Raw genomic sequence first — 143,291 nt, forward strand, 5'->3', positions numbered from 1 at the left:
GACGGCCTCGAAGCAGTGCATCACGCCTTAGTCAGAAGTCAAGGGTTTATAAGCATGTGTCATGCTGCCTGCAGCTTTGCACCATCGTTGTCATATATATGTGAAGAATCACAGCTTTCACATATTTTAAGATGAAACTGGAATAGCGGTGTGCGTTTGGCATCTAGTTGTAATATTTCAACGATAGTAAGATATTCCCAAAACAAACTATTTTCTGACATTTGCTCAAAAAGTCTTTCTTCACCACATATGACATTTTAAGATGAGACAAATGATGCTCTTTTTATAATATGGCATAGCTGCACCCTCCTTCTTCAGTCCTTGTCCTGCATGGATAGGTTGTTTTAAATAGAGCGTCTGGCAGCATCCATGGGAGAACAGACTGTCCTGTCATCTGCTAGGTAAACATTTATGCTAAAGTCCAGTTTTTCAGCCCATTTAGCGGAAACTGCAGGACTCTGAACATCCACCAGCTGGCTACTCGGCAGAACTGAATGCTGAATCCGCCTGAGTTGATGAGCTGGAGACATACTGGTATGAAGCAACAAGGCATGTCTGTATTTAAACTGGTGTAACTGAGCACATTCACATGAATATTAGCGTGTATTAAGACTGAAATGAGGTATTGTGTTTTATTGTATTAATTATCGGCCTTTTTTTCAATCATTCATCATCTCCTGACATCTGCTTTCACAGTTTCCCCAGTTATTAAATATCATGGTGTCTGAATGAAGCTGACAGACAGAATCGGAGTGTTAGTTTGTTCTCTGTGACTTTATTTCTGGCACACACAGGAACATGATATTCTGAGTTTTGTTCTGTTTTGAGTGGATGGATGGCATGACGACTCCGGGGCACAATACTGTTTAACTGTTTAGAAAGAAGATATTTAACTCCACCTGGGCGGGGCCTTTCTGTGTGGAGTTTGCATGTTGTCCCTGTTTTTGCGTGGGTTCTCTCTGGGTACTCTGACATCCTCCCACCATCCAAAAACATGCTGTTAGTGGGCTTAGGTTAAATGGTGATTCTAAATTGCTCATAGGGGTGAATGTGAGTGTGAATGGTTGTCTGTCTTTCTGTGTTAGCCTCTCGCCCTATGGTAGCTGGGATATGGTGGAAGAGGGAGGATGGATGGATGGATGGACACTTTTTAAGGATTTTGTTTTGCTATCATATATTTCTTCATTTGTTTTGATGTTAATCAGGACACATGTTGTTTCATGTGTCACATGGTGGGAAATGAGCTGCTTTGATTGATGAACAGCGATATGAAAGAAAAGAAGTCATTAAAATGAATGAATACATTCATGCATTACGTCATTACTCCTTCATTATACATTACATCATACCACGTGGTTTGGTAGCATAGTCGTCTTTTCAGATATTGCATAGCATTTTCACAGTACGCGTTAACTGAATGTCTGTAGTGCTTTGTTCCTGTAACTATAGTCCAAGTGACAGATACAAGCAGTCAGATTTGCAAATAAAGAGATTTTTTAATGCCTGCAGGCAGGTGGGTTACATGAACTGTGAGGCCAGTGAATCATAAATGATATTGACATTGCTGGTGGCAACCATTTTAGCAGCTATGTTCCGTCTCATCATTCAGCCATTTCCCTTATTTAATGCTGGTGACAAGGAGAATAACTGGCTCATGACCCTGGAGAGAAGGGTGTGCACAGCAGCCTGCAGGCCACAGAACATAGTACATTGCCTCTACCCTGAATGGAAAGCACTGATTAGCAGAAATTAGCATTTGAACCCCAGAGACTCTATGCAGTCTAATACAGTGCACTGAGTTAGACCTTTCCTGCTAGTAAGACACGTGTCCAGTGTCCATGCTTATGTAATTATTCATCTGCACCTACAATAATTTTGATTACTGTATGGGTTTGGATTGTTTTTGGAAGCTTTTCAAAGACCAAAGGAGGGTAACTGACTGATATTTTGCTCAGTAAATGTTTTCTTCTCAATTTAACAACATATTAGCTGTGATCTCAAGTACTGTTCAAGTCTGCTAAGGCAAAGTTACAGTATGTTGCTTTGGCCATTTATTGGACTTTTTTGGTTTAGAACATCACTATTTTATCCACAGTGACGACACAGGATTTTAAAATGCTGTGGCTGTTTATATAAAATAGTCCTTGAAGCATTTCTCAGTCGCAGTAGTATCTTGAAAATGCCTCTGATTGCTTAATTAGGCAGTTACTGTAAAGCATTATCAAAATTAAAGTTGATTTCAATTATCGCAAGACTTTAAAACTGCATGGATTATATCAGCATTCAAAATGGTTCAAAGGTTTGGTTCTAACAGTTTTGTTGCTAAAGTAACAATTTCCTCTATAAATAAACAATTTCTAGTAATGTTTATAATCTCATGGGATCTACATCCACTACTGATGAAGTGTCCCAAATATTTAATATTATAATCTAGATCAGATTTCTAATCCCTAAACCTAACCAAGGAAGGTAAAAAGAAACTTAAAAAATGGCAGAATAGCTTATGATAAAAGACCGAAACACCCTGTGAATTTGAGGCACACAACGACGTGTCCCGCTGGTAAAGTTTCCGGGTTGCCTTTCCTCATAGTAGCCATCCCTCAAGACTTTCTCCATTTGAAGGAATGCACTATAAGGGATTGTAACATATAGTCATTTTATTGAATCATCACATAACAGGACATTGACTTTTTCTCTGTTTTACTTGTGTCCATAATTTTCCTCTCGCCTGCTTTGATTCTTTGCTCATACAGAGGCTGCTAGCTTTAGCCTTGGCTACTTTGCCTTTTTAACTTAAAATGTCCATGTTCAGTTGGGTAGGTTATAATTCAGGTGTCTGATTAGGTTTGCTGTTACAGGCCCCTTCTACATTGTCTCTTACAGTGAAGAGCGTCTACACTAACGCCGTGTTAGTGGCTGCGCATGTGTGCATGTTACACATGCGTAGACTGGGTTGTATGCAAGGCTGACTGGTTGCTCACTGGTCCAAGTTAAAAACCCTGGAAACTGCCCAATACTGGTCCCTGGCGCATCAACAGGAGCATCCATCTGTCCATTTGCTTCCGCTTATAGAGCTCAGGGGAGGGGGGCTTAACCAGCTGCCATAGGGTGAAAGGTGGGGTATGAACTGGACTGGTCACCAGTCTGTCCCAGGGCTAACACAGAGAGTTAGAGAAACATTCACACCTACAGATAATCAATAACAACCATGTAACCTAATAACCTCCATATCTCTGGAGTGTGTGAGTGTCTGTTTTTGGTCACATATTGGTATTTTTAATGTTTAGTAACTCCTCTATTTGTCCCTGTAATTGTTAACTAGTCTGTTTTTAACTCAAAATAAACACTTTTTCACCAATGCATTTTTCAACTGCATAAAATTCAGTGTATTCAAAAACTATATTACCACTATAATTAAAAGATTTCACAGTGTTCAAGCACTCTGTTCTGCCATGGTGCAGTTGTAGCAAATTGAACTGTTGCCAGTTCTCCCACATGGCATTACAAACAGTAACAGTACCGGTCAGCCAAAGGTGACGTCCTCAGAGCCAAGATTTGCATTACTGCTGTGAGTTGACAGTGTAAGCAAACTATAAGTCAGCCCTGTTTGAAAATAGAGGCCTTGTACACTGTGGCTGAAAGCACTTGTTATGACTGATGGGTTTGTATTCCAGGTCCATTATCCCAACTCATGTGCAAGAAGTGTGTTCTTTTTGTTTCACTCTCATGAGCCTATAGCATTAAGCTGATATAGTCACCTTAAATATTCAGGAAGGCAGGAATAGTTTTAAATGGTTTATTCCCAGAAGTGTGGCACAGAGGCTTGCAGGGTAGCCAACAAGTAAGCAGACAGGTAACAGGAACAAACTGGAGACTGGGCAACTTCAAATCAACTGTGCATTGAATTGGACCACTGCTTATCAAGAATTAAATCATGCTAGCTGTGCTATGGCCTGCATAGATCTTAGACAATCCTTTTGCTGGAAAACCACACATTCCCAGTGAATCACAGATGTAAGTCACAATGGATAGGATGCCTTTTATTGGTGGGGTGTCCAAACCATCCTTTGTATTACTAGAGCTTTGCTGGTGTTGATTAGCAGTAGTAGCGACAGGCTCTTGGTGGAACCTTGTAATGACTCTAGTCAGGATACTGGTGAGGTCTGGCACCCAAAAAGATTTATTGTTTAGTGCATGGCTGTTACAAGAACATCAGCCCCAGTTTCCATTTAAATTGAACTTATCCATAAGCTCTTTGGTGCAAAACACCATTTTGCCATTCTTTGCCTTTATTGCTACTGTAACAGCAACACAGATGCGATCTGTTTCACCAAGCCAGCTGGCAATTTATTTGCTGTGTCTATGAACTCAAAAGCACTTTTTTCCTCCCACAGAACTTGCTTCACACAAGTGAAATGTTCTCTCCCACCAAATCAAGTTTGCAAATTGCTTCAGTAATTATTCCTTCTTAATCCTTCTTAATACCATAAGGGAGGACAAAATATCAGCTGTGCAAAATATCCTGCAGTGTGCTTCCCTCACTGCAGGATGGGCAGCGCACTGTATTTGATGCCTGGAGCCTGTTGAGTGCAATGATGTTGTAATAATTCTCTGCTGTGGGAAAATGTGCTTCCCAGCTGAGCATTCACTGTTGTTTCAAATTATGTTGACACATTTTTTTTTCAGCTAGTTGGTCAGAATCTTGCTCTTGTTGTAGTTCACAATCATTTTATCTGCCTTGAATAAGTGGGTGGGTGTTTTTACTGCTCCTCTAGCCCAGCAGTTAAAATGCCCAACACTGACTCTGCTGCAGAGTGACAGTTATGACATGTGATCAAACTGATCTTCAGCCTGAAGCAGACTTTATATTTATATACAGGCACACATACTTAAGAATAATGCCAGACAAGAATTAGCCTGAAACTCTCCACAAACCCAAATATGGTAAAAGGGGCGACACAAAAATACCACATTGGTACTGATGCCCCAAGGAGGGAATCCCTGGGTTGAGCTAACCAACTGACCTTGCTATCTCTTCCTGTACTTGGCGCCTCTCTCAACTGTCTCTATCGATTAATCCCCCAAACCTTATATTTACCATGCACAATTTCTACTTTTCCTGGTGTCTGTATAGGAAAAACACAGTATGGAGCAAAAATGTGGACATTAATAAAATTAGAAAAGTTACAGAAAAAAACTAAAATAAATTAGTTTCAAGAAATATTTTAACTTGAACTTACCTGTCAGAATTAAGATAAGAGACCTAGTACTGTTCTCATGTCTGTCTTAAAGTAAACTTTACACAGACAATGTATAAACTCACACTTTCCCTGTGATAGACAGTTTGATTACATTCTCACATCATGTGAAACTTTTACTAACAGCAGCTAACAGAGGCTAACAGCGGCTAATGAGGGCTAACAGTAGCTAACAGAGGCTAACAGCAGCAAAGCCTGCACTTACCAACAGAAAATTTCAGGATATCCTCAGTTTCTAACTCTCATCTGACAGAAGTGAGCTTCACTGACTCATCAGACTCTTTTCACAAAGAGTGAAAAGTTTCAGAGTAAATAGATATGAACACCTGCTATATTGACAGCTGAGGTAGACAGTTAATTGACAGCCTATACTCAACACAGATTTATGGCAGCCAGCCTTGTCTGATGCTAAAGTGGCCACTATAGCTAGGATTATGCACCTGAATTGGACCTACCATTGGCCTGATAAAAGGGGGGGAGCCTATGAACCATATAAAGCAAAATAAGTGATGTATTATATTTCATAAATTGAATGTTATATTTCTTTTAACAAAAAGCATGACTTAAGGTTGTTTTAGTTTTCTCCTCCAAATCTGAGAAGGATGGTGGGTGGGAGCATTTGTTTACTATTCCTTTAAAACAATACTTATGACTTAAATAGTGCGTTACCCCTAAGAAAATAAGAGATGAACATCATATTATTCAAATGTCCTTTTTTTTTTGTCACTTTTACTTGAAATTATGTTACTGTGATAGTAACGAGCCTTTTTTCAAATGAGCCTTTTTTCAAGGGAATAAAAGATTTTTGACATTTGTATTCGGTCTGCCGTGGTCTGTTTCGATTTCATCCTTTGAAATAAAAAATAGCTTCTGAATCTTTTCAGCTATTCATGCAACCGTCATCTTAGAATGGGTCAGCCTTTGATCTTGCATGGAAAGTAATTCAACTAATCACATATGACCCCCCCCCCCCCCCCCCCCCCCCCCCCCCCCACACACACACACACACACACACACACACACCTGGGTTTTCCATAAAAATCTCTTTGTCTCTATATTTTTAAGAAATAGGCTCTTGCCAAGCCCTGCATCTGTCTGTGCAGGACACATGAAATTGCACAACAAAGATGTCACATTTAATCTGGAGGGCATAAAGAAAGTTATGTCACCATGTGGTTATTTATCCTTAGTACCTGCATCTATTGTGCTATTGGCTTGTTTCCACGTTTTGTGTACTCTTTTTCTTCAGGGCTCAGCTGATTCCTACACAAGCCGACCATCTGATTCAGATGTGTCCCTGGAGGAGGAGAAGGAGGGCGGCCGGCAGGAGAGGGAGCAGCAGGCCACTGTTCAGCTTGAGAGAGCAAAGGTCAGTTTCACTAGGAGCTGTTTATGGGTAACAGAGCACCATAACTGGCTGTATATCACATAAAAAAAAAAAAAAAGGATTTTGCATCACTGGTTGCCCTGCTAATCTGTGTTAATGGCTGTGTAAAGGTTGCCATACTGTTTCTGAACTTTTACAGTTTTCAACATTGTAAAAGTGACACCGTGTGCCAACATTCACACCGTAAATAAGTTACATGAAACAAACACAACAATGCAATTAAGTACTTCAGTGAAATGTAGCCTTTAACATTAGGAAAACACCCGTGACACTTATTACTGCATCAGTTTAGGAAATAATGGTGAAATTAAACAGTTAAGCATTAAGATCACTCAATTTGATCACTTCATTCACTGCGCAGGAGCAGATGATGATAATAATAATAATAATAATAATAATACTTTGGTTTTATGGCCTTGGTATGAGGCTTCCCTGCTACCTGCTGTAGATGTGGTGTGATCACTACTGATGCTGTCTTCCAGCCACTGTTGTCAGGAGGTCTAAAATAGCTTCTCTTCAGCAGTGCCCACCCCTCACTGCAGGCCATTCGTTCTGCATGTGTGATGCTGGAGCACGATGGTGCTCCAGCATCACACATGGTGTGTACAGCACATGCTGTACAAAATGTCACATTCTGTGATTGTCTGAACCAAATTATTCACTGCTAATATACATGGTTATTGCTACAAAAACTCGTCCCTCCTTTCTGTCTTGCAGACTAAAGCAGTTGCGTTTGCAGTGAAGACCAATGTCAGTTACTGTGGTGCGCTGGATGAGGATGTTCCCGTGGCTGGCACGGCTGTATCTTTTGATGCCAAGGACTTCCTCCACATCAAAGAGGTGCAATTCAGTTGCGGTGTGGCACTGTAGGGGGGGGATTCAATTCAGCCTGCACAGTTTAGTTTTTAACCACAGGAGAAAGTGTTTTTTTAACTAAACAAAGAGTTTCATGTTAGCTATTTTGCTACTCTCTGTGTAACAACTTTTCCCATCATGGAGCTTGTGACCTATCTCTGTTTTTTTTTTTTTTTCATTGCAAGAGCCAAGAAAAGAGTCACAAGTTAATCTGATATTCATAAAAAGAGCTATGCTCAAAATGTAGCTTTTAAGTTAACAGACTGAATGTGCGTCCAGATTTCATTAATGTATCTGTATGGGTTGTCATGGTAACAACCTGAGCATCTGTAGCTATATAGCCATGATTAAGATGCAGCTTTCCATCACATAGGTTTCCCCCAAAGTGCCTGCAAACAAGTTGTTTGTTTTTTTTGCTGTGTGTGCACAGGCTGTTGTTCTTCCCAGTTTCATACATTGCTTCCTGTTAAGCTGTTAAGAGTTTGAATCCAGGAGCAGGAGCGTAGTTTGCTGTGATTCTATTGTATGTGGGGGCAAAAAACATATCTAAGCTGATAGTCTGAACAAGGCCTTGGAGTAAATACACTCTCTATCATCTTTACCTGCGCTTTTCCATTTCCACAAAAATTGCCACTCCTTAGATTTGAGTTAAACTCCATTAATATGTCCTGATATGATTGTTTGTGAGGCTTCTCACAACAACTAGTTAAAGCAAATCAATACAACTTTCTGTCTGGACACACAAAACATCAACCTGTGACTTAAGTTGGATCATGAGCCGGATGAGTTGATGTTCTGGTTTTGTACAGTTGGTGTGGTGCAGGGCTCACTAATGTGTCTCATCATAGACGCCTGTAAAAGCAGAAATAGCAGTCTGCTTTAAGGTCAGTTTGACCGTTCTTTATTTGTTTGCCCTGACTGAAATCCAGCCAGCCAATAAAAAAAGGATCCTGTCTGTACTTTGTATTATTAGTACACAGCGTTCTGAAATATTTGTGTTAGTCTACTGAACACTGTTATTTGTAATTACAGCATGAACAGTGATAAAGGCATCTTTATGGACAGAGATATTTGTAATGTGGAAGCTGTTTCGCTGTATTGCATACCGATACAGAGGAAATTCACTTAATTACAATGGATTACTCTTAAGGACTAATTTAAATTCTGGGATTTTGTCGCTGAGACTTTTCTCGTTCTGTTTTTCAGAAATACAACAATGACTGGTGGATTGGACGCCTGGTGAAAGAGGGCTGTGACATTGGGTTCATTCCCAGCCCACTGAAGCTGGAGAACATCCGCCTTCAACAGGAACAGAAGAGAGGACGCTTCCCTGGGTGAGCAGGAGGAGGAGGGCTGGATGAGTGCGGCAGAGCGAAGGCGTCAGCAGCAGCAACAGATATTGCAGAGAAGAGACATGGATCAAAGGGGATAAAGAGAGTTTGAAGGGTTTGGGATTGTACTGAGAGCGAGCCACTTTAGGGATGAGTAGAGGCTGGCAGATAAGCAGGATGTCAGGTGGATGAAATCCAAGTTGTGCTGTGTGGTCCAGGCTCTCGGAGGTATACCTGGATCAGAGCCACCACAGAATTTTCCATCAGATGGGATGCTGGGTTGTAGTCACCGAGACGATTAATGGTGCTGAGTACTATTATCCTTTCGCAGTTACCATAAAATACAAAAAAAGCACTTGTCACTGTGAGGTACTTTGTGATTTCTATCACAAAGCCATGTAATCACAATAGTACAGAAAGAAAAATGATGACATATTTAGGTCATATATATTTACAGTGAAAGAACAATCGACAAACTGCACGCCAGTCGTTGATTAATGCAATCGCTTTTGTCTTGTATGTATTTATATCTTTCAGTAGAAGTCTGCCTTACTTTACAGACACATCACTGATTCACCAGTTCTTTGATGTTATTTAAATCCAAGAACATAGTATAATATGCAGTTTATGACTGTAGGAGATAGTGAGTTTATTCGTGGGCGGTGGTGGTGACAGATGAAATCATCCCATTAGCTTTTACAGTAACACTGCTCTTTCTATCCGGTGTTATCCATCCAGCAGTAAATCCAGTGGGAATTCCTCCTCCAGTCTGGGAGAGATGGTGTCAGGAACGTTCAAACCAAACCCAAACTCTGCAGGTTGGTTGCACAGATCCGGTTATTTATAATAGCAAATGCTACGGTTAGATTCACAAGGGATGGTCTTGTCTTCTGCTTTGCAGTTATATCTGTGTATCAGTAGGAGCATCTTTTTTTAACCTTTTGTAGTAAAATAAGGCTTTAACATAGCTGATAGAAATGTGTGCACTTACTACACATTTCTCTTCTTTTTCAGGAAAGCAGAAACAGAAAGTGGTGAGTGTGACAGCTTATTTGCTTATTTATGTAATTAAAGGTGAACTGTCAGTTATTAGAAAAAGGCTTTGTGTCCCTTTAAAACAAAAGACCAGATCTATACATTGCGTACATATATGGACGGTGGAGATTACTCTGTAATTTTGGCAAACTTTTTATTTAACATTAAAGTGTGTTGGAACCTTATGCTATGAGCAAATGATGCCAGTCACATCGGCCATGCTGGAGACAGTGTGATCAAATACACACCAACCACTCCTGCATAAGATCCAAGACTTTCTTAAAAAAGTGGAAGAAATTGCTTGACTGCATCTCAAATGAAGAGGACGCCTCCTCGTTACAGACACTGTTCTCTCTGTTCTTTGTCTTTTATCTTATATTTTCTTTTATCTTGATCTTCCCTTGTTTACATAAACAATTAATACGACCATTAAATTGATTCACCGCATTCTTAGTCATTTAATCGTATTAATTATAATATGTTAGTTTATCAGTTTCTACCTTCTTCTTCCTTTTTTTCTCTTTTTTTTTTACAGCACCAAATCACAACAACAGTCACCTTAAGGTGCTTTATATTGTAAGGTAGACCCTATACATAGAGAGAAAAACCCAACAGTGGGAAGGAAAAATTCCCAACCATCCAGTTAAGGTTGTGAACTTCAGAGCAGGTTTTGCATCATCAGTGTTTACTACTATTTAATCTTTAATTCACAGTTTTGACGAAGCAGAAGTTGTTTAAAATCTTTGATTTCAACATCTTTCTCTGGATTGGTGCTGGCACTGGTTAAAGCATTTCTCCACTTACACTCAGACACACTGGGAGAGTTCTGGGTTGCTTTCAGACTTTAGGAAACAAATGCTAAAAATATTAGAGCTTGACTTTATCTCTGTGTTTCTGGACCTCCAGGCTGAGCATGTTCCGCCATATGACGTGGTTCCCTCCATGAGGCCAGTTGTCCTGGTGGGACCCTCCCTGAAAGGTTATGAGGTAAGAAAGACTGCTGCTCCTCCAGCAGGCTGACTCTGCCTTTTTTTTCCTCCACAAAAGATGAACAAATAAATGAGTCGTTTTTATCATGAAGGATGGATTCACTAGTCCTGGTGAAAGAGACCACTCAGAAGTCCTTTGTTCTAGACGCAGATTCTTCAGTATCCTTATGGGATCCTATTAAAAACAAGTAACACTTTGGAAATAACAAGTCTGATAGTGCTCTTCATTCAAATTCACTGTTACTTAGTGAGGACATCCTTAATCTAAGACTGTGGCGTGACATTCGTTTTACAGCAGAATACTGTATTGGGTGCTTCCCAGTGTGAGCAAACTTTGAAAGGACAGAAGGGGCTGGAGCATGCTGATGAATTCACAGCTTTTAATTGTGCAATCAGGCTGACATTTCGACAGCAGTGTGTCTTCATCAGTCAGAATGAACAAAGAAGGCAACCAAGTATTACCTCAGACCATGTCTGCAATCTTTATTGGACAGGAACGGGAATTTAAATCTATTGGATAAAGAACTCAGCAGGGCGAGTTGCCTTAACATGTGTCCATATGGGCCATGCAGACTCATGCCTTACATGAATATTACATCATGTTGTAAGTTACTGAATTTCAATCCCAGTTAATTCATTCTGCGATGAGCGTTCCCGGGGTAACAGCATCCAAATCCAAACTGCTCGTTGATAATTGGTTGGAACGACAGTGCAAAGCATAAAGGAGGCCAAGGACGCTGTGGAAGGTGGGAGTGCTGAAGTCAGTTGTCATGGAATCACAGTCCTTGTCTCCCATCCTGGTGTTGCCGTGGTAACAACCTTCTGGTTAAACTGCATCAGTCTGAAAAAGTGGAGCATCGCTTGAAATTAGAAACATAAAATAATGTGTACCATGCCTTGAGATACTTTTCATGTCCCAAACCTGTAGTTTATCTGTTCATGCAGTACCCTACAGGTTTTTTTTGTTTTTTTATGTGTGAGCAATAATATTATTTATTTATTTATTTTGCCAGTGCCACAGAGTTAACATGTAATCACGTGGTAATTAATAGGTGTCACATGCAATATTTCAAGGTTGCATGAAGCTCTGTGCAGTTGTACTGTTGCACAAAAAGATGCACTTTGAAAATTCCTTTAAAAAATTAAAACTCATTTGGTTGAGTAAGTGATCCATATGCACGGCAGAGGTCTGGGTTTGATTCCGCCCATTTCCTATGTGTCATTGCCCCTCGCTCACAGCCAACTTTCTTGTCTACTATCTACTACTGTGACATAAAATACAGGCAACTTGTATTATTGTAATGCACTGTTTTCATGTCTGTCTAAAGCATCTATTAATGACCTCACATCTCCCCGAAATGCTACTGCAAGGCTTTTAACTCACTCTCATAAATCTTCCCATATCACCCCATTATTAAATGAGGTGAGGCTCTGTGTTGTTGATCTACTTCACCCCTATTCTCCAAACCAGTTTTTAAGGTCCACAGATAAGGATTTTCTTGGCACCCATCTAAAGGGGGACTCACACCTCAGCACCTCAGCTCCAAAACTATGGAACAGCTTACACAGTTACACAAGTGTGACCTCTCGTCATGGCATATGTACACTTCATAGTCTTTAGGGGAGACTAAATATCTTCAAAAGTGGTAATATAGATGGATAAAGAGCACTACGGAAAATGTTTCTTTTTCCTCACCTGTCCCTTTAAGTAAATTTAAATAAGAACCTCAAATGTGAGTAGAGCATTTATGTATTTTGACATTTTAATAGGACTATTTATTCCTTACAACTGCTTTGTGTTACAGCCCAATGGCCATGAAGCCCCTGTCAACCCAATGTGACTGTCAGTGTACTTTGACCAATTTAGAGCGACAACTGGCACAATCGAATAGTCGCCTTTGCCTGATTTTATTCACGAATCCATGTATTTCTTTTCTGAGTCAAAGACCTTGGGAAGTATAAGTGTATGTCTTTGAGGGTAACTTTGTGAACTTAAACTTCTGTTTCAGTTCAAGGCCTCAGAGCTGCAAGCATGTTCACCAGCCAAGCCTATATATTCAAAGCTACACCGAGGGATTGCCCCAAATTTATCACCTGTGCACTCGTCTTTGCGACATCGCTCACTGAAGCTTTTGATCGCTTTATTTAATGTGACCCACGTTCATCAGCCAGGATGGGAAAAAAAAAAGCTTTTCACAGGGTAGACTATAGCTTGGTCAAGTGTGTAATGTAAAAATGTGGCTCAGCCAGAGACTGACCATCAGAATGAATAATGGGGGGCTAGCTTCTTTTACTGCCTGCTCTGCTCCATAGCTGCATAAAATTGCTCATGTTATGAGCCTCTATAGCCACCTTTTGCTTGCTTGGTACTGCCATTGGGTGTGCTGTGTGGGTAGTGGATAATTTTGCAGACTCAAAGGCAGACAAGTGGATGCTGAAGTTAAACTTAAAGCGAGCCTTTTAATGCTGAAGTTCAGAGATTAACTACTGGTTAGCAAATGGTAAATAGCCTGATTCTTATATAGCACTTTTCTACTCTGCTTGATCACTCAAAGTGCTTTAAATAGCAGTGCAGGGTAGTTATAGGACATGGAAAACAATGCTAGAGAACACACAACTATGCAAACAATGTAAAATAGGACAAGAGGAGACTGACATAATATATAGACGAGAAGTGGTGCATGACCAGGAAACGGGTGCAGCTCTAAACACAGCTGAAGACAATAGCATATGAGACAGGGGAAGTAACACTCACTGCAAGATGCAGAGGACAACCATTACCAAAATAAAACAGGAAGTGGGACACAACAGAACAGGGTAATAGAATTTACTTGGCACAGAGGAGGACAAGAAGACAAGACAGGCGAACACAGAAAGGTGCTTTATATTGTAAGGCAAAACCCTACAATAAGACAGAGAAAACTCCAACAATCAAACAACGCCCCCTATCTGCAAGCGCTTGGTGTCTGTGGGAAAGGAAGGAAAAACTCCCTTTTAACAGGAAGAAACCTCCCGGAGAACCAGGCTCAGGGAGGTGCAAGACTCGGGGACCGTGACAGTAACAAGTTTGACAGCCTTCCCTATTCCCCCTGCCTTTAATTAGATTAATGTTTTAATCTATTCTTCTCTTCTTCCTCTTTTCCCCATGTCCATGTTGTTTGCGCCGCCTTCTGCGCTCCCCATTGCTGCAGGTCACCGACATGATGCAGAAAGCGCTGTTTGACTTCCTGAAGCACAGGTTCGATGGGAGGTGAGCAGTGAAAGCGAAGCAGAGTCTGTCATATACTGCATCGAGGTGCTGGCCGTGCTCTGTGTGACGCGTACAGTTTTTGTTCCAGGATATCCATCACGAGGGTAACAGCTGACATATCGTTGGCCAAGAGGTCAGTACTAAACAACCCCAGTAAGAGGGCCATCATTGAGAGATCCAACACCCGCTCCAGCCTTGGTAAAGCTACAGGAAACTCACTCAATGATGCGCATGTCTTATAGGTGATGTGGAGCGTAAATATGTTGCATATTGTTTCTTATTCATATTTGCTCTGCCGTACATTCTTTACTTTTTGTAGCTGAGGTCCAGAGTGAAATAGAGAGGATCTTTGAGCTGGCCAGGTCTTTACAGCTGGTGGTTTTGGATGCTGACACCATTAACCACCCAGCGCAGCTCATCAAGACTTCATTAGCACCCATTATCGTCCATGTTAAGGTGTCCTCGCCTAAGGTGAGATTAAAAGCTTAAGTTACTTAATTACATTAGCCTAACAGGATACTATATATTATGTTAATTTTTTTTAAACTGATATTATTTAAAAACAATGACAAAAAACTTTATTGTGTTGTACTTGACAACATGCCAAGTGTCAGTGTAAGCTGTGAAATACCAAGAAACCCTTCAGGCAGTGAGAGAAAGTCATAGTCTTGACTGTAATGTGAGTTTGGAGCAGTGACAGGCGTGCCATTGCTTGTGTTGGCTGGATTTTCTAGAAAAGAATCTCTTGTCACAAACCTACATGTAACAGAGTCCAATTTCCATGGGCCTGCTACGACTCGTCTTCTAGTTTCTTAATTTTTAGACTGTTTTTGTGTCACCCACAGGTCTTGCAGAGGCTGATCAAATCAAGAGGGAAGTCTCAAAGCAAACATTTGAATGTGCAGCTTGTTGCAGCAGAGAAACTAGCACAGTGTCCTTCTGTGAGTAATCATCACCCCTTTTTTTTTAAATTAACTTAGAAGCTGTTGCTTCCCTTAAGTTAGGTTTCATGATGTAATCACAAGTGGTGAAAAGAAATCCAAATGCAGCAGCAGATTACACCTTCCTCTCTTCTTTTCCAACCTTAGGAGATGTTTGATATTATTTTGGATGAGAACCAGCTTGAAGATGCTTGTGAACACCTGGCAGAGTACCTGGAGGCGTACTGGCGTGCGACGCACACTTCGCTTTCCATGCCGCTCAACCCCCTCCTGGGACGCAATCTGGGCTCCACTGCTCTCTCCCCGTATCCTGCTGCCATTCAGGTGAATTTCTGAAGTTAAAGAGCAAAAAACTGTCCCGGGTTTCTTTTCTTCTCATTGTTGTTTTACAGAATCCCAGATTTCAGTCATGTATGACTTCGATTTACCAACCTGCCGGATAGAAGGAAATTTGGATCATTTCAGTGTGTGAATACTCAGCGTTTGATAATGCACTATGCCCTAAAGCCATAGCTGAGGTGCATGGTATTAGCAGTAAAATGTTCTAGCAACAAGATGAAAGCCACACTAAAATCTTTCGAGAAACAAAGGCCCTCCTGCTGTCTTTAAAGTAAAAAGCTTGCAGCTCCTTTACTGATGTAGATCAGAAGCCTTGAATGCTTAGAGTGAGTTATAATGGTTTGTTGTCACATTTTCAATGCTGGAAAAATATCCACAGCAGGTTTTAGTGGACAACAGATGAGTCCATTATCTACCCAAATCCCCAGTATAGCCCAGGCACCTAAAGGTTAGTAGTAGTTAGGGTATAGTGAAATAAAGTAAATATAATTTTTGGTACCTACTTACAAGATGGTTTAACAGTGAAATGGGGTTTAACACTATTTTAAAACTTTTTACATTTTAATCTATTGTAATTGTAACTTCCTCAATACTGTAAGTGAAGAAACTATAGAACCTTTAATAACTAAAGTTGTAAAAGAACTTAAAGTTCTGTGAAAAAGTGCATGTGAAACATCACACTTGTGTTTAGGACAAACTGACCTCCTAGGTGTACGTATTTTTCCGAGTACTTGGCAGGTAGTTTGTTTTTGTTCCAAGAATCGGCTTCATTCTTCTGTGTAATATAATCCAAGGCTATGGGATCAGGGCTCTGTGGGGGTCAGAACTCCTCGTTCTTATTGTCTGATGATAATTCTTTGAGTTTAGCTGTATGTTGGCACTGATTTTGGATGAGATGACTCACTGATGGCACTGAAATACAGATATGAATATTATCTTATATCCACCTTATTAGCAGATATGATGTCCATAAACTGCAAAGAACCTCTACCAGAGCCTTTACCTTGCCTGTAGACTCTCATCTCTGCAGTACTCTCTAGCCTTTAGGCAATCTGCTTCAAGTTGGAGCCAAATACTTTAAACTTTGATTCATGACTCCAGAGCAGCTGGCATGTTTTTTACACAGATTCTAGTGTTTTTTGAACGTAGGTGAGTCATTTGGCTTTTGTTTCCACATCATCATTAAACAGTACATTTGCACAAAAACAGAACCTAGACCACTTAATGAACAGTAGGCTGTGAGGTCAGTTCCTTAATCATTAATATGCAAATTATCATGACCATTGATCAAGAAGAAGAAGTCACTTGGATGAATGACGAAACGTTTGCCCCATTGAAAACGCTACGTCCAGATGAACAGAATCAACCTTTTGGTATCTACAGTGATATATTTCACGGGGACACCAATGAAGAAGACTCAAAATAACCATGAGTAACAAACAATTTTATTTGATATGATTTTATTTTTTTATTTACTCGTTTACACTCTGTCTGGCTCCATTCAGATTAGTTGCAAAGTGCCCTCTGGTGGACAAACTATAAAATCTCAGCACTAACTATTGAAGTGTTGAAGGGTGTTTCTCCCATCTTTACTTCTTGGATTTTTCAATCATCAAATATCTGATATGGACCGATAATACCAGCCCACTGATAAATCTGTTGGACTCTAATGCAAACATATTAAAAATGCATAGTTATGTTGATTCTGTTCGAGTGTTAACAAAGCAAAACGCAGTTTGAAATCAGCATTACTTCTCTCAAACAGGCCCAAAGAAACCGGAACAGCAACCACACGACGACAGACCATTCGCCCGTTGAACGTCGCAGTCTAGTGCCTGCCGATGAGAACTGCCATAACGAGCGGGCACGGAAGAATCGCAACCGTCTCTCCTCAGGCTCACAGCACAGCAGGGACCACTCTCCTCTGGTGGAGGAGGACTACCAGGACCCCTACCAGGACTCTTATAAGCCCCACCGTAACCGAGGATCCCCGGGAGGCTATAGCCAGGACTCCAGGCACCGGCTCTGAGCTGTGGCCTGCTGTTAACAAAGTATAGGCCTGTGTCTCTTCAAGCGACCACCGTGAACACAAGGGGAAAGTTTGCTATTACATGATAAATCTCTTACATTCACGAGGACTGAAACCACCTTTTATTTTGTGTAGTACCTCATATCTACTTTGGCCTTGGCTCCTGACAAATGAGCATTTGAACCCAAAAATAAGAATCCTGCTCTTGCTTTGATGTGAACAAGGTACTGGATGTGAAAGTAGCACAAGATCAGTAAAGTTATATTTAAGAGGGAAAGTTGGACATTTTTTGAATATGTCACCAGTATGACATGTGAGTGAAGTAAACTAGGCCCTTCTGGACCATTCCCGCTGTCTCAGCTGTTACTGTAGCATGCAGGTAGGACTGTAATTACAGGGACCATCTGACTCAGGCCAGTGCCAGACAGCATCCAGCAGTGATGATCAGCGCAGAACTTGTTTGCACGGGTCCAGGAGATGGTAGAAGGAGAGTTTAATGCATCTTTAATGTGCCGCTGTCCTTGATGTGTGTGATAAGTCCTGTAAAGCTTGCTCCAGAATCCTGAGTTTTACAACTATTGTTTTAAAGTGACATGAATGGCTAATTCAGGGTTCATGCAGTAGCTTCCCGTTCCCTTTCTTTTTAAACGCTGTTTTTGTCATAAATCATATGACAGAAAAGGAGAAAAATCATGCAGATACTAATACATTTCAAAGCTCCACAACCTCAGGAATGAGAGGTCAATTAGACCTAGAAGTGTAGCGTTTATGTTCTCACCCCTGATGGGAGTGTGATTCTGAGAGTTATGTTATTTTTGTGATTTTATGATTTTGTTTCTTGAAAAAAAAAAGAAGCTGTTTTTCCAGCACAGAAGTCTTTAAAATGGTCACAACAGCGCATTTCTCACATGCCATGCGTCAATTAACTGCTGTTGTCTGTCATGGGTTTCGTAGGACATGGAATAAGCAAGACTTTGGGTTTTTGTGAGTGATTTATATTGAGGGCTTCCATATATAATACACTGAAAAATAATCAAAGGAAAGAAATTTTAATTTGTGTAAGGTTCAATTTCCAGAACAATAAATTACATTCCATTTATGTCATTTTATATAAAAGCCTTGCTTACACCCTCCAACCATCAGACAAAGAAATATATTAGTAAAAGGTTTTATAAAATAAAGTAACACTAAACACTTTCCTTGAGTAGCAATTTAACATGCACCTCTTCTATATTGTCATTTACAGCTTTTCTGTGTATTCTCCTTGAGTTTTATTAAAGACTACTGATAAGTAAGAAGCTGTCTAAAAGCACTTGGGCAGGACTGCACTGCCTTTGTTAATAGTGTCATTTACATGCTACTTTTATGGAAATGTTGAGCAGCCAGTTCTCCCCCATCTTTCAATTTATATGTACGCTACCAGCTAATATGGGATTAAATAGCATTACCTTTTACATGACATCCTTGTATATTGTATTTTAATATTTAGATATTGAAAAGCTCCGTTTTATTTCAGGTCATAGACCAGAGATCTCATTGTGCTGTGATTCTGGAGAGGGAAGTTTGACGAGCAGGCTTCCGTTCTTATTTTCCTTACACAGTAGCTTTTATTGTTGTAGTTTCAAAACAGTGGAGCATAAGCAGTGATTTTAAAAGATTTGAATACTGCCTGTGAGAGAATGATGCATTGATTAGAATTTGTGTGCACTGTCATTTTACAACTGTAATGAAATAAACTGCTGTTATGCTGTTGTATGGATACCAGTGGGGTGTTTTTGTTTTTTGCTTATAGAAATATTCATAAAAAATAATTTACCTGTTACTGTATTTAATAATTATTAAACCTGTTGTGTATGAAGTTTTCATATCATATAATATAATATAATAAATGCTTTTCCTTCCTTATAGCGCTCCATAAGATACTAGACACGCATGCGCAAGATTGACAGCGCAGGGTACTTCACAACAGCCAGCTGATACGAACTAGCAAGTGACAGTGTTAAGCGTTTTCGGTTTTGTTTCATACAGTAAATCAGTCGTCGGACCTACATTTTCACCTCGTAGGTCATGTAGAGTAGAAGTCAGTTCATATAAGTATGGCAGTTGTATTTGAATGCTTTGACAGGTCATCGTCGTTGTAGTTAGCAAGTTAGCTAGCTAGTTGAAGTTGGCAGGACTGAACAACAAGGCTGGCTAGCTAAGGTACATCGAACTATTACAAGCTGGCATCGAAATTCATCACCGTCAGCCATGGGAATACTATTTACAAAGTTATGGAGGCTTTTTAACCACCAAGGTAAGAATGGTGCTGCGGCATTCATCATGAAACTGTCGAAGGTGTAGGAGCTAAGGGGGCTCCGTGGTCAGAGAAGGCCCGCTGGTCTATTCTCTCATAATTAGCCGTGTAACCAGTTTCTGTCCCTAACGGGACGTTTACTGTTTCATTATTGGTATTGTCGGTGAATTTAAAAGTTACCTCATGGTTTACCGTTTATATTTAACGATATGGTCAGCATTTCACCAATGGACCGGCAAAGATGATAGTTTTTCTGCGAACATGGCGCTCCATTTCTGAATTAACTTTGTGTTAGATTATTTATGCTCTCGGGTTCTAGAGCGCAGATAGGCAAAACCAAGTAGATTCCTGGCTAGTGATCTTGAATCCGTAAACAGGTCCTTGCGAAACCTCTGTAACCTGAACCCCGAGGTACAGTGTGATGCTGTGTTCAGTCCGGGTTGACACCGGCATTGAGACTGGAGATGGCTACACCAACAGAGCACACAGAAGTCAGCTACATCAGCAAAATTCTCCAGTTAACAAGGCGATTGACTTTAGACTGAATCACACTGACTTTGTACTGCCAGTGTGATTACTTAATCTTATCAGATTAGTGTCAGGAGTTTTCTGATAGGTGACAAATTAAAGGAAGAATCTGAACCCTTGACACCTACAGTAAGGGGATCCAGCAGCTCTGTTGGGAACCGTTTCGTTGGTGAGTTGTGTGGGTTCGCTTGTCCACTTAGAGGGAAGGATCACAGCAAATACATATGTTCTGAGTGATCACACTTATCCTGCGATAAAACAGGTCTAACCAGATGGGTGTGGTCTCTTCTGTAGGGGCACAAAGGTGTGTATGAAAATAATGTGAATCATAACATAAAACAGGTCTTTGCAGTCACCTAGCTTCACTCTAACTCAAGTTAACTCAACACATATGGGAGACTTTACACTGATGTGTTAGAGAATGTCGTCATGTAGGGGAGACCGGGGATAGTTGTAACATTTTTGACATTTCTGTCTGTAAATTGGAGCTCTTTTAAGGTAGTGGATTCAAAATGTAATGCAAAGTATTTACATGTCTCGGCTATTAAATAGTGCAGCTATTTTCTCTGCAGCACAATTTCCCAATACCCATTGCATGGTATGGTCTCAAACACAAAGAGTGAAATGTTACAATTAACCCCATAGTCTGGGTTAGTTGTAACATATCCTGGGGTGAAATGTAACACAATGAAATAAGGGTACTAACAAAACATTACCATGTAATCTTTGTTTATTCAACACATGAATGCACTTAGAGCCATTTATGTAGCTGTGTGTGTGTGACAGAATGCAGAAATCTAGCTTTTGAACATATTCCAACCCCCCCAAAAAAGACAAGTTATGGAATTTTCTGCAACTGAATATTTCATTAATTTTGGTTGGTCTTCCTCGAGGTTGGCCTCATTGGCTCAGTGGGCATCATAACCTACAACTCTTGCACCAATTTTGAACATAACAATGAAGCTGAAAAAATGTAGTTGTTCACCAGCATCGCAGTTCCATTACTTTTTATCATGGCTTACCTTGGTGTGGTTTGCAAAGTGCTTCAGAAAGATGAGGAAATCTGTTTCTTGCACCCATCCTGATTTATTTCCACTACCAGTACTTCCTACTGGTCCATCTCTGACACAGTGGTCTGCATAATGTATGTGTGGGAACACAAACAGTGGAGGAATTGTGTTGCCAATGGCATTAACCGCATATACAAATGTGACCAGTGAACCTCTCTCTGCTGATGTCGTTGCCCCAACTTGTTTAAAGTAATAGTGTGGTAAGTTGTAACATCTGCATTATTGTTACAACTAACCCAGACTGTTGCTGTTACAACTGACCCAGACTCCTATAGCCATGAACTAGCTAACATTACAGCCAACGGCTAAAACATTAGCACTAAAGACTTACACAGAATATATCCCCATAGACATACAAATAACACAATTTAAGTTTGATGAGTTTAACTGAAAAGCAAATAATGCTATTAGAAATTGAAATAAAGTAGAAAAACTTTTTGGCATACAAATTACTTTTTTTCGTGTTAAATTGTCTGTGTTTGACAAATGTGCTGATTTTTCACATGTGATAGCAGAACTGAATTGGGCATGCACAGGATGAGTCACATCATTTGAAACTTAGCCCTGATTGGAGAAATTGGAAGTGTTACAACTGACCCACGTTACAACTATCCCCGGTCTCCCCTACACAAAAAAGTAATCCCTGTAAGGAGTAGTGTTTTAATTATCTGCCTGACGGCCAGAAACATGTAGGAGTAATGTTAAGATGCATATAAGCTGTTTTGTGGCCAGACAATACTATAATAATGCATCTGAGTCACAGGACCAGACATTTGCCATTTGTTCAATTCTAAATTATGCTCTTATTTTCTTGTACCCATCCTGTCCCTGAAGCCTGAAAAGCTTTTATTGTCATCCCTGGATGTAGCCTCAGAGCTGCGCTTCCAAATCTCAGAAGTCTTACCATTTACCCAGCTGACTGAGACAACCCAGTGGAAGAACAGAAGCACATTAACATACATGGCATGTTGACATGACATGACATTTTTGTGTGTGGTAGAATGCACATATAAAGCTCATTTTTCACCTTGCACAGATCTGTTTGCAAAAGTTTTCGCTTCCTCAGTTTTGAGGTTTTAGTTTTGTTAGCTGAAGGCTTAGCTGTACATGATTACACACTGATTATGGACTTTTTATGATTTCCTTGAATTACAAGTTGTTTTGTCAAAGGTTAGTTTGGGGATCCATGCAAAAACCGAGTGTGGTAATAGATCTAGATACAATAATATGATATAATAGGCATTCCTTTCTTCGCTGTCTTCCAAAAAATATTCCAGAGCACACAAATTATTTTCACCTTCTCTAGTGTAAGCAAATGAACGCTTTTTATGTTCTGTGTTCTTCAGCATAACAGATTATAGATCATATGTGCTAAAAGGCATAGGAGTATTTAAAACTTAAGAGCCAATAGGTCTCAACCGACAGGCTGATATTTGTCTATGTATCCAGTTTAAATGAAATGTTATAGCTTTTAAGTGGCTGTTTTATCTCATGATAGCAGTTTATTCAGAGTAACACAGGTTGGGTTTTCCATCTACATTTACATAAACAAAACTATAACAGGGTTTTCGAACTTGACTAGCTTGTACAGATAATGCTGTAGTTGGAAGAGCTGCAGTAGGGCTGGGCGATATGGCCTAAAATCCATATCACAGTATAATTTGAAGCACGTGCGGTAACGATATATATCACGATATATTCTTTTCTTCTGTATAAGGTATTTCCCACACTATAAGGCACACTTAAAATCCTTTAATTTTCTCAAAAATCGAGAGTGCGCCTTATGTATGAATTCTGGTTGTGCTTACTGACCTCGAACCGATTTTGGCGTGCAGAAATCTGTTAAAAAATGTTTTAGTACAACTTTGTTAAGCTGCACTGCTTGATGGATTGTCAGAGCATTACGGCTGCCGTAGTGAGGAGCTTCGCGGAGTAGTCTGGGTCCAAAACTCCGTCCATTTCAGGTCCCAAAGTCAAACGAACACTAAGAGTTAAAAACGGTCTAAATTCTTTCATCTTTAATTAAATCATCAGCGATGCTGCTTTACCAGGTGTAACAATTAAGTTTAACATCCAGGCATCCATGAAAACAGAATTTATTAAATTTAACGGAGTTAGAAGTTAACAGGAAGTTAGCTCGCTAGTTTCCACCTAAACATGACATACCATGTTCTGACTGAGAGATTTTTGAAACTAATTCAAACGTACAGCTCTGCTACCACTTCCAACATAAATGCAGACAGAAAACTAAACAGCAGTGGTGTTTGCAGGGTTACTGAAGTTGGACTACCTGGTATATAATGTTGTGCTACGTGATTGCTAGCGACACAGCTATGTTAGCATAACATTAGCACAGTGAAGCTGGAGGATGAACGCCAACTTTTTTTCCACTCGATAAAAGTTAACATGAGGGATTCTGGTGGTCAGGGACAAATGAAATCGCATAGCAGGATGCTATACACGGGCCAAACTTCAGTCAGGAGAACTATTGATATTATTCATCCACAATACGAGGTTAGTTATCAATATACTGCAACAACATGGGAATAGAACAGCTGCGAGAGAATTCAACACTAATGAATCAATGTTACGGAAGTGGAGGAAGTGCAGTTTTTGGCTTTCCCCATATTTCAACAGTACTTCATCTCTTTGCTATGACTGTCGCCGGAGACAGTCATAGGAAAGAGAGACATGCAGGCTTTGTGTATTTGTCCTGTGACGCAAGTTTTTCTATAAACAAAACACGAAGATAAGTCTGTTAAGCTCAGCTTAATACAAATAGAAGGTAGTGCATGCTTTTTCTGTCATGTACTAGTTTTTTTTCTAATGACATCAACCAGTCTTTGTTCCTCCTCAGTCCTCATCTCGCTCTCTTATAGAGATAAGTTACTTAATTTTGTAAAATGTAAATAGAAAATGATTTGCAAATCTCATGACTTCATATTTTATTAATAATAGAACATAGAAGACATCAAATGTTTCATAAAAGTAAGCATTACTAAAAAAGAAACAACTGGAGGATTTTATTAGGTAACTAACTAGGTTAACTGGTGACAGGCCAGTAACTTAACTGAGTAGAGCAGTGAGTTTCTCAGAAGTAAAAATGAACAGAGGTTCATTATTCTGCAGAAAACTGCATCGACAAATTCTAGAACAACTTTCACAATAATATTCATAATAATGTAAAAATGTGAAAGCTTTACCCAGTCTGTATTCAACATTTTTCTGTGCCGTCATGCTTTTTAAAGTCTCTGCCCCAGTTTTCTTCTTATTCACTTACTTATTATAATAATCTTATTCACCTTACATTTACCCTTGTTCTGTCCTTCATTCTAGGGCCACATTACTATTTAGTGCAGTTATGGCAGACAGTGCAGTTGATACTGGCCCAAGGACGTGCTGTAGTATGTTGTTGTTCCTAATAAACATTTACATGGTTTTATAAAACTCTATTTAAATATTCAAATATTTTTAGTTTACTACTTGTTGCAGCCCTCACATCAACACTCATAACACGGTTGAATGATGTTTCTCTTGTCCCTTCTTTACTTTTTTTTTTTGTCGTTTATTGGCCATTATAAATACTGGTACCAGTATATCAGCAAATACTACTGGTCAGGCTCTAGTTAAGCCATACATCTAGATAATAGAAATTGAAAAATTCCTGTTATTCAAGAAATTATGACCAGTACCAAATGTACTCTTATACCAACCAGCAATATTGGAACATCATTTTTTTCATAATTTTTTTTTTTTTTTTTTTAAGAAAATAATAATCAGCGCTTTGTTCCTTCACTCTAGGCTAAAGTTAAAACCTTACCTTTGACTTATGCTTGTGTCTGCTATTGGACTTCTTGCCTTCTGTTTGTATCAGCAGCAAGATGGAAATCGATCCCAGCTGTCACTTCTTGTTTATCTTTTTCACTAAAGCTTTTTTGTGCATTAGAAAGATACGTCTGTATGTTATATCCACAGCCGCTGATGGCTGCAGCCTGACTCTACAAGCTTGCTTTAAACCGCCCACTAACTCATCTGTAGCTGTGAAGGTACACTGTTCGCAGCATCACAATGTCCCACTGATGCTAGATGTGTGAAGCTACACAATTTGTACCAAAGGACGGTATGGATTAGTAAAAAGTTCATTGTTTGATTCTCTCAATTCAGACATCTTTTTGAAGCAACCACTTTGTTTACATAAGAGCCATACATCAGTTAGTCCTTAGCAATTAAACCCAGATATTGATGTCACTGTTAGTCTGTGATTTCTTTGTCTTTTTGCCTTTCAGAGCACAAGGTTATTATTGTGGGCCTGGACAATGCTGGCAAGACCACAATTCTTTATCAGTTGTAAGTATCCAAATCTGACTTGTACAGTAAGCGTCTTTATATTTCCTTTTTTTTTTCCTCAAGTCATATAATTTATTAAAAATAGTCGTGGCTATTCTGTAAATGTTGCTTGTCAACAGAACCTAAAGATTGTTTTTATGTTAATAGTTCAATGAATGAGGTGGTACACACATCCCCAACAATTGGGAGCAATGTGGAGGAGATAGTCGTCAACAACACTCATTTTTTGATGTGGGACATCGGAGGCCAGGAGTCTCTTAGGTCATCGTGGAATACATACTACACAAACACAGAGGTATGAGATTATGTTCACTCTGACTAAATGAAAGAAAACTCTGAAAACTTCCCCTTACAGTGCTGTTATGTATGACTGTGCCTGTGGTTTGGCAGGGGTTGTTATTTAATTACTTGTCCATTATTTCTCCCTTTCTTCTACGACTAGTTTGTAATTGTGGTGGTTGACAGCACGGATAGAGAAAGGATCTCAGTAACCAAAGAAGAACTCTACAGAATGCTAGCACATGAAGTGAGTACCGTTTAAAAAGTGACAAAGATCCTTATAATTATAACGTAATTTTATTAGATATATTCAAATTAATATTAATGGATTGTTGTATGAAATAATGGAAACCATGTGTCCCATGCAGCAGTCATTATTTATGAGGCTCTGTCACATGTCAGAATCTAGTAGAAATTAACTTGATCTCAAGGTGCTTCATTTTTAAATTTCAAATATTACTGAAAATATACTTAAGTGTGTAGCAATATTATTGTTTTCTGGTTCATTGTATGTACACTGAATATGAAATGTCTTTCTGAGTTGATGCTATCAGTCATTTTTCAGTAAATGAGATTTTGTCTGTACTGTTAACTCATCACAGTGTTAAAAATACACATAAAGCAAACAAATGTTTCCTTATCTTGGCTTCTCTGTTGATGTTTCTTCTCTGGCCTCCAGGACTTGAGAAAGGCAGGACTGTTGATCTTTGCCAATAAGCAGGATGTGAAAGGATGCATGTCTGTGGCTGAGATCTCCCAGAGCCTCCAGCTTACCTCCGTCAAAGACCACCAGTGGCACATCCAGGCCTGTTGTGCCCTCACAGGAGAGGGGTGAGGATATAAACTTGTTATATGAGGAAAATTTAATTTACGTATGCATTAAATAATTATATAGTATTTGCTTTTATGCAGGGAAAATGTGATGAAGGGTCAGACTTACTAAGCAGGGCAAATTAACATGAAGCTAAAATCTCCAAATTGTACTGGAGGGAGTGGAAAGTTGTGAGGGTGATCTACTAACATTGCTCTCATTTATTAACAAAGAGGCAGCCTGTTCATTTGAGAAATGACTCTCCTTCTACCAAAAGCTGCACAAATTAGCCAGTCATAAACAAAGCAGACCCAATGAGGAAGCAAATAATGTACCAGCCACAGTATTACAAGCGCAGCTTTCATGCATGTGATTCTCTCCAGAAACAGCAATTCAGATCAATGAGAGTCAGCTAAAGTAGAATCAATATGTTTCTCTTCAGTTAGAAATAGCTGGGGGCTGTATGTGGATAAATCTGACAGCTCAGGAAGCCTAACAGTGTCTTTTTGGAGGACACAAAACATTATTTAGCTTCAAGCCTCAACCCATTTGTACGTTAACGAAGTTACTGTTTTGTGCATAAATGCACTCAGTGGTCCTTCTTTTTTCTATTTCCTTTTCCCTGCATGCTTTTTGACACGGCAGGTATTTATAAATTGCAGCAATAAGTCCCTTTAACTGCTGTATTCTGGCAAACGTATTAATATAGTGTCACAGATCTGATAATAGAAAGTTAAAGCCGAGCTGTAGCAGAACCGCGTATATGTACTACTGAAAAAACATGCAGAGGCTTTTGTGCACCCTAGAGCTTTCATCATGTTAATTATGGAAAGATCTCTGTGTACAAATTTGATGAAAGACTACAAACCCATCAGCCAACTGTATAAAATAAATTAGCTACCTATAATAATACACAAAACATCTGTTTTATCAAGATACCAGTATTATTGCGGAAATATGTAAGTGGCCTGTATTTGTATTGCGCTTTACTAGTCCCTAAGGACTCCAAAGCGCTTTACACATCCAGTCATCCACCCATTCACACGCACATTCAAACACTGGTGATGGCAGCTACATTGTAGCCACAGCCACCCTGGGGCGCACTGACAGGCGAGGCTGCCGGACACTGGCGCCACCGGGCCCTCTGACCACCACCAGTAGGCAACGGGTGAAGTGTCTTGCCCAAGGACACAGCGACCGAGACTGTCTGAGCCGGGGCTCGAACCAGCAACCTTCCGATTACAAGACGAACTCCCAACTCTTGAGCCACGATCGCCACGATATGTGTGACTTGGCTGTAAAGATTTGGGATGGGGGCTTAATGATGACTTATAGGACAGAGCCAAAGCTTTGGCGCTGGTGCTCAGTTCTTTTCAGTTCATGCCAGTTATGCACTTGAATACTCCTAGCAACACCTACCACAGAGCCACATCAGGTGCAAAATAAGAGATGCTTATTAAGGGTGAAATTTAGCAGACTTAGTATTTTGTGATTACTTTAAATATTTTTTCATATTCTTTTACTAAATAACACCAGTAACAGGCCCAGAGTATTAGCAATTAGTTTCCCTTAAACTTTTGTTCTTGTACGGTATAAAATTTTTTATCTTAATGCTTTTCTCTTTGTTTTTCTCTCCCACTCTCTTCCACCAATGTCTTTCTTTCTTTTTTAACCTGTAGGTTGTGCCAGGGTCTTGAGTGGATGATGTCACGGCTGCGTGTGAGATGATGACTTTGAAAACGTTCATTAGGAGTGTGCCCCTTCTCTCTTATTTTTGCCTCCAGATATGAAAATGAGGATGGGGGTAAGGTCAGTTGATGGATGGCCCTCTCCTCTTCCTTGTGAAACTGACATGGACAGACCGCTGCCAGAACTTTATGTACTTCTGTAATAATTTATTTTACAAAAGTCATCTGAACTGAGAACAAAAAAAAAACATTACCTTTCCAGAAGGACGTTGAACAACAAAGAGACTCAAATTATTTAAAATGAAATTTCTGCACGGTTTTCCTTTGAACAAAACACAGAGGTCAGCAACGTATCTGCCTTGGAACTCTACATGGACTTATTCTTGAGCTACGTGTGAGTCTAGCCCATGGTGGCCTTGCAGTATTGCCGAACTGGCTGTGGTGGTTTTTAATTGCCTCTCTGTGTGAACAGTCCAGTATTCTCTTCAAACTTGGTGCCTGCAGCAGAATGTTCAAGCGATTATGGTTGATGACGACTGAAACATGCAGAGGGGAGGGTAGAATCACAGTGTGCCCTCTTCCTTTCAGTCCTTGTTAATAATCACTGAAATAAAGTCTTTTTATTTGTTTCAGGTGAATTGCATTGTGTCATGAATGAGTATTTCTTTCTGGCGACTCTTTTGAATCTGCTTTTTCCAGAGACATCTGTGAACCATATTGAATGCTGTGAGTGTGACTGGACGTTTTCTTTTTTTAGTCCTTTAGGGGGCAGAATGCGTCACACGAGCTTGTGGTCCCTGAAGCTTTTCAGGGACGATGACGAGCACCTACAGAAGTACAGTGAAGAGACAGCCAAAGTGTAGGAAGGCAGAGGGATTCAGAAAGAGAAGAAGGGACCAGGTATAAAATGTAGGCAGCACACAGTGCCTGATTAAGAGGAAAAGACACAGTTGTGTAAGGACTGCATGGCAGGGTTGTCACAACTGAAACAGAAAAATTAAAACCAACAGAAACCAAAGCCAGTCTATGTTATAGGGTTTCCATTCCTCTTCCATTGGTTTAATTTGACATCTGACCTCAACTGACTCCCAAATTTCTTGCCATGGTTTGACTTGATTATCTTTTTGGCTCGGACATTTAAATAAATGTTTGGATATCTGTAGCGCTGAGGTCACATTGAGGTGATTTAAAGCATTAGTCATTCCACGAGTTTGCAAATACTGCTATAACAAGTCCTGAAAGTGTCACCAGAAGTAGTAATTCCACTTTTTTCTAATTCACCCAGCTCTGCACTTCTTCACTTGTTTTTATTCTAATCTGTTCTTCAAAAGAGACTAAATAGTCTTTCTTGGAGCGAAACCAAAGAGCAGTAAGATGCTTTTCTGTATGGTAAGTCTTGACCAATTTAATTGCAGTGAAGTCCAACATGACCTGCACAATGGAAAGTATTTGCAAATGTAGTAAAATCTAAAAATAAACACAGACACTTCATATTCACTAGACACGAGCTGTACTTAGGAGTTAAACCCTTAGATCAGGTGAAGGAGTACAGCATGTGAAAAAGAATAACTTCTAACAATAATTTATATTCTTTGTTCCCGTAAATGTGTTTTATTTGTGAGCATGCTGTGATCTGCTGACCCGTGCTCTGTTGACTCTGAATTTTACTTTTACTCTTTATAGATTTAGACAGCACAATTTATCAACATGTAAGACGATATTAAATCTACTGTTGTGGCAGATTTTACATTTATTTATCCCAGTGGTTTTCTAGCTTTTTCAGGGATGCCGCACTTTAGAAGCTGGTATATATATTTTTGGATATATAAATTCCTCTCCTGTCCTCTCATTGACTTACTGACGTCTTTCTCTGACTCTCAGATGTTTTTACCCCTCAGCCAATAGCTCATGCGGTATTATTGTCACTCTGCCAGGGGGGCAGGCAGCCTGGACACCCAAGTTTGTAAATGCAAGAACTTGAGAATGAGGCGACATAGGATTTTGAAATTCATACCATAGGTCCAGCTACTAAAAATCCCTGTGAGTTTGAATCTCAATGACCTCAACCTCAAGGTCAGAAGTCAGCTTTTTTGAAAATAACATAGCATTTTCTAATTTACTCCATAGGCGCATCTACTAGGAAGTAGCACTGGTGGCCATCACTATTTTTTTTTCTTCCCTGGGAGACGGCACTTTAAGCACAGTTGCTCTCTTTATGCTCACTATATGTTGAAGTTCCACAATCCCAACTTTATGTTCACCTGCACCTTGAATGAATAACAGGCATTATATTGTGTTGACAGTGTCAGCAAGACAGTGGGATAATGTTTGCTTGTAATTTACTGACTACATTTTCCATGCCTTCAACTGGAAACAACACCAGGCTGCAGCACACTGAAATTTAACTCACCTATTTGATTATGCATTAAGCGGAAAAGCTGGAATGTCATTCTGGATCGTTCTGTCCTGCTTTAACCTCTGGATATACAGGGAGCGCAGAATTATTAGGAAAGTTGTATTTTTGAGGAATAATTTTATTATTGAACAACAACCATGTTCTCAATGAACCCAAAAAACTCATTAATATCAAAGCTGAATGTTTTTGGAAGTAGTTTTTAGTTTTAGCTATTTTAGGGGGATATCTGTGTGTGCAGGTGACTATTACTGTGCATAATTATTAGGCAACTTAACAAAAAACATATATTCCCATTTCAGTTATTTATTTTTACCAGTGACACCAATATAACATCTCCACATTCACAAATATACATTTCTGACATTCAAAAACTAAACAAAAACAAATCAGCGACCAATATAGCCACCTTTCTTTGCAAGGACACTCAAAAGCCTGCCATCCATGGGTTCTGTCAGTGTTTTGATCTGTTCACCATCAACATTGCGTGCAGCAGCAACCACAGCCTCCCAGACACTGTTCAGAGAGGTGTACTGTTTTCCCTCCTTGTAAATCTCACATTTGATGATGGACCACAGGTTCTCAATGGGGTTCAGATCAGGTGAACAAGGAGGCCATGTCATTAGTTTTTCTTCTTTTATACCCTTTCTTGCCAGCCACGCTGTGGAGTACTTGGACGCGTGTGATGGAGCATTGTCCTGCATGAAAATCATGTTTTTCTTGAAGGATGCAGACTTCTTCCTGTACCACTGCTTGAAGAAGGTGTCTTCCAGAAACTGGCAGTAGGACTGGGAGTTGAGCTTGACTCCATCCACCTCCACCTTGCTGGCATCTGAGTCGGACTGGAGCTCTCTGCCCTTTACCAATCCAGCCACGGGCCCATCCATCTGGCCCATCCATCTGGCCCATCAAGACTCACTCTCATTTCATCAGTCCATAAAACCTTAGAAAAACCAGTCTTGAGATATTTCTTGGCCCAGTCTTGACGTTTCAGCTTGTGTGTCTTGTTCAGTGGTGGTCGTCTTTCAGCCTTTCTTACCTTGGCCATGTCTCTGAGTATTGCACACCTTGTGCTTTTGGGCACTCCAGTGATGTTGCAGCTCTGAAATATGGCCAAACTGGTGGCAAGTGGCATCTTGGCAGCTGCACGCTTGACTTTTCTCAGTTCATGGGCAGTTATTTTGCGCCTTGGTTTTTCCACACGCTTCTTGCGACCCTGTTGACTATTTTGAATGAAACGCTTGTTGTTCAATGATCACGCTTCAGAAGCTTTGCAATTTTGAGACTGCTGCATCCCTCTGCAAGATATCTCACTATTTTTGACTTTTCTGAGCCTGTCAAGTCCTTTTTTTGACCCATTTTGCCAAAGGAAAGGACGTTGCCTAATAATTATGCACACCTGATATAGGGTGTTGATGTCATTAGACCACACCCCTTCTCATTACAGAGATGCACATCACCTAATATGCTTAATTGGTAGTAGGCTTTCCAGCCTATACAGCTTGGAGTAAGACAACATGCATGGAGAGGATGATGTGGACAAAATACTCATTTGCCTAATAATTCTGCACTCCCTGTATATATAATAAAATTAGGAAAATTTAGAGACATGGACTCATGTGCTTTGCATACTCTTTCACTTTTCTCATACCTATGCTGATTTGTTTATTTAATGATGCAAATGTTTCAACAGATGTGTCATTGTTATTAAAGCTCACGCAGAGGTGACTTTGGTCTATAGCTTCTCATATTGTCAGACTGTACATGTTTCATTAAAAGCAGATTTTATTGTGGTGGGCATGTCAACTCAAAATAAAGCCCTTTCACCAAAATACCAATAAATAGTGTAGACAGCACTAAACATTTCATAAATACACAGTGCAGAATAACAGACCAGTGTCCTCACTTTATTTTGAGTATGTGCCAGCCACTGCAATTCCCGCAGAAGTGTGTTTGAAAGCTGGTACATTTTACAGGTACTGGGTTGGATCACCTTAGGTCTTCAAAACTGTCTTAATTCTTTGTGGCATTGATTCAACAAGGTGCTGAAAAATTCCGCAGAGGTTTTGTCAATATTAACATCACAGCATCACACAGCTGCTGCAGATTTGTCAGCTGTGGATCCATGATGCAAATCTGCAGTTCCACCACATTCGAAGGAGCTCCGATGGACTGAGATCTGGTGAATGTGGAGGCCATTTGAGTACAGTGAGCATACTGCAATATTCAAGAAACCAATTTGAGATTATCTGAGTTTTGTGAAAAGACACATTATCCTGCGCGAAACATCAAGATGGACATGGTCAGCAGCAACACTCAGGTAGGGGGCCCAAAGTGTGTCAGCCTGAACTATCTATTTAAGGCAGGATGGAGACATGTTTTCATGTTCTTTAAACCAAATTCTAATACACCAGAAATTGAGGCTCATCGGACAATATTTTTCCATTCTTCTTTTGTCTTGCTTTGGTGAGCCTCTGCAAAATGTAGCCTACCCTTCCTGTTCTTCGCTCACAGGAGCTCCACCCGATGTAGTCTTCTGCTGTTTTAGTCCAGCTGCTTGAAGGCACTGTGTGTTCAGAGATGCTCTTATGCATAATTTGATTATAAAGACTGGTAATTGAGGTACTACTACCTTTTTATCAGTTTGAAGCAGACTGAGCGTTACTCTTTAACGTCTGGCATTAGAGAGACATTTTTTCACAGAAAACTGCAGCTCACTACATATCTTCTCTGTTTTAGACCATTCTCTATGGACCCTGAATGGTTGTGTGGGGAAATCCCAGTAGATCACAGTTTCTGAAATACACAGATCAGCCTATCTGGCACCTTTCTTCTTAATTCTGATGCTCTCTTTGTATTTCAGCAGGTCGTTTCTACCATGTCTATATGTCTCAGTACTTGTTACTACCACGTGAACGGCTAATTAGACATTTGTGTTAATGAGCAGTTGAACAGGTGGTCAGTGAGTGTCTTCACAACAATGATGCTAATATTGACTGTTCAATCATCAAAAAAGAATAAAAATTTTATTATTAAATCAGTCCAGCTCTTGCTTACAAGAACCAACCAGCTTATTGCATGTGTCTTATAGAGCTAGAAAAAGTAGGGTATATATATCATCATTTATACATTTTGATAGGTTATTATTTGTGATATCACCTGCATCTTTTTGGCAAAGTCCCTCTATGACTGACCATCTAGTTTAATTTTAAGCTCTTACCTCACTGGGCTTCATACTTATCCTAGGTGCTGGTGGTTTATCATTGACCCTTGGCAGTGTTTGTGTTGTAGCTGTCTGTCTTGCAGCTGTTGTGTTCTGGTTTCACTGGTCATCAGTCGTTTTTGTCCAATGACTATGCATCACATAGCCACCTCCTTGGGTGTCTTTGGCACTGGGATGGCAGAATCATAATTATCTTCGATGCACCATAAAATCTGAAATTTAAATAGTGCACACGCTTCCAAAAGAAACTGCAACTATTAAAACAGTTGTTTGTTGTTAGATTTAGAAAATCAATAAGAAACTATATTTAATAACTATATTTTGTTTTTCATTCTTCTCAGGAGCAATATATTTCACTCTATGGGGACAAGCAAGAAATATCCAAAATTTTAAAAAAAAGTAAAAAAAAATCAGAACTTGGAACTGAAATATAAGGCCTAGAATATTTTTATCTGTCCTCATCAGATCCTGTATATACCATGGGTAGATATCTCTTGGGGTAACTGGAAAAGTGAGCTCACTCAAGTTGTTGTTTTGTTTTAGTTGCAGTGATGTTGGCAATGAGGACCAAGCAGCAAGCATCCAGTTCATAAGAGAATGGAGGGTCACCACCACTTTCGAGAGAGGCACACTGAGCGAGAGAGGAGATATTCAGCTGCTGCTGTCCATCTCGTCCTCGGGTAGCACCCTGCTCCTGGTGCAGTGAGTGAGAGTAATGATATAAAATACCAGAGCGATAGAGGCACATCATCTGAACAGAAAATGCAGGGTACTTCTTGGTCTTCTATACATTTACAGTGAATTGCTGTGTTAATTATAGCTACCACTGGACCTCAGCTGTATGGTTGAGGTCCAGAAATAGTTCTTGATTTATTTATAATAGCAAAATGCTTTTTTCTTTTTTGTTGCATGTGGCTCACACGACACCTGAGTGTTCTGCTGTACCGGCCTGGAAATTCACTGTTAAAAAAAGTACCAGCTGCTTCACCTTTGAGGTGCTAAACTATATTACTCTGTTTTATAGAATGAAAAAGGAGGACATCTAGAGCTGCCCCTGTGATGGCAGAAATATTGATTTCTTCTCTTGGTGTTTTTAACTTAATAGAAAGCAGTGGGCAGCTGGTGAATTGGCCATTACAGCTTACAGTTTAAGTATTAATTCAAACTTCCAAACAAGGTTTAAAATGTATTTTCAGCAATAGGAATTGCAATATTTTGCACTTTTATGGTTGTTCATGTTTTGAAAATGTCTTCATTTGATGTGCACAAAAACATGTGACAGTGAGGAATACAATGAATTTAAAAATCCTAAAACTGTTTTCATGGCAGTAAAACAGGAAAGATGTATTTTAAAGGATTGCAATGCAAAAAAATCATTTAAAAATATATTATTTAGATGTTCTCAGTCATAATTTCAATACATTAATCAAATCTTTCTTAGACATTTTAATTTCTAAGAGGCTTATTTCTGATTCAAGGGGCATTGGTGGTGTAGTAGCAACACCTTCGAGTAGCTATTCATTTTTAATTTGTACTTTTTGGAGGCATATGCTCATTTCTTGGTTTGTATCCTCAGCTTGATGTTGACTTGGTTCTTAACAGGATGTAGTCAGCTCAGGATCAGCTGATGGATGACCTCAACAGATCTGACACTGAGAACCATGCTCTGCTTTAAGCTAGCCTTCTCCTCGCCGGCTCACGCCTTGGTCATACATACTTCCATATCTTTTACAGAAAATTGCTGCTTGTCAACATTACGTCTGTCACAAAGCCATTTGCACTGGGTAGCACTGTCACAGTCTGGCTTTACTTTTGTGTTCCTGAGACCCCACTGCCAGTGCCCACTGCCTTCCTCATAACTGTACCGCTGATGCATTACCCTCAACAGGTGCTCTTTTCTGAAAGGATCAGATAGGTATATTTAGATTTTGAAACTCGAGAGCAGTTCTCTGTGATTGGCTGTGTCAGCCACATGATAACCTGGGTAGAAACCGCAGCTGTGTGCTGTCGCCCAGCGTTTCTCTGGAGGGAAGCTGGGGAGGCTTTGGTGGCTTGGGAGACCAATAAACTTTAACATAACCGGTAAGCAAAGGAAAGGATACAAAAAACAACAAATATCCATGTTGTCTGCACCCTGCATGGCTTTCCATCTGCTTGGAGATCCATATTTTCCATCCTTGGCTGCCATCTGGATCCAAGAATACCCTGCTGAGGAATAAGGAGTGTGAACAATCTTTTACACATTGAAGGAGTAACCAAACAATCCAGAACTACAAGACTCTCCAAGTCACTTGAGACAAGGCCATCTTTTGGATGTATCTGAAATTTCAGCAGGAGTCGGAATCTTTTTGTTTTCTTTCCATAGTCTCTGAAGCTTTCTGGCTTTTTCATCCTTCTACCTCTATGATTCTGGCGATTTCTTTAGTTCTTTTGCAGAGAAAATATAGATATATTAATACAAAGGGAGAGCATCCATGTACTAAAAAAGGTAGTTAGTATGCAATCCTATATTTAACCTGCAGCCTCAGAAGGTATTGCATCTCCATTTGCTAAACAGAGTCAGCCAATCAGGCTGTGGCATTAGCTTACATGTCAAATAGCTGGAGCGCTGTTGGACAGCTGTCGCCAACCTTCAGCCAGGAGGCACAGTCCTTTGAACTGTGTTGTAGCACATAAGGGAGGAAGGGTGGCAGTCACATATTCAAAAATCAGATGCCTATTAAAATTAGTCAGTGTCTCACCTATTACAGTAAACTCTGCAGATCTCCCTGTTTAATTATTCATTGAATAAGTTGTAAAGTGTTTTACACATTGTGTTATTGTTTTGTTTAGGAATTGGGCAAATCACAGAGTTGGACTGTCAGTTTGAGGCCCTGTTGGATGGAAAGTGAAGCTTCCTTACTGTCAGAGATTACTGCGAGACACCTTTGCTGGTATGGCAAGGACATTGTTTAAACGCCAATATGCTGCTGTTATAGTTTATATATATGTTTACATAAATATTACATATACAAAAAGAGGAGGGTTGAAATATCCCTGGTGTAGCCGTCCTATCTTCTCTAAGTCCCATTATATCCCATTTAAAATTTTTGATTTTATTTTGAAAGAACACGTAGAACATTTATGTTTCACTACACTGTGGTGTTTTTTTTAAAATTTATATATATATATGTATATATATATATTACTCCCTCAGAGTAACGCATACCTGAAAATGTGATCTGTGTTTTGTGTAGAATCTCTCAAATCGTCTCAAAATGACAGAAATTGTAGAGGAATATGAAGAATATGAAGAATATGAGGAGGAGGAGGAGGAGGTTGTGGAAAGGGTAAGTGGATCCCTTTTTAATTGCACATGTAACTAAATCCTAAAGTACTCTTGTTGCATTTTTTATATTTTGGCTTTTGATCTGGATAATAGAACTTCAGCTGTGATATCATTTAATACATTTAAGTGTGGGATCTCCAAGTCCAGTGGAAGGCCCTATGAATAGTTTGGTTAGTGACGATACCTCTTACAGTCAGCAGTTCATGGAGGGAGACATACATGACTGCTGGTATATCCTGTTTCAGATGGACTCCTTCTGATGGCCTGGATTGCCCTTAACAGTCAATTATGGAAAAATAGTTCTATTAATTATATAATGTTGCATTTTATTTGTGTCCTTTTGGCATTGCAAATACCTTTACTTGAGCCTTTGACATATGCCAGACAGCAACACATGTAAAGCAGATGTAATCGTACAAGTCTGACATGTAAAGTGACTTTTTTCCATAGATCCCAGCATTTGATTTCACTACACTGCTTGAGGAGGAATATATATTGCAATGATCTATTTGCACCTAAATCCCCATAGCGTCCCTCCTGTGTATGATAGACACGCAAAGATTGGATTACATGCAGTTTGGGGGTGTGCCAGTTTCTGGAAGTTACTATTTTCCCATGTGAAATATTTCTCCAGATTGAGTGCTCACATCCCCCATGATTTCATCACAGTTTTGCTGCTTTTAGAGTCCCTTTTGTCCCTTTACATTCTCTGTGACAGTGTCTGATGGAAGAGTGAAAGCAGAAGGCTAACATTTAATCCCATATTTCCTGGTGAACTAGGATTAAAGTTAGCCTGGTATTTGTTCAAACTTAATATTGCTGATATCTTATAGGGGAGTCTGAATGACTGCTCTTGGTTGTCAGAATATCCAAACCAAGCAAACATTTTTTTAAAAATCATTTAACTCCCATATAACATATCAACTGTTTCAAACAGATTTACTACCTTTTGTGAAGAGATGTAAATCGTTTGGGAGGTAGGAAAGATAATTACGCTCAAAATCAATACACTCTGATTTCACTAGAACTTTCATCTGTACTGCGGAGAAAAGATGCATTGTTTTCAATAAAATGTAAGATGGCTTCGTATTTAATTTACAGAATGGGGAGAAACATAGTGCTGTCCAGGTCAGACATAAAACATATGATTAGTTTAATACATAATACATAAACATTGAAAAACTCATTATTTAAGTTATTTCTTTTCAAATTTCTTACTTGTTTCTATATCATAATAATAATAAACGCTAAAAAGGAAAAAAAAAATGACTTCAATTCTCAGGTCATTAAGGAGCAAAGTGTACAGTTCTCTATCTGGCATTCAGGCAAATTTAGAAATGGACTTCTGGAGCACGTTGGCAGAGAGTGGAGGAAGGAGGAAAGGGAGGGGAGAAAATTAGACGGGCCACTGTGCTGTAAATCAGCCCCTGATAGGCTGGAACAGGTTAATATCACAGTGCTAGAAATTCGCTTATGGGAGGTGGATGCGTGGAAGAATGTGGCCTGCAGACAAGGAGTGTTTTTGCATTGAACTGTAGGGATGCTTAGTTACAGTGGTTCATCTACACCTATGGTTCTCTCCTGTCTGAGAGATTCATATACTGAAGCCGCTTACGAATGTTGATAAAAACGATTGAGATGTTCTTTCTCAGCTCTGGCTTTTCTTTCATTTAACCTAAATTTTAAGGTCTCTTGTCTCTTAATGTTCAACCTTATGTTATGTAAACGCTCTTCATCCTAAGAAGAAGGAAGTTAGAAATTAGAAGTGCTATTCCTGGATGGGGATGTATGTGAGAGGCTGTCAGTGACTAAGTCATCACTAGAAATTACATTTAAAAATTCACATTTGCATTTTTACAAAAAGTTAAAAGAAAACCCTCTAAATTCTAAATTAACTGAGGTGAGTGGGACTTTTCTTTTATTTAGTGTATTTATATGTAAGCCTCAGAAACTAAATACAGCACCCCCGCATTATATTAAGTTGAAGGTAGAACGCTCTTTGGTGAGATATTTCAAAATCCGAGCTAACAGAATAAAAACATCCTGTATAAATTGATTTTGTTAGAGCTAAATTGTGGGGCTTTTTTCTTGTTTTTTTCTTGTTTTGTTGTTTGGCTGAATCAGTGCTTTAAACCCATAAGACCTATGTGTGAACAGCCGTGGAGATTACAAAGCTGTCCAAACAGCTTGTGTACTGTTGTATCCTGTAGCAACTGATAACAAAAGCATTTGTATATGAAATAACAAATAAGAATAGAACAGTTGTCATGTGAGTATGCAGTGTTTTTAGACTTGGTCAGACGATCAAAGATTCAGGCTGTTCGGGCTCACATAGAATATTAATGCTTCTTTATCCTCTGTTTAAAATAAGCTTAATTAGACAGCAGCCATACTATTTTCACCTTTGGAAATTTTGCCCCTCCTTTAGGTGACTCTATTTGAGTGGACCGGTGATAAGTAGGTTACACCAAAAATCCCCGATGACAACCTTCTCTGTTTCTACTTATTAGCCTGCCTGGGGGCATTTGCTAGAACAGCTGCTAACACGATACAGTGTAGAGTGATTTCTTACTCGTAGTGCTGAAAGTGGCAGTGGCAGTAATTGGTGAATGCCAGAGCTGTGGAAAAATCACCCTCAATCCAAACAAATATTTTGCTGTTTCTCCCATAATCTGTCCTGGAAATTTTGAAAAACCAGAGTGTTTCCTATATTTGTAATATGTTGAGCAGATTTCAACGACGACTGTCACTGAGCACAAGACTCAGTTCTTACAGGTAAAACACCTCCTCCCAGGCACAACGGTTCAAGCAGGGCAGGAGACCCTTGTCTCCCATGGCTTATGGTGCATCCCCCTTCTTTCCTGCATGTGTATATAGAGTATAGATAATGTGCTGTCTTGTTTGGCTTTGGCAGGTTTTTAGAGCTAAATAATAAGTTAAATATGTTAAGATTCAGCATTTTTACTAAGACAACACATGGCTTTTGTAATTTGGTTTCCTGCAGCTTTGCTGGCCAACAAATATAATATGGTAGTGTAACCTTTGTGGATATGTGCTGCTCAATGTTGTGTTGCATGCAAGTCATTTAAAATGTAGGTGTAAGTGCTTGCCTTGGGTTTGTCTTTCATTCATTTACATTTCAGCAGGCGTAACCTTAGTATACAAAATCTCCATTGTCCAAATAGAATAAATCATTGATGATTAAATAATTTCACTAACTCGAGGTGAGTAATTAGAGCAGTGGGAATCCTGCTTCATATTGAAAATATCAGATCATTGTCCAGTCGACACATTTGCATTGAAGTGTAATTAAATATCTAGAAGTTTGCTTTTTGAAAGTATCACCAGTCCTTTTGCTTTCCCTGTCGTTTTCCTTCCTGGCAATTCCCCCTACCGTAATCAATAAAACGAGATCCATGTGTTAGTTTGGTCTTTAATTGTATTCTTCTGTCCTCTCCCAGTCTGGCTTGCCCACCAGGAAAGTAAGGAAGAAGGTCAAGGTGGATACTTCCAAGTTCATGACTCCATACCTGGCCCATAGCCAGAAGATGCTGGAGCAGTTCAGCCACGTAAGAAACAAGTTTGAGTTTTTATTTGCATGTATATATACACATTTATTTGACTTTTTACTTGCTTTTACTTGTTGGTTGTTTTCCTGCTTTGTATGACATTAATTACTTACTTAAATTTTATGACCGTTGTCCCTGACAGAATAAGTATCGCCAGGCTTATGAAATGTCCAAAGGGACACCTCCTGCCATCGTTACTGATACGCCTGAAATGATTCGTATCAGGAAGGCCCAGGAGCAGCTTAGCGAGGTACTCTTTAAGATATGATGAATACACTATAAAACATAAAAATATGCCTCTGGTCTCAAATATGATTGGATCTTGCTTTACTGAGGAATAATTTGAAATAACACGCATTATCTTCAGGTTAAATACCGTATGGAGGGAAACAAAGCTCGGACAACCAGCTTGTACGACGGTGAAGCAAGAGAGATTGCCCACGTCAAGCATGTATCTGAGCTGATCAGCAAGGTAAGTTACCCAAATCTCCCAACATACAAAGAGAATGAATAAATATGACGTTAATGCTGATTGTATAACACAAATGCTGTTGTTATCTCTTATAGGTTCTGTACAGACAGAAGTGGGATGAGACCAAGGACAGGTACCTGCTGCCTCCTGATGCTCCTGAGCTGGTTCAGGCTGTGAAGAATGCTGCTAACTACAGCAAAGTAAGTCCAGTGTAGCATTCAAGGGCTGACTTTTAAGTCCAAAGTTTTAAAAAAAATTCCAAATTACATAATTGCATAATTTAACAATTCTATAATATCTGTTAAAATGTTTTATATTCACGTAGTAAGTGATAACGTTACACCTTGTTCAGAAACTTTATACCGAGGCCTGGGATGAAGATAAGACCATGTACTACCCCTACAGTGACAGTCCTGAGCTCCGTAGGGTGGCCAAGGCTCAAGAGGTCCTTAGTGATGTAAGTAAAATTTATTATCTATATCTGTCGTGTTATTCAGACTTTCAATGTGTGTTTGTGGTTATTATATCTGCAAAAAACAAAAACAAAAAAAACACTGTATTGAGCCAGCCTCTGCTTTAATGTGTCTGTTTTGATATGTCTTATAATATGATATATACTATATTATAAGTTGTTAATTCTTCAAATCTATACATTTTAACTATCTCTGCATCATTAAATTGCTTTTTGAAAGAACAAAAACATTTTATACAGACAAATAAAATTACGCAAATTATAACATAGAATTACACCACCTAGAGCTTTCTATTTTAGACAGTTACTAGTGTTATTTCTTGTAGTGTTACAAGACAATTGACAATTACCACACTGTTAATTACAAAACACGTATGGTGTGTGTAAAGATGTTGAAATGTTCCTCTCAGTGTCCACTTGTTTGTGCTGACTCGGATGTGTCATACATCACAGTTTAACTTACATTTAGGACAATTTACAATTAGAGCCCAACTGATATGAGATATACAGAAGAGGACTAGGGTCACTGGGGGAAAAAAGTGGGCATATCATTTTTTTTTTTTTTTCCAGAATTCTGAGGAAAATGTCAGAATTCTGAGATTAACCTCAGAATTCTGACTTTTTTTCTCAGAATTCTGACTTTTTTTCTCAGAATTCTGAATATTTTCTTGGAATTCTAACTTTTTTCTCAGAATTTTTTTTTCTTAGAATTCTGACTTTTTTCTTAGAATTCTGACTTTTTTCTTAGAATTCTGACTTTTTTCTTAGAATTCTGAGATTAGTCAGAATTCTGATTTTTTTTCGCAGAATTCTGACTTTTTTCTCGGAATTCTGAGATTAAAGTCAGAATTCTGAGATTAGTCAGAATTCTGACTTTTTTCACAGAATTATTTTTTCTTAGAATTCTGACTTTTTTTCTCAGAATCTTGACTTTTTTTCTCAGAATTCTGACTTTTTTTCTTAGAATTCTGACTTTTTTCACAGAATCATTTTTTCTTAGAATTCTGACTTTTTTCTTAGAATTCTGAGATTAGTCAGAATTCTGTTTTTTTCCCCTCAGAATTCTGACTTTTTTCTCAGAATTTTGACTTTTTTTCTCAGAATTCTGACTTTTTTTCTTAGAATTCTGACTTTTTTCACAGAATTCTGAGATTAAAGTCAGCATTCTCACTTTTCTTCTTAGAATTCTGACTTTTTTCACAGAATTCTGACTTTTCTCTTAGAATTCTGACTTTAATCTCAGAATTCTGAGTTTTTTCTCAGAATTCCAACTTTAATCTCAGAATTCTAGAAAAGAAGAAAAAAAGACATGCCCGCTCCCCCCCCCTCTCTTAGAATTCTGACTTTAATCTCAGAATTCTGACTTTTTTCTTAGAATTCTGAGATTAGTCAGAATTCTGTTTTTCCCCCTCAGAATTCTGACTTTTTTTCTCAGAATCTTGACTTTTTTTCTCAGAATTCTGACTTTTTTTCTTAGAATTCTGACTTTTTTCACAGAATCATTTTTTCTTAGAATTCTGACTTTTTTCTTAGAATTCTGAGATTAGTCAGAATTCTGTTTTTTTCCCCTCAGAATTCTGACTTTTTTCTCAGAATTTTGACTTTTTTTCTCAAAATTCTGACTTTTTTTCTTAGAATTCTGACTTTTTTCACAGAATTTTGACTTTTTTTCTCAGAATTCTGACTTTTTTTCTCAGAATTCTGACTTTTTTTCTTAGAATTCTGACTTTTTTCACAGAATTCTGAGATTAAAGTCAGCATTCTCACTTTTCTTCTTAGAATTCTGACTTTTTTCACAGAATTCTGACTTTAATCTCAGAATTCTAGAAAAGAAGAAAAAAAGACATGCCCGCTCCCCCCCCCCCCCCCCCCCCCCCGGTTGCCCTAATCCTCTTCCGTACTAATCCTCTTCCGTACAGATAGGATCACAAAGTATCGATCTGATACTTTTTGACCTTATCCTCTATCAGTGACGATGATACTTGGTGATGACCAAGATTTAAGAATCGGCCAGTATTTTTTTCTTTCAGACACAGGAAAAATTTTTCTCCAACATTCGTTGTGTGTTGTTACATATGAGTTGTTATTAAGATAATATGTGACTGCAGTTTAAAGATAATAATATTTTAGTGCCATGACAAGTCGCGTAACAAAACCTTACGCTCTGCTCAGATCAGCTGGTTGGTGTGATTGTGCTGTTCCAAACACGTTGCTAACAAGGAAGTTGCAGAGCGCCCTCTGGTGATAAGATAGAAAAGACTCAAAACTCGTAATATCGTTGGAGGGTGTTTCCTCCATCTCTTAATGTTTTAATTTGATTATATCGGTAAATACCTAATATTGAAAATTATATATCGTGCATGGTGCTATATCAGGTCAAGCTCTTATTACAGCTGTTATCTGTACGTCTCCTTCCTCTTGGGTTCTGTGTTGTTAAACTTTTTTCCCGATGCATGGAAATTACCAGTCTATTTAGGTAGAGGCAAACTGTGCATGAAAGTCAGGTATTGATGTTGACGAATTGAGCGTCTTAGTAAATGTTAACTCCTGTTGTGATTGACAGGTTCACTATAAGAAGGGCCACCATGAGCGCAAGGCTAAGTATACTTCCTTGCCTGATCCTCCTGAATTGGAGCTGGCCAAGAGAGTGTCCCAACAGCGCAGTGATGTAAGTAACAATTTTAAATCAAACAAAAACCAATATCACTGAGGTAGATATACTGATGAATTTTTCTTGTCATTAAGCTATAAATATACATAGATCAGATATTTAAGTCCACAAACTCTTACTGAAAGCAATGTTCAGTGCTTTCAGTTAATAAGAGTAGAGGAGTATGCACTACAGACAGTGAGCAGTGATTGGGGCAGTGCAGTTTTAGTTTAGATCAAAATCCAAAATACCATAAATTCAATATGAGACCAGTACACAATTATTTAATCCATTGTATAGTCTATCCATCTATCTGTATAGTGCATCTGTTTTCGCTAGACTCATCAACTTTTCTAGGATTAACAGTGTTCATCCCCTAACTAGACATGGGAGTAATAAATATCTTTGCTTATTTTAGAGTCAGAAAACTGGGCCTTGCACAGTGTAAGCACTGAAGCAGGAGCCCCAGACACCAACCAACCCTGAGAAAGGGATCAGTCCACCTGCTCTCTGATATTAGTAGCAACACTAAGCTGGGTGGGAGAGGCTAACAATGACAGGAATTCCAATCATTCCTAATATGTTTATATAAACATATGAGATTTATTCATTTGTCCTTTAATAAAAAAAAAAACCTTCTTATGTTAATTGCCATCTTTTCCTCACAGCTTAAGTACAAGGAAGATTACAATAAAAATGTGAAGGGTCAGTGGTGTGAGACTCCTTACTTCGACGTGGCGACTGCCAGGGTGGCAATGGAGAACCTCAGCGACGTAAGAATTCACTATTTAAAGGAAAGGATTTCAGATTTCTGCTTTTCTTTGTCCTTTTTCTGTACATAACTGTTGTGTGTTTTCCTTTCAGAGAAGATACACGCAACATTATGAGGATACAAAAGACCAAATTTATTTCATGCAAACAGAAACACCCACTTATGATGCAAACAAGAAGGCTCGTATTGCTGCTAGTGAGGTAAGCGCGAAAACACGCACAAACACAAAGGTAACACAGTATTTTTATAGGCCCGATCTCATGCGGAAGACACGACAGAGAGTTGACCCATGTCTCAGAGCAGTGTGTGAGTCAAGAGACTCAGTCCACTCTGACGCAGGGATACACTGTATTGTGCCCACACTGCATGACTGAGAGATCCACATTTGGTTTACTGTCACCATGCACATTACTTTACTAGCACGCAGGAATAAAATGCGAGTCTGTGTGACAAAGCTTTTCAGTTGCTCTGCACCTCATAGCCACCCACACGTTCACACACAGGGGATACATGCATCGTTTTCAAGAAATGCGAAAGACACACTTCTTAGCTGGCCAACCAACTGTGCCATCATTTTGAACCATGTGAACACACCTCATTATCACACTTTCCTCTCTTTTTTTACTCACAGTGATCTGTTTCTGTCTTTAGGTCCAATACAAGAAGGAGTATGAGAAGAAAAAAGCACAGTCTGACTACAACACGCTCCCCGCCACAGAGAATCCTCTATTGAGGCAGCTCAGATATGCTGGCACTATCCTCAGTGATGTAGGTGTTTAAAAAGCCCTGTGCAGAAAGTTTATTTTTCTTCTGTGACAAAAGATAGGCCTTTTGCCTTTTCAGGAAAACTAAATTATAAAATCTTAGGCGGTTGTTTAATTATTGCTTAAATTACCGGGCCAATTGCCCTGTTATTGTTGGGATAGAGTCCAGCCCCTCCCCACGACCCTGAATTGGATAAGTGGAAGTGAAATACATAGTGTTTGCTTGTTGTTTGCAATTACTCTCCTGTAGTTTTTCCTGTACCACAAGTATGTATGTAGCTGCTCATATATTTTTTTTATCGTTGTTTGACTTTGTTTTGTTTTTGCCATTTCCTTTCCAGAAAGTATATAAGGCTAGCTATGAGAAATCCAGGGGTTTCAGCATCAACTACTGTGACACGCCCAAGTTTCAGATGGACTCAGTACTTAAGCAGTTCTCTGATGTAAGAGAGCTCGTTGAGTTAAAATTTCTTTGAATATGAACCACTTATGTTTCTCTTTTAACACACGTTTTGATTTTCTTTTAGGCACATTACAAAAATAAGTATGAAAATGAGGTGAAGGGCCACTACATTGGAAGCTATGAGGACCTTTATATGCTTCACTGCCAGAAAGTCGAGGAAATGAAAAATGAGGTTTGTGCATTAAAAAATTTGAGCATGTATTAATATATTCCTCATCAAGCCTTTCCTCATAACACAATATTTACTTTTTGTATTTCACAGCAACTATATAAATCTGATTATGAAGACATTAAAACTAGATGCTTCTTTCCTCAAACAATTACGCCTGAATACGAAGCTGGGAAGAAACTTCATCAATGCAACGATGTGAGTAGTCGCTGATTATAAAACTGTTCTTTGCAATAAAATGGATCCAGGTTCTTTTTGGATTTCTTATATGTATATGGACAATTATTATTTTTGTTTTGATCCTTTGGTTTTCAGAAAGTTTACCGGCAACATCCAGACACAGTGAAATTTACACAAGTGGTGGATTCACCAGTTCAAGTTCAAGCCGCCATCAACGCCAAACAGCTAAGTGACGTATGTACCTTTTTTGGACCACTTCCTCTTGGTGCTAATGTAGGAAAGTCTAGAATTTAAACTGGTACAGTAAAGCTAACAAACACGCACTGAACATTTAGGTGATACCTGCATATAATAGTAACATTAATGTGACTATTTTGTTTTCTCGGTGTCCATTTATGGCCTGGAATTCTTGCAATCACCAGCTTGTGTCAATCCAATTCTCCTAGATATGCAGATCACCTTTAAATTTGCTCAATCATCTATGAAGCCCAGCTGTCTTTCTATGGGCGCCATGGAAACTGGAGAGCCATTTCTCTGTAGTATAAATAGAAACAAGCATTCAGTTGGCCCAGAATAAACCCTGTGATCAGACAGGGGTTGGGGAGGTGGAGAAAGCAACTGTCACCATCTCTGAGCCCTGATAGCACACTACTGCCCTCCAGTGACAGAAAGTCAAATAACAGCTTATCAGAAAATATACCCTGAGCAGTACTGACACAATAATATTACCATTTTGTTCTTCTGCAGTTAAACTACAAGGCAAAGTACGAGGAAATAAAAATGAAGAACAGTCTACCCCCAGACTACCCCTTCTTCATTCAGTCCAGAGTTAACGCTTTTAACCTCAGTGATGTAAGTAACTGCGATATTTGCATATCTCTAAAATTTAACTCGTATCAGCTTTGATTTCTCATACTGTCGATTTCAATTTCCTGAATGGCACACTTTCTTCTTGCAGAACTGCTATAAGTATGATTGGGAGAAAACCAAAGCGAAAAAGTTTGAGATCAAAGGGGATACCATCTCAATCCTTGCTGCCCGTGCTCACACAAACGCCATCAGTGATGTAAGTATCCTACTTCAACAACTGCTTCAACAGATAAATTACCTGCAGTACCTGTTATGTATTCTAATCCATGATAAATTCTGTTCATTACTAGGTTAAATATAAAAAGGAGTATGAGAAGAACAAGGGAAAGATGGTTGGAGCCCTCAGTATTAACGACGATCCGAAGATGCTGCACTCTGTCCATGTGGCCAAAATCCAGAGTGATGTAAGTTATTAGTTGATGTCATATTTTTAATAAATATTAATTTATGGGGGTTAAAAAGAAGGGCAACTGAGTAATCTCTTGTTTATATCTTCACAGCGTGAATACAAAAAAGACTATGAAAAAGTAAAGACCAAGTATCATACACCACTGGATATGTTGTCAGTCACCTTGGCTAAGAAATCCCAGGCAATTTCCAGCATGGCTGGTTACAGGAGCATCAGCACCAACTATTTCCTTCCACCTGACAGCGTCCTGCTGGATCTGGCCAAGAAAGCCAACGTTATCCAGAGTGATGTAAGTCCAAACAGACTTTAGAGACTCCAACTGCTCTGCTGTTCTGCTTTTTTCATCATAATATGAAAACATGTCCTGATGTGCTATTGTGGGCTTAAATATTCATCAACATTTGTTTTGGTTTTGTGTGTTTCTCTGCACCAAAGAATGAGTATAAGGCTGACTACAACAGCTACACCAAAGGTACTCCATGGGTCCCATATGGCTCATTGGAAGTGGAAAAGGCTAAGAAAGCTGCAGAGATCCTCAATGAGGTATGTGTGCAACATGGCTTCTTTACATCTGCTCTCATGGTAATAACAAAATGCATATTTCAGAGCTGATAGGTCATTAAAATAATAATATTTATTTACTCTTTTCCTTCAGAAAAAATACAGAACACACCCAGACAAGATCCCATTCACATCTATCGACGACCACCCCATCATGATGCAGGCCAAAGTCAACCAGCTTCAGAGGAGCGATGTGAGTCAAGTGTCACTGTTCATACTGGAGAACGAATTCCTTCTGCATTTTTCCAAGATCCCTTTTAGGAAGATTCTTGTTTGCTCTTACTTTCTTTTAATTTCTGCTCTGTTACATTTATTCTTTTATAGCTGTTCTACAAGCGAGGTCTAGAGGAGATCCATCAGAAGTACTCTCTGCCCCCGGATGTCCCAGAGTTCCTTCAGGCCAAGTGCAATGCCTACAACATCAGCAAGGTGACGAATGCACATAAAAAAAGCAAAATAAATAAAATATTTTTTCAACTCACTTTTAAAACTTATATAACTGTATATCGCCACAGTATGTGTGTGCATCTGTTCATGTTTGCGTAAAGCTATAATGGATACATGCCTTAAACATTGTTTATATGTTTTATGTGATTTCAGAATTACTACAAGTTTGCTTGGCAGGAGCTGATTGCTAAGGGTTATGACCTGAAGCCTGATGCCATCCCTATTGTTGCTGCCAAAGCTGCCAGACATGCTGCCAGTGATGTAAGTTTTCTGAAAGACCAAATTTGCTGCACTTTTTAAATAATTGTTACATATAAAAAACTAGAGAAGCTCCATGTGCTTTAACTCCTAGGTCCAGTACAAAAAGGCTTATGAGAAGGCGAGAGGCCACCATGTCGGCTTCCGCAGCCTCCAGGACGATCCTCTGCTGGTTCACTACATGGAGGTGGCCAGAATGCAGAGTGACAAGAACTACAAGAAGGACTACCACAAGGCCAAGCTGAAGTATCACACCCCAGTGGACATGCTCAGTGTGGTTCAGGCTAAACATGCTTCAGCAGTGCAGACCTACATTGGCTACAAGCAGCACCACCATAAATACTTTCTTCTCCCTGATGCTATGGGTCTGCAACTTGCTCGCACCATGAACTACAATTCCAGCGATGTATGTTATTAACAATGCTTGTGACTTAATGGCAATATAAACCGTATGGACTCTCTAAAAATGGTATTTGGTCTGACAATAGTTTCTTGTTTTCTGGGTTTTTTTCTATTTCTCAGCACAACTACAAGATGGATTATGAGACCTCGGTCAAGGGTATTGGCTGGGTTCCAATTGGTTCTCTGGAGGTTGAAAAAGCCAAAACGGCAGCAGCAGCTCTGAATGAGAAAAAGTACAGACAGCACCCTCAAACCATCAAGTTCACCAGTGCTACTGACTCCATGAGCATGGAGCTGGCTAAGACCAATGCTAAGATCATGAATGTGGTGAGAAGGACAAAACAAAATAATGACTTATGCTACATATCTAAAATTTAGTCCTTTTCAGAGAAGAAATAAATTCTTGCCTTCACTGTAATTACACAGAAAGAGTACAAAGCCAGCGGAGAGAAGTTCATGCACACTTACAATCTCCCTCCTGATGCCCCCCAATTTCTGCAAGCCAGATACAATGCTGCCAACATCAGCCAGGTTAGCTGCAGATTGATTTAAGCACATATGAAACATACAAAGAAATTTAATTGTGAATGTTTTTGTAACAATATCACTGATTATCTTTTTGTTTAGAATTATTACACTTATTCTCACCGCCAAGATCTGCTCAAAGGACATCACATGAAAGAGGATTCCATTCCCATCGTAGCAGCCAAAACTTCAAGAAACATTGCCAGCAATGTAAGCTGGAATTATGCTTTTCATAATAATTTTTAAATGTTAATGCATTTAATAATATTACTTATATTGCATTTTATTTAATACAGTACAAGTATAAGCTGGCCTATGAGAAAGAAAAGGGCCACCACGTTGGCTTCCGCAGCCTCCAGGATGATCCTCTGCTGGTTCACTATATGCAAGTGGCAAAGATGCAGAGTGACAAGAACTACAAGAAGGACTACCACAAGGCCAAGCTGAAGTATCACACCCCAGTGGATATGCTCAGTGTGGCTCATGCCAAGCAGGCTTCTGCTGTTCAGACAATGGCTGGATACAAGAAGATCCCCCACAGCTTCTTGCTTCTTCCTGACAACATGCACCTGCGGCTGTGTCGCAACATGATGGAGATTCAGAGTGACGTGTGTATTCTTTTCATCTTATCTTTATATATTGGTCTCATCCTGGAACAACATATATAGCATTACATATATGTATATATTTGATTATGACCTTTGATTAATTTAGATTTTCTCTAAATACCCACAGAATGTCTACAAGTCAGATTACAACAGCTACTCTAAAGGTATAGGATGGGTCCCTATTGGTTCTCTGGATGTTGAAAAAGCCAAAACCGCTAAAGCTGCACTGGATGAAAGAAATTACCGCCAGCACCCCAGTAATTTCAAATATACAAGCAAGACCGATGCCATGAACATGACTCTGGCTATGGCCAACACTAAACAGATGGACATCGTAAGAATCCCTTTTCTTAACAGAAGATACTTATGTAGAGATTCTTTAAACATTCACTGTTGTTTCTTTTCTCTGACTAGACTACATACAAAGCTTCTGGAGAGAAGTTCATGCACACCTACCATCTGCCATCTGACTGCCCCGAGTTTCTCCAGGCTAAGTTTAATGCCCAGACTATTAGCGAGGTTAGAGCACAAATTATTTAACTGAATATGCAAGTTGAAGCAATAGCAATTTCCTGAGGTTCAAGGTGTATATGAGCATAGTTGTGCAAAAAGTTGTTGTAACACTTTGCTGTTTATTTGCAGAGTCATTACAGGCACAAGTGGGTGGAAGACATTGCCAAGGGATATGACATGAAGCCTGATGCTATTCCCATCCTGCATGCCAAGCACGGCAGGCATATTGCCAGCAATGTATGTAATAAATGCATGTAATAAATTTAACTAAATTTAACTGTAAAAAAGAAAGAATCAACACATCACTTTTTCTTTTTTTTTTCTTTAGGTCCAGTACAAAAAGGCTTATGAGAAGGCGAGAGGCCACCATGTTGGCTTCCGCAGCCTCCAGGACGATCCTCTGCTGGTTCACTACATGGAGGTGGCCAGAATGCAGAGTGACAAGAACTACAAGAAGGACTACCACAAGGCCAAGCTGAAGTATCATACCCCAGTGGACATGCTCAGTGTGGCTCATGCCAAGCAGGCTTCTGCTGTTCAGACAATGGCTGGATACAAGAAGATCCCTCACAGCTACTTGCTTCTCCCTGACAACATGCACCTGCGGCTGTGTCGAACCATGAACCTCCAGTCAAGTGATGTAAGTAGCAAAGATAGTCATATGTATGCCATTTTAAAAAAATAATAAAAACCAGATTTGAACTACAAAAGATCATTTATCTTTACTTTGGAACTAATTTGCGTCATGACTTTTTTTTCCAGAATGATTACAAATCTGACTGGAATAACTTTGTCAAAGGCATTGGATGGGTCCCTATTGGCTCGCTTGCTGTTGAAACTGCCAAGGTTGGCGGTCAGATTCAGAGTGAAAATAAGTACCGCACTCATCCATCAAATTTCAAGTTTAGCAAACTGATGGACTCCATGGACTTGGCTTTGGCTAGTGCCAACAACCAGATCATGAACAAGGTGCAGTATTTTCAGATGTGTTGTATAGGGTCTCAAAATAGAGATAGTCTTGTTTGTGATAAAAATTGTGATTGACCCCTTTCACTGATTTCTTGACCTACAGAAAGCATACACCGCAGCCTGGGAGAAGGACAAAGTGACCACCCATGTCATGCCAGACGCTCCTGAGATTCTGCTGGCGAAGGCTAATGCTCTGAACATGAGCAATGTAAGGCATTACAAATTATATTTATTATTATTTATTCAATTATTTATATGATTTAACATCTATATCTTATCTAACCATTATGCTGTAAGCCATGGCTATATAATATATGTATGATCCTTAACTGTAGCGTGACCTTTCTGTCATTGTATATGTTTTCACAGAAACTTTACAAAGCTGGTGTTGTGGAGATGGCTAATAAAGGCTACAACCTCAAAGCAGATGCTATCCCCATTCTGGCTGCCAAGGCTGGCACCACCATTGCCAGCAACGTAAGTAGACAATAAAGCAAATCTAGCAAGTTAAGGAGTTTATTTCCTACAGCCCATTACAGATGCTGACCAAGTGCACATTTATTGTTACAGTACAAGTACAAATTGGCTTATGAGAAGGCGAGAGGCCACCATGTTGGCTTCCGCAGCCTCCAGGATGATCCTCTGCTGGTTCACTACATGCAAGTGGCAAAGATGCAGAGTGACAAGAACTACAAGAAGGACTACCACAAGGCCAAGCTGAAGTATCACACCCCAGTGGACATGCTCAGTGTGGTCCATGCCAAGCAGGCTTCTGCTGCTCAGACTATGGCTGGATACAGACACATTCAGCACACTAATGCTCTCCTGCCTGATGCCATAAACCTGGAACTTGCTCGTAACATGCAGTTTATTGCCAGTGATGTATGTATAACAATTTGAATAGATAACAATTTTACACAGTTACTGCCCTTATAGTGCATAGCTGTGAAAAAACAATTGTGTATTCCCCTCAGAACCAGTACAAGAGTGAGTATGAGCACTACATCAAAGGAATAGGATGGGTCCCTATTGGATCACTTTCAGTTGAGACTGCTAAAGTTGGCGGTCAAATTCTTAGTGAAAAGAAATACCGCACTCATCCATCCAACCTCAAGTACAGCAAGCTGATGGACTCCATGGACTTGACTCTGGCTACTGCCAACAATCAGATCATGAACAAGGTGAAATCTTTTAACTTTAATTGGAGAACAAAGCCACACAATATTGTCAAAAACATTGTTCAGAACTGACACTATTATTTGATTTTTCTAATGATTTTTTCTTGCAGAAAGCATACACTGCTGCATGGGAAAAGGACAAACTGACTGTTCATATTATGCCAGATGCTCCTGAGATTCTCCTTGCAAAGGCTAATGCCCTCAATATGAGCAATGTAAGGGGAATCCGTCAAATTAATAAACCTGCTGAGTCTTGTTATTTATTAGGCTGTTAATAATGCAAATCACTTACCTTAGTCATATGTAATTTCAGAAACTTTACAAAGCTGGTGTTGTGGAGATGGCTAATAAAGGCTACAACCTCAAAGCAGATGCTATCCCCATTCTGGCTGCCAAGGCTGGCACCACCATTGCCAGCAACGTAAGTAGAAAATAAAGTAAATGTAGCAAGTCAAGGGGTTTATTTCCTACAGCCCATCACACATGCTGACCAAGTGTGTATTTATTATTACAGTACAAGTACAAATTGGCTTATGAGAAGGCGAGAGGCCACCATGTTGGCTTCCGCAGCCTCCAGGACGATCCTCTGCTGGTTCACTACATGGAGTTGGCAAAGATGCAGAGTGACAAGAACTACAAGAAGGACTACCACAAGGCCAAGCTGAAGTATCACTCCCCAGTGGACATGCTCAGTGTGGTCCATGCCAAGCAGGCTTCTGCTGCTCAGACTATGGCTGGATACAGACACATTCAGCACACTAATGCTCTCCTGCCTGATGCCATGAACCTGGAACTTGCTCGTAACATGCAGTTTATTGCCAGTGATGTATGTGTAAAAGTTTGAACAGATAACAATTTTACACAATTGCTACCACTGTGAAATAAACATTTGTGTATTCCCCGCAGAACCAGTACAAGAGTGAGTATGAGCACTACATCAAAGGAATAGGATGGGTCCCTATTGGATCGCTGGATGTTGAGAAAGTAAAATCAGCAGGGAAGGCCCTCAATGAGAAACTGTATCGTCAGCCTCCTACCAACTTCAAATTCACCAAAGATATGCACTCTATGGACTTGACACTGGCCACTACCAACAACCAGATTATGGATAAGGTACAGAAGAGAATCTGTCATGAACAGTGTTGGGGAGTAACCGAATACATGTACCGCCGTTACGTATTTAAAATACAAAATATGAGTAACTGTATTCTGTTACAGTTACCGTTTAAAAAGGTGGTATTCAGAATACAGTTACTTTGTTGAAATGAATGGATTACACGGCGGTCTTTTCCTGTTTCATAAGACTATGAACTCTATATTTCTGGTAATTCCACGCCGGTGGAAACCCAAACAAAACACGCATTAAGAGCCTCTAATGCCCGTGTCTCAATCTCGCGGCACATGTTACCATTTACTACGGTTCGGAGCCGCGGACCTGTTTTATATATGCGCGGAACAGTTTTCTATACAAGATCGCTGCAATAAGTGCAGCCTTACCTAATGTCCACCTACTGTTACTCATTTTATATCAAGATTTAAAAATCTAGTTGGTATTGGTATGGCGAGTAACCTTCAGTAATAGTAACACAGCAATAGTTCATTCATGTAGTTGTAAAAAGCATGATAATATATTAAGTAATCCAAAGTAATCAGAATACTTTACTCTCATTGAGTAACGTAACGGAATACGTTACAAAATTCATTTTGGGGCATGTAATCTGTAATCTGTAGTTACATTTTAAAAGTAACCTTCCCAACACTGGTCATGAATATAACTGAAAAGTACTTTCTCTTTACTTTATGTGAAGCCGATAATTACATTTTGCTTCTTTAGCAATCCTACATCAAAGCCTGGGAAAAAGACAAGACTTCAGTCCATGTCATGCCTGATGCAATGGACATTGTTCTGGCACGGGAAAACAGGAAGAACTACAGTGAGGTATCGTATAATATGCAGTTTCCTGTCTGTAATGATATGGATGACAGTTAGGGAAACAATTACACTAATACTATTAGCATGTCCATTTGAAGGTAGACATGGTTTCCTTGTTGACATTATTTCTTGCTATAGAAACTGTACAAGTTGGATCATGAACTATCCAAGAAGAAGGGCCATAATCTTCGTAGCGATGCCATTGCCGTCCAAGCTGCTAAAGCTTCCACTACAATTGCTAGTGATGTAAGTGTCAGTTTATATTCTCTTTGCTGTATTGCTTTATGTGAACATTTATTCTAATATGCTGTTTGGTGACTAAACGTCACACTATTGCTTTTTTAGTACAAGTACAAGACAGGATACCGTAAGCAAGTGGGTCACCACATCGGTGCTCGCAGCATCCAGGATGACCCTCTGCTCATGCTGGCTCTAAATTCAGCCAAGATTGCCAGTGATGCTCTGTACAAGAAGGACTTCAACAAGTCCAAGACCAAGTTCCACCTGCCAGTGGACATGATGGCCTTTGAACTGGCCAAGAAGAACCAGATTCAAGTCAACCATTTCAACTACATCACCCGACTGCACAACTGGACATGCCTGCCAGACTCCAATGATGTGGTCCAGGCCAGACATGCGTATAACATACAAAGTGATGTGAGTATATTTTAATAATTTATATTATGAAAATATTATTATATTGCAGGACTCGTGTTTTTTTTACTATATATCGTTTTTGTTGTCCACCAGATTCAATCATTGCAAATCATTCTTGGTTTTTGTTTTTTCTTCCAGGCTGTGTACAAGGAGGATCTGAAGATGCTGCAGGGTATTGGTTGGGTGCCAATAGGTTCATTAGATGTTGAGAAGGTGAAGAAAGCTGGTGAGATCCTGAGTGAGAGAAAGTATCGTCAGCAACCGAGCAACTACAAGTTTAAAATATCCACTGAAGACATGCCCATAGCACTGGCTAAGGCCAATGCTCAGGTTATGAATAAGGTATGAAATCCCATTTAAAACCTCCATCAGCCATACTGGATGTTGTATGTAAATTAAGTTATTGTAAAATTCACACAGAGGTCACAATGTAAGTACTTTTTGTCTTTTTTTTTTTTTCATTTTTGTTACTGCAGAAAGCATACATTGAAGCTTGGGAGAACGAGAAGACAAAGATCCATCTCATGCCCGATGCTATGGATGTCCTTCTGGCTAAAGCAAACAATGTTAACTACAGTGTGGTATGTAGGCATTTGTGGTGTAGAAAGACTCACATCACTTATGAATTTTAAATGTATATAACTTCCATCTGTTGGATCATTGTGTTTCCTTACAGAAAAAGTACAAGCAGGCATATGAAGACTCCAAGAAGAAGGGCTATGATCTGCGCAATGATGCCATTTCCGTCATTGCGGCGAGAGCTTCCAGGGACATTGCCAGTGATGTGTGTCTTTAATCTGAATTATTTACATAAAAAAATATACTAATTGTATCATAATAATAGTGCAAATATATTAGTTTTGATATTGATTTATAGGGCTTATTAATGCATACATGAATTTTTTTAAATAATAAAACCCATTGTACAGCATGTATAAAACTGTTTAAAGGCAGTGATGATATTATTTTATTTTTCATCCAGTACAAGTACAAGACAGGATACCGTAAACAGGTCGGTCACCACATCGGTGCTCGCAGCATCCAGGACGACCCTCTGCTCATGCTGGCTCTGAACTCAGCCAAGATTGCCAGCGATGCTCTGTACAAGAAGGACTTCAACAAGTCCAAGACCAGGTTCCACCTGCCAGTGGACATGCTCAATCTGGAACTGGCCAAGAAATGCCAGATCCAAGTCAACGACTTCAACTACAGAACTCACCTGCACCAGTGGACGTGCCTGCCAGACTCCAATGATGTGGTCCAGGCCAGACATGCATATGACCTGCAGAGTGATGTGTGTATATATTTATAATTTATATATATATATATACAGTTTCTATATTCTATATTTCTACATATAGTTTTTTGTATATCTGCCAACTTTTGCCACAACACTTTCTTTCTTTTTTTCTAGGCTGTGTACAAGGAGGATCTGAAGATTTTGCAGGGTATTGGTTGGGTGCCAATAGGTTCATTAGATGTTGAGAAGGTGAAGAAAGCTGGTGAGATCCTGAGTGAGAGAAAGTATCGTCAGCACCCGAGCAAATATGGTTTTAAAATATCCACTGAAGACATGCCCATAGCACTGGCTAAGGCCAATGCTCAGGTTATGAACAAGGTAAAAATTCAATAACACTCAAAATGCAGCAAAGTATAACTAATACAGAATGACTCTGGTGAAGTACTAATGCTGACATGGTAAAGAAATGATTCTGTGCACAGCTTCATGGTTGATAGTGTTTACATTTTTCCATGATTACAGAGAGCATACATTGAAGCCTGGGAGAACGTGAAGACAAAGATCCATGTCATGCCCGATGCTATGGATGTCCTTCTGGCTAAAGCAAACAATGTTAACTACAGTGTGGTATGTAGGAAATTAAAACGTTTTACTGTTTAAGCAATTTAAACATTTGTTTTGAATAATTAATTCAGATCATTGAATTTATTGCATTAATATCTTGATAAGATGTCAAGGCAGGTATTTAAGTATTCATGATTCTGAACACTATTATTTTTTGTTTTTATTACATGTTTAAAATCTGTTTTTTGTGATCATGAACAGAAAAAGTACAAGCAGGCATATGAAGATTCCAAGAAGAAGGGCTACGATATGCGAAATGACGCCATATCCATCATTGCAGCCAGAGCTTCCAGGGACATTGCCAGTGATGTAAGCTCACTGGATCTGAACAATGATAAACTTTTATATTTAAATATCAGACCCCGCTAACTCCAATCATTATTTTCACAGTACAAGTACAAGACAGGATACCGTAAACAGGTCGGTCACCACATCGGTGCTCGCAGCATCCAGGACGACCCTCTGCTCATGCTGGCTCTGAACTCAGCCAAGATTGCCAGTGATGTTCTGTACAAGAAGGACTTCAACAAGTCCAAGACCAGGTTCCACCTGCCAGTGGACATGCTCAATCTGGAACTGGCCAAGAAATGCCAGATCCAAGTCAACGACTTCAACTACAGAACTCACCTGCACCAGTGGACGTGCCTGCCAGACTCCAATGATGTGGTCCAGGCCAGACATGCATATGACCTGCAGAGTGATGTGAGTCTTTGAATTTCAGTGGTGTAAAATAATCATGTTAATTAATAAATATATTTTCCAGTTTTAGAATATTTTTAATCATAATAAATCCTTTTTTCCTCAAGGCTGTGTACAAGGAGGATCTGAAGATTTTGCAGGGTATTGGTTGGGTGCCAATAGGTTCATTAGATGTTGAGAAGGTGAAGAAAGCTGGTGAGATCCTGAATGAGAGAAAGTATCGTCAGCACCCGAGCAACTACAAGTTTAAAATATCCACTGAAGACATGCCCATAGCACTGGCTAAGGCCAATGCTCAGGTTATGAACAAGGTATGAAATCCCATTTGAAATCTACGTCAGCCATACTGGATGTTGTATTTAAATTAAGTTATTATAAAATGTATATATACATTTACAAGTAGTAATGTAAACAGTTGCTCATTATCTGTTTTTGTTACTGCAGAAAGCATACATTGAAGCTTGGGAGAACGAGAAGACAAAGATCCATCTCATGCCCGATGCTATGGATGTCCTTCTGGCCAAAGCAAACAACGTTAACTACAGTGTGGTATGTAGGCATTTGTGGTGTAGAAAGACTCACATCACTTATGAATTTTAAATGTATATAACTTCCATCTGTTGGATCATTGTGTTTCCTTACAGAAAAAGTACAAGCAGGCATATGAAGACTCCAAGAAGAAGGGCTATGATCTGCGCAATGATGCCATTTCCGTCATTGCGGCGAGAGCTTCAAGGGACATTGCCAGTGATGTGTGTCTTTAATCTGAATTATTTACATAAGAATAAATAATAGTGCGATATAGGTATAATAGATTTGATACGGCACTGTAAAGGGCTTGGTAATATGTAAATGTATAAGAAAATAATAATCAATAAAATTCATCATACACAATGTATAAAACTGTTCAAAGACATTGATGATAATATTTTATTTTTCATCCAGTACAAGTACAAGACAGGATACCGTAAGCAGGTCGGTCACCACATCGGTGCTCGCAGCATCCAGGACGACCCCCTCGTCATGCTGGCTCTGAACTCAGCCAAGATTGCCAGCGATGCTCTGTACAAGAAGGACTTCAACAAGTCCAAGACCAAGTTCCACCTGCCAGTGGACATGCTCAATCTGGAACTGGCCAAGAAATGCCAGATCCAAGTCAACGACTTCAACTACAGAACTCACCTGCACCAGTGGACGTGCCTGCCAGACTCCAATGATGTGGTCCAGGCCAGACATGCATATGACCTGCAGAGTGATGTAATAGTTGTTTTCATGATTCTTTTTATTGCTTTTTAATTCTGTGTTTGTGCTACTAAAAGTATATCACAAGGCTGTTCTGCCGTGTATGTCAGGCTGTCTACAAAGCTGACCTGAAGTGGCTCCAGGGCCTGGGTTGGGTCCCCATTGGCTCGCTTGATGTGGAGAAAGCTAAGAAGGCTGCAGAAGTTTTGAGTGAAAGGAAGTACCGCCAGCATCCCAGCAAAGTTCCATTTACCAGCCCAGTAGATGCCATGAATCTTGTGCTGGCAAAGAATAACGCCCTAACCATGAACAAGGTAGAATTCTTCATTAAAGACTTTCAAAGCCATTTCTATCTGGTTATCACTTTTGTCAGAATCATTAATTAACGCTGCATTATTTGTGTTTTTTCCAGCGCCTCTACACTGAAGCATGGGAGAAGGACAAGACCACGCTGCACATTAAACCTGACACTCCTGAGATCGTCCTCTCACAACAAAATGCAATAACCATGAGCAAAGTTAGTATCATTTCAGAGCATGATTTATTATGTCAACAAGAATACTTTCAAAATATTTTCAATATTTATAATAATTTCAAAAAAATGGAAAATACCTGTTAGGAGTTAAGTGTACTCATTAAGACATTAAGCTTCATTCAGAATGCTTTGGCTTGAGTTACTAGCACACTGATATTCTTACAGTAGACTTGGCGAATATGATCCCTTAAGCAAACCTTATCACTTTATAATTAGGTGCCAAAACTAGAACATTGAAAGTTAAAGTAAAGGTTGAAGTTTAGTTAAAAAAATGTGCATATGTCTTATTTTGCAGAAACTATACAGACAAGGATATGAAGAAACTATCAAGAAAGGCTATTTCCTCCCTGTGGATGCAATCTCTGTAAAGGCTGCTAAGGCCTCCAGGGAAATCATCAGTGACGTAAGTGGTCATACTGTACCAAGTGTCTGTTTACTGACACTTTAACATAATTTAAGCATCGTTCTACTTGTAACATAAATTTTTTTTCGGCTAATTTTATCCAGTACAAGTACAAGACAGGATACCGTAAGCAAGTTGGTCACCACATCGGCGCTCGCAGCATCCACGACGACCCCCTTGTCATGCTGGCTCTGAACTCAGCCAAGATTGCCAGTGATGCTCTGTACAAGAAGGACTTCAACAAGTCCAAGACCAAGTTCAACCTGCCAGTGGACATGCTCAATCTGGAACTGGCCAAGAAATGCCAGATCCAAGTCAACGACTTCAACTACAGAACTCACCTGCACCAGTGGACGTGCCTGCCAGACTCCAATGATGTGGTTCAGGCCAGAAAGGCCTACGATCTCCAGAGTGACGTAAGTCCTTTTGCGGGATACTCAGTGAACCATGCTGCTGATTTTGTCACTATTCTTGTGTTCTGATGTTCGAATTCATGTATACTTTTCTAGGCTGTATACAAAGCTGACTTGGATGAGGTTGTTGGTGTTGGATGGATCCCCATTGGATCACTGGACGTGCTGAAGGCCAAGAACGCTGCAAAAATCCTCAGCGACCGCCTCTATAAGCAGAGACCTGACACACTGAAATATAAGACAGACATGACCTCCATGCCTTTAGTCTTAGCCAAAACAAATGCTGATATCATGAACAAGGTAAAGTGTATTATGTTTGTAATTCCATTGATTTGCCTTCTGTTAAGTCCTCTTGTTTGCACTTTCTGTTTCATTCTGTCTTTTGTGTTTCCCACCACAGAGAACCTACGTTGCTGCTTGGGATGCTGAAAAGATTAAGGTCCATGTGCCCCCTGACACCCCTGAGCTGTTGCTTGCCAAAGCTAATGCTTACAACATCAGCCAGGTACTTTTTGTCTGCACAAATGATTAGGACAATAAAATCCAAGTAGATAAAATTGATTTTTTTAGGGTTTTTTTTTCTTCATGTGCAGATAAAAATATTCTCCTATGTCTCAATTTGTACTTTTGCATTTGAAATGATTCAATGATTATTATCAAATATAAATATGTGATTCTTGAAAAGTTTATAAAAAAAAAACAAGAGTGGCATATTGAAGGGAATAGTAGTTTGTCCTCTGTGTACTTGCTAACATATGACTTGCTAAAATTAGCTTGAGAATTCCCAGATTAAATGTAACTATTTATTTTCTCTTTCCTTCAGAAAATATACAAGGAAGCCGTTGAGGATATTTTCAGAAAGGGCTATGACCTCAAGCCCGATGCTGTCTCTGTCGTTGCTGCCAAACATGGAAGAGAAATCATCAGCGATGTAGGTGACATTGTTTTTCCTTCTCTGTTATTGACTTTATTTGCTTAAATTTATTGTCTTAACTTTGATTTCCTTCCTGCTCGCCACACAGTATAAGTACAAGACGGGATACCGAAAACAGGTCGGTCACCACATTGGGGCTCTCAGTGTCCAGGACGACCCTCTAATCGTGTTGGCTTTGAATTCGGGCAAGATCGCCAGTGATGTTTTGTACAAGAAGGACTTCAACAAGTCCAAGACCAAGTTCCACCTGCCAGTGGACATGCTCAATCTGGAACTGGCCAAGAAATGCCAGATCCAAGTCAACGACTTCAACTACAGAACTCACCTGCACAACTGGACGTGCCTGCCAGACTCCAATGATGTGGTTCAGGCCAGAAAGGCTTATGACCTGCAGAGTGATGTGAGCACTTATCACTTTTTGCTGAATATTAGCTCCAGTCTCTGTCTTCTGTGGCTTATCTGTAGCTGTGACCTGTGGTTCTTCTTCTCCTTCGGCTTGCAGGCTGTGTATAAGGCTGACATGGAATGGATCAAGGGAATGGGATGGGTGCCAATTGGTTCAATTGATGTGGAGAAAGCCAAGAAAGCGGCAGAGATTCTGAGTGAGAGAAAGTATCGTCAGCATCCCAGCAACTTCAAGTTCACTGCTAATACAGCTGACATGCCATATGCCCTTGCTCAGGCCAATGCCCAGGTTATGGACAAGGTACAGATAGCACATCTTATCCATTATTGTTCTGTGGGAGCCAGGTCTTTAAAAGTAGTGCATCAAAAGTATATGAGGTTCTTTTTGTGTCACACCAATGACACTAACTTTTTATTTTGTAGGGCTTTGAGTCATTTTATGTATACTGAGTATATTAATCTGCTTTTTACAGAAAGCCTACATTGCTGCCTGGGAGAATGATAAGACCAACATTCATGTAATGCCTGACACCCCAGAGATCATCTTGGCCCAGCAGAATAAACTCAACACCAGTCTGGTAATACAGTCTCTTCTTGCATAGGTTTTACAACATGTTAGCATGGTACAAATGATTATGTTTTCATAGGTACTGCTCTTTGTATTACAGTGTATAGAACATGAGACCCTAAAAGCATTATTCTTTTATCTCCAGAAATTTTATCGTGAAGGCTATATGGAAATGATCAACAAAGGCTACTACCTTCCCAAGGATGCAATCTCTGTTATATCAGCCAAGGCTTCCAGAAACATCATCAGTGATGTAAGTTTATGTTTCCCACTTGCTCCAGTTTGTCTTTTTGTTGCTTCACCACAGTAAATGTAGGGTTATTTTTGAATTTATTTTGAAACTGATGCATTATTTCTATCCATATTTCCAGTACAAATACAAGGCTGGTTTCCGCAAGCAGTGTGGCCATCACATCGGTGCTCTCAGTGTGAAAGATGATCCACTAATTATGCTGGCCGCTAATGCAGGGAAGATTGCCAGCGACAATGTCTATAAGAAAGACTTTAACAAGACCAAGACCAAGTTCCACCTCCCAGTAGATATGCTGACAATTGAACTGGCCAAGAAATGCCAGATCCAAGTCAACGACTTCAACTACAGAACTTACCTGCACCAGTGGACGTGCCTGCCAGACTCCAATGATGTTGTGCAGGCTAGAAAAGTCTATGATTTGCAGAGTGATGTAAGTACATGCTATTGTTGTAGAAAGCACTTTTTGGATTTTAATCGATTGTTCAATTATTTTCAGAACATTTAAGCCTCTATCTGTCTCTAACTGATTAAATAGACCTTTTTACATCCATTTTGAGTCATCCCACAGTTTGTCAAATGCAAACCATACATGAACAAATTCTGTATTTAATTAGGTTCAAACTGATTTTTGTGTTTGTAGGCTGTGTACAAAGCTGATCTGGAGTGGCTCAGGGGATGCGGCTGGTCACCTCAGGACTGTATAGATGTCGTCAAAGTGAAGCATGCCCAGACTGTCCTCAATGAAAGGCTCTACCGCCAACACCCAAGTACGGTCAAGTTCACCAGTGTCGTTGACCTCCCAGCTATTGTCTTGTCCAAGCAAAATGCTGAAAACCTCAGTGATGTGAGTAACATCTTTCTGTAGTTTCTTGGATTTTTTTTTAAATTGTGAAACCCAAATATTTGATAAAAATATCTATTCAAGTGGATAAGATGAAGCAGTTAATGTTTTTTTTTTTTTTTTTTATCTCTGACAGAGGAAATATAGGGAAGTCTGGGATAAAGACAAGCTCACCATTCATGTGCCACCCGACACCCCCACCTTTGAACTCGCCAAGGCCAACGCTGTTAATATCAGCAATGTACGTTTGTGTTTACTTTACCAGTGTTTACTTTTTAACTTGTCTGTGCAGACGCACAATTTTTGTTGATTTATTTGTTGATTTTTTTAAAACTTTATTTCTTGTTCTGTGCAGAAATTGTACACAAAGGCATGGGATGACCAGAAAGCAGGAGCCTACCATATCAAGGAGGATGCTATCTCTGTGCTAAAGGCTAAAGCTTCCAGAGATATTATCAGTGATGTAAGTTAAAAAAACAAAACAAAATTAACATTAAGAAATGATCTACTTGCTGACTACGTCTAGTCCTACTTGCATTAACCTTTAATTTCTGCTCCCTTTAGTACAAGTACAAGACGGGATACCGAAAACAGGTCGGTCACCACATTGGGGCTCTCAGTGTCCAGGACGACCCTCTAATCGTGCTGGCTCTGAACTCAGGCAAGATCGCCAGTGATGTTCTGTACAAGAAGGACTTCAACAAGTCCAAGACCAAGTTCCACCTGCCAGTGGACATGCTCAATCTGGAACTGGCCAAGAAATGCCAGATCCAAGTCAACGACTTCAACTACAGAACTCACCTGCACCAGTGGACGTGCCTGCCAGATTCCAATGATGTGGTTCAGGCCAGAAAGGCCTACGATCTCCAGAGTGATGTAAGTTTATAGTTGCACATGTGGGTAGTATTCTACCAATCAATAGTGTCAGTGTAGTCAGAAAGTAGAGAACAGATCATAAACATTTATTAAATGTAAATCCTTTTACTCGTTTTACTCATTCGGCAGCCAAATACACTTTTTACTGTTTTTACAGTGGATAAAATACATTACAGTTTTTCCTCTAATACTATTGTTTTCACTCTTCAGTCCAGTTCATCCAGTAACAATGTTTCAACTTTTGTCCTATAGTGTACAGTTGCATAAATTATCTGCCTGCTTTCTTTTCTCAGGCTGTTTACAAAGCTGATATGGAGTGGATACGTGGATGTGGATGGATGCCACATGAGTCCGTAGAGGTGTTGAAGGTGAAGCATGCGCAGAAGATCCTGGCTGATGTAAGTTTGTACCTCACTAAGACTTAAAAACAAATAAAAAGTATGTGTATGCACACTGAATAGTTTCTTCCATTTCTTTCTTGTATAGAGAGGCTATCGGATCAAGTTGGATAAACAGCAATTCATGGTTCCAGCTGACAGAATTGACTTAGTCCGTGCCAGGAATGCTGCTGAAGTCCTGAATGAGGTGGGGATGATTGCCTGTCATCAAAATGCTGCTTGGTTTTGACTTTTTGTTCTTAATGTGAACCGTGTGGCAAAATAGTGCTAGTGGCAAATTCCAGGTAGCTGAATTTTGATTTCCCACGTTGCTCAGGCTAAATATCGTGAGGCCTGGCACCAGGACAAGACCAAGTACTCATTGGTGGACACACCATCTCTTGCCACAGCCAGAGAAGTGGCGAAGAATGTTCACCCGGTAAGACTGATGGCATATATGATGCATTTTCTGCATATTTTAACTCAGCAAATTTCAGCCTTGTGCAGTTCCTGCTTTATTATTAGCAAAATAAGTGATACATTATCTTTTGTAGAAACTGTACACCAAAGAATGGGATAAGGTCAAAGCTACAGGATACTTCATGCCTCCAGATGCTGTACCAATCAAGCAGTGCATCCAGACAACTAAAGTGCAAAGCAAAGTAAGTAGTAGGATAAAATTTAATCAGGTTTGATTTAACTGACAACTTAATAATGTGGTAAAAATAAGTTCTTTCTTTTTTTTTTTGCCTGTCTTGTAGCATAAATACCTGGAGGGATACCGTAAGCAGGTCGGTCACCACATTGGTGCTCTCAGCGTCCAAGACGACCCTCTGCTCATGCTGGCTCTGAACTCAGCCAAGATCGCCAGCGATGCTCTGTACAAGAAGGACTTCAACAAGTCCAAGACCAAGTTCAACCTGCCAGTGGACATGCTGCAGTTTGAACTGGCTAAGAAATGCCAGATCCAAGTCAACGACGACAACTACAGAACTCGCCTGCACCAGTGGACGTGCATGCCAGACTCCAACGATGTTATCCAGGCTCGCAAAGCCTATGATCTGCAAAGCGATGTAAAGCACATTTGTAACTATTAATCATATTGACATAATAATCTGACAGAAACGTCTGTCTTGACTTCCTAACATGCATCTTGCTTTCGATCTCTAGCACGTCTATAAGTCAGATCTGGAATGGCTCCGAGGCTGTGGCTGGGTAGCAGCTGACTCTGTTGAACATGTGAAGGTCAAGAAGGCCCAGGAGATTCTCAATGATGTATGTTTACTGCATTACATGACATTCAGCCTCTTTTTCAGTTGGTTTTTTTAATCACATGTTGTGTCATTGTGTCTTGCCTCACTGCTCTGTTTTATTTACAGAGACTTTACAAGAAGACTGCCCAAGAAGGTTTTGGAAGATTCACCCTGGTTGTGGACCGGCCAGAGATAGTTTTGGCAAAGATTAATGCTGCCAACCTGAGTGATGTATGCAAAATCTAATATTTAAAATGACTCTCGATCGGAAAACCGGTGAGCAATGATCTGAAAAAAAGTTATTTTTTCTCTAATAGTTGAAGTACAAAGAGACTTTCAATGCAGAAAAGGGTCATTATATTGGCTCAGATGATACTCCTCAACTGGCCCATAGCAGGGAGGTGGCTAAGATCATCAGTGAGGTAACGTAAAAATAATAATCAAATCCTTTCTAGATTTCTAATTTATTTATTGTAAGTTCTGTGTTATATACATGTATTGTGCCAGGCTTTTCTTAAACTTTGCATATACCTTTTGTGGTTTTAGAAACTCTACAAATCAAACTGGGACGAGTCGAAGGCTTCAAGCTACCAGCTGAACCATGAATACATCCCACTGGTCATCTCCAAGAAGAGCAGGGACATTGCTAGTGATGTGAGTGTCTTATATTTCTTTAGAACTGTGATAAGATTAAATCTAATAACATGATATATTTTATTCTTGCACTACTGCAATTTTTATCATTCTAAACACCATTAGGTCAAGTACAAGGATACCCACGAAAAGGCCAAAGGTCACTACATGGCTGGAACCCTGGTGGACTTCCCTGAAGTGATGCGCTGTGGACACCAGGAAAAGAACAAGGCACTGGTGAGATACTACAAAATATAGTACAGTATAAAAAACTACACCACTACACAATGCACTGAGAAATAAGAAACCATTAGTAACAACAGGCACTCAAAGAGGCAGCTCACTCTCTGGACAGTATTTACTGTTAAGGAAACAATGTTGTGTTTTGTATCTAATAATTTGGTTTTCTTTGTTGTTTTTAAATATACTATGAGAACTTTGTAGTGCAGTAAAATACAAATAAAGGGAGCATGACAGATGTTGATGTTTTGACTGTATAAACATTATGTAGGAACAATATGAAGTTATTATATAATACTATGATACTCATAGTACTATATAATACATATTATATCATTAAAAGATATAACACATTTTGGGGCCCACCTGCAAGAAAGGCAGATGTGAAATGTAAAAGTGAGGTCAGAGCTCAAATGTGACGTGATAACTGGATACAAATTTTAATGTAATATTCAGAATCCAGATACAACAGTATAATTTCCTAAATGTTGACAATACAAACAAAGGCAGCAGAATTTTTATGCAAAGTTTTAAAATAAAAGAGCTTCTACAAAAATACATGAAAACTTGATGATTTTTAAGTTGTTTTTTCTCTTGTTATTTCAATTATATTTGCATGTCCGAAATAAAATTCTATCTATCTATCTATCTATCTATCTATCTATCTATCTATCTATCTATCTATCTATCTATCTATCTATCTATCTATCTGTCTGTCTGTCTGTCTGTCTGTCTGTCTGTCTGTCTGTCTGTCTGTCTGTCTGTCTGTCTGTCTGTCTGTCTGTCTGTCTGTCTCTCACAAGTTGTGCTATATGTCTGAAACATAACCTCCTCAGCAGAGGTAATAAAACACATTAGACAGAAGGATAGCAGCAAGACTGAAAGGGAAGGTTTACAAGACAGCAGTGAGGCCTGCTGTGATGTAGGATTTGGAGAATGGTGACGCTGATGGATAGATGGAAAAAAAATGAGTATATTAGAAGAACAGCTCTAGTCGAGTAGTTTGGTGTCGAATTAGAGAGGCAAGGCTGAGATGGTTTGGCTACGTGCCGATAAGGGACAGTACATATGATGGAGCTGCCGAGCAGGAGGAAAAGAGGAAGACCTCAGAGGAGGTTCATGTTGTAGTGAGGGAGGACATGCAGTAAGTCGGTGTGACAGAGGAGGATACTGGGGACAAGGTAAGATGGAGTCAGATGATCTGCTGTGACGATACCTAAAGGGAGTAGCTGAAAGAAAAACATGGTGATTAATAAAATATGTTAGATGCCACTATATGTGTATTACAAGTATATAGAATCAATAAGTCTCAATGTATTAATTTTATTTTTGAGATCATAGACTGCATATAAGAATAGAGAAGGGGGCGGTTGTGTAAATTGGTAATTAATTATTATTGTTTCTAACTCATCCTAAGGTCAATAGATATGTATTCTGACCGTTTATTTGTTTATCAAAGTGTTTTAGTTACCCTTGTGGATTGAACTTATTTTTTAATACGTGTAAACTTTATTTCAAATTAATCTCTTTTGCATCGCTAATCAGTAAGTTTCTATCGTGTGTGTCTAAACAGAGGGTCTACCAGAAGGACTACAATCAAACCAAAACCAAAATCCACATCCCATCCGACATCATCGCTAACCAGGTAGCTAAGCGGTGCCAGGACATGCTGAGTGATGTTCTTTACCGCACCTACCTGCACCAGTGGACTTGCCACCCTGAACAGGAGGACGCCATCCGTGCCCGCAAGACCAACGAAATCCTCAGTGATGTAGGTCCTTCTTCTGTGCACGTCTGCCGCCTGGTTGTGCCTGATTGTTGTGCGAGATCCCGTACAAACTTGTATTACATGAAGTATTACATGAAGCATTATCTAGACATTATACAAAATCTTTTATCTTTGTATTTATATAAACGCCAGAAATGTTATTACACGTCCCACATTAATAGATGTTTCTATCTGCAAGCAAATATATAATGTTGTCCGGGTTTATTGTCATTTGATAGGTGTTCTATAAGGATGACCTGAACTGGATGAAGGGTATTGGTTGCTACGTTTGGGACACACCAGAGATTCTTCGTGCCAAGAAGTCCTATGACCTGCAAAGTGATGTGAGTAAAAACATGTGATTCCTGAATTGTGTGTGTGTTTATGGGGATTTGGATTTTTTCTATTTGTGTTTGATAATGTACTTATATAATATGCTCCCGTATAGCTTAAATACAGAGAGAACGCCAAGAAGGAGTTCAACAATTACTCCATTGTGACAGACACCCCGTCTTATGTGACTGCTGTCCTGGGCCACACCTGGGCCAGTGAGGTGAGTGAGCTGCACTTTTAAAAACTACAAAATTAGTGTTTCAGTTTTGAACTCATACTGAGTGGATTAATGAAACATTCATCACTGACAGCTCAACTACAGAGAGGCTTATCAAAAGGAGAAGCACATCTACACCACGGTTCTGGATACCCACGATTACGTCAGATGCCAAAACTTCAAATACATTTTCAGCAACGTAAGTGGAGATCCAGTAAAAATGTCTGTCCTCCTGTCACTGATAAGAAGTGATAGATATCTGTAAATGACATGTTTATGGTGACGTTCTGGCTTTTTCTATCAACAGAAAAACTACACTTCTACCTGGGACAAAATCAAAGCGAAGAGTTACCAGATTCCACATGACGCAAACGCCTTGCAGCACGCTAAACAGCAGAAGATTATTCTCAGCAATGTACGTTTCAATTTTTATTTCATATTATTGTTATGATGATGTTCAATTTCTGATCTTTACAAGGCAATATGAATCCTCTCTCCCGTTCAGGTGAAGTACAAGGAGGACTACGAGAAGTTCAAATCTCTCTACAGCCTGCCCAAGTCACTGGAGGACGATCCTGGAACTGCTCGTTGCGTCAAAGCTGGAAAACTCGTCCTAGATGTAAGCTCCATTTGTTTTGCCCTTACACCTTCCACATATTGACATTTCTCTTGATGAGCAATAGAGCGGCTGTGTTGTTTGATTAGCTCTATATTACAAAAACATGCATCCCTGTGTAGATTTTATTGTGCATATGACAACTGAAAGAACCATCTGTTTTTCCATCATTGCAGCGTCTGTACAAGGAGAACTATGAGAAAACCAAGGCCAAGAACCACATCCCCCCAGACATGTTGGATATCCTGTCTGCCCGTAGTACCCAGAATGCCGTCAGCGAGATCAACTACCGCAAGTATCTGCACCAGTGGATTTGCATGCCTGACATGCAGGTGTACGTGCAGGCACGCAAAGTCAATGAACAGCTCAGCGACGTAAGTAGCAGTCCTCAGCTTTGATATTCTGTGCTGGTTATTGCTTATTTTGTCAGCTCTATCATTCTCTGTGCTATGATCCTATATGTTTACATTTTATATTTTTTCTTATTTTATTTGTTTTTGTTTTTCATTTTTGTGAGAATATTGAAAATCAGTTAAACCACACTGAGTTTTTTTCTATTCCTTTTTTGTTTATTTCTTAAAAAATATGAAAGGTCAGGATGTTTTGTTGCCTTATTGTATGTAAAAGAAATCAAATAGCTACATTCTTGAATCCTATGCACTGAAACTAATTTCAGCCACAACATTTTACCTCTCCCCAGATCTTCTACAAGGATGATCTGAACTGGCTCAAAGGTATTGGTTGCTATGCCTGGGACACGCCAGAGATCCTCCGTGTCAAGAACGCTGATAATCTTCAGAGTGAGGTTAGCCCAAGCAACACACTCATTCTCCATCCTCTTCATTGTTTTAAGTTTCTAACTTTAGTTCATCTCCTTTATAAGGATTTTGTCCTAACAAATGATTGCTATGCTTCATTTTTGATTCTAGAACAAGTACAGAGCCAAAGGCAAAGATGCTTTCAAAGAATATTCAGTGGTGACGGAGACTCCAGTGTACGAGACCGCCAAGCAGAACGCTCAGAACCTGAGTGACGTAAGGGATTTTATTGTCTTAGATTCATGCTAGCTCAGTAGTTTGTTAACACTCTCTTTGTACATTACAAACGAAAAGAAGTAAGATCGCAAATCTCATCCTTTTTTTTTCCATTTGTTTTCCCAGCTGCACTACCGCTATGATTACAACGCCAATATCAAGGGTACCAACACCGCTCCTGCTGTTACCATTGAAACAGAAAGAGCCCGTCTGGCCAACTACATCCAGAGTGATGTAAGATAACGTTCCTTCATATTCAGTGTGATTGTTTAACAATTATTATCATATATTGTATAGTATCAATATTTAAAATTTTTAACAACATCTCTCATCATGTGTGTTGACTTCTCTTAGAACTGGTACAAAGAAGCTAACAAGAGCTTCATGCCAACCGGTTATTCACTGCCTCATGACACCCCCCTCATCAAGCAGGTCAAGTTGAACACTGTTGTCTCCAGCAATGTAAGTCAAACACACGCTTGGGCAGATCAGAACTTTTTTATTTTTACGGTAATTTGATGTCTCTGAATGACACACTTTTGTTTTTATCCTTGCAGGTGAAATACAAGGAGGCCTATGAGATGGTGAAGGCTAAAGGCTACACTCTTCACCCAGAGGGTGTCAACTTTGTCACTGCAAGGAAGGCTAACAAGATCATCAATGAAGTAAGATGACACACAGCTGTTATACTTAAGCCAGACCCACTGTTGTAGATTAATGTTTCATTTCCTTGTGATGGATGTTAAATGCTGCATAAAACAGTGCTGTGCATGTGTTTCTTGCTCCTCCAGCGTCTGTATCGTGAGACTTACCACAAGCAAAAGGACAAGATCCACACAACCTATGACACTCCTGATATTAAACAAGTCAAGATGAACCAGGAGCACCTCAGTGACGTACGGGCACCCACAGATTACAACATTCATGTCCTTTTTTTTAAAAATTCATGCTGTAAGATGGACTTTTTTTGTTCCCTTCTTACCCTAGTTGTGCTACAAAGAGAAATACTACAACAGCAGAGGCCAGCTGATATCGTTGCCCATAACGCCTGAGCTCATGCACTACCACCACGTCAATGAGATCACCAGCGACGTATGTAAAGAATAAAATTAAAACAAAAGGTGGAGTTTGAAGATGTTTTTTAAAATAATTTTTTAAATTGTTTTGTGTTTTTAGCTGAAATACAAAGAGGACCTGATGTGGCTGAGAGGCATTGGCTGCTTCTTGTATAACACCCCAGAGATGGTCCGTGTCCGCGACGTCACCAAATTCAGGGTACGTCTTTTTGGATAGAATGGATTCCTATTTTTCCTTTCCAATGCATATTCAGGCATCTGCATCATTCATATAAACTATTTTTTCTCTCTTATAGGTGAGCTATCCAGTGGAGGCTAAGAAGAACCTTGCTAAATTCTCTGTGGTCCTGGACACGCCTGAGTATAAGCGTGTGACTGAGCTGAAGACGCACATGAGCAACGTGAGTTGGTTTCCTAAATGTGCTTCATCGTATTATAGCTTCATGTGATCTGCTTTCCAAACAAAAATGAGCTTGCAGTATATTCTAAAAAACAAAAGCCACACGTTTTGACATTCGCTCTGTTTCTTTCCAGCTGATCTACAAAGCTCAGAGCAAGGAGGACATGGCCAAAGTCACCACAACTGCAGACTCTGTGGACATTCGGAGAGTCAAGTGGGCCCAGCAGCTGGTTAACCAGGCAAGCTCAAATAAACAGCATGAATAACTGAATCTATTATATGTATGTGTGTGTCTTTCCTGATAATCTAATCAATATTTTTTCCCTTCTGCTACAGTACCAGTACGTAGATCTGGCTGCCAAACAAAGAGCTCATTTCACTCCAGAAATCAATACTCCAAATATGGGCCATGCTAGAAAAATGAAAGTGTTCTACAGTGATGTAAGTCTGATCCTTCGTTCTCATTTAATGCCGCTGTCACTGAAACCTCAACCTAAAATTGTTTGTATTTTATTTTGTTTACACTATTTACTGTAGCTGCTTTCTATATACTCTTATACTTTGCCAAAATAATTGAAATTACAGCAATTGCAGTCTCCTCTGAAGCCAATTTCTAAGGTGTTGTCTCAATCGTTTCTTCCCTTAGAACAAATACAAAGAACAGTATGAGAAGATGAAACACCGGTACACTGCCATTGCTGACACACCTCTCCTGATCCGTGCCAAGAAGTCCTACCTGCAGTCCAGTGATGTGAGTTTGCTCATTTAGGAAACTTGTGATTTAGTTTGAAACTGTTATGCATTCAGGAATTATAGGAGTCAGACTGTTTGTTAATAATTTTTCCACTGAAAACGGTCAAATTTAAGAGATTTCATTAACTAATAGTGAATTTTATCCCATGTCAAAATATAAATATTCTTTATCTGTTTATCTGATTTTACCCTTTTACCACAAATACTGTACAAGTCAGTGTGAAATTGTAGATGCTATAAATCACATTATGTGTGTTTGATGAATGTATATGACACGTTTTCTCCTTCGTTTCTTCAGCTGCGCTACAAAGAAACCTTTGAGCTTTCCAAGGGACACTACCACACAGTCAAGGATGCTCTGGACATCACTTACCATCGCAGGGTCACTGATGACATTAGCGAGGTCGGCAGTTGAAATGATCTGGCTCATTGTTAACTATAAATGTCTTTATAAATGTACATGTTTTGAGCTTTTGCATCTCCATCTACTGTTTTTTTCCTCTCTTATCAGGTTAAATACAGAGAGAAGTATATTAGCTCTCTGGGGACCTGGAAGTCCATCCCCGATCGTCCCGAACTCTTCTTCAGCAAGATTGTCAGCGGTAACGTTAGTGACGTGAGTACTCGTGACTTTATTCACCGTGTGGTAAAATGTTTACAGTTCATTAAAGAGTATTCAGTACAATGAGCACTGAGACACTACACAACATTTCAATTTAATTTAATCTCATTTTATGTGTTTTTTTTAGGTCAAGTATAAGGAGGACCTGGATTGGCTGAAGGGTATTGGCTGCTTTGTATGGGACACACCTGAGCTGGTGCAGGCTGAGAGGAACAAGACGCTCTACAGTGAGGTAAAGCATCAGTGACATTAAGCTTCATTTTTATTTATATGGCACCTGTTTATGATTTGCAGTATCGAGGTATAGTTTCTGTATTTTCTTAATAAAAGTTGTATTGTCTGTCTGCAGAGACTGTACAAAGCCTCCTTTGAGAAGAACAGAGGCAACTTCAAGTATACCAGCGACACTCCATTCTTCCAAGCCGCCAAGCAAGCCTCCGTTCTCATAAACGATGTGAGTCCCGTCATTCTTTAACCTCCAGCAATAAATAAAAATTGGATTTAGTTTGTTAACGCATTTGTAAATCAAATGAAACAGTTAACCACATTTCTATTTTTCTGTGCTTCTCTATTGGACTCTCAGCGTGGAGGTAAAAAAAAAAACAGGAATTCACTGTAGTATTTTATAATTGCCTACACTGTTTATCACTGACTGTTTTTGTGTTTACCCTTAAAGTCAAGTGTTTAAAATGTTTCCCTTTGTTCTTTACATCAGTCAGTTTTTACCTTCCTTAAATTCTTAAAATGTTTCATCCACATGACGCGAGATGAAACATTTTGTTCTCTGGGGACTCCTTTTTAACTACCTTCTGACACTTTGAGCAGAGGGCTTACAGAGCAGACTATGAGAAGACCAAGGATAAGTTCACCATAACTACAGATGATCCTAGATATCAACTGGCCAGGGAGAACAGGAAGATGAGCCAGGTAAACGCCCTGGTCACGTTGTACCACCGGCCTGCCACCTCCGGTCTGGTCCCCGAAGAGCCCTGACACCGGTGCATGAGGTTGTCAGCAGGACTGCTGATGGTGGACATCGCATGGCATTTATAGAGCTCCCAACTCAAAAAAAATTATTTCCCTTTTGTATCAGTTTCTTCATTTTGTCCCACACAGGTTGCTGTTGAACTGCCACTCAAACAGCAGCTGGAATGCTGAGTGTTATGCAGTGTTGTCCTTCATCTGCTCCATCAGAAATGACAGTTTAATCACTAGCACAGTAACAATTCAATCCACTGAGCCGATCGTCTCACACTCGCTGTAGATGATCATCCCTGTCACTCTGAGGGCACAGATAAGGACAGACAGCACCATCGTCACACTTGGATCCGGAGTTCTTCTCCAGTCCTCCCCCATGTTACTGCTGTTTTCCTTTTGTGTCCTCAACTATGGCATGCTGTGTGTGTGTGTGTGTGTGTGTGTGTGTGTGTGTGTGTGTGTGTGTGTGTGTGTATGTCATTGTGTATGTGGACAGAAAATGTATAAATCCAGAGCAAAGGATCTACTAAAGGGTGGCTGCAATGAGCTACTCCGCCCTGACATCCTCACAGCCCTTTACCAGACCACTATGGGCAGTAAGGTAAACAAAGAGAGAAGGGAAGCATGATAACTTTGATCTCTGTCCACAAACAGGCACAAAATAGACCATGTGTTATATATCATAAGACTCAAGTCATAGATGGAGGTGACTTTGTTCCTCCCTGCTGTTTGTGGACAAGGTCTTATCACATAAAATCCCCATCCTGCAGAAAATCTTTCCATCCAGTCATTCCATTTAAAAGTGGCTTTAACTCCCACATAGTCCATCCTTCTTCCATGCTCTAATCCCTCCATCGCTCATTTGCTTTTCTTCATGGGCAATTCATTACCGAAGCTTTAACACTGTTTGCCCAACTGCCTTTGAGCAATTTGGTATCTAAAGTCAGAAATGCAGTAAAATTTAGTACATTATAGCTTCTCCTGGAATTTGTTAGTTTTGACCAAAATAGCAATCACAGAGTCTTCTCTTATGTTAAACTATATATATATAAATCAAATAAATATATATATATATATATATATATATATATATATATATATATATATATATATATATATATATATATATATATATATATATATATACATACATACATACATACATACATACATACATCATCTTAAACCATGTGGGCACTGCAGACTTTCATGATGGTGGTAAGGCATTTAACTGTCTCTATTGTCACATGAATAATGCATCCCTCTGTGCACGTGCACGTCTCTCATCGAGCATGCCTATAAGCTTTTCCATTGCTTTGTTTCACTCAGTCGATGTTGCATATTGATTTAATTATAACTACATGCTAGCCAACTTGCTCCGATAGTGTTTAAAAGCTATCCAAGAAAAAAAAAAGTAATTAATTTTTCCTTAAAATTAGCTATAATATGCTATAACGCTAGCGATGTTTTAAAATTAGCGCTATCATCTCAACTGACTCTTAAGAAGCTGAAATAGGACTTTTTTAAAAATCTGCAGTAGGGTTGTATATGTATAGTGTCTGCAAGACTTTTTCGATGTTTTCTTGGACAGTTTTTCTACCACTTTAGAAGTTGCTTGTTATATTCATAAAGACAACAACAACAAAAAAATTCATAAAGACAAGCAAATTAATACAGCAGCAATTTCATTGCATGATGCTAACTTTCTTTTGTTTTCACATTATCCTTGTTCTATCAGTGGAAGTATAGAGAGCAGTATGAACGTGCCAAGGACAAGTTCACCTCTGTTCTGGAGACTCCTGAGTATGAGGCCCACAAACGCAGCAAGAAGATCAGTGATGTAAGTGTTGGGTTTGCAAGGTTTTTATTATTATGTTTAGATTTTTACAAGAACTTGTGAAGAAGCAGTGGGTTTTTTTGTGTTTAAATTTCACCTGTTACTATCTACATCTGCTTAGATCATCTACAAGATGGAGTATAACAAGACCAAGGCAAAGGCTTACACCTTACCTTATGACACTCCACACCAACAACACATGAAGAAGGTCAAGGAGATCACCAGCAATGTAAGTCTGCACTGCACTTTTAAAATATTCTTTCATACACTGGCACAGGAAACCAAAATACAAAATGTACTTTTGTATATTTTATGTGTCTTGCAGCTGAAGTACAAAGAGGTGTATGAAAAGAGCAAGGCCCACATCAACATTGACCCCGAAGCTCACGAGATCCGTGCCGCTAAGGAGGCCTACAAGAACATCACCAATGTGAGCATCTCGAGTGCCAGAATTTTCAAATGACATTTTTAAACCCAAATTTGTGCTAACATCCAGTTTTTGATTCTGTTTTATTTTGCTATATTTCTAGCTTGACTACAAGAAGAAGTATGAAGCAACCAAGAACCAGTGGATCTGGACAGCGGACAGGCCCGACTTTGTCAATGCTGCCAAGAACTCCTTGCAGCAGAGCGATGTGAGTTGGGACCTCTTATTTTAATGTGTGTCATTTTAGCAACATGCAGCACTGTTGCTCTCTTTTTTTCACCGCCATATTTTACCAACAGGTTGAGTACAAGTACGACAAAGAGATCATGAAGGGCTGCGTGATACCTGTGGTCGATGACAAGTTAACCTTACTGTGCATGAAGAATGCTGAAATGGCCAGTGAGGTAAGTTTCCCCATTCTTTATTAGAGACACCATATTTAGTTAAAACTACTAAAGGCCAGATAGTGATGCTTAAGAATGTGATGTTTAATGTCCTAAACTGCTTCTTTTTTCTTTTGCCCATCCCAGGTGAAATATAAACAGAAGTATGAGAAGGAAAAGGGACACTACATGCCTGTCCTGGACACTCCTCAAATTCTCCATGCCAAGGCTGTGCGTGTTCTGGCCTCAGAGGTAAGAACTGTTCAGCAAAAAATTAACTGTACTATAGGGTATATATAGTATACCCTTAGGTAAAACTTATGAGTTTTTAAATGTTTTTATTCTTTATTTTATTGTTCATCAGAGCAAATACAAGGAGGCCAGTAAGAAGGAAATGCAGTCCGGCTCATTCACCACCCTGTCCGACACTCGTGATACTGCCCACAGCAGGACAGTCAACAAACTTGTCAGCGGGGTATGACTGTCTTACTATTACATGCGTTTCACAAAATGAGCTCAGCCAGCGTGTAACCCTGGACTGTTTGTTTGCAGCTGGGCTTGATGTGCTGTTCTATCTTTTTAGAAAGTGTACAAAGAAAAGTTTGAGAAGGAAAAGGGCAAGTCCATATATAACCACATGATTGTGCCGCCTGATGTTCAGCATGCCATGGACGTGGCCAAAAATCAGAGCAATGTGAGTCATTTCCACAAATGGGCTAAAACAGTTGGGGTAGTTGGACTTGGGGGTAATTTTTTCAGCTTTTCATAGTTGTCTGTGGATGTGGAAGTCAGGTTTACTATATTGCATTTCCAATTTTGTCCAACTGGACAGGTGGCCTACAAGAAAGATGCCAAAGCCAGCCTGCACTACACTACTGTAGTTGACCGTCCTGACATAAAGAAGGCTACCCAGGCTGCTAAACTCATCAGTCAGGTAACCATGAAGTACACTGATACTGACTCACCAGCTCAGTACATGTAAATGTGTTTAAAGGCTCAACTCAAGACAAAAGAAGAGAAAAAAGGAGCATCCCTATAGTACCCATCCCTGTACTGTAGTTTCTACATGATCAACTGACTCTTGTCGGGTCTTGTGCCCATCAGATTGGCTACCGTGAGAAAGCACGTGAAGAGGCCAGCCGTGGAGGCTCTCTAGCCCACCGCCCAGATATCGCTTTGGCAACTGAGGTGTCCAAGCTGACAAGCCAGGTACACTAAATGAATTTGCTCACCTGTCTCATCCAGCCCTGGACAGTCGGGTTCCTTTGCCACTGGGTCGCAACGATTGTCATCTCATAGAAAAGGCTTCCCTTGTTTATTCATTTATTCATTTATTCATTCATTTAATTATTTATTTAGGTGGCAGCCAGTTGGAAAGATCAGCTGCCTGGATTTTAACTGTCAGATCAGCTTCCACAAGCTAATATTAGCAGACTAGTAGTGCTGTGGTAGATGCTTAGCAGCAGTCGTGTTGGCCTAATGATACAACTAGCAGCTCTTCCACTGCGCTTCCTCTGCCATCCTGCATTATAATCCATGTTACTCCATGAAAGTAGATATAGATGTTTAACCATACCATTGTACATGTCCCACCACCATCCTTATACCTGTCCTCCTCTTCCTCCATCCTTCAATACTATAACTCTTCTTCTCAACCTTAATCTCTTTCCTCTTCTGTCTACTTCCATAACATCCTAGTCTGTGTGTTCTCATCCCTCCATCTCACTGCGCTTTGTAGGTGGAGGATAAGCCCTCCCTCCATGGAGCAGCTTCCTATGATACCCCCCTGATGCGCCACATTAAGAAAATGAGTGCGGTGACTAGTGATGTAAGGAGGTTTATGCCCTAAAACTGACGGACTGCTGCTGCTTGTCTGTCCTCTCTGTCTCTCTGTCCCCCTTCCTGCTGACCCACAGACTGGCTGAATACAGGGTTCACTGAGCCTTTAAGATAAACATCTGGAACTTTTGAGAAAATATTGATTCACAAATCAAATCTTACAAAGTTCCTATTTGATTTGCTCTTTCTTTTCTTTGCAGTGTCCACCCTCTGCTTTTTTTATATTTCCATTACAAGATGTGCCTCATTGCTAAGCATAGAGAACAGCGTTACTGCATTAGCTGCCTGGCGCTAATACTATGTGTTTATTTAAACTGTCTTTTCAGATTTTTCCCATTATTTCCCTTTAAGTCTCCATGTCTGTTTGTTTCTGAATGTGACAAAAGGCTTTTCTAAAAATGAACTTGAATTGTTCTTAAAAACATGTGTATGTCCAGTAGTTCACCGTGCTGTGCTCCATTTTCATCGCAATCCTAAGGGGTGGTGTAGGCCCTCCTAAAAGTTTGGAATACGGTTACAGTAGTGAAAAGTTAGCCACAATTCCTGTTAGATATACACATGTTTTTATAGCACACCTTTTCAAACGTGTTCCTGTGTTCTGCCTTCACTCTAAAGTGGTTTGACCTGTGGAGCCAAACCACACCTGACCTGCGTCCACAACCACACCGCCTTACCTTTTCCATATATATTTTATTATATATGAAGTTCATGTTTGTGTTTATGTGAATTACAGGATGCTTTATTTGCTTATGTTTACAGTACAAAGCATCTTGTCTGATCAGTTTGATCAACTTTAAAGTTAATAAATGCATCAGAATCAGTTTTACATTTGCAACCAATCTATTACACACTTTTCATTACTGCTCAACATATTTATGAAAGAAAAAACAAATTAAATACTTAAAATGTGGCGCAGAGCCTGTGCAAAGCTTTTATAAAACTATCTGCGAGGAATCTGAGTCACTAATCAAATCCAAAAACTGTTGTCCTTCAGTTGTTTTTTACTATGATGGAGACGTCGGCTGATGTTGGTTTCCTCTCAGTCAATACATAAACTAACTTGTACACATATCCTACGCTAATGAACAGGTGAAGTACAAGGAGAAGTTTGATAAGGAGATGAAAGGAAAGAAACCTCAATATGACCTGAAGGAAAGTAAGATTTACAAGACTCTCAAGGAAGCCAGTGTGCTGGCCAGTGAGGTGGGTGCTCGCGTATCTTATCATCACTTCACACCGTTTTTATCATAGGCCAAAAAAATCATTCATTTTTTCCACAGTTGTTATACTTTTGTATAGTTTGTCTGATTGGTTTATCTATGGGAGTAAAGCAATATCTGATTTTGGCATCCTGGTGTTGTTACTAGAACAGAGACAAACTAAATGTATCCTAGTAATTCTTTACATTTCTGTGAAATTCACCATTTCAAACAAATATCGCCCATTATATATTACCATAGTGTCTAATTAATGTGACTGCTGTCAATATAACACACAGGTGAAGTACAAGGGTGACCTGAAGAAGATCCACAAACCTGTGACCGACATGGCCGAGTCCCTGTCCATGAAGCACATCACGAGCACCAGCAAGCTGTCCAGCGACGTAAGCTACCTGTGTGACTATTAACCTTTAACCCTCTCACATTCCCAAACAGGAAGCTGCAGCGAGCGAGTTTGGTTTCGTTGCACAGTGTGCTGAACTCTGTTTCCATCACCTCACAGTAACAATCGGCAAAATGTAGCAAACTGCTGACCATCTCATGGATTTATGCACTAAGCTCCATCATAAAAGACATCCATCATTCTCTGACCTCATCTGGTAGTGATCTTTACCCATCTCACTTTTGACCTTTGACCCCGAATACTATCACCCTCTATAACCTCTACTTCTTAACCTTTTCAGTGACTTTTTTTCCTCCGTAGTTCAAACAAAACTAGTCTTTTATTAATGTTCACTTAACACCGACTTCCTCTTCCTGCCTTTTGTAGATTGACAATTATTTTAACATAACTTTAAAAACCCTTATGTTTAAATGCTATTATGTTTCTTTCTATCATAAACTATGAGGATTTTCTGCTAAGTAATGATTCGCTGTACTGAGCTGCCTTACTTTACTGGGAATCCCCCATAGTACTGCTACAAGAAGAAATTTGAGGAGAGTAAGGGTCACTACCACATGATTCCCGACACACCCGAACAGCTCCATCACAAGGAGGCTTCTGAACTTCAAAGTAACGTAAGTGGTTCATACTCCCGTGGGGCAACGAGCACTCGACACAGTAAAAAAAACACTATTGTGGGTTTCAACTGTGTCAGACAGTTTTCCTTCCCACTGTCGCCAAAGTGCTTGCTCACAGGTTGATTGTTGGGTTTGTTGTTGGGTTTTTCTCTGTATGTATATTTTTAGGGTCTACCTTACAGTATAAAGCGCCTTGAGGCGACTGTTGCTGTGATTTGGCGCTATATAAATAAAATTGAATTGAACTGAATTGATAATACTTTCTATGTTTATTATACTGTAACAATTTTAATGGGGTGTTTTAAAAATGCTGTTAAAATTGATATTTTAAAAAAATAAAAAATAAAATAAAAACAAAAAATACTCATTTTGTAATTGTTTATGATATAGCATATTTGGTATTATAGTTTTCTTTCCAGGGAGTCATTTCTCATATCAAGTCACTGTTAAATACCTTGATTGCATAATCAGTCGCAGTGAAGAGCCGTGCAAGCTTTTCTTTTCTGTTCTCATTTACATTAATTACAGTAATTTAACTTGTCTTGAATCTTACTGGATGGATACACCTTACAGCTTTTCTGTTTGATTTTCCCAGCGTACAGAAATGAATGGAAACCATGTGATATCCCCACAGTGTGTCTTTCCTTTGCAGACAGTTGAGTATGTTTGTGTGGGTCGTTACAGGTGAAATACAAGGAGAAGTATGAGAAGGAGAAGGGCAAACCTATGCTGGACTTTGAGACACCCACATATGTGACTGCTAAGGAGGCTCAGCACATGCAGAGTCAGGTAAATAAGCCTTCTGTTAACCTCTGCCAATGAAGTACGCACAGATGCAGTACGTTTTCCCATTGCAGACCTCTCTTAAAATCTTTAGTGCCTCCTTAAGCGCTATATTAACTTGTATTGTCTTGCCTCTTGTTGCTAGTTGGATGCAAAGCCATTGTTTATGTTATGCTTACAGAATGATTCTAAAGTATGGAAAAACATTTTACAATGCCTTTAGTAACTTTATTACACCAAAACTGCAATTCAGTAATTTTATAGTCACAAAATGTTTTAAATTGCAGAAAATTCACATCAGTAGCTCTTTACAGTCGTCCTATTGTAATACTGTGGCAGTGTAAAATGCGCTGAAAGGAAACTCACCCGGAAACTTCTGTATTGTTCACTTAATGCTATGACAGGTTATTTTCCTGTGAAGATGTCAAAGTAAAGTATGTGTTTGGCCTCTTTCCTGGAGCCTGCTTTATAGATTTTAATTACAATACGATATCCTAGTGTAGTTCCTTTTTCACAACAAACACCTCTTACACCTCCACACATGCACTCAGACACATTTACAGACATCAGATATACAGTTATGGGTGCTATCATGAGCAGAATGGTGCAAACAAGAATGAAGGGAGCTGCATTGTGAACCAGCACTGCTTGCATGTGGTTATCTGAGCTCTGTCTGTCCCTTGTGTTATCTCTGTGACCAATAGAAAGACTATAGGAAGGACTTTGAGGAGTACATGAGGGGAAAGAACCTCTCAGGCTTGGAGGTCACCCCTGCCATGATTCATGTCAGACACGCCACCAAAATAGCCAGTGAGGTAACTAAAGGACAACTTACATCTGATGGTGTCTCCTATTTACCTCACCCAAGCTTCATAATCGTACTAAGACAACATCACAATCGGTCTCTTTTTCTTTTCACCACTTTTTTTAGCCCTTCCCAGTTTGTCTTTTGCAGTATTATTAGTTTATTATTAACTTTTGCATGATTGTCTACAGAATAATAATGACCTACCCATCCTCCAGCCATCATGTGTCTTCCTAGCAGTAAAGTACTCAACTAATATTGAATAGATCTTCATTTTACAGTCCTTCACCAAGTAGTAGCTTACCACCAACTTTATGTGACAAGACTGCATGCATGTAATCATTTGTGTGAAACAACAGGGTGAAATGCTGATGTGAATTCCCATCTTGTTGATTTCCTTGTTGTTTTAATGAAGATTTTGTTTCTGCTCTTTCTGATTAAATGTGTTTCAACTTGTTTTTTCATTAGAATCCTGCCAAAATCACCAACGTCTCCAGTTTTCTCTGTAACAATATCACCGATTGTAATGATAATACATAAAAGCAGTGAATGTGTCTCTGCGTAACTTGGAAAGACTTGGTGACTTTGAGCTTTTTAAAGGCAAGCAGCAGAACTTGCCGACTGTATCGTTTGTCTGTCTGTGTGCTTTGGCCTGGCCTGCCTGTGTGCCCTTCTCTGCAGTCTCTCTGTTCTTCTTCCATCCTGTAGAAAGAGTACAGGAAGGATCTAGAGGAGGGGGTGAAGGGTAAAGGTCTAACTGTACTGGAGGAAACTCCGGAGCTTTTGAGAGCAAGAAATGCCACTCAAATCCTGTGTGAGGTACGACTGACCGAGAGGTGATGCCAACAACATCACGCTCTCATCCGAATGACTTCCAACAATCTCGCTCTTCATGAATCCTATCCCCTCTTAACTAAGCTTCACCATTGCACTAAAAGTGAGACTGTTGGGTTCACTCGTCCTCTTGTCCCTGCTTTCTTATGTCACTAATTTCCCATCATTGTATTTTGTGTTTCATGACCATAACCTAACCTTCATCTGCACCCTATTTAATTTTGCCATGATTTTCACTTGTACTCATATTTATTTGTGTATTATGAATCCTACAAAAATCAGCCTCAGTTGTACCCAAAGCATATCTTCTCTTCTCTTGTTTTTCAAGTCAAACATGCAATGTTGAATTTTTATAGAATTTTAATGACTTTATCTTTTTTCATAAGTGATCCCGGTGCTTGCAGATCTCTTAATTGTTTTGTTGTTGTCGGTAGTGTTGTTTTTGAAAAGATATACTCTGAGTGCATTTGAGGTTGATTTGTAGATTGCAAGATAGATGTATGATGACTTAATGAACAAACTGAAGAAGTAGAAATAGTCTATTTTATGTCATGTCTCTAACTGCTGACTGCTGTTGTTTTATTTTCAGTTCTGTGTCAAGCTTCACACTCAGTCTTGTTACCACATCCGTTACGTAGATTCTGCTAACTTTCTCTATTCTCTGACCCCTCATGATTTCTGGTTTTGCAGCCCTCTTCAGTATGAATGAGTAGAAACCCCGTTTTGTGTTTTTTTTAGAGTAACATTATCATGTGTAAAAATTTTAACTTTTGGTGTTTACAGAGAGAGTACAAAAAGTCTCTGGAGCAGGAGATCAAGGGCAAGGGAATGCTGGCTTTGGCTACAGACACCCCAGACTTTATGAGAGCCAGGAATGCCACGGAGATCCTCAGTCAGGTCTGAATCTTAAATGTTTTTTGCATCGCTTTCTTGGAGCAGTGATTTCCAGAATGTGAGCTGCAGGCCCCTGATATGAAATGAAGGTATTATGAATTAATTATTTATGTAAAAGACAAAAAAAATCAGAGTGATTGCAGGTTAATTTGGACTGAAAAGATTCCAAGAGTAACAAAAGTCGAACATTTAGACTAGACAGAGTAAGACTGGGCTGATGAGAGGGCTATTTCTTCACACTAGGCTGAGGCTGATTAGGGAAGGGGAGACATGTGGGGAATGAGACACGGGTGAAAAAAGTCAGCACAATGACAACATTGGAAGTAAACTTACATAATGCACAAAGAAAAATCAAGCTTTGAGGAAAATGGGAACTAACTAAAAGACAAATGCTAAATATAGAGACAGCACACAGATACAAGGGAACAGTGAAGGAAGTAAACACAAATAACAAAGTCAAAGAAAGAACTTGAGTAAATACAAAATGACAGCTCAGGTCAATTTGTATTCACGAACATAAAAACAGGCATCAAAAACTCAGAAGACAAGAACTAGGCTAGAATGGTACAATAAATAAAACTAACGTTTGGTGAAACTATGAGCACACGTCCGGTGTTAAAAGGAATATCTGTTAATATTTTCCGCTGCATTTATGATCAGTGCTGACTGGCTGTTTTTCTTTTCCAGTCTAAGTACAAGCAGACCGCTGAGATGGACAGAGCCAGCTACACAACTGTCATCGATACCCCTGACATCATCCATGCTCAGCAGATGAAGAACATCGTCAGCCAGGTAGGTTACTGAACTGACCCAGCCACCACTCTCATCAGGATAAATCATTAGCATATATAAAAAAAATCACAAATTGTATTATCATCCAAACAGAAAAAATACAAAGAGGAGGCTGAGAAGACCATGTCTCACTATGTACCAGTCCTGGATACTCCAGAGATGCAGCGAGTCCGCGAGAACCAAAAGAACTTCAGCACTGTAAGTAACACACGAGGAGTTACGCCGCGTCCGGACAGGTCAGCACGTCCTGACTGAGGTTCTTTCAGCATCTTGTGTCTCTATGTGCGTCTTTATAGCTGCTGTAAAATTATATTTCCAGTACTTTATATGTTTGCAGGGGCGCCACCAAGGGGGGGGCCACAGGGGGCCACTAGCCACACTTCAAAATTTGCTGCCCCCCCACCGAATGCCCCCACCCAGCAAGATTGTCCAATGTTGGTAATAATTCTAATAAACATGGGCACAAAAGAGAGGAAGACACCATATATTTACTCATTTAATCCTGTTTAAAACAGATTATTATGGATTTCATAATATTATTTGGTTTTCACAGAGACCTAAGCTAGGCATAATTATTCTTTTCCTTCTATGTTATTTGCCATATTTTTCAAGTAACCTACAGTGGGGCAAAAAAGTATTTAGTCAGCCACCGATTGTGCAAGTTCCCCCACCTAAAATGATGACAGAGGTCAGTAATTTGCACCAGAGGTACACTTCAACTGTGAGAGACAGAATGTGAAAAAAAAATCCATGAATCCACATGGTAGGATTTGTAAAGAATTTATTGGTAAATCAGGGTGGAAAATAAGTATTTGGTCAATAACAAAAATACAACTCAATACTTTGTAACATAACCTTTGTTGGCAATAACAGAGGTCAAACGTTTACTATAGGTCTTTACCTGGGGCCTGTTCTTCGTACCGCGCTAAGTGAGTTAGCTGGATTAGATTGTTGACGATTTCGCGTGATCCTGGATCGTTCGGTTCCCCGAAGCCCATCCGGGACTTGCTGTCATAGCAACAGAGCCGTAAGCGTAAACCTGCTGGGGAGCAGGTTTACTTTATGTAAACAGGATTAGATCGCGGCCATGCAGGTATGCCCGCTTCATTTATACGAAAGCAACAGCGATATTCCACCACTGTTTCACCATAAATAAATAACATCAATGTAACTAAAGACAATGCAGCACCTGAACCATTTATTGATGTCACACAGATACATACAGGTCATTTCCTTAAAAAGGGAAATGTACTATTAACATTCTATTACATGTATGTGATTATTACAGATGTAATTCATATTTCAGAGTAGCAATTGCAAATTACTTTGTGTAATCAAGATGAGAGACCACGGCTATAAAAGCGAAGGTGGATTTGGGAAGTCTGTCGCAGCCGTGTCCTGTCCGTATACGCGAGCCACCCATTGCGGAAGGTGCAAGATTGATAAGGAGAGTTTTCAGAATTCAGCGTATATTGCGGGATAGACAGGATCCTTTAGCTCAGCGCGACAGTGTGCTCATAGAGAGATATCGATTTTCCCGTGAGGATATAATTTACTTAACCAACTTGTTGACGAGGGGGTGCAGGACCACCACCTGTCTTTTTTTTGCTCTGCCGTTTTCTTGGTTGCTGTTATAAACAAACAGATTATTTCAGGGTCTCTTTCCAAGAGACTAAAAGCAATATAAGTGATAAATATTACCATTCTGTAGAATATTCTTATATTTCACTTTTACCTGTTCCCATGTTCTAGTGGGTCCTGTTGTGGCTCTAATGTGAAAGGGGATATAATATAACATATTATAATATAATATAATGTAATATAATATTGGATAATATAGTGTGATATGATAAATCTACCCTACCGCCTACTGGTGTTGGCCAGAGGGGCCGATGGCGCGATATGGCAGCCTGGCTTCTGTCAGTCTGCCCCAGGGCAGCTGTGGCTACAACTGTAGCTGCCTCCACCAGTGTGTGAATGTGAGAGTGAATGAATAGTGGCATTGTAAAGCGCTTTGGGTGCCTTGAAAAGCGCTATATAAACCCACTCCATTATTATTGTTATTATTAAATTACTTACGAGTTTAAATTGTCAGCAACTTTCTGCCAGCCCTCTCTCCTTGCTTTTGCAGCCTTTGCAGTGTTCCCTTGCGTTCTGATTAAACTCTGAAACTCCTGAAATCCCTCACTCAAGAGTTCTTGCTCTGCTGCCGAAAAATACCGAGCCGAGCGCGCTCCGTCGACATTTTCGCCGACCAATCAGAGGGTTGCCGATCAATGTTTCCACTATCGATGCGTAGCCCCTTTTACGACACCCAGTGATGTCACATTACTGCGTCCAGCTGTACTAATCGTCAACAGCAGGTGTGTTCGGGGAACCGGATTAGCGAGCTCACAGTTAGCGCGATGGTTTGGTCTTGGATGTTTCATTTGATCTTGGATGTAGTAAGCGACGTACGAAGCACAGGGCCCTGGTTTGCACACACAGTAGCTGGTATTTTGGCCCATTCCTCCATGCAGATCTTCTCGAGAGCAGTGATGTTTTGGGGCTGTCGCCGAGCAACACGGACTTTCAACTCCCGCCACAGATTTTCTATGGGGTTGAGGTCTGGAGACTGGCTAGGCCACTCCAGGACTTTCAAATGCTTCTTACGGAGCCACTCCTTTGTTGCCCGGGCGGTGTGTTTTGGATCATTGTCATGTTGGAAGACCCAGCCTCGTTTCATCTTCAAAGTTCTCACTGATGGAAGGAGGTTTTGGCTCAAAATCTCACGATACATGGCCCCATTCATTCTGTCCTTAACACGGATCAGTCGTCCTGTCCCCTTGGCAGAAAAACAGCCCCATAGCATGATGTTTCCACCCCCATGCTTCACAGTAGGTATGGTGTTCTTGGGATGCAACTCAGTATTCTTCTTCCTCCAAACACGACGAGTTGAGTTTATACCAAAAAGTTCTACTTTGGTTTCATCTGACCACATGACATTCTCCCAATCCTCTGCTGTATCATCCATGTGCTCTCTGGCAAACTTCAGACGGGCCTGGACATGCACTGGCTTCAGCAGCGGAACACGTCTGGCACTGCGGGATTTGATTCCCTGCCGTTGTAGTGTGTTACTGATGGTGACCTTTGTTACTTTGGTCCCAGCTCTCTGCAGGTCATTCACCAGGTCCCCCCGTGTGGTTCTGGGATCTTTGCTCACCGTTCTCATGATCATTTTGACCCCACGGGATGAGATCTTGCGTGGAGCCCCAGATCGAGGGAGATTATCAGTGGTCTTGTATGTCTTCCATTTTCTGATGATTGCCCCCACAGTTGATTTTTTCACACCAAGCTGCTTGCCTATTGTAGATTCACTCTTCCCAGTCTGGTGCAGGTCTACAATACTTTTCCTGGTGTCCTTCGAAAGCTCTTTGGTCTTGGCCATGGCGGAGTTTGGAGTCTGACTGTTTGAGGCTGTGGACAGGTGTCTTTTATACAGATGATGAGTTCAAACAGGTGCCATTCATACAGGTAACGAGTGGGGGACAGAAAAGCTTCTTACAGACGACGTTACAGGTCTGTGAGAGCCAGAGATTTTCCTTGTTTGAGGTGAACAAATACTTATTTTCCACCGTGATTTACGAATAAATTCTTTACAAATCCTACCATGTGAATTCATGGATTTTTTTTCACATTCTGTCTCTCACAGTTGAAGTGTACCTCTGGTGCAAATTACTGACCTCTGTCATCATTTTAAGTGGGGGAACTTGCACAATCGGTGGCTGACTAAATACTTTTTTGCCCCACTGTATATTTCACAACTGCATAATAAAACGGGAAATTCTGTTTTTGCTGTGCTACCCCATTTTTTTAGTTGTGGCCCCCACATGGCCACCCCTATGAAAAAATTCTGGAGGCGCCTCTGTTTGTATGTACTGTTTTAATGTTCTACTCCAGTTAGTTTTGTGCCTTAATCAGGGATATACGTGAAGACTTGACCTCTTTTTCATTGTGAAACATCTTAACTGCACTTTTGTTTTTCTCCTTGTAGCTTCAATACCAGGCTGACCTTAAAAACATAAAGGGCAAAGTGTCTACTGTAAAGGACACTCCTGAAATGCTGCGTGTTAAAGAGAATACAAAGAATTTCAGCTTGGTATCTACTCCGTAATATTTTTTCTTAACTTTTTCTAATATCACATTTTTTACATAATTCTTTGAATTAATTTTTTTGGGTTTGGCGTTCCACATTTTTTAACAAACCTTGATATGCAGCCCTTCTTTATTTAGAGCAAATTATTTTATTTTTTTTAACTTTGCAAAACAGGCAGTTTTTAATTTGTGTAACTAACTCTTAACCCTTGGTTCTATACTTTAACCTTTACTTAAAACTCTTAGTGCAGACGTTGTGGTGTGAAACGCTTTGCTCAAAGTGTTGTAATCAGGCAAAATGCGTGTGCTTTATTTTTTAAATGTTTGTATAGATTTTGTCTCATTCTGTGTGCTTTTGTTGACGTGTGCTCCCAAAGGTGCAAGATAAGTAAATTAGCGCTCGGTGAGGCTAACCACTCGTTTATGCTTTGATTCCTCGTCCGTGTAAGATTAAGTACAAAGAGGATTTGGGAGGAGGAACAGCTTTGCCCGAGACCCCTGAGATGGAGAGGGTTAAACGCAACCAGCGCAACGTCAGCACGGTACTCAACAGAGTGACCCTGCCCTACCTCATTACTCCTCAGCCACTCCTCCCTCCATATTTCCTCCTCCTCTAGCATCAAAGAATAAAACCAGACCTGCCATCACATCTAATCTCTCCAAATAATAATTATATATTCAACTGTTTTTGTTTTTTGCAGAAACCTGTTTTTCATTCTAATTTTTTTTTGGAGCCCAGAAAGAATCCCTAGATGCTAAGAACTAGATGACCAAAAGTATGTGGAGACTTTATTGTGCCTTTGTTTGGGGCTGTTAGTTCACATTTGTTCATTTTACAGGACTTAACAGACTTGGGTACATGAAAAAAAGCCTTTTATATTTGGACCCTGACAGAACCCAGACCTCATCATGCAGGCTCAGCGTTTGAACTTATTAAGAGTCTTGTGGCTGATGTGGAGCAAATCCCTGCAAACACAACAGTAAATGCAACACATGAATGTCCATGCTTTTAAAATGCAGTCTCAACAAAACACGGTTGTATTATTTGTGTATCCACATACTTTTGGTGATATAGTGTAAACAGATGGTGTTTCCACTGTGAAATACTTTGAATCTTATCACCCACAGGGGACTGTGAGGACTTAACAGACTCATAATTAATTTCATCTGAACCTTGAAGTGATAAACTAAACTAAGCATCACCCACATGCACCTGCGTCTGAAAACCGATATGATCAGTAACCTTTTCATTTCAGTTGTTCTGAAGTCAACACCTGAAATGTGTGCGTTCTTTGTTAAATGTTTGTATAGATGTTTGTCTCATTCTGTGTGCTTTTGTTGACGTGTGCTCCCAAAGGTGCAAGATAAGTAAATTAGCGCTCGGTGAGGCTAACCACTCGTTTATGCTTTGATTCCTCGTCCGTGTAAGATTAAGTACAAAGAGGATTTGGGAGGAGGAACAGCTTTGCCCGAGACCCCTGAGATGGAGAGGGTTAAACGCAACCAGCGCAACGTCAGCACGGTACTCAACAGAGTGACCTGCCCTACCTCATTACTCCTCATCCACTCCTCCCTCCATATTTCCTCCTCCTCTAGCATCAAAGAATAAAACCAGACCTGCCATCACATCTAATCTCTCCAAATAATAATTATATATTCAACTGTTTTTGTTTTTACAAAAACCTGTTTTTCATTCTAATTATTTAATTGTTTAGATTTATTAAAGGATCTTTTTGGAGCCCAGAAAGAATCCCTAGATGCTAAGAACTAGATGACCAAAAGTATGTGGAGACTTTATTGTGCCTTTGTTTGGAACTGTTAGTTCACATTTGTTCATTTTAGATCAGCGGTCCCCAAACCCCGGGCCTCGGACCGGTACCGGTCCGTGAGTCGTTTGGTACCAGGCCGCGAGAGTTGAGGCTCAGGTGTGAAATGTATGGTTTTCAGGGTTTTTATCGGTTTTCAGTGTTATTTTGTTATCGTTTTTATCGTTAACTCAGTTTTCCTGGGTCTTTTCACGTGTGTTATGAATAAATCTTCTTTTTTTCGGTACCGGTGCTAGTTTTATTTTGTTGTATTTATCCGCGACACCTTAAAGGCCGGTCCGTGAAAATATTGTCTGGCATAAACCGGTCCGTGGCGCAAAAAAGGTTGGGTACCGCTGTTTTAGAGGACTTAACAGACTTGGGTACATGAAAAAAAGCCTTTTATATTTGGACCCTGACAGAACCCAGACCTCATCATGCAGGCTCAGCGTTTGAACTTATTAAGAGTCTTGTGGCTGATGTGGAGCAAATCCCTGCAAACACAACAGTAAATGCAACACATGAATGTCCATGCTTTTAAAATGCAGTCTCAACAAAACACGGTTGTATTATTTGTGTATCCACATACTTTTGGTGATATAGTGTAAACAGATGGTGTTTCCACTGTGAAATACTTTGAATCTTATCACCCACAGGGGACTGTGAGGACTTAACAGACTCATAATTAATTTCATCTGAACCTTGAAGTGATAAACTAAACTAAGCATCACCCACATGCACCTGCGTCTGAAAACCGATATGATCAGTAACCTTTTCATTTCAGTTGTTCTGAAGTCAACACCTGAAATGTGTGCGTTCTTTGTTAAATGTTTGTATAGATGTTTGTCTCATTCTGTGTGCTTTTGTTGACGTGTGCTCCCAAAGGTGCAAGATAAGTAAATTAGCGCTCGGTGAGGCTAACCACTCGTTTATGCTTTGATTCCTCGTCCGTGTAAGATTAAGTACAAAGAGGATTTGGGAGGAGGAACAGCTTTGCCCGAGACCCCTGAGATGGAGAGGGTTAAACGCAACCAGCGCAACGTCAGCACGGTACTCAACAGAGTGACCCTGCCCTACCTCATTACTCCTCAGCCACTCCTCCCTCCATATTTCCTCCTCCTCTAGCATCAAAGAATAAAACCAGACCTGCCATCACATCTAATCTCTTCAAATAATGATTTTACATTCAACTTTCTTTTTACAGATATCTGTCCTCGTGCTAATATTTCATTTTTATAACTCATTAGAGGACTTTTCTTGTTTCCACTGTAAAATAATTCACAGTTTATCATCCACAGGGGACTTTTAGAGCTTGCGTAATAACTCATTGTTAATTTCATGTGAACCCTGAAGTAATAAACTAAACTAAACATCACTCACGCTGAAAACAACCTGCATATTTTTACATTAGTCCCTTTAAATATACATAAATATGTCTGGAAATCAGTATCCTCTCATTTCAGGTGTTCATGTTGTTTTTATGAATAGCTGCCTGTGTATGTGTCTACAGTACAAACTGTGCTTTTGTTTGTCACCGTCTGATTTTGCACCTGTGTAACTTGTGCAATGGGCAGATACAGTACAAGGACTCTGTGGGTCAAGGCACAGCCATACCAGATCTGCCTGAGGTGAAGCGGGTCCGAGAAACCCAGAAGAATATCAGCCTGGTAGAGGAAAAAGACTGCAGTGACCCTAATATGACTTCCTTATAATAACTCCCCCCAAATGCCCTCTGATCTCATCTTACTTATCTAGAAAACTTTACCTTTCCTGTATTTAGCGCTGGTTTTCCCCTCCTACATCCTAACCATGTTCCATACGTCATTTCCTTTTACGAGACAAAAATACCCTCCCTTTTCCTTATTACTCCGCTTTGGAATTTTTCTGTCTTTTTTAATTTTTTGAAATTCCTTCCTTCCCTCCTAAATTGAAAACTAATCATCTTTTGAGTGTGTTACAACAATAATTGACTTTTTTGTGCTGTTTTATTCAAAGCATCAATACAAAGAAGGCGTGGGAGGAGGCACATCAATATCAGAGACGCCAGAAATGGAGAGAGTTAAACGCAATCAGCAAAATATTAGCACGGTACTCCACTGCAGTGAACCCCTAGTCTCCGATTTGCATCCGTTCATCCCTCCACCTCAAACAGTGCCATAACAATTCTCCTTAGCCTCCAGTAGATCTTCCCAGTAGTTGTTGTGTGTGTCTAACATAAACCTGCTTCTTTATTTTTTAGGGAACGATGTGTGTTTAATTTCATGTTCTGTCTCTGCTGTGATTTTTGGTGCCGCTTGTGGCTTTTTGTCTGCGTGTTTTTCTGTTATTGATCTGTTACTTACTTTTTTTTGTACTTTCTCTGCACGAATCCCCAAATTTTATTTGGTTAGATAAAATACAAGGACTCTCTGGGTCGAGGAACAGCTATACCGGATCTCCCTGAAGTGAAGCGAGTCAAAGAAACCCAGAAGCACATCAGCTCGGTAGTGGAACCGTACCACGTTTGCTCCTAACTGTGAACAGTAGAGTCCTATAATAATGCCTATCATACACTTCCCCCTTCCTCATCATCTCTTGCTCATCTCATCAAGCTCCATCCAGGGCCCAGACTGCCCATCCATCTAATTTACACCCTTGCCTTTTTCTCTTTATTATTTTAATCCTCAATCATCAGTCCCCTAAACTGAATAAAATCTTCCTTTTTGGTCTGTGAGTCTACTATCTTCTAACCTGCAGCTCATCTTTCTTCACATTAAGCTGCTGTGTGCTGCTCTTAATTTCCACTTCACAGCTAAATCTCCTGCTAAAGCATTAGGGATGTTTGTCTCCACGTACAGCAGAGATCCTGGCTGCTCAGCAGGAGCTACCAGGATGGATCACTCTATAGGACCAATTTCTCAGACGCTGCTTAAATATACCAAAATAATATACCAAAAAAATGCCACCAACTAAAGAAATGACCTCTCTGAGTTTAATCAATCTCAGATATTTCCAGAAAACTCCTCCTTGTCAATGAAAGCAGTCCTATAGGTGTGCGTGGTCTGTATGTTTGAGTTTCTGATTGGCCCCTCGGGGTGCTGTGCTTCTGCCCTGTAGGTGTTGTATAAAGACAGTTCAGCCAAGGGAACGCCTGTGGTGTTTACTCCAGAGATGGAGCGGGTGAAAAGGAACCAAGAAAACATTAGCTCGGTACCTTTCAGAACCTGTAGAACATGTTCTGCTGAAGAAATGTTCTACTCCTACCTCTTTTTAACCCTTCTCTAACTCTGATGTGTCCCCCTGGCTCTTGTTAATCGTATTAATTCACCTGACTGCACTCTCTCTCTTTTTTTTAAAATATGTTTAATACCTCCAGCTGTGGTGTGCCTGTGCACATCATCACTGCTAATCTCTCCTGCTGTTTTCCCACTTGATCTTATTCCTTTCGGTCTCCCACTGAAGATTGGAAAATAACTTTATTTCCTTTTAATAATTCGCCCACTTAATAAAAGTCTCCCTGCTAATTCATCCCAGTAGTGCCATAGCTCATCCCAGCAGCTGCCTGTGTCCTCTTGGCATTAAGTCTCTCTGACCACACCTCTTGTGCTGTGGATGCTAACAGCTATTGAATGATGGTTTGGGAGTGTGAAATATTTTAGATCCTTACTACTTTTGATCTGTCATTTCTAGGTTCTGTACTCTGACAGCTTCCGCAAGCAGGTCCAGGGCAAAGCCGCCTTTGTTCTGGACACACCTGAGATGAGGCGCGTCAGGGAGACTCAGCGTATCATTTCTGGGGTAAGTTTTTGTGCTTGTTTGATTAATTTCTGTTCTAAGTGGAAAAGTGCTTTCGTTGTTACTTGACTACTTGAAGAGTAAGGCTTCAGTACTCTTTGACACCTCATCATCTCAAAATGATTCAAAACAAGAATCTGGTCGCCAGTCTTAAACAATGTTGCTACACAAAGACAAACTAAAATTAGAATTGATTCAATAATGGAGAAATAATGGGTTTGGTATAGAGAAAAAAGACAGACAACACATTTTAGTATTTTAAGTAGTTAAAGTGGAGGCTGGCATCGATGCCAGTTTGGTTGGCTCGTGCAAAATGGGTCCATCCGCCCTGCAGCTTCACTTACTGTATTTGTGCACTTCAGGTGAGATACCACGAGGACTTTGAGAAGAGCAAGGGCAGCTTCACTCCCACCACCACTGATATTGTGACAGAGCGTGTGAAGAAGAACACGCAGGACTTCAGCGACATCAGCTACCGTGGCATCCAGAGGCGCGTGGTGGAGATGGAGAGGAGACGTGCCATAGAGCACGACCAGGAGACCATCACTGGTAACGACAACAGCAAGCACTAAGCTTTAGGAGTTGTTAGCTTGTTAGCAAAAAATAAATAAAACTGAAAGACAAAATACCTCAAAATTACATTCTGGAGAGACATACCTGAAGCAAAACTGTAATACGGACTGTTATCGGCTGATCTATTCATCTCCTCAGATCTGCGTGTGTGGCGCACAAACCCCGGCTCTGTGTTTGACTACGACCCCGCTGAGGACAACATCCAGTCCAGGAGTCTGCACATGATGTCAGGTGATTGAAATTCTAGAGGATCGATTCAGAGAGCCAAAGCTTTAGTTATGCTCCCGATGGATTTATTCAAAGTTATCATTAAATGTCAGGGAAGCTAAGTGACTGGCAAAGGATTATGTATTGCTTCTCGTGTGTGAAGCAGGTGTGTCACTGATAGTTAAATAAATAATACGCATTTGAAATAATGTCTTAATGCTGTTCTGACAGTACAAGCTCAGCGTCGCAGCAAGGAGCACTCCCGCTCCACCAGCGCTTTGAGCGGCGTGGCTGATGAGAAGTCTGAGGTGTCCCAGGATGCTGACCACCACATGTCCCTCTACAGCAATGGCTTCATGACCTCCTCTATTGGTAACCCTCATCAGACTAAACAGCAACAAATACACTTGAGAGTGAAGAATAATTTCCCCTCTACTTAATCTGTTTGTTATTTTAACATCTTCAGGCTACCAGCATGCTACTGTGAAGACCGTGGAGCTGCAGCAGAGGTCATCTTCAGTGGCCACCCAGCAGACCACAGTCTCTTCCATTCCCTCACACCCCTCTACTACCGGGGTTAGTAACATATATTTATATTGTACATACACTTTACATGGTTTAACTTTTCTCCTGTGGGGAGTGATGCTACAGGTGATGCTTGGTGTGGTCAGGTAAAGCAGGTTTGAAACGTTCAGTGGGATTATCATTATTTTAGTACATCAGTTACATTATTTTATGGCCTGAAGAAAAGAAGCTGAATTTAAAATTTCTGCTTGTTTGTCAAGTGTGTCCATCTCTTTCCTTCAGAAAACCGTGCGTGCCATGTATGACTACACCGCAGCCGACAGTGACGAGGTGTCCTTCAAGGACGGCGACGTCATCGTCAACGTGCAGTCCATCGACGAAGGCTGGATGTACGGTACTGTTCAGCGTACCGGCAAGACCGGCATGCTGCCAGCCAACTACGTTGAAGCAATCTAAAGACAGAGCCCGCCCACGGTCCCTCCGTAGTGGGCGCGATGCATCCACAGGGCAAACTCATCGGTCTTCCTGTGATCACAGCTGTGGCTTAGTGCAATGTGTAGCTTGTAGTGTCTGTACTTGTATTTTACTTGTATTGTGATTCTCGTGGAGTCTGTCATCATTAATATGCTGCTGCCCCCGCTCCCTGTGGATGTGATATTAGCTTCATGCCATGACCCATATAAATAGATCTGATTATACATAATGTGCCTACTACGAATGACAACGTGTTAGATTGTTTTAACTATTCTGTTCCTGTCCTGGAAAAGCGAGGCTAACACACAAACTGGCCCTTTGATTTTGTACATTTCAAACATTTCATTTACGTTATTTATCATTTTTTTGTCCAACGTATTTTCTCTGAAACACAACGGGCTCGAAAAGTTTCATGTAACCCTTTTAACGGAGAGTCCATGTAGAGAAAATATGAACGTTAGAAAGGAGTAAGTCACCATCTACCTCCTCCATGATGAAATCATGAGAAGCTCTCTGCGCCAAGCCTCAGTTTTCCCTCCTTTATAACGAAGGCTGGCCACTAGTAAAATGTGTGTTTTGTTTCTCCCGATTATTTAGGTCCTGGCTAAAGCACGTCCTCTACCTTCAATCAGTAGCTAATAAAGCACACCAAGTTCCTGCACCACTCTGCCTCCTCCTCTTCATTTCAGACTCTTTCATTAGATCACTGCTAAAAACTCTTTTCACTGCACCAGTCGAACGGTAGAAGTTCCCCGAGCCAAATACAAAACAGTCTAGACACGAGCCCTTCTCAATTATCGGTTCTTACATCCTTCATTCTTTTCCTCACTTCCTCCCCTTGCAATAATCCCTCCCCTCTGAGGAGGTGGCAGGCCGAAAAGACGGGGGAGGAAACGGGGAAATGACTAAATGAGACGTGTTTGCTTTGGAGCAGGAATTTTAGATTAAATATTTGTGTGGTTACAGCTTCATCATGTCCATTGTTTCCTTATTGCCTATTACAGCTGTGGTTTATTATCTCAGATGAGGATGTGTTAATAGCAGAGCTCATTTCATTTCACAGTTTGTTTGTGTTTTTTAAATCCTACACACTTCACCTTGGAGCTGAAAGCTTGATCATCAGTCTGTTGATCATATTAAAAACTCAAGATGTATGAATACAAAGCAATAGCTTCTTGGTTTGTATGTTCCAGCTGTGTCACGCGTCTTTCATACATCGAGGGTAAAAACGACTCGAGTCCTGGTCACAGGCAGGAGGACTGAGGAGCTGAGAAAAATGAGTAAAGATCAAAGAAAACTTGGATTTATTTTTATGGGCTGATAAACATTTTTGTAGTTATAAAAAATCCAGCACTATTGGGTGAAAGGCAAAGCACGGCAGTGAACCAATAATCTCCCAACACTGAAAACATTTTAAAAAAATAAATAAAAGTCTGAGGCTGAACAATGATGTGAATCCTGCTGCTGCCAGTCTAATTTTGCTTAATAAGAAGTGAAAACAGAAGTGATTTTCCTCCAACATTTTTATTTAAAATGTGTCATCTTTTTTCCTGCTTTCATTAAACGCTGATTTATTTTTCCAGTATTCTGAAAAAGCTTTCAAAAATATCTTTAATCAGAGAGCGTGTGTTCGAAAACATTTCATGTTAACGAAATAGAAGTAATAAAATTAGTCATTAAAAAAAAAACACTATCCGTACATATGCTAGATTTGTCCTTAATGCTGAATCATTGATCGCAAGGTTTACAGGTAAAACTTAAATAAGGCAGATTTCTGATGAGAAAGTGAGTGAGACGAAGCGTAAACACTTTAAAACACAACAAAGTGGTGACAAATCATTGGACTGAAACACAGCTGAGCTGCAGGCATCCTTTTGGTGACACAAGAAGGTAATAAGTAAAGTTTCCCATGGCCCAGAATGGACTAAATGAAAAATCGTATGCCCGGATCCAGTGAGTCAACCACTGGAATTGGCCGGAACATTTTTCTTCTCAAAAATGTTCACAGAAAACATCTTTCTGTCCTCAGTCAGAGGTCAGAGCAGTTTGAGGGCTTAGAAAGAAACCCAGCAGTCGTGTTATCAGCACGACAAATATCACAGGTTACATTAAGGCTCTTCAGCATCACACGACACTGCTGCAGCTCGCAGCCTGCTGTTCACGTTCGAGTCAGCTGCTCGCTCGCTGCAGAGTGAGCAAACCCGCCCGCTGTTGATACTGACTCTCCTTGGCTTGTGTGATCTTGGCCGACAAATCCAGAGGCTTCTCGAAGAAGTTCACCAGCGCCTGCTCCGTGAGCAGTGAGGCCAGGATCTGAGCGTAGCTCACCGTCCACTCGTTGTCCGCTGTCGCCGAACTCCTGCTGCCTCTGCGGGCGTCGACCCCGCCCGCCGCCGTCGAGCCCTCCTGGCTGTTGGCCTCTGATCCGGCGATTTTACCGCGATGGCCGACCTCGCCGATCTGCAGCACGAGACTGGTGACTGTGGCGATAGCCTGGAAGAGCTCGTTCTCCTCCGGGTGGAACATGCTGTAGAGCGTTTTACAGAACTGGATGAACTCCGACTGCACAAGAAGGAACAAAGAGAGTTAATCAACAAACTTCTGCATGTTTGTCTGATTATTTAACGCAGAATACATATTTTTGTCTTGACTTTTTGTCAGAAATCTGACTTTTTTCATACATCTAAAAAAAAAAAAAAACAACAAAACTCTGAATTTACACAAGAAAGGTGAGAGCATGCGACTCCTATACCTGGTTCATGAGAGGCAGAGGCTTCTCCACATCTTTCTCCTTCTCTGTGGCCAGATCCTGGAGCATCTGCTTCAGCTGATCCTGGTAATCTGTCACTTCACTTTCATCACCTAAAACAACAAGAGAGAGAGTTCTTCAGCCTCACAAGTAAATCCCCCTGATAAGTGCAATAACGTGACGAGGGAGCGTGTTTGCACTGACGAGGGGGCAGATTAACATAGAGAGGTCTGTTTGTGGACAGCAGGGGGCTCTTCACAACCGAGGGGTCATCTTCAGTTTCTGTCAGAGCTGCAGATGCGAACAAACGCAAAAGGAATCAATAAATCGCCGACATGAGAGTAGAGCTCAATAACTCGTCATCGTATTCACATAATGAATAACCTGGAGGGATGTGAAGGCAGTAAAGCAGCCTTATTTTCTCATTCAGCTCCCCAAAGTACAGCGTGTCTGGAAAAAAAAACAGAAAAAACATGAGGAGACAGAGCAAAGTGAAACTTCTTTTTATTTCAGCTTTATGCATTTTCCATTTCCCCGCCTGTCCTCCCTCTACCTACCCAGCCAGCTGGCAAAGTCTCTAAAGGTGACCAGGTTGTCGCAGTCCTGGTCCAGGAGGGTGAAGGTACGGTTGGCCAGCGTGTCGGTGTGCTGGTTGGAGACATCGGGCCACGGCACCAGCAGCCCGTACAGGCTTTTAAACTGAGGTCGGTCCAGCCGATACTGCCGTTCTATAAAGGAGCGATTCGAGTCACAGTAGTGCCACGCTGCTGCCTCTGCCGCCGCCGCCGCGCTGCTGTCCCCCCAGTACAGAGTGATGAAGTGCTCCGTCTGCAGGGAGGAGGAGGACAGAGGAAAACAAAATGATTTAAGGTCTCTTTCGCACATCAATTAGTCTGCCAGCAAGGAAGGAAAATAACCTTGAAGAGATCGTAGATGTCGGCCAAGTTCTCTGCAGGGATGGAAACATCTGGCGACACCAGTCTCAACTGTAAAGGCGCATAAAAAAAAGGGAGCATTGTAAACAGCTGAGAGCTGGGTATGTGTAATACTGTTGTGTCCTTCAAGCTTCTTTTGAGCAGCTTTAAAGATGTTTGAGATTCTGTGTCAGTCTTCTCACCGCATTTTCTTTGGTGGTGTCTTCGTGTGCCTGGAGCACCTGGATTCTGTGCCGACAGCGGAGCTGCTCAATCTGCCGCACTGTCAGGTCTCCGAATTTCTGAGGTCAGAGAGCACAGCATGAAAGATATCTCATGAACTGTGATGACTAAATGAGGATTATGAAGAAGGGCGAAAATGTAGTTGAATAAGCCAGAGGTGAAAAGCTCACTTATCTAACAAAAGGAAGCGAAAGAAAACAAGTAAAGGAGCTGGTGCACAATGTGCACAAACTAATTATTTAAGGCAAATATCAGGCAAAAAATGTGCATCTCTTACGATATAGGAGTCATTGATGAGGTCAGTGATGTTTGTGTGCCTCTTAGCGACACTGCAGCTAGTTTCCTCTGCAGCAGGCGAGGAGGACGGAAAACCGGGGCACTCTACATTTCCAACCTGGTCCAGAAAACTGGGAATCATAGGAAAGCCAACGAGGTGTTAAATTCCACCCGTGCACATACAATTATAAACCATACAATGCAGACAAAAGCACAAAGCATTCATGTCAATCAGTGGCACAATGCTTTGAGTTTTGCTTTACCAGCAAGCTGCAAACCTACCCTGTGAGAATCATAAGCGCCTGCCCGTCATCTGTGCTGGACGAAAGCTCCGCAGCATTGGCCTCCAGCACAGCCAGACCAAGCTGGAAGATGGCTTTGATTCCGTGGAAGAAGAAGCAGTCGACCACGCAGACGGCGCTGTGGAACGGCAGGACGCTCAGGAACAGGGTGAGGAACCAAGACAGGGACACAGAGGAGAGGGTGGAAAGGTCTGGAATCTGTTCAGCCAGCTCTGGCAGACGCTCCCTGATGAGCTCCTCGAACACAGACTGGTCCACCTGAGCGCCTGCAGGAGAGGGCGGTGGAGTCAGACAGTGTTGGGGCAAAGAACGGCCTTGGATGTAAGCCTGTCCAAATTTTTCTCCAAGTTAAATATATTCAAGACGTGTTATGATTCTCATAAGTCTGACCTGTTTGATGCCCATTTTTCCTTAATATATGGCTTTTTCATCATTCTGACCACTAGATGGCAGCATAAACATGCTATTCAGTCTGTGCTATTCTGCAGCTCCACAAAAGATTTTTATAGTAAGGCTTTACTTCTCTTTGCTAAATAGCTGCTGTGTTCTGTAAAGATAAGTAATGTTAATGTGGTTTCCGTGTTTTAACTAGAGGCAGGTTGTTGCCAGAATAAATATATCAATGGTTTACTTTAATTTTTTTTTTTAAGTAATGTTGTGAATCTATGCTTCTACAGAGTCTCAGACCACAATCACTGTTCTTTCAAAAATAAGTGACGCCCACAAACATGTGGACATTAAAAGGAAAAGGAAATTGCTACAAATGCAACACGCAGGGCAAAAATAAACACCTTTGCAAACACAGGAAATAATGCCTATTCTGAAAGCCTGTCTCAGAAACGGTACATGCACCACAGTAACAGCAGCACCACAGTAACCACTTATGTGCTTTTTTTAAAAGCGTGGCTGCAAGCAAATAAAGCTTCTGGGCTCTTTACCTATGACCCTGCGATTGAAGTAGTCGGGCAGCATTCTTTCACACACGGCCACCAGCAGCCAGAAGGCATCTTCCTCTTTAGCATACAGCAGCAGCACCGATGCCAGGATGTTCATAGACTAGTGAGAGAGAAAGCAAAATTCACACATGCATCTTAAAGTCAGGATGAACACTTGAATCACATGAGTGGTTCTAGTATTACACTATAAGTGCCACCATTACAAAAATGACTAATACTGCTGCTTACCTGACAGTATCCGATCTTTGGGTTGCGGTGAGCATACGCAGTGAGGACGCGCCTGAGTGCAGCAATGCCCGTTGGGTTTTGGAAAGCGGGATGGTCTGGCAGTGAGCGGTGCAGGTCCCGTTCGATCTCCTCTGTGGCCAGGTTGTTATGGCCCATTGATTTCTGCACCAAGCTGGCGTAGTAGCCCTCATGGGACCCTAGGTCAGAGGATGCATCTGCACAAACCACACAGGAATTAGAGAACGGAGAATGACCTGCTACCCAGTTTTGTTCCCCAACGATATATATATATGCTATAAGAAAAATCCCAGGTTAAAATTATTCTGCACACCTGTGCCTTTTACCTTCGATTGGTTTCATTTTTAGTTATTCTTTGCGGCACACAGGAACTATGTTTGGATAAAAGGAAGTGAGAATGAGCAGAGGAACAGACCACACACCAAAATAAAATCTGACTGACTGAAAGAGTGCCATTGCCTGAGGAACAACAGATGCAGAGAAGAGGATGTGAAGCCCAGGTTGGGTTTAAACACAGACACACACACACCTGTAATTCCATACTTGTGGGGACCCTTACAGTGATTCATTGCCTGCTGGGGCCAGGACCACAGTGAGACTTAGATTTAATCTCAAAGTGTGTCTTCTTGTTTTGTGTGTGCTGGCCTACCACATCTGTGTTTTTACTCAGCAGATACATCAGTGTATCGCTCATAATTAACCACAGCGTTCTGCAGCGCCATGCAATACCCTCTGGTATGAGCCTAGTTGGGCAGGGGTTCATCCGAAAGCAAGATAATGACCCAAAACATGAGTCCAAGCTAGGCCAGAATTACCTCTGGTAAAAAGTACAAGATGATAAGCTTGAAAACATGGAGCAGACAGCACTTAAACCCCATCGAGCTGGTTTGGGATGAACTGGACACAAGAGGGGAAGCAAAGCAACCTACAAGTGCCGCACATCAATGAGAACATCTGCGACAGATATGAGAGGAACTTTCTGAACAATATTCCTGTTGTAGAAAGAACACCACGGCAGTTATATCTGCCAAAGGTGGCGACTTTGATGAGTCAAAAGTTTAGATTACATTTTGGTCAATAAATTAATTCCATGATTTCTTTTTTAACTCCAATTGCTTTTATTTCAGAGTACAATGACACATTAAACTGCATAATTTTCAATACAAAAATTGAAACATTGGGGTATGTATATGTATACACACCCCAATTTTCACATAGCATGTAGGAAATATGTTCCAGTTTTGCAGATGTGCCACAATTGCGTGCAGGCTAAAACAGCCTAATTAACTTCTGCTAATTTGACGTGTTGATGGGTATCAGAAGAGTGCATGGCCTCCTTGAACCAACACGATGCTTCACTTGTGCAGCACAGACCGTGTGCAGCGGTCTGTTATTAAGATATTTGAAATAGTTCTTATAGTGTTTTCCCTCCTCTAACATTGATGACAGTTTGAAGTCTTTTGTGGTAGTTATGGATGAGGTACTTTATTTTCTCAGATGATAAAGCTGTCCATACAAAATGCAAAATGCCTCTACTTCCTGTTCTCTTTACAGTAGCTCAGTGATATTGATGCTATCTGCGTGGTCCTATGCTATCAAGCCAAAACTTCCAGGGTATGTAAACTTTTGATCAGGGTCTTGTTTCTGTTGTCTTTATGATTTAAAAAGGGAAAACAGAGCTGTGCATAAATGATTTAACCCAACTACTGACCGTGAGTGAAAGTAACGTTTTTGTATTATCATTATTTCTGAAAAATGGACAAAACAAACAAAAAAGCATAACTTCTTCCAGGCTATGTAAACTTATTACCACAACTGTATACACATATATATTTATATACCTGAAAATATCATCCACAGCTCCCCTCGCAGTGACTCTGGTATCCCCATGGCCACAAGCTTTTGGATCTTCTCTGTGCGAAACATGTGGACGCCACGTCCGAACTCAGAGAAATGATCCTCCCACAGCCGCTCCTTCACCTGATTCGTGCTCTGACACAAATACACACATTTCCTGATCCTGACTTACTACATTCAGCTGATGGATATTGTTCTTTTCTAACTCTTAGGGAGAGACGAGCCTTTTAAATCAGATCTGAAGTGACTCTGAATTCATTCGATTGGTTATTTATATATCAAGTTACAGGTTTAGATGAACAGTGTCTCAGACTCCTCCCACCTTGTTGCCGTTGGTTCCTGGTTGATTTTGGTGGAAGGCCGTCATGAGAGCTTCACTGTTGACAGTGTTGCGCAGGACATGCTCCTCTATCTCTTCTTCATCAGAGTACCCAGTGTCATAATAGAAGGTGTAGTAAGGTGTTGGGGAGCTCTGTGGAAAATGTGAGGAACAAAAGAAACGTCAGTAATTACAAACAATATTTCTCTGACTGGATCCCTTTGAAATTAGAGCTGAACAGTGCTTGCAGTACTTCCCTTAGCCGTCATACAGGAAATGTTTCCAGTTCCACATATGGCATTTTAACTTTGATTAGAGAGAACATCATAAAGTGCTTCTAGCAACCGTTTGTCTTTATGATTTTGGTAACAACCCAGTGTACTGAACATTACTGACTAGTTCTTTCTGTTGTGTTGTTGCATTGTTTCATTTTCCATTATCCGTATAAATGGCAGGTCCCACCCAATTAAACATCCCACTCACCACGCTCCTCTTGCCCTCTTTCCTGCTGCGGAACATGGACCGTTTCCACTGCAGCGCTCGAAGTCTGGAGTTCATGTTCTCAACCAGCTCGTCTCTGTCGTTCAGCTCAATCAGCTGGAAGGCCTTTTTAGTCCGAATACTCACTATGACAGGGTTGGGCAGCGCGCTGGTGCTGTCTGCTTTCTCTATGGACAAAACCTGGTGACAAAAATGGCCAAAAGAAGTGGTAACGCATCATAACACACACACAGTTGTTCTTTGTGCAAAAACAGAGCAGGAATGCAGACTGGCTCCTGCTGCTCAAGCTGGAATCGAAAGAAGAGAAACATCTTCAAAAGTGGGAATCCAAGAGGCTGAAATTACTAACACGTACGAAGTATGCAGAATCAGGAGGAGCAGAGGGGTAGGTTAGGTTTGTGAAAGACAATGCTTCAATAGAAAACACAGGATTAGAAAGTATGAATGACTGAACAGATTGAACCACCGGCTAATTCTCATCCCAACCGGTCGCAGCAGATGGCCCCGCCCCTCCCTGAGCCTGGTTCTGCCGGAGGTTTCTTCCTGTTAAAAGGGAGTTTTTCCTTCCCACTGTCGCCAAAGTGCTTGCTCATAGGGGGTCATATGATTGTTGGGTTTTTCTCTGTATCTATGAAGCGCCTTGAGGCGACTTTTGTTGTGATTTGGCGCTATATAAATAAAATTGAATTGAATTGAATTGATACTCTCTTCCTTTCACAATGAACTGCAAAGACTTTATTACAAACTAGGATCTAAAAGACTGAATTCCCCCAAAATGCTTAAAGTTTGTCTTTTTCACCTTCATGTTTTTTTTACAGTTTGCAATCTGGCTGTTAATTTGTGTCAAAGAGACAAGTGCTACTAAAGCCACTTCCTTTACATTCCTGACAGAGCTAACAAAGTGTATACAGTGTGTTTTCATTTCCTTCTGCAGGGCGCCACGTGATCAACCACATGAAATCAGTCCACGTGTTACCGGTTAACCACAGCAGACAGAATAAACAAAGACTCCCTGTGAAAGCTGTCTTATAGGGACAGCAAAGATGAAGCCAGACTTTTCATTAACAAGTGCATTTATGTTCAGGTAGTCACGACTAACTGTCACATGACATGGGACCAAAGGTTTTTGGGCCTTCTGTCACCTCCTGTAGACACCTGCAGTCTTTTAATTAGCCACATGGCTGCATTTACAATGCATTTTAACCTGGATTGCTGTCCATTATGTTTATTGTTTTATGAGACACTTAAAGATTTAACTTGAACTTTTGTACTTTATGAGAGCCATCTGCAGGCCACAGTTATAAATGTCAGAGAGGGAAGTATGTAATAGCTCTAATAATGTGCTAAATGGCAAGTACTGTACCTCTGAGAGGGGTATGAGCAGGATGAGGTTGCCTTCCTCTCGGCTGGAGAAACACAGATAACTGTCGGTGGTGTAGAGAGTCCCGGCTGTGTGGCAGCGGGCGTGTGGTGTCCAAACTGAACAGGAGGCCACCTCATAGAGGTTTTCACTCCGTGGGAGTCGAAACAGAGCCAGAACATATTCCCTAATAGCCTGCTCCTCTAGGATCCTGGGAGGGGGAGATCGTTAGAGAAAGAGTCAGACAATGAGGCAGTTTGAGACAGGTGGGGGAGTGAAAGCAAAAGCAAATGACATTACAAAAACTTCAGTCAGTGAGGAAACGGGTCCAAAAGGACAAAAAATATTTACGTCTCATTCACTTTCACTAAAACTACACACAGGGACATATAAACAGTTCTTAGTCTGGCTGGGAAATCAAATCTTCACATTTCTGGCAAACAGATAAATCTCTACAGAATAAAGCTCTGGTCCTTAAAGCCCTTAAACTTGTATATTAACAGCTTCCAAAATACCAAAACCGTATCAGCTGTTTGAAATGGAGTACAGAAGCTGTGCCAGTGAACGGCAACAGCAACAGTGACGCTCAACACTGAACAAACGCGCTGCGCTCAATGATGCACGACTGTGTCAACGTCACATTAAACGAAGACAAAGAGGAGCTGTAGCACGGCCTTGCTATGTGCGTGATAATCGACTGCAGTGCAAGAATAGAACACTTAAGTGCAGTGCTGCTCGGCAGGGTTTATTGCAGAGCTTTCAATCCCACCCTATAATTTTCCAAGACAAGAGAAGCGCCCTTGTTTCCTCACCGTTTATCCTTTCCCAGTGCAAATGCTCTTCATGTTTTCTATTTAAGCTGCATTTACCAATGACAGACATGACAAATCACATCACTTAAGGCTCTGTAAATAAATATAACAGAACAGTTGAGGCCAGAATTTTAAATATACTCATCATGAATGTGGTTGTAATTTTAATGATTTCTTTGAACTGTTCTTTTTGCAGAGTGTAATGACTGGACAGGCCAGGAAACCCATTCCTGAAGCATCGAAATTAACGTTAGCCCACTGCGTCAGTTCAAAAACCAGTTTTGATGCATGTTAGGTATCACTGTCATACTTCAACACTAAACTGTGTCCAAGTTTCAACCGTCTAGCTGTTGAAGTTAAATAATTGGGAGGAAGTCCTCCTTCTGCATTATTCTATCCACCTTGTGCACAAGGACCACGGGTAGCAACAACAGCCCCAGTGAATGATGCTACCACCACCATGCTCCACATGTGGTGGCACAAACACATTTTCTGTGGCCAAATAGCTCAATCTTTGTCTCATTTGACCACAAAACTTTCCCCAGAATTCATTTGGCTTGTCCATGTGGGCAGCTGCAAGTTTCGGTCAAGCTTGAATAACTTGTCAATAGTGACTTCACCAATGAGAAATGAATAGGCTTCAGCCTTGTGAAGTTAAAAGACATTGTAGAACCTTCAGCGCCACGTACTTTTGACCCTGTGTGGATTAAAGAAAATCCGAAATTCAAATTCGACTGTGCTCTTCCACGTTAAAGATGTTGGTGTGAAGCAGGTCTATCGAACATGTGTCTGTAGGAGAGTCGTCTTACACTTCCACGCTTCAGTGACAAGCACCTCCATCTGGTCGGTAAAACAAACCGACCTCAGAGCTGCGGTGAGAGCGCTTGCGTTGTATTTCAGGGATGTCTGGTCACCCTTTCGCAAAAGCAAGAAATCTATTTTTGCTTTTTAACTCCTTTCGCAGAAACGTAGGCTTTCTTCTTGAAGATGCAAAACAGATTTGAAGTGAGTTTCTGCCTCCAACCTCTAAACTGCCAAGAGACAGGCTGGTTGTGCCCTGAGGAGATCAATTCAATTTTAAACACAGCTCTTTGTCCTCTATTTTGACCCAAATGTTTTTATTTCCCATCTGAAAAAGAAGACCCCTCAGCACGACTAAAATGCAACAGACAATAACTGTTCGTTGTCTGTATATATGCTATAACACAATCCTTTCACTTTACACTACATTTGTTTAAAGCGCGAGCATCATTTTTAACATTCTGCCCTGTTATTTGGATGTTTAGAGGCTTACTTCTCACATCCTGAGACATGTGCATTAGTCATGTGCATTAGGGGCGATCGTGGCTCAAGAGTTGGGAGTTCGTCTTGTAATCGGAAGGTTGCCGGTTCGAGCCCCGGCTTGGACAGTCTCGGCCGTTGTGTCCTTGGGCAAGACACTTCACCCGTTGCCTACTGGTGGTGGTCAGAGGGCCCGGTGGCGCCAGTGTCCGGCAGCCTCGCCTCTGTCAGTGCGCCCCAGGGTGGCTGTGGCTACAATGTAGCTCCATCACCAGTGTGTGAATGTGTGGATGACTGGATATGTAAAGCGCTTTGGAGTCCTTAGGGACTAATAAAGCGCTATATAAATACAGGCCATTTACCATTTTTACCATTCAAATGTGAAACACAGCACAGCGACTGGCGTGCAGATTTATGTGACCTCTCATAATATATATAGAAAGAGTCCAAATAGAATAGAAACTGAATTACTGCAGATGTTTTTATGAGTGGGCTATGAATGAGGAAGAGAGGATCCCAGCAAAGAAGTATGTTAATACTAACGTCCATGGGAAGTCCCATTTCTTTTTCTCTTTGTGAATTTGGCTGCCTTCATCTGCCACTTGTGATTTCAGTCTCATCACCACACGTTCAGTTCCTCTTTTGCTATTCATCATCCTGCCCGTTCTGGACCCTCTGTACTTTCAAGCTCTATTCCTTCCTCCTCTTCTTCTTCAAACACATGCATGGACACACACATATAAAGCAACTACTGTGATGTGGTGTGTTATCCAGTCGGGATAACACACCACATCACTTTTTTTTTTTTAGATAAAGCTTTGAACCTGACTTCCTGTAATGGTTTTGAGGTTTGTTTGGGTTTTGTTTCTTTCTTTCTTTTTTTAGAAAAATAAACAAAGTGTATGCCTGCATTACAAAAAAACACAACAACACAGATACACAAAAGAACACGGCACAACTTCTGTCGCCATGTTTGTTGTTGCTTTGGAAAGCTGCCCCCTGCCATGCACGCACACAAACACACACATGCACACACCCACCACAAAAACCGCTGCACCAGCAGTGCTACAGGAGTGGAGCTGTGTCACACTGTTCCTGTGATACTGAACTTGTGCTGTGAAACGGCAGCTCTGTGAGGCTGAGAACACAATGAAACCTAACGCCTAAGCAGACTTTTCTTTTTAATTCCATTATTTTTACCCTATAAAACCTACTTATTTCTTATTCTTCAGTAATACTGTTAATACTGCAGCATCCCGAGCAGGTGTGTCAGGGAGGCTGTGTTAGCTTAAATTTTCCGCTTGCTCCATCATACTGAGCAGATCTGCGTGGGCTCTGTGATGCTTTGAGCTCAGCAGCCTTCATGCTGGACTAGCAAAGCAGTGAGACTGTGAGTGAAGCGAGTAACCGAGTTCCTGACTCAGTGGGTTAGCACAGGCAGGAATCTACATAGTAATACTGCTGTGTGTAAAAAGGGAAGTAGTGAGTTTCAGGCTGACTCACCAAAGGCTTATGAGAGAAGCATAACTGCAATATTTGAATGACTCGTGCCTGAAAGGATCTACAACAGGGGTGGGCAATTCCAGGCCTCGAGGGCTGGTATCATGCAGATTTTAGATGTGTCCTTGATCCAACACAGCTGATTCAAATGGTTAAATGACCTCTTCAACATGTCCTGAAGTTCTCCAGAGGCTTGGTAACGAACTAATCGTGTAATTCAGGTGTGTTGACCCAGGGTGAGATCTAAAACCTGCAGGACAGCGGCCCTTGAGGCCTGGAGTTGCCCACCCCAATCTACAAGGACCTGACTAAAAAAGCAGTACAGCAACAGTGTTTACCACAGGTATTCAACATGAGTTCTTTGCTAACTTTTTGGGAGGATTAGAGTGAAGTGAGCAAAGGTTTGAACTTCTTTCTGTGGATAACTTTGTTTTATTCCTAATGTTGCTTAATCTCACATTAAGAAACTCACTGTCTGTTTGTATTGTTAGCACACACCTGAACCGGCACTGACCTTTTGGTGATGCGTGCGGGCTGCTGCAGCACTCGGTCCAGCTCTAGGCCTTTGCTGTCCAGCAGCCGCCTCAGGGCAATGTCAGCCAGCTGACCTATGACTCCGAATGCCTCGTCCAGGTTCAAGAACATGGAGAACTCCCTTTGCCGCTGCCGTGTGGTGACCCGAATTGCCTCCGGCATTAAAGCGGTGGAGACCCGCTCCAACCGTGTTACCTCTGCCCAGGGAATCACAAACTTGACTGAAGGGGGAAGGAAGAAGAGAATAAAATCCCACTGAGTGTATGAGCTTAGAGCCACCTCGCACTCACTATAGTTTACACAGCAAGCTTTTCTAATACTGTTAAAAGAGAATGTGAGTTTCTCCAAATGCCAAAGTCTGAGTACCGTTATTACCAATTTGATGAACAAGTGCAGTCTTTTAGATCGAAAATGAGAGCTCTCACTTTGGAGTACAGACCTTCCTTCCCCAGCAGGAAGGAGTAGAAGGCCATGTGGTTGATGCTGAGGTAGAGAAAGCCCTGCCGAGGCACCCGGCCCTTCCAGCAGCAGCAGGAGTAATACGTCACCAGTTTCTCTGACGAGGGGAGGCCAAAGTGAACCTCAAACTTCCGGAGCGCCTCCCTGAACTTCCCCGGGTCATCCTCCTGGGCCACCTGGCGTCCCTGAACCTCCTCGGCGATAAGGCCCTGCAGAAGACAAAAGCTGGAGTCATTACTTCAGCCTACTTTTAAATGGGCTCACAACCACATCGTTTAAAAATCTTTGAGAAAATCACATCTTTCAATCTAAAACTCATCCTCTCTGAGTTTTTATGACTATGCCGGCAATTTACAGACCTTGACTTTTCCTTTGACGAAGCTGGCAACATCCTCCTTGTTCTCAAACACAGACAGAGAGTGAAGCAGGTTGTGGAGCAGCCAGTCCCAGTGCTTGTTCACCTCTTCTATGGCAGCTCCTGATGAAAGCAAAGAATGAGAGAATTTAACATCTCCGGCCGGTCAAATGAGTCAAGGTAAGGCAACAGAGTATGCAGGAATCTCCCAAGGCTGCAGATCACAACAGGCACACAGATGAAAACAAAACAAAAAAAAGGCATAAGGGTTCAGCTCACCACTGGCAATGATCCAGCTGACCTGGGAGCCGGGAACTTGGAGGAGGATGCGAAAGGGAGTGACCCTGGCAGTGGAGTCCAGAACATTGTCAAGCGCCCCCACCAGGAGCCCTGCAGAGATGGCAAAGCACAGACAATCAGTAATCAGTGGGAATTCTGCCGTGTGAAAAGTCATTTCCTGGTGAGTGTTAATATTTTGTTCTTATCTCTGAATTATTTAGCAAAAATACTGCAACCTGCTGCAGCCATAATGAACCCCAAAGTAGCCATCAGTGGACATAAGAAATAGCGAAAGAGCTCAAATACTGTCTGCAGCCTTTTAAACTCTCACAGCAGTGAAGCAGCAGGTGATGGACACATACACGCTGAGAAGATCTAACACATCTATTGCTTAAATAATCACTGAATATCACATAAACCTCAACTACAACAACCAGAAAAACACAATCTCACAAGTGTACTAATGCCACTCTTCAGTCTCCCTGTCAGCGGAGTGAGACGGGGTTGAAGAGCTCTCGAACAGACAGCAATATTTCACTTCTGCATGACAGAAGGAGAAACTGGAAACATCCAGAGAGGCTGTTTCCAACACCAAGAGGACAAGACTGGTGAGTTTTATACATCTCTGGTCTTTATCTCAGATTACACTCACTGCATATGGCAGGGACTTTTCAGTGTCCAATTTCAGGATACACAATAAGCCTAACTGACGGTTTTCCATCGCATGATTTCACTCCATCCACTTTCCTTTAATTTATATTTTTGTTTTATTTTAGAATTACAAAGGGTTTTATTTTTTTATTTCTTGATAATCATTAACATTGGTAATATTAATGATGAAAATGTAGCATTTTCATCTTTTTTGGCCAACTTCTGTCAGTTCAGTATTAGCACCAGAGCAATTAATGCCTTTTCCCATGGAGTCTTTCAAAAGCCATCAAATGACCTATATGTTTGCACAGCCTTTTAGTAATGTGCCTGCACTTGCTCTGCTTGTACAGCATGGTGTAGAAGTCTTGAGCCACCCCTCTTTCTTAAAAATGTTCTTCTTGAGCAATAGTTCTCAAAGCTTTCTAAAGGTCTTTTAAAGTTTTTCTTTGGATATTTGCTGCTTTTAACTTATTTTCAGTCCAGTCATTCTGCCTGACCCTTTTCAGGAGGGAAGTTGTTTTGTTTTGGGTTTTTTTTTGCTTGTTTCTTAATCCGTTTAATGCTGACCTTATGGATTAATCATTCAAATGCAAAAAGGGCATTTAACACAAAGGATGAACAAATGTTGTGTATACACGTGACAAACAACTTGGCAAAGAACCAACTTAAAGTTTGAAAGCATCAATCTGGAAAAAAACTGACTGCCAAGAGCTTCATTATCAGCATGACGATGATCCCGAACACACTGACAGTGCAGTGTGCAGAAAAACACACAATGGGCCTCCCCACAGTCTGGACCTCAACATTATTGAAGCAGAGAACTGAACAAAAGGCAGCCAACGTCTAAAGAAGAGCTTTGAAGACTACTTAAAGAAAATTCAAGAAAGTCTATCGAAGAGTTGCATGTGTACAAACTCTGTTTTTACCTTATATACTGTGTTCCCATGTGTTTCAATGATCACTCCACCCATTTCTCATTTTTCTAGAAAAATATGAAGAAATGAGGGACGGTTTAAAACATTTGCACATTACTGCATGCACTGCATATTTTTAAATTCTGGTACTGCTTTTAACTCCAATATTTTGTTGATTTTAATTCCGCTAGTATGCTTTAGATGAGTTATCATAAAGCCTATCATGTCTGCTGTCTATGAGAAGCACTACACGTGTTTGCCTATTATAAAATATGGCTCAGATGATGAGGAAACCGTAGTTGGTTCCAATGGAAACTTTTCAGGCAGCATGCAGATTAGCTTCCCTCAAAGGCATAATCACAATAAAGAGACAAATAGAGCAGCAAAAACTACCACTTAAGACACATCCAGCACAGCAGAGAGGTCGAAGCCAACCTTATTACGGTTTTGATGAGTCTCATTTAAAAACAGAGGGACTTCGAATGTAATCAGGCATGTAATATCCACCCATCTCTTCAGCAGACGACTGAAACAGTTGCTCAGTTCAGTTTTAATACCAAAATCCGGCAGGAAATCTGCATCTCCACAGTTGCAATCAACTCCACAGATGTTCTTGAAGCTAAAATTGAGCCCCGAACCCTCATAAATTTGAATGACTCCGTGCATTGCAGTCGTCAGGCAAATAGAAACAGACCAGGCACACATGGTTCCACGTCCTGCCTGAAGCTTTCATCGGGTCTCAATAGGGCTACTGTCATCAGGTTTTCATCTTCCTGAACCATAGCTAATCTGCATCATGCTCTCCAAATAACTACACTCTTGGTGCCACTTTTATTCTGTATTTCCTCTGTGCAAAAAGCACACACTGAGGCAGACAATATTCTGACTTGAAATCAAGAAGTCCATCAAACTTTGAAAGAGTAGAAAACAATAAAATCATTATGATAAATAAGAAAGTGATAGCTTAATCGCCATTATAAACATAGCAAATGACCTACGAGAACTCCAGAGGTCTTAGAGAGTAGCTACACACATTCTTCAATTTGAAAATAGATAATGACAATGCAATAAAAATAAAGACTCACAGAACCTGGTTTGTATGAAAAACTGGGTTATAAGTTTGAATTGCTTCATGAGCAGTACCACACCCATCATAAGAGTTTGAAACATAATAAAAAAAATAGGTTCCTTAAGGTTTCACATTTTCAACAACCCACACTGATGGCTATCAAACCCATTTAGAATACTATAACCAAAATAACACGTATGGAAATCGCACAAAACCTCTGGATACAGGGACTAATGCAAAGTATTGATCGTGATAAGATACGCACAGAGCTGTGTAGCCACATCCTCTCTGCAGGCCTGCAGGCGCACTTAACCATAGTCAACTAAGGACAGTCGACATTAAAAATGACACTTTCAGCAACTAGGACCAAATGGATGCATTTCATTTGTAATAGGTCAACACAGCCATCAAATCCAATATGTCTGGCTCATAGTACCCCAAAGCCCCTTAGTCTAACTTTTCTCTAATACTTTTAAAAGGTTTATTAGAAGACAAAGTTTGGGACTTTTCCCCTTAAGGTACTTTCACGTTTTACAACCCAGCTTTGCTTTAATCTATTAAAGAATTTTTATCTTTCAAAGACGCCATTATCAGTGAGATCAGCCCACCCGAGCTGAGCACAGCCCTGCTTTTCAAAGCTATGACTGAAAAAGATGAGGGCAACCAGATCTCTATCTCTGTGTTTAGCAGTGTCTTCTCTGGTTTGGTACACACACGCAGACACAAAAACAAATCTGCATGAACAGAAAAGGAACTCGCATGCTTGCTTATAAGAGGTTCAGTATAGTTCAACAACTTCAGGCTTGTCAGCCTGTAAAACCTGCCATGAGGCCTCATGACTGTGCCAAAGAGAGTCATAAATCCACAAAGTATTTCAATGGACATGAGAAACATTCAGAAACGATGTTGTTTTTATGTTAATTGATTAATAATAATCAAATTCAGGCCGCACATCAGCTCATGAGCCCTTTAGAGCCCATATTGGTGAAACGCTCAGCAGATGAGGGGGTAGAAATATAAAGATAAGTCTTTTCCAGCAGACAGCTCTGACGATCAGCCAAATGTAAACCACATCTTAGCTTCAAACTTGACCTGCCTGAAGCTGCAAATCCGGCAGCCTGGCAACACAAAACTATCCATCTGTCACCACAAACCCAGGCGGGGTTTACACTGGTGAAGCTTCCAGAAAATAAAACGGAGCCACGGTGAATCATTGCCTCTCTCTGCTAACGGTCACATTGTAGGGGAATACTGCTGTGGAGACATGATGACTGCAGGCGACCTTTAGGAGGCTCGCAGCAAAGCAAAACAGACGTCTGCTTTCACATCCACGACGCCGTGATCTCTGTCTGCTCTTGAATGCATCAAAATTAATAAACGGGACATCATTTTCTTGTGCTCAGGCTGGAGTGGTGAACTGAGGCTCGCTGATCGGATGAGGAAACACTAAAAACAACACGAGAGAGGCATTAGTTTGAAATAGAAACATGTGAACGGGCTGATCAGCTGCAGATGTTACCCAGCCCTTCTCAGAAATCCAGCTGGAAGAGTGTAGTCACCGGTGATAAGAGCAGAAGAGTGCGTTTGTACAGCTGAGTTCTGAGACCACATGCACAACTCGCCTTTCTATTTAATTAATAGGTGGAAACATGAAGCAAATCCAATCTGAGCCACTAAACAGACTCTGCCGCGTGGCTTTTTTTCTACAGTTCCTGAATTAGTTAATGGTAAACGACGTGAGAGCAGGACTTGACCCTTTGACCCTCTGTCTTCTCTCTATGGGAACAGCAGGAACAAACACAAAGTAAACTCCAGCCAGGAAGTCCCACTTATTCCGTTTTATGAGAAGAGCTCCACAAGCAAGAAGACAGATCGTAAAAAGGAGACAGTGGATGAGGCACATGCTCGCTTTAATGTAATTAACATCAACTAATGTAAAAAAAAAAAAGCGTCCAGTGCGCCTGCAAAGCCTGTTACACAGACGCAATACACACACAGAGGAAACCAGACAGAGGAGGCAGAAAACAGGCCAAGCTGCAGCCGCTGCAACAAGTGTGGGGTCAGAAATTTATAGAAAAATCACTAAAGAATAGAAAGGACAGCAGTGTCACAGCAGCACGATGCCACCTCTGTAACAGCTAACACAATAGGACCCTACAGCATAACAAAGCCTGTTTCCTACAGGAAATTACAGTGATAGGTCAGAGTTCAAATTCAGCTGGCTTTTGTTTGGGGAATTTTTCATAACAGGTTAGAACACAAGTCCAATAAAAAAAGAAATTTTAAAAACAGCCAACAATGCTCTTGTGATGTTTATGGTTATTGTCACCACAAGAATTCAAAGAATACTGCGCCAGGAATAGCAGGAAATGGGTTATCCAACTGTGATCTGTACAATACTGACAAACACTGAAACAAACGTGTGTTTTATGTTTTATAGCAAAGACATTTAGAAAATGCTCGGATAAAAAAAATAAATCACGTAAGAAAGAATCATACATCAGAATCAGTTTGTTTGTTTGCCCCAGTTTCTTTTCTGTCCTTTCACTGTTTGACAGGTTAAGTCTGATTCACAAGTTCGTGCACAAGACTCTCACAGATCGCAGTTCGTGCGATTTGTGAGAGTCTTGTGAGGCATTTGTCTTTGTCCGAATGTAACACAAGTGCTCTGTTTTAAATGGATGCGTTTGTGGTCTGGTGGTAAACATGAGATAACCGCACGTTTCGTGGGTGTAGTTTAACGTCCCCTTCAGAGGATGCAGAGTTTGAGCAGGTGTGAGTTACAGGTATGCGGCTCGGGGGCATTCCTGATTGCTCGTGGCTGCTATAATCCAGGCATGTGCTGAACTTTGATTTAACAGATCTACGTGTACACTGATCTTTCTTTGTAGAGAACCGTCCTGAACACACCCCTTCTTTGGACACCCAGTTGTTTACCTGTGACCCCGCCTGTTGCCATTCTTTGTCCATGCTTGTACCTGTTTTATCTGCCACACACCCGTGCTTTTACCTGTCCCTCTCCCTGTGTGTGTGCCTGTGCTGGCAGCATGGCCTCCCCTTTGTTTGGTGTTGTTGCTCCAGTAGCTGACTGTTTTATTGTTTACCTGTGATCCTGCTGTTGGACTCGCCGTGGCCTCTCCTCCTCTGCAGCAGGAAGAAGTCGTTGCTCCTCTCGGTCACCCAGAGTTTCAGCACATTTTTGAGCAGAACTTCATCGGGGTTTAGCCACATTTCTTCTAACAGGGAGGGACCGGAGTGAGCCCTCTGCCGACTCGGTCTCTGCAACAGAGGGGAAGTATAAACTTTATCTGCCTGTTTTTCGGCTCGGGGGTGGCCCGATCGCTCCTACAGCGGCGGGTTTTCGGCTTTATCCATGGCCATCCTGCGCTCCTGACAGCTGCAGGTTTCGGACTTCCTCGCCCCGCGTCTGCTCCCACACACCAGACACACAGCAGCTGTACACACGACTCACAGATCGCCTATAAGAGACGATGACTCACTCGGTGGCTGAATCGACTTCCCGTAGCTTTACATACAGAGCGGAGCGGTTACGATTGAAAATGAAACAACATAAAAATATAACTCATGGACCACAGTGGTCTTTTTAGAGCAGGGGTGTCAAACAGAAGGCCCGTGGGCCAGAATGGGCCCGGGACAGACCCTAATCCGGCCCATTGGATGGCTTTGGAAGAAAGAAGGAGAGCATAGATATTTTTACTTTTAATTGTATTTTCACAGATTTTACAGCTTTTCCTACTCATAAAGACCCTCTCATGGTCATTCACACTACACAAGGTAAATAATTCATAGAAAAACATGACACAGAATGTCCAGCTTTTTTTCTACTATAGACATTTCTGTAGTTTTCTGTTTGTTTTTTTGAAAAAAACAAAAACAAAGTTTAAAAAAGTAACAATAATAATAATTTCTGTGAATTAACAGAAACTTTTTTAGAAACTGTTTTATATTTACAGGAATTAGTTACCAGAACCTTTGGTGTAATTTTACACATTTATTTATTACAATTTAAGCCGAAAGAGCCAAACTGACAGATTTCTTTCATTTAGCTTCAAGAGCAGCATTTTTTTTTATCATGTAGAAAAACTGAGATGTACTGTTGAAACTGCACTACTTTTTAAAATTTTTCACTTCAGCTCAAACTGAGCTGTATGTGTGCCATGATGTAAAATGAGTGTGACATCCCTGCTTTAGAGTATTTGTTAATGTGCAGCTGTCGATGTGACGTTTGTGGAATAATTTTGAACTTAGCCACTATAGCCACAGCCAAAATGTTGCTTTAAAAAAAAGAAAAACCATTATTATGCAGAATATTCTCAGTCACATGTTTTCCTCTTCAAACTCACACGATCCAGTCAAAGAAACAATAAAAACAGTTTAACAGAATTAAACTCACCTCCCACCTTTATTTAGCCAGCTGTGCCATGTAACTTCAATATTTAATATAAAATAATGTCAAATTTCAACATTCAACAATTTCAACAGGAAAAACTTACTGTAATTTAAAAATAATAAATTAACCCGCTACAGTAGATTCTTATGAAAACAGTCTGCTTTGGATTTGATCTTTGGCTCTCCTGCAACTCTTTTAACCACATCTGCCAATTGTTGCATAAGTTTCCACATGAGAGAGGAAACTTAGATTTACTGAGATCAGCCGCAGCAGATTTTGAGCTAAAGAGCTAATAAATAAGTGAAAATGACTGTAACGTGTTCTGCAGAGTCTAACTTGTGAATGGTGGTCAGGTAAAAGCTGGAAAGTAGTTGTGGTTTGTTAGTAACTTACACAGCTATAACACTTGTACTTTGATTAATAAGTTTTAAAAAAAAGCGCACAGTTTGTGAAAAACGGGGTCAGAGTGAGAGCTCTTCACTTTATTTTGTCCTGTTCCGCATTTCACCAACTTTCCCTTCCGCCAGTTCCGGTAGTGAGCCAGTGACCGTTCTGTGATTGGACCTTCGCGTGAAACAGCCCTCAGGTCTGTAAAAAAAGAGTTTCTGTGAAAAGTGACACACTGAAAGACTGTCAGTGGAGTGGAAAACAGCTTTTTATGTTATAGGACTTCTAATGTATCCTGTATCCTGTATAGGACCTGGATGATAAACACTGGAAATGTGTAATAAGGAACACATAGAGAGATAATATAGGATATATTATCCCGACAGATCCACCGGCAGGTGCACTTCACACCTGCTTCCATTAAAACCCACGCTCTCTGACACTCCCACAGTGTGGGTTGAAACTGAACCACGCAAAGTTTCACTCCTGTTCTGTGTCACTGCAGACTGCGATTGCGCTTTGTACTTGTTTTATCAAACAATCTGCTGGATCCTTGGCTTAAGGTTAACTGTAGGTTGCCCGGGATGAACAAAACCTGTTGCAGCGGTGGGCGTTTGAATGAACAGTTTCACAACAGATCTAAATAACTCTAAACCTCTAAAATTAACAGAGTATATGACATAAAAATAACTCTTTTGTGGGCAGAATGTGCTTGAAGCGAACCACCCCCACAGCACAAACGACCTTTATGATAACTCGATTAAACACAGATTTTTTTAAGGGGCCAATAAACCAACCCATTCATTTGAAAATAAAACTTCGGCTCCTTTATTCACAAGGGGTCGCTCGACATGTTTTGACTGGGGACTCTCTTTTTTTGTCCTTATACCGGAAGCCCTTCCTGAGGTAAGCCCAAAGGGGTTTCCTGTGATCAAACCTGGGGCCTTTTTTTTTCTAAGGCACATCTGTTAAACACCACACCTTCAATTTTTGGATATTTTAATGGTGCAACTTGACAGGCAATGTTGACATTAATGAAGCTCCCAAAATAAAATTATAAATAAAATGATAGCCTATAGGGTGAATCTGGGGCTTTGAGTAGTTCGCTTTCCGCCCTCCTTTAACAGTGACAGACCAGCAAAAAGAATATATCTATATTCATATATAGTCACATGTGATTATTTTTGAGCTCGGATGGATGGCAGTGGTGTAAAGCTGAGGAAGAAGGGGAAGAAGAAAAAGAGGAAGTTAAGTAAACAAAATGACCGCGGTCAAGCGGAAGGATCTCACTGTGTTACCAGTTTCATGCAAACATCTATGAAAATCTGTGAATAAAAAAATATGTACACCAGTACTTACTGTTATTGTGTGCATAACGTGGCACCTATCCGTATATGAATCGCTAATAACCTATTCACTAATTTTTTAGTAATGTGCTACAGGTCTACCTAAAAAATCAGTCAGACAACTACAGCTCATTCAGAACTCTGCTGCTCGAGTCCTCACTAAGACCAAAAAAGTGGACCACATCAGTCCAGCTCTGAGGTCCTTACACTGGCTGCCTGTCCGTCAGAGGATAGACTTTAAAGTTCTGATGCTGGTCTATAAAGCTCTGAATGGTTTAGGACCAAAATACATCAGTGACCCCCTGACCCAGTATGAACCTTCCAGATCCCTCAGGTCATCTGGATCCGGTCTTTTATCAGTTCCCTGAGTCAGAACCAGACACAGAGAAGCTGCATTCAGCTTTTATGCTCCTTATATCTGGAACAAACTCCCAGAAAGCCTCAGATCAGCTGAAACACTCAGTTTATTTAAATCCAGGTTGAAGACTCACCTATTCTCAGCTGCATTTGAATAAAGCACCAAATCCACACTTTTAAGCTTAAATTTCAAAACTTACATTTAACTACTGATTTTATCTGTTTTGATTTTATCTGTTTTGATTTTATATACTGTTGTTTGTTTGTTAATTAGTTTGTTTGTTTGCTTGTTTTAATCAATTTTAAATCATGCTTTTTATTTGTTTTTGTTTCTAATGTCTCTGTAAAGCACTTTGAATCACCTTGTTGTTGAATTGTGCTATACAAATAAACTTGCCCTGCCTTGCCTACACTTGAGAGGCTTTGCGTTGTGTGCCCTTTTTACATCCCACAGTAAATATTGTACTCTTTGTGTGTGTGTGTGTGTGTGTGTGTGTGTGTGTGTGTGTGTGTGTGTGTGTGTGTGCGGCACCTGTTTGGATTCGCTCTCAGCAGCCACAAATGGAATGCTCCGCTCTCATTCCTTATATGGGCATATTGCGCCTCAACAGGAACTTGGTGTCTCTGTTATTATTGTCCTCCCCGTGAAGCGTTTTTTTCCCAGTCCTTCTAAAATCAGGAATTTTTGTTTTTATACCACAGTAAAAAAAATTAGTTCAGTAAATGTTTGAGACATTATATAGATAGTTACAGGGGGCTATTTTAATGCTGGGTATTTTTTGTGCGCATGTGAAACAGTCACAGGTTTTTGTTTCCTGTCGGAATCGATTTGGCTGCGCTCCTTCTATTTCCGCGTCTGGGAGGGGAACAGTGGTGTGATTTCAGAGAACTCTTATCAGTCAAAATGCAGGTTGGTAAACCTTCTTTAGTTTGTTAAAAGTCACAGCGTACCGGCTGTGAATGAGAATACTTAATGTCATTTAAAGCCGTGTAACGTGACGACTTAATTTTCTAGATATTTAGCCAGCAGTGTCTCTGAGCACTCAATAGCTTTACACTTAGCTAGCAAGCTAGCCCTGTAACACTTCAAACCAGTTAAAAGGTCTCGGAATAGTCTTGGACCAGAGTTGAGACGATTACTGTCAAACTAAAAATAAACGTTGGCACACGAAGACTTTTATATGGTAGCAGATTTGCTAAAATATTTTGTGGAAACGATAAAAGAAAATGTAAAAACTTTTAACCACTGATAAATCCAGTGACCTGTAGTCTTTTAAAAATGTTTATAGTTTATTTGAGTTTAATAAGTGTTTATTAAAAGGGTAAATAACAAATAATGTTTTGATGTTAACTTTATAACGACCTGGAGCCTATACTACGAAGCGAGTTCAACATACCCAGGGCTGTGTTTCCGTTATCTGGATTCACTTATTCTAACATTGGCTATAAAGATAAGCAGTCACCCAAAGCTGGGTATCAGCTTGCTAAGTCACATCAAAGGGGATCTATTGACCAATCTAGTAGGGACGTTTCACGGATCATGAGGCTTTTCTTTCGCAGAAAATGATCCCAATGAGTGCCCATAAAATATGATCTGCAAACAAATCCACTCAGTTTGTGATCAAATAGGAGTATAGCAGAGCTCTTATACATTCACTTTAAGCAACTATAAAACACATCCAGACCCATAGAGTGCACATGCCTTATCTTAGTCCATAGCACTATCTAGGGCTGCTCGATTATGGCAAAAATGATAATCACGATTATTTTCACTGAAATTGAGATCGCGATTATTTGACGATATTTATTTAACCCTTTAAGACCTACTATAGAACCAAGTCCGCCAGAGCTTATATTATTTTTTTTTTACATGTTGTAGTGCCATTTGTGGGAGCATTTCAAGTTGCTAAATAACTGTTATAGCCCATATTTTAATAATATGTATGCATTAAGTCCATAGTAACTACATTAATTGCAAAAAAGTGCAATAAACTACAAAAAAATTTATATCGTTTTTGTTTTGTTTTTTTTACATATATTTCTACTTGGAGAAATTTAAGAGGTTTATCCCTCAAAACTTTAAATACAAAAAAGTTGCAAAAAATAGTTTACAACAACAGGAAATTTATTTTGAGTGTCTTCATAGTTTTATTTTGGAGATACAGCAATTTTTATATACTGCAGGAAAAACAAAAAAAACAATCCTATGATGCAAATTTGCAAAGAAAACAGCAGGTGCATCAAAATAAACTATTTCCAGCAGTGCAATTCGAGTTCTAAGCATCCCAGAAACTATTCAGAAAAGTCAAACATGACCAGTATAGGCTTTTAAGGCCTACAAGTAAAAAACTACATTTCCGCGAAAATGACGTCACTTCCGGTTTCGGCCAGGAAATGGCGGACATGCGACAGTTCGCGCTGACGTCTGTTTCACTGTGGGAAGTGTTATGAACAGCTGATCGGATCGGCAAAGCGTGTTTCTGGAATATTATGTTTTTGTTCCTGCAAGCGCTTTTTATGCAATTTTTGCAAAGCTTTATGTGGAAGGAAACCGTGACCGAGGACAAGCTGATGGCATAAGTTGTAAGTACAACTCCTCCGGTTTCATATGCAAAACAAATTATTGCGCTAGCTTACACGGTTTGGGTTCTACAGGGATTTAACAATAGTTACACAAAACGGAGCGTGCTGCTCTGACCGGATTTAAAGGGTTAACAATGACTTTAGAAAATAATATAAAATAGTGTGCAACACCACTGAAGTTTTTTTTTTTTTTTTTTTACCTCTCTTTTCAACCAAAGGCAGTCACTCTCTCCTCTCCAAATAACTTCTGCTTAGCTTTCAGAGCTTCCCTCGGGTCCTCTTAATCAGCGGTCTCCAACCTTTTTTGCGCCACGGATCGGTTTATGCCCGACAATATTTTCACGGACCGGCCTTTAAGGTGTCGCGGATAAATGAGGGAGGGGCTAATAATCGGCTCAGTCATTTTTAATGATTGTTGAAAGCCCAGATCGTAATCGTGATTAAAATTCGATTAATTGAGCAGCCCTAGCACTATCTTAGCTTATTTGTTAGATCAAGTTAACTCGTGGAAGTAATTTGTTTGCACAAAGACTGACCTTGGAAATGTCATGTTGTTTTTTCACATCACATGGAAACCCAGATTAAAAGAAACCTTTTTCTTTTCTCTTTAGGACCCAAATGAAGATACAGAGTGGAATGATATTCTGAGAAAGAAAGGAATTCTTCCTCCCAAGGAGACACCTAAGGAGGATGAAGAGGAGGAGCTGGCCCTCCAACAGCAGTCTGTTGGTAAGAGAGATCAGTCATTCTTTGTAGCTTAAACTGCAAAAGGCAAATTTTTATCCAACCTAACATAGTTTGCAAATACCAGTTAAATGCACATGAAATATTCAGATGTATTATTTGATATGTTAATGGGTTTTTTTTCTCTGATCAGTTAAAACATATGAGGACATGACGTTGGAAGAGCTAGAGGAAAATGAAGATGAGTTCAGTGAGGAAGATGAAGCAGCCATTGAGATGTATAGGTAAACAATACAACAACTGGAGTACAACTCAAGTAGAGTGGAACAAGAATAAATAATTTCAGCTTTATGCTGGTGGTTAGTTGCCTGTTTGTTTACACCTTCTGCTTGCACCCATTAGACCTCTTGATCTGTTATTTTTTTGGTGAGGTACTGTTAAATTATCTTGGGAAAAGCTGATTTTAACTAGAATGTGGTAGTTAAAAGTATACTTAGTATTTTCTGTTGGTCATGAAAAAGAAAACATTTTTGCTAGAGAAGAAAATCTCTGTCTTAAACTTTTATTGTGGATTGATAGTCATGTGAGTTTGTCGGGGTACTGATGTAGGCTGCGTCTCCTTGCAGACAGAAGCGTCTTGCCGAATGGAAAGCAACCCAGATGAAGAATGTGTTCGGTGAGGTGGCAGAAATCTCTGGACAGGACTACGTCAAAGAGGTCAACAAGGCTGGAGATGGCATCTGGGTGGTGCTGCACCTCTACAAGCAGGGGTAGGTCATCCAGTAAGCATGAATGAGGAAAATATCGAGTGAAGTTTTTCATTTCGTGTTTATAAGGGTATATTTACCATTAATCTCAGTTATTTTACATGCTTTTTCTTTGAATAGACTTAGCACTTCCAGGTTGCTGTTATCATTAAAATGTTTTAATTGAACAGTCGGATTATGTTTGTCCAGTTTTATATATTGCAGCAATTAAAATGCTATTGAACAAAATCTCAAACAAATCTACTCTCAAAGTTAGAGAGAATTTATTTTTGGTGATGTGAAAAGCTGTTCTAAGTCCAGAACACTTCATGGTTGGAGGTGATCCTGGTATTTTGAGCAGGTAAACTGCAAACCGTTGCTGTTTAAAATACAATGTCTTGTAATTCTTAAAATTAAATTCTTTGATTTGTTAAATTACCTCAAATTTATTTGATAATGTGTTATTTCCATTCTTTATATGCTTCTGCTTAGATATGAGTATTTTTTTTTCTTTTCTTCATGCACTTGGTTGCTGTTTGAATATCTGTTTTTGTGTTTTGTAGTTTGGATAAAATAAGAAGGGATCAGTTAGCCAATGGCAATCTGGAGATTTTGTAATTAACTAACTGGCCAAATAATTAATGCCATTGGGCCATCGTTGTGGCTCACGTCCCCAGTACTGTGCCTAAATGTGATTCGTATTGGTATAACAATTCAGTACTGCTGATCTGATGCTGTCTATTTCATATTCCACACACATTCACTTGGGGCAGGAAACAATTACTGACATTAACATTAACTGACATTACATTAAAAATGAGCAACTGTTGTCACAAAGTTTACCACCAACAGGTCAGTCTGATGTTTTCTCTCCATTCATCTCCCTTACCAGCATCCCTCTGTGCACCCTCATCAACCAGCACCTGAGCACATTAGCCAGGAAGTTCCCTCAGACCAAGTTCCTCAAGTCCATCTCCACCACCTGCATCCCCAACTACCCCGACCGCAACCTGCCCACCATCTTTGTTTACTTTGAGGGCGAGATGAAGGCCCAGTTCATCGGTCCTCTGGTCTTTGGGGGCATGAACCTGAAAGTTGAAGGTAAGAGGCGACTTGCTGACAAAACCGAACATTTTTTAAGCACAAAACTAACTAACTGACTGTAGGCCTGACAGACCTATCTCTGAGTGGATACAATGATCGTTTTGTGTTGTTTTAAACTGGAAAATATCAGGAAGTAGGTACACAGGTGTTGGCATTTAATCTGAAATTTGTTTTGTCATGTTTTCATTTTTCAGCAGTTGCACTTTTAGTCAGGCAGTTTGGTTTTAATGATAGGTACTGTTAGAATTCTATTAAGTCACTAAAGCTCGTTTGAGAGTTATGAATTTATTTTCAGTACATCTCAGTGTATTGCATGTAACTTTGGACGCTGCAGTTTGTCAATCTGTTGAGCGATATTGCATCGGCTATACCTCATGTTATGCGATTGAAGTGTCTATAATTCATGTTGTGTGTCCCAATCAGAGCTGGAGTGGAGGTTATCAGAAACTGGAGCCGTGAAGACAGACCTGGAGGAAAACCCCAAGAAACAAATCGAAGACAAGTTAATGTCATCGATAAGAAGTTCACTTCATACACGAAAAGACAGTGACTCAGAGGATGAGGATTAAAAAAAAGTAAACACCTGTAACTTCAACCACAAAAGCCGTGTGACAGCTACATGGAAAACACTGCGAAGACCTTAAAACCGAGCAGAGGGGGCGGCTTCTCCTTTGTCAGCATGTGCGTTGTGTGTTGTAACCATGTAGGTGGCGCTCTTATACTGGATCAGTCCTGTATTTGGACAGGCCACTGGGCTGCTGGAAAGTGTCAAACCTGCATTATGATCATCCTACAGTACATTTCAGCAGGGGAAACAACAACTGTTTTGTAATTTGATTAAACATTGAACTGTATCAACTACGTCCTCACAAAAGCATCACAGACGAGTTTTAACTTTTTTTAATACCGTTTCATGATAATTATGTCACAAAATGTACATGTACATTTAATTCTGGTAAATTAAATGTGAGTTCACCTCTTTGCCACAGCGATCAGTGACGGTTTTGTGTTGTTTTGTTTTAGATACTCATGTCTTGTGTAACAATCTGCCAAATTTGCTTGGTGACAGTTTCCGTCCAATGACACCAATTTTTTATTTATTTTTTTGCATTTGCAAGCAACAAGACACACGGCAGCTTTAGCAACACACTTCAGTTTTTTTCCAGCTGTACAATCAAATTGTTTCTGTTAACAAAAAAGTTACAGATGCTGTTGCGTGGTCCATCAGTTGATTTTGAGTGTGATGTCCGCAGGTGGATCTGCCAGCTGCTCTTCTTCTGATACGTGTGTGTTTGTTTGTTTCCTTTTACAACATCCCCTCTGGCAGACCTCGAATCTTCTGTTTAATTAGCAGGAGATGAAGAGAAAGAGTCAGTCACTACATTGAACCTGAGTAGTAATGCAATTAAAAGTGATACATGCTGGCTAATTCTTAATCACTGGTTCACTACTTCTTCACTACCTGAAAAGGTTAAGTCTTTATAGGCAGAAGAGAAATGAGTGGAAAGTATGGGGTGTGTGCGTGTGTGTGTTTTCGAGAATGTCTGCTGTATGTGCAGAGAAGAGATGAAAATGTTTCTGCTGTTTTTAGTCTTAATAATGGAAAAAATGCACATTTTCACTTTAGCGCCATAGTTTTAGCATTTATTATATCCCTGACGTGTATGGAGTCAATTTTAGAGGGGCTAAAGGACAGTTTGGGCAACTTTTTCATGTGTGCTGTGCCAAAAACATTTATTTCCCCAAATTTTAATCTAGTTTCTTAACTGTATTGTTTTGCCTACTTAGACATTTTTTAGTGAGATGAAATGAATTATGGGAGCAATAAACAGTTCCTGCTTGAGCAGCTCAAAACCCCTTCAGCTTGCAAACACTGATTAACGTGAATGGCTCACCAGCCAAAAACAGTTTACTACCTCCAATTGTTAAGTAGGAAGCTTTAAAAGTCCCTAAGCTTGAGAGATGACCTCAAATGTCTGCAGTTTTTCTATCCGCTTCATTCATAACCCTGCTCTGAAATCTCCAAGTAAAAAAATCAGTTAAAAGCATTCAGATCTGTGTTCTCACCAAAAGTACCACCTTCTTCTTTCTCCTCTGGGAAAGCTTTGGTGAAAGTCGCATGAGAGGGTGAACTGAATGAGACTGGAGGAAGAAAGGGAGAGAGCTTCATGAGGATCTGCTGAGTAGGCCAAAAGACCAGAATTTCGCTCCAGATTTCAGTATTTAAAGTCGCATTTGCCACCTGCTGTCATGCTGTATCAGCTCTGCGAGCGAGCCGACAGCATCCAAATGGCCAGCTCTGAAACTGAAACTTACTTAGGTTTGTTTGCCGTTTTCGGGGGTGAAAAAAAGAGTCTTTAGATTCGTTCACTTCAACAGGTTTTGAATAAAAATTCATAATCAACCTGAAAGCCTCAAAGCAGATGTTTTGTGTTCTCCTTTTCCACCCATGCTGCCAATTGAAATGACCAAAAGCAGTTTAAGCACTGCATTAAATTAAAGCAATAACTCTCGAAAATGACAAATAAATGGAAACATCAGACACTAAGTTTGATTGGTTTGCTCATTTGCTCACCTCTTTTTGTACAGCTCCAACAGAGTTGCGTGCTTTGGAGTAATGAAACAGGAACTGGGGGGGGGGGGGGAAGCAGAATCAGTGAGCTGGTGCTGAACAAACAGCAGAAATGATGGAAAAGTGTAAAGACAACTAGGGAAGAAAACCTACTCTTTTGAAGACATTCTGAACCTGCTCCTGTGGGGGAAGGAAAACAATTAGGCATTAATAACAGAATTAAAGTTCTCACACTCTATCCTGCCTCCATTGACTCTTGAATACAGTAAACAGGCAAAACAGCAATAATTCAGCAAAACGTAAGAGAGCACACAATGATTCCAGCTCTGTTACTTCCTTTGGGTATTGTGGTATCATGTCATGTTGTCTTCCTGTTGACTCGGTGGCTCACCTGCCCACTCCATAACTTCAAAAAGAGATAAACTTGGGTAGCAACCCAGACACAGTCATGTTTATCCTGCTAACCGTCAGGATAACCGTCTAAAACTGTCTTTTTTTAGAAGCACTTTTTTTTTGTTTCATCATTTCTCCTCTTTGTACTTCTGCCTCTGCTGTGATGTAATGTTTTTTATTTAAAGGACGTGCATTTGACACAGCTTGCTGAAGAGAATTGAAATTTGACATGTGACCATCTATTGAACTGGACTTTTATTTTTTAAGGATTAGTTTGTCAGCTGTGGTTTGAAGGTATGGTTTTTCACAAGTCAAGCATTAAAAGCAGTTTTTAAAGTCATATAGTTTGTGATCATATGTCGAAAACCCCTTTAAAGTGTTAGCATGAGGCCTATAGCATAGAATAGAATAGAATAGAATAGAATAGAATAGAAACCTTTAAAGTAGCTTTAAAATGTTTGCCTACCTCATTCTGGTCTCTCCGCAAGACACCACTCAAATCATCACTTCTGATCCCTCGCACCTGCAGACAAACAGTACACTTATTTACAGCTTGAAAGCTGGCAGTGAATGCAACATAATACCTTTGACCAGTGATTTTTCTATTCTTACTTCTTATTTTCCCATAAAACACAACATCAACACTGTTTGAAAGTAAAATAGAACATTTGTACTCAAACTTCTAAGTGTCTGTATATTTCTTGTCACAGAGTTGCTCAAAGCACCGAATGTGTGGCTGAGTGCAGATGACACTGTTCATCAAACTGGCAATAAGTAGTGCTAATTACACAAGAAATGTAGACCAGAATGAGTGGATCATCCACTAAGTTAGGAGGAAAATAACAACAGCAAAAACAAAAATTGTAGAGACTTTGAAAAATGCCTCAGTGATGGAGGGATGATTGTAAATGAAGAGTCTCACTACCTTTTGTAACACTATGCCGTCTTCCCACTGATCAAGAGGACTGGCATCTGGATAAAGATACACATAATGTTAATACTTATCGATCTTTTTATAGTAGGGCAGCATAATTCAATAAATGTAATATTGTAATTGGACTGATACCACGATGTCATGCATATGTAGTCCAAAATAATAATTTAGAAGTCCTGTATCGTCATTTATTGTATTTTTATGTGTTCAAATTTCATATTATTAGTAAGCCTCTAATATGAGGAGGCTGCTGGTGTATGTTTGATGCAATACTACATATGACTGTGAGGCTCGGGCTGCTCATGAGTGACTGTTATCGAACGACATGCTGAAAACGTTCAAGCTTTCCTCAATAAGCATCTTTAAGCTGTCAAAGAAACATTTCAGAATAATAACATACAGGTTGGAGATAGTGTTATGAATTTCAGAGATCTCATTAAAAAACCTATTTGGACCGACATCCACTGGTTCTGTATCATTTCATTTACAATTTTCTCCATGTTAACATGTTGCTGTCTGCATAGATGTGCTTACGTCACTGTGCGTTTCAGAGTTAAAACAGAGCGCAACATTTTAATATGAGGTCAGGTAAATGCTTTCCATCCAGGTATCACACTCCTTCATTTAGAAGGGAAATTTATTTGATAAATCATTTTAATAGGGGATCGGTACTTGTAATAGAGTACGTTTTACATTGATATAATTCTACTGGTACTAAATTTTAATAATAAATGCATTTTTTTCTCTTACAATGAGTCATTTATAAAAGATTTCCCCAGTCAGAGCAGAGCACCCAGACTGGAGTAAGACTGTACATATTGTACCAGTTTTTGCACTTGCACACATTATGACTTTTTTTTAAAAAGTGGGATAACCTTGAGCTAACATCACCTATAGGGGAATTTATGAAGAATTATTATTAATCAGAATCATACATTATGCCTATCACATCTTGGTGTATCACCAGTCACCATTCATTACATCACAATCCATTCACTACATACCAATTTTATACTTTTGTTTAAAATATCCAGTGAAGAAGTCTTATTAATTAAAAAGACTGCGCAAGATACTGCATCTTTGAGTACAAAGCACATCAACCTATATTTATTAGCTCATTATGGATCTATACAGCACTGATAAATCATTCAGTGACAATGAATGATTGAGTTAGAACTTATTAACCATTTCAATGTTGGCTACGTTGTGTTACATTGTGGTGTTAGTCCCTCTTTAATTGCCTCTGAATCCACCTATGCATTGCTTTTTTTTTTTTAACATATACTGAGAGTTTAAGTGCAAGCTGAAATAGTCCTACAACTATGACTCAGATATTCCTTATTTCCTGAAACCAGTGATGAAGCCTATTTGTTATATAGTGAGCTGGAATTTTCCACTTCTTGCATCAGGATTAGTATACCATAAATAATTATTTTAAAAACTTACACTAAATGTACGACTGGCTTCATAACTTACAGGCGCATTCATAAAGATATAAAACCTTAAAAAATGCACTCAAAATTACACTTTGCTTATAAGCGATCACCACTGAAAACAACTTTTAGAGCATGATTAATTTTAGCTGCCAAAAACAACTCATGCACCTTGACAATGGTGCTGGTTTACATGTATCTGACTCAGTATCATGCTTCACCCACCTGTTGTGCTCCAACATCCAAAGCAAATGAATAAACACAGCAGAAAAAGTTGTTGCACAGCTGACAGAGTCATATCTCCACTTTCTTCTTCTTCTTTTTTCTCTCTGTGTTTGAGGAAGGTCTGCTTGACGTGGCTCTGCTCTCCGGTCTCGTCTCCTAACAGCTGTGAGTGTTCTGAATGCATTGCCCTCTGCCCGCAGCACTTTAAAAGCACGCAACTTTGCTGGCTGACATGCATCTCCTCAGGTGGCCAATCACAAACACACCAATCTGAGCATCAGCAAACCCGCTTGCGCAATCTCCAACGCACCTTGCAATCCCTCCATCTCTCTCTCCCTCTCTCTCTCTCGCTCCACTCACAGGGCGTAGAGTTGGAAAAATACAGAGCACTTGGAATGTTGAGCTCTGGGAGTATTGGGCTGTTTTGCTGCGTGGACTGACGTCAAGTTGATAACAAAGATATGACTGGTCTCCTTCAGGAAAAGGAAAGTGGATGGTGAATCTGATTAAGAAAAACAGCCAATAAACTGCATTAAATGTTAAAAAGATTACCAGCATTTAATGTGAACTCCTGCTGGGAAATCGTTATTAACGAATGATAACTGTATGAGGTACTCACATATCGCCTAATTAAGATACAGAAACAAATGGACACTCTCAGGTGATTCCAAAGATCTGCAGCTATAAATGAATATGAAGATTCATGCTCTCCTGTTCTGGTCTTGATGTAAATGTTACTGGGATGCGATTGGACGGTGATTAATTTTCATATGAGGAGATTTGTATGAGCTTGAGTAATATGGTATGTTTGCTTTAGTCAAAAAGTTCTGCTTTAAAACAACCTAAAACAGCATGTTGTTGTTTCTGCTGGGTTATCACATGCTGTAGTACGTTCTTACAGGACACATTATTTCTAAATGACTTGTGTTAAATCCTGGCAACCCTGGACTTGCAATATTCCTGTCACTTCAAAGATAATCTGGAAATGTCAGGGAATGAGTCTCTGCTTCGGGAAAACCAAGAATTGAGCTTTAACTTGTTTCAAACCCCTTTAGAAGCCTCAGCAGCTTCTAAAAGTTTCTGAACACAAGAGTTTCATCAACTAGGGAAGTCTAATTTTTCAGCTAAATCTTATTCTGAGAAAGTAAGACTGGCCTGGCATCTGTTAGACTGAAAACCCTATGAGAAGCTACAGGGCAAGTTAAAGCTTGCTAAAGCTTCCTGAAGTAAGCATTCATAGATAGATAGATAGACCTGAAGCCTGCATACGTTGTTGTTTTATTTAACAGATTAAGCAGCACACCTTGTGTCAGGTGGTGCTGTGACGTGGACACTGTATGTTATTCTTTCAGGGATTAACTGTTCTGATCGAGTAGACTGGAGGCAGAGCACTGCACTCATATTTCCCCTGACACTGACACCAGATTTTGTACCAAAACCTACTAATAAAGGTGAATCTGCATTGTTACACCCTGGAAACACTTAATTTTTTTCTTATTCATTGTTTTGGTTTTCCTATTTTTTTTTTCCAGCGATCAACTCACAGGTGATTAACACCCGATTCTGAACCTCTGCTGTGTTTTTTAACCTCTTTTTATTCATTGTTTTGGTTTTATGAAAAAAATCTGTCCCACAAGAAGCAGATAATCTGTTATCTGTGATAGACAGACTTTCGTTGTAGACAGGCAGAGAGGAATATATTAAACCAAAGGTTACAGACAAAAATGATCTAATATTTTTTGATAATCTATGATTATCTCTCACCCCAACCGGTCGCAGCAGATGGCCCCACCCTGTCCTCAGCCTGGTTCTGCTGGAGGTTTCTTCCTGTTAAAAGGGAGTTTTTTCTTCCCACTGTCACCAAAATGCTTGCTCATACGGGGTCATATGATTGTTGGGTTTTTCTCTGTATGTATTATTGTAGGGTCTACCTTACAATATAAAGCCCTTTGAGGTGACTGTTGCTGTAAATTGGCGCTGTATAAATAAAACTGAATTGTTTTTAATACCTTTTGCTTAAAAGTCTTCATAAGAAATCTGCATAAGAAAGACGGACACTTTTCAATGATACAAATACTAATTTTGTGCATTCATATTTTGCTGTTTTGCAATATGTTTTTATCTTTCTGTAGCTTTGCTTTTATTCTGTTTTGCATGACTGTGGGTACCAGTGCATTTACATAAACCCTGACTGAAAAGCTTAAACCTTAAACATAATTTAAGTGATTATCAAATGAAAAGTCTACTCAACCTGCTGATTGAGCCTCTTTGTCATGCAACAAAGGGAAGGGGGAAAAAGCAATAAACTCAAACATTGTTTACTCTTGAATCTTTCAAGTGTGCGTATATGAAGATCTGGTAATCAGGGGTCATCTTGTGTGATTGCCTTGTACAAAAACAAAGGAAATGGGAATGACTGAATCACAGAGAAACAGTTGATTTGTTTCTCATTTTGAAAAATAGACATGCTCCATTCCACGGCACTTACGCAAAAACCAAATGCTTGATTTAAAACATACAGCAATGACGGATCTGATGAGAAATAAATGGTTATTTTTTCATTTGTACTTTCAGTTTAGGTAACACGTATGTACGTACCAGTTTTACCTTTGCTATTCAAAGGAAACACAAAAAACTATGATACCAAGCTAATGAAGTTTTTGAGTAGCAAACAGTGATATAGCAATAAGAAAATTTGCAAAAATGATGACTTATGTAACTTTAACATTGCCTTTTACTACTTTTAAAATAAAATAAGGATACTGGGGTTTGACACGGTGCAGACTGGAGCAGCCTGGGATCGAACCACCGGTTGATCTGCTCTGCCACCTGAGCTACAGCCACCCCAAATGAGCAGTAGAGACTGATATATTAGATAAATCATATCTGTTAAAGCAGAGCTGTAGCTATAATGTAGCAGCTTAGGATGCAAAACCATATTTTTCAGTCTGTGGTCTCCTGTGCTTCCAGTTCTGATCCTTTCTCTTGTGCTTGTGCTCCATGGCTGGTCTATGGCTGCCCATCTGGCACACCTATCTGGCACACCTGGCTCCAATCACAGTATCACCAATCCTCCACCCTCTCTCAATGGCATCCCCTCTTACCAGTTGCTATAGAAACAGCCTCCTCATTTGTTGTTTTAAGTTTTCTGTAATGAATTCCCTCGTGATCTGTGGCGCTCCAACGTTGACTCTGTTCTGCATGTGCCAGTCAGATGCTCTCTTTGTTCAGTCTGCCATAATCTCTTTTTTTCTATATAGTTGTGGCCAGGTTCTGACATTACTGGAGTTTTTTTTTTTATGTTAAGAAATATAGATTTTTGTCACATAATCTTATCGTCTCCATGTGCAGGCATGATTGCCGCCTAGAAATAGACCACGAGAAGGTTTGGGTTTTCTTTTTATATGATCCTGGGCATCTAATTGCATGATGCAGACAAATAGGAGGCATGTATTTTAATCATTCTGAAAATAAAGTTCAAAATGTTAACCTACAACAGGTGTGTGGAAGACAGGACTGTATATACACTTAATAATTACACAGCAAGACACGGAAAGGAGAAGAACTTGGCTGGAAGTAAATTAAATTTAAAAAATGGCAGAAGAGTGAGCACAAGAGGGCAAGAAGGATGTGCTGAAACAAGGCAGAAAGGGCACTAGAAGCGCAGGAGAGGATAATTAGTATAAAATTGATGTAGGAGCTAAACTCAAAAGGACAAAAAAATGATATCATACCAGAATAACAGAGGAACAGAAACAGAAATGTAACAAACATGAAAATTCAAACTTCAAGCATTAGAAATGTCATTGAAATGTGTCAGTGCAGGAAAAGCAGACAGTGTGAAATGGTTCTACTGGTTCTTCTAGAAAAATATTCACTGAAGTCCCAAATATGCAGCTACTTAACTGTCTTCATCACTGGTTGTGTGGTATATGTCACACAGTGGAAATTTGTATTTATCTTGTATATTGTTTTTATTCTGATTTTTAGTGTTTATTTATGAGTGTTTCTGATCAGACCTGCTCCCTCTCTGTGCCCGTGGTATCTGACTCGCTTTAGTGTCCGCCGCGCGTTACATTAATGTAACGCGCGGCGGACACTAAAGCGATCGCGCCAGAATGTCACGCTAAAAAGAAAGATTCTTTAAAATACAAGGGGGAGCAAGCGAGTCAGATACCACGGGCACAGAGAGGGAGCAGGTCTGATCAGAAACAGTTTATTACTAGGCCAGGGAGCACAAATAAAACACCCTTAAAATGTACATAATAAAATGTTTGCTCTCTACTAAAAACAATTCTAAAACCCATAAAACTACCATTTTCTACATTCACTAAACCCCCCCTGCTATAATTAGGCCACATGTTCATTATGGGTCCATCAGCAGGCCAGGAATTCCTCCTTTAGAGCAGAGTCCACGCCAGCCCCGTCTTCAGCAGACTAGAAAGAGCCACCCATCTTCTTGTCCTTCCGCTGGCCCATCACTTCCCAGCCCGGCTTGCGTTCTGCACCCGAATCCATGATGCGACCACCGCCACAGCTCCCCTTGCGTCGGTGTCCTGCAACATAACAAATAGGGGCCAGAACAATGGTCCCAGAAGCGGCCCTGGCTCATGCCATGGTGACCCTCTCCCAATCCAGCTGCACCCAGTAAACAACAGTAGAGACCCTACTCACAAATGCAGGCAGAGGTAAACCTCTGCCCTGCTGCCAATCACACGCGTTGTCTCTTACTGTTGCCGTTCCATGAGGTCAGGACTTGGTCGCCACATCACACTGGCCATCTCGCATTAACCTTCCAGTCTGGGGCCTCTCTCTTTCAGTGCCCAGCTAGCCTGTTTTTAAAAGGTCTTTACACAGCTGATAGGCCACCTCTGGACACACCCCTGCCTCAGCAGGTGGTCCCTATCAGCTAATTTGTCCCATGTGCAGCCAGTCCACAGTGGATAAAAACCATGTCACATAAAACACTAAAAACCATGCAATAGAAACAGAATAAAACCATGCAAATAAAACACTCATAAATAAACACTAAAAATCAGAATAAAAACAATATACAAGATAAATACAAATTTCCACTGTGTGACATATACACAGGCCTTGTCCACCACAGGACATCTTCACTTCAAACCCTCAGCTACTGGATTCTTCTGTCTGTCCAGAAACCCTTTAAACTCAGTGCTTGTGGCCATATTGATTAAAGAAACTCGATGAGTTTGGTATCATGTTTCTATTTATCTGTTGCCAGTTTTATTTAGAATAGATCGTGTCCGAAAAAAAATAAAAAATCAGTTTCCATGTTACAGGGGGTTGAGTTGTTTTTCCAAATGTGGACATGCTTGTCAGCGACACCGGACCCATTAAAATTAATGAATTCACGTTGCAGCATGAGGTCACAAATACGGATTGCTTCTTCCAGGAAGTCAAAATTAAAAATTTCACAGGATCTCTAAAGCTGTATCACTGCTTTCTTGTAAACAAATGAAACTCCAGTTCACCGTGACTGTTGCGCATTATTTGTATACTTGAAGCCTCAAAAGCATGTTTTTCCTCATAAACTATTCGATTATGTGAGATTATTGAAACTATTCTGTTTCTTCCACCCATCCATCCCCAGCAGCCTGCTGTCACTCTGTGTTCAGCCTTTGTTGTAACTGATCATCGGTGGAATAAGGTGAAACCAATTCAAGAATATGAATCTCACTGAATATGTTCTCATGTGTGAATCTTACAGTAAAGAGGAGGCCTCCAGAGTGCTGCTAGCTGCTACCAAAAGCTTCACAGTGTAATTCTGACAGCCACTATTTGCAAGATTAGAATATTTGAAACCTGAATCCAATGAATCAGGAGACATTATAGCTCATCATTTTCTTTCCATCTTTCAAACCTTTTATTGTTATCTTCACTACCCTGTAGAAAGCGAACCGTAAGTAACATGATCCACTGAATATTATTAAACAAGTGAGACAGATACTATTCAGCCTCTGAGGAATTCACGTCTGTATCACCACCTGATCTGATTTTCCACTCACTGAGGTGAGAATTAAATGCAGCTCTCTATCGTTCCACCCATTAACAAACATCAGAGCTGAATTTTCAGCACTAACACGAAGATTTCTGAACACTACCCGTCACATACATGACAGAAATATTTGTGTCACACTCTCATGGCAGTATGGCGCATGATGCTTCCCTGAACAAAAATTGCCCATTAGCATCCCAAACACTAGTGATGTAACTCCCCGTGGTCGTAGGTTGACGTTTGTGCCATGACGGTACAGCTGCTGCCTATGGGTGCACACGGCGGTGTGATCCAATGAAGAAGTGTCCTGCAGTCTCGAGGTTCCCAGTATAGCATTTAGGCTGATTGGTTTGTTGCAACAGCTGCTTCACTACTATGAATCTCTTGAGACGCTTTTATATTGGATAACCCAAGCTTGCTGCCTCTGTTTGTGTGTGTGCGCGTGTGGCTATGTGTTTGATTTGCTGCTACATCGCTACAACCTCCTAAAGGTTATGGGTGCTTGATTGCGTATGACTGCACAAAGACAGAGCACCCTTCTTGCGTTGTATCACTTGGAGACTAGAAAGACCAAAGCAGAATGGAGAGCAAAGCGTGAACCTCATCCACCCACCAGATGTCCGCTGACTTCTGCGCCAGTTTCACAGTGTGCTCTGTTTACACCCACTGGCTACTTTGTTAGTTACACTTTGCTACTGCCAGGTTTGACCTCCTTTGGCCTTCAGAACTACCAAAATTCTTTGTGATACAGATTCAATAAGTTGCTGGAAACATTCGACGGAGATTTTGGTCTTTATTGGCATGATAGCATCACACAGTTGGGCCATATCTAAGCGTCGTGCTGTGTATGTTTCACTATTCAAGATAGGACGGATCCATGTGTTCATGTTGTTTATGTCAAAATCCGACCCTACCACCAGAATGTCACAGCAGAAATCTATCAGAACAATCTTATCCAATTATCTACTGTCCAATTTTGTGAACCCATATGAAGTTCATCGGGTTCCTGATGATAGCTGATGTGAGTGGCATCCAGTCTTCTGCTGCTGTACTGACCTTACTTTGGGTTTGATTCCATAAAAAGTGACAAAAACATTAGCATCCGTTGTGCGTGGGAAGAAAACCTCTTTTTACAGCGAAAAAACCCCCTAAACTTCCAAGCAAGCACCGAGTGCGCAACGACGTAATGGGAAATTCACAGAGAAACTCGCGGATTCTTCCACTGACCGCTGCGGCACACCTGCACCAGGGTAAACCTCCGCCTACCCCACTCCTGCTTTACAGGTGAAAATAGAGCCAAAGGACCGCTAGTCTTTGACTTTATTTTCTGCTGTGTTTTACCTGCATCTATTTGAAAGAGTGAGTGTAAACACACCAAAAAAAATTTTATTTTATGTGCTGGAATGTGCAGAAAATAGGTTTAAATATTAAACAAATTTCTTCCAGTCAGAGAATGTTGCATATAATTAAATTTTTGCTTGATGCATAAAGTTAAAAGATTAAAACTAATAAAACAAGTTTTAAAAGGAGATTTTTCCATTTGATTACATTTTGTATGATGGATTATGCAGAAAAAGTAGAATTGGGCTGAAAGATCTATCACTTTATCACCTATTCAGGTTGTAAATCGTGTTTTTAAAAGTAATTAATTACTTTTGAAAATAAGTAATCAGTAAAGTAACGGGATTACTTTTTTGGTCAAGTAATCAGTAATTAGTTACTGATTACTTTTTTCAAGTACCTTGACCAACACTGTTTGTAACAACAGAATACAGAAGAGCATATCCTGAGTTTCAGTTACCTTTCCAGCAGCTTATGGATATTTTCTCTCCTTCGGGCCAACTTAAAAATGGTTATACAATATATATGAGATCCCAGCATAGCAGCATTTTCTGAAATACATGGACCAGCTCATCTGGCACCAACCTTGTTCAGTGTCACTTACATCACTCTTTTCCCCTCGTGAAGATCCTCAGTTTAAACATCAGCAGGCCGTCTTTTCACCATGTCTGGATGCCTAAATGGATTGGATTGGTTGCGTGTGATCAGCTGGTCACAAAAGTGAAACAGAATGGTTGCCAAATTGAGACTGAATTTGCCAACCGTTGTTGAGCTTCCCTTCTGCTTTTAGTTATCGATGAAGTGTAATTGCAAAGAAATAAAGATGTAGGCCTAAGAGGCTCCAAAGATCTTTTAAATTGTTTATCTGCCTTTCAAACCAACCAGAACAACAGGAAGCTCCTCTCCAGAGTCAGCGTTTAACAGAAAAAAAGATTCTTGATATTCCATTGTTTTCTGTTGGGGTGTTTACCACACACTGGCATTAACGAGTGAGTCCACATCACACTGTTGTTAAGGCCCATCAATGCTCTTCTCCTTATTAACCCCATAACTCAGCTTGCCCCGCCAGCAGGCATTACCTTTAAAATGACCCACAGTGTCGTATCTCACATGGTCGATGCAGCGCAAGTGCTCCTCGGGGAACCTGAAAACACATACACTTTAAAGGGCATTGCTCAACACTTTTTCGTGACCTGTGATCAAATTATACATATATATATATATTTTGCTCGAGGATGTGCACAGTAACATGATTTGATGCTTTAGAAAGGAGACAAAAGTTGCTATTGTTTCTATTATTCTTTTGATTTTAAGAGACTTCTTATCACAAGAGGTAAAAACATCATGAAGCTGGAAATGTTTGATGACACCTCAAGGGACATGGCAGAGCTACAGTAATTTTCTAAAAGTTATAAAATCCAAAATACTGAAAATATTAATTTTTCTTTGGCTAGCAGCATAAACTGGGACTCACAGTGTTAACTTTGACCTACTTGTCACTGTTAAATGGAGCTGTCATGAGAATCTAACAATGAAATATAAGCAATTGGTTTTAGTTTGTAAACTCTGTGGTTGAACACAGAAAACAAGAAAAAAGGAATTTAATAAACCGTAACCTCTACCATGGGTCTGGTCCTCTGTTATGCTCACATGGTTTGGCTCTACTTGTCCCCTTAAAAGGAGGGTAATTGCGTTTATCCTGTGATGAAACATTTTCATCGTGTCTGTAGTGGTCTCTTCTAGCGACACAGCCCCATCCATAGGGTGCGGCTGAAGGCTGGCTAAAGAGTTTGAAGAGAATGAAAATGATGCGAATCGTATGCACAGTCTGCAGTTCTCAACCCAGCTGCATGTGTAAGGGAGACTTGAGACTGACATGTTACTCTCAGTCCCAATCATCAAACTAATAAATAAAATAAATTAATTAATATTTTTGGAAGAATGGTTTTACATCCCTCCATCCCTCTTTTGCACAGTTTTACTGACCTTTTGCTAACTTTAGCCTCAGCTGACCGGCGTGGTATCCAGAATGAGAATCTGCTGCTGAACCCCAAGTACAGGGTGGGCCATTTATATGGATACACCGTAATAACATGGAAATGGTTGCTGATATTAAAGTCCTGTTTGTGGCACATTAGTATATGTGAGGGGGCAAACTCCTCAAGATGGGTGGTGACCATGGTGGGCATTTAGAAGTCGGCCATCTTGGATACAACTTTTGTTTCTTCAATAGGAAGAGGGCCATGTGACACATCAAACTTATTGGTAATGTCACAAGAAAAACAATGGTGTGCTTGGTTTCAACGTAACTTTATTCTTTCATGAGTTATTTACAAGTTTCTCTTTGTTCACAGCCATTGACATGTCGAAGAGGTTAACACGTGAGGAGCGGATCTAAATTGTGTTGATATCTGGTGAACGCAGTAACCGGGTCATTGCAGCAGATTTCAATGCAAGACACCCTACGAGACCACCCATCTCCCATGCTACAGTTAGCAAACTGCTTGCTAAGTTTCGTTAAACTGGTTCAGTGTTGGATTTGCCAAAATGTGGACGCAAGAAAACTCACTAATGAAGAAACATCAGTGGCTGTCCTAGCTTCATTCAGCAAGAGTCCACAGCGTAGCACTCGCCGCATGTCACTGGAGACTGGCATTAGTCGAACATCCCTTCGGCGGATATTAGCTACTCACAAATGGCTCCCTTACAAACTCCAGCTACTGCAGCATCTCAACGAGGATGACCCAGATCGGCCACAGAATTTGCAGAATGGGCAAAACAAAAATTGGAACAGGACCCTCAGTTCACGCAGAAGATTTTGTTCAGTGATGAGGCAAACTTTTCTGTGAATGGTGAAGTTAACAAACAAAACCACCGCTATTGGTCTGACACTAACCCACATTGGATGGATCCCTCCAAGACTGCTGGAACAACAAAAGAGATGGTTTGGTGTGGTATATGGGGTACAATGATAGTGGGTCCATTCTTCATCAATGGAAACCTCAAGGCCACTGGATATTTGAAATTGCTACAAGATGACGTGTTTCCCTCTTTATGCACTGAAGCTGGCACGTTCCCTGAGTTTTTCCAGCAAGATGGTGCACCACCACATTATGGGTGCCAGGTCCGAGCATTCCTAGATGAACAGTTTCCTGGAAAGTGGATTGGTCGTCGTGGGCCAGTTGAATGGCCCCCAAGGTCTCCTAATCTGACCCCCTTAGACACAGGGGCGATCGTGGCTCAAGAGTTAGGAGTTTGCCTTGTAATCGGAAGGTTGCCGGT

General features: G+C 40.3%; 6 protein-coding genes across 24 annotated transcripts in view; 4 read left to right on the top strand and 2 right to left on the bottom strand.

Annotated features, from left to right (window-relative positions):
* Positions 1-19,178, top strand: part of cacnb4a (calcium channel, voltage-dependent, beta 4a subunit) — a 33,709-nt gene extending 14,531 nt beyond the window's left edge. For 2 of the 3 annotated variants that reach the window (XM_004568977.5, XM_012924055.5), the window contains 12 exons: positions 6,508-6,627; positions 7,363-7,485; positions 8,707-8,834; positions 9,570-9,649; positions 9,846-9,865; positions 10,773-10,853; positions 14,047-14,105; positions 14,194-14,303; positions 14,425-14,576; positions 14,951-15,046; positions 15,194-15,370; positions 17,151-19,178. In XM_004568977.5, coding sequence (XP_004569034.1) covers positions 6,508-6,627; positions 7,363-7,485; positions 8,707-8,834; positions 9,570-9,649; positions 9,846-9,865; positions 10,773-10,853; positions 14,047-14,105; positions 14,194-14,303; positions 14,425-14,576; positions 14,951-15,046; positions 15,194-15,370; positions 17,151-17,414 — 1,410 coding nt within the window. In that variant the 3' untranslated portion in view covers positions 17,415-19,178. The remainder of the gene's footprint in view (positions 1-6,507; positions 6,628-7,362; positions 7,486-8,706; positions 8,835-9,569; positions 9,650-9,845; positions 9,866-10,772; positions 10,854-14,046; positions 14,106-14,193; positions 14,304-14,424; positions 14,577-14,950; positions 15,047-15,193; positions 15,371-17,150) is intronic. The other variant, XM_004568978.4, reaches the window with a different exon arrangement.
* A 165-nt stretch (positions 19,179-19,343) lies between these two features.
* Positions 19,344-29,071, top strand: arl5a (ADP-ribosylation factor-like 5A). The gene is made up of 6 exons (XM_004568979.2): positions 19,344-19,710; positions 25,595-25,655; positions 25,803-25,950; positions 26,098-26,181; positions 26,614-26,765; positions 28,425-29,071. The coding sequence occupies exons 1-6, from the start codon at positions 19,665-19,667 to the stop codon at positions 28,471-28,473; spliced, it is 540 nt and encodes a 179-aa protein (XP_004569036.1). The 5' UTR covers positions 19,344-19,664; the 3' UTR covers positions 28,474-29,071.
* A 6,983-nt stretch (positions 29,072-36,054) lies between these two features.
* On the top strand, positions 36,055-98,558 carry neb (nebulin). 17 transcript variants are annotated; one of them, XM_076875321.1, is made up of 142 exons: positions 36,055-36,151; positions 36,902-37,002; positions 37,306-37,398; positions 40,128-40,172; positions 40,859-40,966; positions 41,109-41,216; positions 41,334-41,438; positions 41,534-41,638; positions 41,791-41,895; positions 44,474-44,578; positions 45,229-45,333; positions 45,425-45,532; positions 45,984-46,100; positions 46,438-46,539; positions 46,624-46,731; positions 46,822-46,926; positions 47,044-47,142; positions 47,656-47,760; positions 47,867-47,974; positions 48,069-48,182; positions 48,279-48,476; positions 48,623-48,730; positions 48,843-48,941; positions 49,073-49,177; positions 49,349-49,456; positions 49,548-49,859; positions 49,976-50,182; positions 50,282-50,386; positions 50,483-50,590; positions 50,677-50,988; positions 51,116-51,322; positions 51,403-51,507; positions 51,631-51,738; positions 51,830-52,141; positions 52,264-52,470; positions 52,574-52,678; positions 52,840-52,947; positions 53,041-53,352; positions 53,445-53,651; positions 53,759-53,863; positions 53,962-54,069; positions 54,163-54,474; positions 54,555-54,761; positions 55,483-55,587; positions 55,720-55,827; positions 55,927-56,238; positions 56,377-56,580; positions 56,715-56,819; positions 56,915-57,022; positions 57,221-57,532; positions 57,653-57,856; positions 58,001-58,105; positions 58,304-58,411; positions 58,493-58,804; positions 58,909-59,112; positions 59,246-59,350; positions 59,446-59,553; positions 59,747-60,058; positions 60,154-60,357; positions 60,456-60,560; positions 60,874-60,981; positions 61,086-61,397; positions 61,491-61,694; positions 61,795-61,899; positions 62,218-62,325; positions 62,417-62,728; positions 62,831-63,034; positions 63,207-63,311; positions 63,447-63,554; positions 63,673-63,984; positions 64,195-64,398; positions 64,532-64,636; positions 64,751-64,858; positions 64,960-65,271; positions 65,565-65,669; positions 65,758-65,856; positions 65,986-66,087; positions 66,203-66,310; positions 66,410-66,721; positions 66,819-66,923; positions 67,028-67,132; positions 67,219-67,323; positions 67,448-67,555; positions 67,661-67,771; positions 69,348-69,545; positions 69,782-69,886; positions 69,991-70,095; positions 70,187-70,291; positions 70,400-70,507; positions 70,598-70,711; positions 70,885-71,082; positions 71,409-71,513; positions 71,638-71,742; positions 71,869-71,976; positions 72,097-72,204; positions 72,300-72,407; positions 72,534-72,638; positions 72,730-72,834; positions 72,919-73,017; positions 73,115-73,219; positions 73,353-73,457; positions 73,555-73,659; positions 73,865-73,969; positions 74,270-74,374; positions 74,483-74,587; positions 74,721-74,825; positions 74,943-75,047; positions 75,419-75,520; positions 77,310-77,411; positions 77,530-77,637; positions 77,734-77,838; positions 77,939-78,043; positions 78,135-78,239; positions 78,366-78,470; positions 78,583-78,693; positions 78,802-78,912; positions 79,051-79,152; positions 79,323-79,427; positions 79,957-80,046; positions 81,147-81,260; positions 81,556-81,660; positions 82,190-82,294; positions 82,982-83,086; positions 83,785-83,895; positions 84,594-84,704; positions 85,503-85,616; positions 86,301-86,405; positions 86,499-86,603; positions 90,439-90,543; positions 90,989-91,081; positions 91,969-92,061; positions 93,302-93,394; positions 93,919-94,011; positions 94,340-94,432; positions 94,735-94,827; positions 95,441-95,533; positions 96,014-96,121; positions 96,481-96,667; positions 96,830-96,922; positions 97,130-97,270; positions 97,365-97,474; positions 97,706-98,558. In XM_076875321.1, the coding sequence occupies exons 3-142, from the start codon at positions 37,327-37,329 to the stop codon at positions 97,877-97,879; spliced, it is 19,188 nt and encodes a 6,395-aa protein (XP_076731436.1). In that variant the 5' UTR covers positions 36,055-36,151; positions 36,902-37,002; positions 37,306-37,326; the 3' UTR covers positions 97,880-98,558. The 17 variants fall into 17 exon arrangements, with proteins under 17 accessions (XP_076731436.1, XP_076731435.1, XP_076731439.1 ...); XM_076875320.1 differs by lacking the exon at positions 75,419-75,520 and adding an exon at positions 76,068-76,172; XM_076875324.1 differs by lacking the exon at positions 79,957-80,046.
* Positions 98,559-99,402: 844 nt separating this feature from the next.
* Positions 99,403-118,946, bottom strand: tbc1d8 (TBC1 domain family member 8). Its single transcript, XM_012924052.4, has 20 exons — positions 118,579-118,946; positions 112,841-112,951; positions 112,566-112,684; positions 112,187-112,415; positions 111,728-111,968; positions 107,624-107,831; positions 106,243-106,440; positions 105,763-105,912; positions 105,425-105,575; positions 103,566-103,780; positions 103,320-103,437; positions 102,362-102,647; positions 102,081-102,210; positions 101,764-101,862; positions 101,564-101,632; positions 101,204-101,474; positions 101,031-101,096; positions 100,851-100,937; positions 100,650-100,759; positions 99,403-100,459 (listed from the first exon to the last, which is right to left on the bottom strand). Exons 1-20 carry the CDS (start codon positions 118,703-118,705, stop codon positions 100,067-100,069), a joined length of 3,378 nt encoding a protein of 1,125 aa, XP_012779506.1. The 5' UTR covers positions 118,706-118,946; the 3' UTR covers positions 99,403-100,066.
* Positions 118,947-122,742: 3,796 nt separating this feature from the next.
* On the top strand, positions 122,743-128,084 carry pdcl3 (phosducin-like 3). Its single transcript, XM_004568981.2, has 6 exons — positions 122,743-122,885; positions 125,170-125,287; positions 125,436-125,526; positions 125,869-126,012; positions 126,881-127,089; positions 127,516-128,084. The coding sequence occupies exons 1-6, from the start codon at positions 122,880-122,882 to the stop codon at positions 127,659-127,661; spliced, it is 714 nt and encodes a 237-aa protein (XP_004569038.1). The 5' UTR covers positions 122,743-122,879; the 3' UTR covers positions 127,662-128,084.
* Positions 128,085-128,212: 128 nt separating this feature from the next.
* On the bottom strand, positions 128,213-132,900 carry nms (neuromedin S). The gene is made up of 7 exons (XM_076874692.1): positions 132,650-132,900; positions 130,983-131,029; positions 130,524-130,580; positions 129,818-129,844; positions 129,668-129,721; positions 129,160-129,234; positions 128,213-128,431 (listed from the first exon to the last, which is right to left on the bottom strand). The coding sequence occupies exons 1-7, from the start codon at positions 132,885-132,887 to the stop codon at positions 128,399-128,401; spliced, it is 531 nt and encodes a 176-aa protein (XP_076730807.1). The 5' UTR covers positions 132,888-132,900; the 3' UTR covers positions 128,213-128,398.
* Between the last annotated feature and the right edge of the window lie 10,391 nt (positions 132,901-143,291).

Source organism: Maylandia zebra, linkage group LG16 (genome assembly GCF_041146795.1).
Source record: "Maylandia zebra isolate NMK-2024a linkage group LG16, Mzebra_GT3a, whole genome shotgun sequence".
NCBI classification, from domain to species: Eukaryota; Metazoa; Chordata; class Actinopteri; order Cichliformes; family Cichlidae; genus Maylandia; species Maylandia zebra.

Coding starts and splice junctions, on each gene's coding strand:
- arl5a (XM_004568979.2), top strand. CDS start 19,665: ATGGGAATACTATTTACAAAGTTATGGAGGCTTTTTAACCACCAAG. Junction 19,711..25,594: donor GAGGCTTTTTAACCACCAAG/GTAAGAATGGTG, acceptor TTTGCCTTTCAG/AGCACAAGGTTATTATTGTG. Junction 25,951..26,097: donor CATACTACACAAACACAGAG/GTATGAGATTAT, acceptor TTCTACGACTAG/TTTGTAATTGTGGTGGTTGA.
- neb (XM_076875320.1), top strand. CDS start 37,327: ATGACAGAAATTGTAGAGGAATATGAAGAATATGAAGAATATGAGGAG. Junction 51,739..51,829: donor GCAGGCATATTGCCAGCAAT/GTATGTAATAAA, acceptor TTTTTTCTTTAG/GTCCAGTACAAAAAGGCTTA. Junction 63,555..63,672: donor CCAGAAACATCATCAGTGAT/GTAAGTTTATGT, acceptor CCATATTTCCAG/TACAAATACAAGGCTGGTTT.
- tbc1d8 (XM_012924052.4), bottom strand. CDS start 118,705: ATGTGGCTAAACCCCGATGAAGTTCTGCTCAAAAATGTGCTGAAACTC. Junction 111,969..112,186: donor CTTCCTGCTGGGGAAGGAAG/GTCTGTACTCCA, acceptor TTCCCCCTTCAG/TCAAGTTTGTGATTCCCTGG. Junction 101,633..101,763: donor ACACCACCAAAGAAAATGCG/GTGAGAAGACTG, acceptor GCGCCTTTACAG/TTGAGACTGGTGTCGCCAGA.
- pdcl3 (XM_004568981.2), top strand. Junction 125,527..125,868: donor GCAGCCATTGAGATGTATAG/GTAAACAATACA, acceptor GTCTCCTTGCAG/ACAGAAGCGTCTTGCCGAAT. Junction 127,090..127,515: donor CATGAACCTGAAAGTTGAAG/GTAAGAGGCGAC, acceptor TGTCCCAATCAG/AGCTGGAGTGGAGGTTATCA.
- nms (XM_076874692.1), bottom strand. CDS start 132,887: ATGCATGTCAGCCAGCAAAGTTGCGTGCTTTTAAAGTGCTGCGGGCAG. Junction 131,030..132,649: donor TGGATGTTGGAGCACAACAG/GTGGGTGAAGCA, acceptor ATCTTTATCCAG/ATGCCAGTCCTCTTGATCAG. Junction 128,432..129,159: donor AGAAGAAGGTGGTACTTTTG/GTGAGAACACAG, acceptor CTAATTAAACAG/AAGATTCGAGGTCTGCCAGA.